At 42.9% G+C, this 138,737-nt stretch overlaps 16 protein-coding genes across 28 annotated transcripts in view; 6 read left to right on the top strand and 10 right to left on the bottom strand.

Moving 5' to 3' along the window:
- The window catches only part of LOC8064459 (endoribonuclease Dicer homolog 4), a 25,401-nt gene extending 20,937 nt beyond the window's left edge, over positions 1–4,464 (top strand). For 4 of the 6 annotated variants that reach the window (XM_021464056.1, XM_021464054.1, XM_021464057.1 and 1 more), the window contains 6 exons: positions 1–156; positions 254–526; positions 1,911–2,240; positions 2,395–2,743; positions 3,679–3,793; positions 4,096–4,424. The exon at positions 1–156 is cut by the window's left edge and continues 303 nt beyond it. In XM_021464056.1, the coding sequence (XP_021319731.1) occupies positions 1–156; positions 254–526; positions 1,911–2,240; positions 2,395–2,743; positions 3,679–3,793; positions 4,096–4,264 (1,392 nt within the window). In that variant the 3' untranslated portion in view covers positions 4,265–4,424. Of the gene's footprint in view, positions 157–253; positions 527–1,910; positions 2,241–2,394; positions 2,744–3,661; positions 3,794–4,095 lie in introns of those variants that run through there. The other 2 variants (XM_002448105.2, XM_021464055.1) reach the window with 2 other exon arrangements.
- LOC8075918 (coiled-coil domain-containing protein 115) lies at positions 12,822–15,633 on the top strand. Its single transcript, XM_002448104.2, has 6 exons — positions 12,822–13,195; positions 13,828–13,960; positions 14,201–14,326; positions 14,404–14,468; positions 14,827–14,914; positions 14,989–15,633. Exons 1-6 carry the CDS (start codon positions 13,004–13,006, stop codon positions 15,060–15,062), a joined length of 678 nt encoding a protein of 225 aa, XP_002448149.1. The 5' UTR covers positions 12,822–13,003; the 3' UTR covers positions 15,063–15,633.
- On the bottom strand, positions 16,131–26,273 carry LOC8075917. 3 transcript variants are annotated; one of them, XM_021462688.1, is made up of 18 exons: positions 25,820–26,271; positions 25,630–25,688; positions 25,427–25,508; positions 25,208–25,275; positions 24,907–24,976; positions 24,280–24,361; positions 22,908–22,972; positions 21,434–22,489; positions 21,289–21,351; positions 21,125–21,171; positions 20,981–21,026; positions 20,827–20,906; positions 20,457–20,573; positions 18,342–18,423; positions 17,201–17,326; positions 16,982–17,062; positions 16,784–16,909; positions 16,131–16,705 (listed from the first exon to the last, which is right to left on the bottom strand). In XM_021462688.1, the coding sequence occupies exons 1-18, from the start codon at positions 26,153–26,155 to the stop codon at positions 16,640–16,642; spliced, it is 2,652 nt and encodes an 883-aa protein (XP_021318363.1). In that variant the 5' UTR covers positions 26,156–26,271; the 3' UTR covers positions 16,131–16,639. The 3 variants fall into 3 exon arrangements, 2 of the variants coding, with proteins under 2 accessions (XP_021318363.1, XP_021318364.1); XM_021462689.1 differs by lacking the exons at positions 16,131–16,705; positions 16,784–16,909; positions 16,982–17,062 and adding an exon at positions 17,418–17,461 and having other exon boundaries at positions 17,202–17,326; positions 25,820–26,273; XR_002454029.1 differs by lacking the exons at positions 16,131–16,705; positions 16,784–16,909; positions 18,342–18,423 and having other exon boundaries at positions 17,040–17,062; positions 25,820–26,273.
- Positions 26,474–31,057, bottom strand: LOC8064458 (receptor-like serine/threonine-protein kinase ALE2). 2 transcript variants are annotated; one of them, XM_002446727.2, is made up of 8 exons: positions 30,755–31,057; positions 29,891–30,022; positions 29,654–29,743; positions 29,181–29,552; positions 28,824–29,072; positions 27,934–28,317; positions 27,566–27,806; positions 26,474–27,394 (listed from the first exon to the last, which is right to left on the bottom strand). In XM_002446727.2, the coding sequence occupies exons 1-8, from the start codon at positions 30,807–30,809 to the stop codon at positions 26,719–26,721; spliced, it is 2,199 nt and encodes a 732-aa protein (XP_002446772.2). In that variant the 5' UTR covers positions 30,810–31,057; the 3' UTR covers positions 26,474–26,718. The 2 variants fall into 2 exon arrangements, with proteins under 2 accessions (XP_002446772.2, XP_021318365.1); XM_021462690.1 differs by having other exon boundaries at positions 29,891–30,019.
- Positions 40,371–44,916, top strand: LOC8064457 (general transcription factor IIH subunit 2). Its single transcript, XM_002448103.2, has 4 exons — positions 40,371–40,812; positions 42,702–43,163; positions 43,247–43,619; positions 44,492–44,916. Exons 1-4 carry the CDS (start codon positions 40,483–40,485, stop codon positions 44,620–44,622), a joined length of 1,296 nt encoding a protein of 431 aa, XP_002448148.1. The 5' UTR covers positions 40,371–40,482; the 3' UTR covers positions 44,623–44,916.
- On the top strand, positions 46,659–52,245 carry LOC8075916. Of its 2 annotated transcripts, none has more exons than XM_021462359.1 (2): positions 46,659–47,205; positions 50,054–52,245. In XM_021462359.1, the coding sequence occupies exons 1-2, from the start codon at positions 46,963–46,965 to the stop codon at positions 51,899–51,901; spliced, it is 2,091 nt and encodes a 696-aa protein (XP_021318034.1). In that variant the 5' UTR covers positions 46,659–46,962; the 3' UTR covers positions 51,902–52,245. The 2 variants fall into 2 exon arrangements, with proteins under 2 accessions (XP_021318034.1, XP_002448147.1); XM_002448102.2 differs by having other exon boundaries at positions 50,051–52,245.
- On the bottom strand, positions 55,366–57,681 carry LOC110436654. Its single transcript, XM_021464092.1, has 3 exons — positions 57,353–57,681; positions 57,137–57,272; positions 55,366–57,049 (listed from the first exon to the last, which is right to left on the bottom strand). The coding sequence occupies exons 1-3, from the start codon at positions 57,367–57,369 to the stop codon at positions 56,279–56,281; spliced, it is 924 nt and encodes a 307-aa protein (XP_021319767.1). The 5' UTR covers positions 57,370–57,681; the 3' UTR covers positions 55,366–56,278.
- LOC8075914 lies at positions 55,366–65,126 on the bottom strand. Its single transcript, XM_002446725.2, has 4 exons — positions 64,604–65,126; positions 60,702–61,238; positions 60,463–60,563; positions 55,366–56,000 (listed from the first exon to the last, which is right to left on the bottom strand). Exons 1-4 carry the CDS (start codon positions 65,124–65,126, stop codon positions 55,932–55,934), a joined length of 1,230 nt encoding a protein of 409 aa, XP_002446770.2. The 3' UTR covers positions 55,366–55,931.
- LOC8075913 (protein GPR107) lies at positions 71,352–74,316 on the bottom strand. 2 transcript variants are annotated; one of them, XM_021464005.1, is made up of 3 exons: positions 73,337–74,315; positions 72,682–73,206; positions 71,352–71,635 (listed from the first exon to the last, which is right to left on the bottom strand). In XM_021464005.1, the coding sequence occupies exons 1-2, from the start codon at positions 74,186–74,188 to the stop codon at positions 72,706–72,708; spliced, it is 1,353 nt and encodes a 450-aa protein (XP_021319680.1). In that variant the 5' UTR covers positions 74,189–74,315; the 3' UTR covers positions 71,352–71,635; positions 72,682–72,705. The 2 variants fall into 2 exon arrangements, with proteins under 2 accessions (XP_021319680.1, XP_002446769.1); XM_002446724.2 differs by lacking the exon at positions 71,352–71,635 and having other exon boundaries at positions 72,514–73,206; positions 73,337–74,316.
- LOC8064456 (glutathione S-transferase T3) lies at positions 88,735–90,798 on the bottom strand. The gene is made up of 3 exons (XM_002446723.2): positions 90,435–90,798; positions 89,526–89,962; positions 88,735–89,449 (listed from the first exon to the last, which is right to left on the bottom strand). The coding sequence occupies exons 1-3, from the start codon at positions 90,796–90,798 to the stop codon at positions 88,856–88,858; spliced, it is 1,395 nt and encodes a 464-aa protein (XP_002446768.2). The 3' UTR covers positions 88,735–88,855.
- On the top strand, positions 91,508–94,096 carry LOC8064455 (transcription repressor MYB6). The gene is made up of 3 exons (XM_021464026.1): positions 91,508–91,859; positions 92,847–92,976; positions 93,123–94,096. Exons 1-3 carry the CDS (start codon positions 91,712–91,714, stop codon positions 93,691–93,693), a joined length of 849 nt encoding a protein of 282 aa, XP_021319701.1. The 5' UTR covers positions 91,508–91,711; the 3' UTR covers positions 93,694–94,096.
- Positions 98,747–105,589, bottom strand: LOC8075910 (glutaredoxin-C6). Of its 3 annotated transcripts, none has more exons than XM_002446722.2 (6): positions 105,293–105,394; positions 103,517–104,357; positions 101,741–103,080; positions 100,595–100,709; positions 100,278–100,506; positions 98,747–99,233 (listed from the first exon to the last, which is right to left on the bottom strand). In XM_002446722.2, exons 3-6 carry the CDS (start codon positions 102,187–102,189, stop codon positions 99,043–99,045), a joined length of 984 nt encoding a protein of 327 aa, XP_002446767.2. In that variant the 5' UTR covers positions 102,190–103,080; positions 103,517–104,357; positions 105,293–105,394; the 3' UTR covers positions 98,747–99,042. The 3 variants fall into 3 exon arrangements, with proteins under 3 accessions (XP_002446767.2, XP_021318947.1, XP_002446766.1); XM_021463272.1 differs by having other exon boundaries at positions 100,389–100,506; XM_002446721.2 differs by lacking the exons at positions 98,747–99,233; positions 100,278–100,506; positions 100,595–100,709 and having other exon boundaries at positions 102,742–103,080; positions 103,517–103,615; positions 104,269–104,357; positions 105,293–105,589.
- LOC8075909 (isocitrate dehydrogenase [NADP]) lies at positions 108,874–115,080 on the bottom strand. The gene is made up of 15 exons (XM_002446720.2): positions 114,680–115,080; positions 114,559–114,602; positions 114,328–114,437; positions 113,550–113,587; positions 113,398–113,475; positions 113,232–113,285; positions 113,052–113,153; positions 112,875–112,960; positions 112,691–112,794; positions 111,549–111,617; positions 111,356–111,471; positions 110,432–110,466; positions 110,058–110,200; positions 109,790–109,912; positions 108,874–109,179 (listed from the first exon to the last, which is right to left on the bottom strand). Exons 1-15 carry the CDS (start codon positions 114,945–114,947, stop codon positions 109,086–109,088), a joined length of 1,464 nt encoding a protein of 487 aa, XP_002446765.1. The 5' UTR covers positions 114,948–115,080; the 3' UTR covers positions 108,874–109,085.
- On the bottom strand, positions 119,130–121,204 carry LOC8064454. The gene is made up of 4 exons (XM_002446719.2): positions 121,032–121,204; positions 119,833–119,894; positions 119,573–119,631; positions 119,130–119,464 (listed from the first exon to the last, which is right to left on the bottom strand). The coding sequence occupies exons 1-4, from the start codon at positions 121,106–121,108 to the stop codon at positions 119,450–119,452; spliced, it is 213 nt and encodes a 70-aa protein (XP_002446764.1). The 5' UTR covers positions 121,109–121,204; the 3' UTR covers positions 119,130–119,449.
- LOC8075908 (protein trichome berefringence-like 7) lies at positions 123,143–126,145 on the top strand. Its single transcript, XM_002448099.2, has 5 exons — positions 123,143–124,761; positions 124,851–125,043; positions 125,132–125,325; positions 125,409–125,567; positions 125,649–126,145. The coding sequence occupies exons 1-5, from the start codon at positions 123,488–123,490 to the stop codon at positions 125,989–125,991; spliced, it is 2,163 nt and encodes a 720-aa protein (XP_002448144.1). The 5' UTR covers positions 123,143–123,487; the 3' UTR covers positions 125,992–126,145.
- On the bottom strand, positions 130,453–137,648 carry LOC8064453. The gene is made up of 9 exons (XM_021462344.1): positions 137,435–137,648; positions 137,258–137,319; positions 136,251–137,108; positions 136,092–136,158; positions 133,738–134,486; positions 133,580–133,652; positions 132,686–133,474; positions 132,382–132,585; positions 130,453–130,840 (listed from the first exon to the last, which is right to left on the bottom strand). Exons 2-8 carry the CDS (start codon positions 137,289–137,291, stop codon positions 132,534–132,536), a joined length of 2,622 nt encoding a protein of 873 aa, XP_021318019.1. The 5' UTR covers positions 137,292–137,319; positions 137,435–137,648; the 3' UTR covers positions 130,453–130,840; positions 132,382–132,533.

Below are 138,737 nucleotides of genomic sequence, written 5' to 3'. Positions count from 1 at the left end.
GTATTAGATGCAAGCTCCACCAATTTGTCTCTCATGAATTACATGAACATTTCTGAGCTTGAAGAATTGATTGGCTACACCTTCAAGCACAAGGGTCTTCTTCTCCAAGCATTTGTACACCCTTCATTCAATAAGCATTCTGGAGGATGCTACCAGGTCCGACCTTCCTTTTTCCCTTTTTATCTAATTGCTAGTGAACTATTCTGATAGTAAAGAACACTCACTTCAGCATATTCTGTACATTTTTAATCAGAGGATGGAGTTTCTTGGAGACGCTGTTTTGGATTATTTGATGGCCTCGTACCTCTACTCAGCTTACCCTGATCTCAAGCCTGGTCAACTAACAGATCTGAAATCATTAGCTTTGAATAATAATTCATTTGCTTATGTGGCCGTTAAGAAATCTATCCATAAATATCTCATAAAGGATTCTAAATCTCTTACGGCAGCGATAAATAAATTTCAGAATTATGTTAATCTTTCCAGTTCAGAGAAAGACTTGTTAGAAGAACCAACTTGTCCAAAGGTATGTGCTTTCCTTGATTCTTTTTACTTGCTGCAAAAACTTCAGTTATCTTTCTATAGAATTTGTGAATCACCTCTTTCTCAGTGTATTTTTCCTACATTTCTTTGCTAACACTTCTTTTATTTTCTTTGAGTTGAAACAAAAAGTCACAATTAGTAATTACTGCTAAAGGAGCTTCTTGAATTTTCTATATTCCCTCTGGTTCTAAATGTAAGTTGTTGAGGACAATGACAGTCTCCAACTATTAGACATATTAGGCAGGTCTATGCGTGATTAGCTATAATTAGCACCTGCTATGTACACTTGATTGTATTCCTTGTATACCCAGCCATATTGGCTATATATATGAAGGTCACCCACCCCCCACCCCCCATATTGGGTGTGAGGTGTGTCTTTACATGGTATCAGCCTATCAGATCCTAGTTTTCTGCACTTCCCTTCCACACGCGGCCTCTTCCTGACCGCGCTGCAGCCACCACGCGCGCGTCTCCCTCGCGCCCGTCCACCCTCACCGGCTGCTCCTCCTCTCCTCTCCAATGGACACATCGGGCTCCCTCACCTCTGCCTCCTCCCCGGCCACCGGTGCCGGCACCCTGCCGGCAACTTCCAGCATGCCCTCCATCGGTGCTGCCCCGTTGGGTGCCATGGCCGCCGGCGCTGCTGCACCAATCGTGGCTCACCACTACGCCACAGTAAATGTCAAGTCCCACATCCCGATTACGTTGGACCTTCACTCCAACTACTCCAAGTGGGCGTTCTTCTTCAAGTCGCTGTGCGGCAAGTTCGGCCTTCGCTCGTACATCGACGGCTCTGCTCCCCCTCGACCTGATGATCCTCAGTGGGATGCCACGGAGTGCTGCGTCCAGGGCTGGATCTCAGGCTCCGTTGATGACTCCGTCCTCGACCTCGCCATGAATGACGCAGATCCAACCGCCCGCGATCTGTGGGTGGCCATTGAGGGGATCTTCCGCGCCAACCGGGCACCAATGACACTTTGACTTCCTATTTTTTTATAAAGTTATAAAAGTATTTTTCATGATGAATCTAGCAGCATCAACCATATATTGCCAACCTATGTAAATATGTTGATGGGTCAAGTCAAAGTTTGACCAGCTAGAATCCTAAAATAGCCCGCATTTGGGACTGAGGGAATACAAGATTAGAGAGTGGAATTTGAGGTATAGCTATTGCAAGATAAACATGTATTTGGAATCCTAGATCATTCAAGTATAGGATTAATTCAAAAACTTCTGTTCAGCCTATGTAATACATTAGGAACTCCTTTTTGAAAATAGATTTTCTGAATGAATCATGTAGTTTATTGGAGACACCTTGGTATTTTGTTTTTAATCAAAGCTTGCATGCTTTTGCTGTAACCATGCAGGTTCTTGGTGATATTGTTGAATCTTGTGTTGGTGCGGTGCTTTTAGATTCCGGCTTCAACCTGAACCATGTTTGGAAGCTAATGCTAATGCTTCTAAAGCCAATATTGAGCTTCTGTGGCATGCACATCGATCCTATGAGAGAACTCAGAGAAATTTGTCAATATAATGGTTTTGAGTTAGGACTTCCCAAACCTACGGAGGACAATGGAGAGTTCCATGTCAAAGTAGAAGTTAACATAGATGGCAAGATGATAAGCTGTACTGCAGCAAACCGGAATTCGAAAGATGCTAGAAAGGTGGCTGCACAAGAAGCACTTTTGAAACTGAAGGTATATTTGTTTTGGCAATATGTTATGAAATGGAAATTGCATGTTTCTCTAGCACCATAGTTTTCATACTCTTGATTTTTTTTATTAATTACTTAGAAGGCATGGCAAAATCATCTTATTTGTGGCAATAATGCAACCTTGCATGTTTACATAGAATAATGGATACAAGCATAAAAGAAAGTCACTGGAGGAAATTTTGCGTGCTACCACGAAAAAAGAATCAGAGCTGATAGGCTATGATGAAGAACCAATCAATGTTGAGGATGACATACAAATGAAGAATCTATTGATAAATGGAGAAATGGAAGGAAACATCTTTTTTCAAAATAAAGAAGTGTCTTTGAACGGGAGGTCTGAAACCTCCATTCAGAGTACAACAGGAGATAACAAGGTTGACAAGAATGATGCTAATAATGGAAGGAACAATAAGTCCAATGTGGTCGTGCAGAATGGTTGTCTACCTAGAGGGGCAACTGATAAAACAAACCAAAGAGAGTATCATGGTATGGTTCTAAACTCCATTTTTTCTCTCTGTAAAATATGCTTGTCATCTAAAGCTTGGAAATGAAGCATGCAAGGTGTCAACTACAGATTCCAACCAGCCAGATGAACATGTGAAGCCCTTAATTACATTTATAAATCTACAGTAGCCGTTGGTAGTGGATCCTTTATTGGTCTTTTTAATATTCTTATGGCATCTAGATGCCTGTGGTGCTTGTCAAACTACGCATAGACCTGTGATACACACTTAGGATAGGAAATATGCTACAAAAAGGTTCTGCATGGAAAAGGGGCAATTGCATACAACCTGGGTGCTTGGCTGATAAGCCATCACTGAAAATACTGTGCGCTGATTGAAAAACACTGCCGAATGGCTGGCAGATTCGCAGATAAGCTCAAATGAACAAGCTCAACACCATAGTGTATACTTAGGCCCTGTTTAGTTCCCCATAGAGTACAAAATGCAAAATGGCAACTACTTTGGAATGATGAAATATAAAATGCCAAAATTTTCAGGGTTATGTTTAGTTTCATCCAAAATGCCAAAGTTTTTAGGGTTAGGTGGGGGTAGTGAAGGCTCTTTGGGTTTTTTTTTGCCCTCTTGAGGCCAAAATCCAAAATGACAACCATTTTGCTAAAAATTTTGGATGGTGCTTAGTTCTATTCAGCAAAATGGTGAGCCAAAACCCAAAATTTTTTGGCTCAAATGAGGAACTAAACAGGCCATATATTGCCTAGAACATAACTAGTATCCATAAAGTGTGCACTTTATTTTAAAAACATTTTTGAATGAAAAGTTACAAAATTTATGACTAAACTATACAATAAAACATGTTTGGCGGTTATGTTTTGCACGTGAAATGTGACCATATTGTGATTTTGATCAATTTTGGAGGTAATATCTTTATAATATTGTTTAGTACTCCTACCTTGACAGGTGACATGGTACGCAAAACAGCAAGGTCATTCCTTTATGAACTATGTGCTGCAAACTATTGGAAACCTCCTGATTTTGAGTTATGCAAAGGTGAAGGACCAAGCCACCTTCGAAAGTAAGCTCATCTACTTACTAAATATCTGAGCGAGAAAACTTATAGACTTGTATCTTTTACAATCAGAATTCTGTCCTTGAAGCTGGAATGATGTTTGTGTTCTAGCTTCAAGGAGTGGTAATTAGCGTTTCAGTTTTGGAACATTGGCTAAAATAACTCTGTTCATGCAGTTTTCTATATTAGCAAAGCTGAAATATATCTATCATTGTACGTTTTGGACTATATTGCTTGGCCAACTATTCTAAGTATGGGAAACAATGTCGGTGTCGAGTGACGTATGATTTATGTCTTTTTACATGCAGGTTCACTTGTAAGGTCCTTATTCAGATCACGGGAACTTCAGCGACCCTTTTGGAGTGCTATAGCGATCCTAAGCTACAAAAGAAAGCAGCGCATGAGCATGCAGCAGAGGGAGCTCTGTGGTATCTTAAGCAACTTGGATACCTACCAAAAGATGATTATCGTGTCTAGCGACATTTTAGGTTTGTGGCCTTCAGTGGGAAGAGTTTTGTTATTGTAAATAGGCCTCAGATGGAAGAGTTTTGTTATTGTAAATAGGCCTCAGATGGAAGAGTTTTTTTATTGTAAACATGCATTTTGTTCAGAGATATATTGACACATACGAAGCTCACATAGGATAAGAAACTAGCAAATACTTCCTCTATCTCAAAGATGTTTGACTTTTTTATCCTTATTTTGACCACTTGTCTTTTTTAAAAAAATTATGTAAACATATAAATTTAAGTCATTTTTGAAGAACTTTTATTAATAAACCAAGCTATGATAAAAGAAATAATATTTTATACAAATTTTTGAATAAGACGAGTCGTTAAACTTGTCAAAAAGGTCAAACCTATATCAGTATATCAGTAGGTTGCGACGGGGAAACACTATAAAGTATTCAGGAAAAACAACGATACGAATTGTACATATCTATTTATGTTTTATCATTTATATGAACTTTAAAGTATAGTGTTTTTTTACGATCGTAAGTTCGTAACATCCATAATATAAGCTAATGTTGGCAATTGTATTGTATGACAATGTCTTATTAAGTTCCCATCAAATTTAAAATATAATCTTGATATATTTTTTTTCTTCCATTACAAAGGACAAATAGGCCTTGTTTAGTTTCGAAAATTTTTTGGTTTGCAAGCTCGCAGGGTATAAAGAAGAAAAAGGTTTGTGCGAAATCACAAGTGATAGGTCAACCATATGTTTGTTTTGACATTTTGTATACATAATAGTAAGTTTGTCATAGGTGAAATTTCATCCTGCATCCACCCCTGACGGAGGTGAAATTTCATATTTCATTTTTGTCCGATTTCCCAATACCTTTTTCTTCTTTATACCCTGCGAGCTTGCAAACTCATGATGGTGTTGCCGTGAACCATTGGTCAGCACGCAGACTGCGAAGGTAAGGATGTTGCCGTTTCACCTAAGTATCGGAGTTTATAATGGTTTTTTAGATGTCAATTTCATTAGGCCTTGTTTGGATGTTGTCGTATTCACTTCAATCCATGTGTGTTGGGATGGAATTTAGTTCAAGTTCCACTCCAATCCACCTCAACACATGTGGATTGATGTGAATCCGACAACATCCAAACAAGGCCTTACAGATGTTCTAATCCGCGATTCCGGGCAGATTTGCTCCAGTCAATGTGGAAAATACAGAATTAGGGTCGTACCTATCTTATATGGATAGAATAATTCACGTTTGTACGTCTAAAGTTCTTCTGCCAAGGGATTAGAAAAACGACACAAGAGGATCCTTTTCTAGATTTGATTCAAGAGGATCATTTTCTAGATTAAATGGCACTAAGGGTTTGTTTCGATATAATGTTATAAACCCTCTTTTTCTAGATTAAATGACACTAAGAGTTTGTTTCGATATAAAGTTATAAACCTATTCCCCACATGCATTGTAGCGGGTTGGGAGGGATCAGGAGGGATTGGGTTTATCCAAATCCCTAATGGTGTCCAAATTTACCATGTTCGGCTAGCTGATTTTTCGGCTGGTGCTAATGCTGCTAATTTTGATTTGTTGTGAGAGAAAAACATTATTTCTGTAGCACCCAGTTTTAAGAACAAAACCAGATACACACCATATGTGAGCCCAGGAAGTCAAACCTCACATACAGCCACAATTAGGGGTAATATCAATAGACAATGCTTAGATATAACGAACTTAGTATAAAAGATATAACCTTAGATAGAAAACAGCGGAAAGACACTCCGTTCTTCAAGCGAAAGCTCCAAATCCACAGGGACAACTGACTGGTTGAGCACAAGCCTAAACTCTTCTCCAAACTTGCAATCTGGTACCCATCCGGGATTTTTATCCAAATAAAATGTAAAGGCAAGCGTAAGTACATCTCGTACTCAGCAAGAATAACATAGGGTTCATGAGGCTCAAAGGCTAGACACTGGTTTAACTGCATGTAGCTTTTAGTTGTCACAATTTTAGCATATGAGTAGCATCAAGTTGTCAAGTCCCATAGTAAACTCATGATCAGGTAAAGTGAATAAAGAATAGCATAAACAACATATTAACAATAACACCATTAATGATTTGCCATTAGTGATCATTTATCTGTATTGGTCCAAGGCCGCTCGTGACCGTGAGCACGGCTGATATATCAGTTTTACACTCTGCAGAGGTTGTACACTTTCACTGTGAGTCATGATTTACCCTTTCGCCTGAGGCCCGTCGACCTCTTAGCCCACTACCAAGGAAGACCGGCAGGGTTCACTATGAAGCCTTTCAAAGGTTCGTCTAACAAGTTAGGGCCGCTTGGTTTCGTTAGTCAGTCCGTGTGACTCACCCGCAGGAATCCACGGTCTGCTATCCCCCATTTGCGCCACAAGGGTAACCACTAACAAGCTAGAAAAGGTCCTCATACTGAGCTAAAGCCAGAGCCATGTAGCCCTCACAGTTGTACTGTATGTCCCGGATGGTCAGATACAGATAAGTCCTTATGGAGAGAAACTAGAGCACCATAAGATAGCCCAATGCTCTAGCCCTCTTTTTCCAACGTTGCTAGAAAGTCATCTTTTAATGTTTATTGCATAGTTCTTTAGTCAAATTACAAGATCATGGTTTAGTGGAGCACTAGCATAAGCTACCCAATGCATAACCATAGGTGACAAGGTATGAGATCAATACTAGGAAATCCTTAGCAAAGAGACACATGCAATATGAATTAAGTGATTAAAGTTATTAGGAAACAAGGATGATCCCATGCTATACTTGCCTTGAAACTCAGATCCTTCTTTTAGTTCCAAATCTTCCACAATCTGCTTCTTGATCACCACGTAAAAGCTCACCGACTAAACTCAGACATCACATCAACATCAATCATCCAGAGGCAAACATACAAAGCAAACAAACCTATAATTAGAACAATACACCAACAGTAGAAAATAAAGATGAAAAGTTTATAAAACAAATCTACATCGCTCTACGATCACACAGACGTAAAGATCACGAAAATCGGAGCTATAACGAAGAAGTTATGATTTTCCTAAGATTTCCTTTAATAAAATAATAGATTAAAACTAAGTTCAGATTTAAAAAGTTGGAGGCATGTATAACAGAGCTACTAATCTATAGATTACGCAAAAATGAATCTAACGAAATTTGAATGGATCAAAACGGAGTTAAAACGAAGAATATATGAATTTTCTAAGATTTTCTTTAGAAAAACAATTAATTAATTTGAGTCACGGAATTAAAAAGTTTCGAACTGAGAAAATAGTGTTACTAACATGTAGATCTTTTGAATACAAAACCAACGCAATTTGAACGAGCCAAAACGGAATTAAGATGAATATTTTATGTGTAAAACAAATCTAGTGGCAAACTTGTAATTTCCTGAAAACGTATTTTGAATAAACCAGCACGGAGTACGTTTTTAAACTGTGAAAACGTATTCTGAATCAGAGCAGACGGGAATACGCTTTCGGAGTTAGGAAGCGTATTCTGGAAATCCGCAAAGGACTGCGGGTTGGAACTTTAAAAAGGACAGGGGCTCTTTAGCAAAGATGTCGGCTGAAGGGGTATGCTTTGATATAGACCGTTGGATCGCACTTGGATGGTTTAGATTAGATCAGGGGAAAGAGAGGGGAGCGGCCGCCGGAGTTGGGAGTGCCCACGGCGGCGCCATGGCCGGACTCGGTCGGGGTTGGCCAAACGGGCGTTCTAGGGCACTAGAGAAACAGCTGATGGCACCGGGACGTAGAGAAGCTCGAGGAGAACTCCCCTAGGGCGAAACCGATGTCGGGGAGAGTCCCGGGCGCACTCGCGACGGGAGAAGGCGGACAGCAAGCTTCTGCACAGGTTCGGCAAGCGTTAGGAAAACACAGAGAGCACGAAATCGTGAAAGAAGAGCTCTGGCGACTTCGCAAAACGGAATCGAGGCTCGGCAAGGGACTCACGGGGGCAGAGGCGCTATGAATCGAGACTTCGCCTTCGGCGGCGATCTCGATCCTATTCGGCGGCGGCAGCAGCTCGGCTAGGCAAGGCTCTGCGCCAGGGTTTGGGGTGGGGGAGTTCGGCGAGGTCCAAGGCGCTATTTAAGGGGGTCATGACTTGCGGGGCAAGCCAACCACGGCGGAACCGCGCGGCCGGATCGATCTCCTGGTGGAGTCCGGTGTGGGCACGAGGTAGGGGAAGGTTCTGACCGGTGGGCCCCACCTGTCGGTGACTCAGGGACGCGGGACCCGCTTGTCGGTGGAAGAAGAGAGGGGGAGGGTTGCTGGGCGCGGGGGGGGGGGGAGAAAGCTGGGCCGCGGCTCCTGCACGCGCTGGGCCGAGGGAAGAGAAGGAGGGGGGAAAGTTCTGGGCCTTTGGGCCGAAAATAGAGAGGGAGTGTTCTCTCTTTTTTTTCTGTTTCCCTTTTCTTTTAAAACAAACCTTTTTCAAACATTTTCAAAACCAAGTTTGAATTTTTTTTAATCTTTAGCCAAAACCACTCATCTCAATAAATCAAATGCAAAGACATGAATGCTCAAACAAGTTGCTAGCTCCTATGGTAAATTTTAATTTAAAGAATAATATTATTTTTCCTATATTTTATGTGCACAAAAATACACAATTAAAACAATTTCTCCTATTTTGGAAAATTGTAAGTTTTAGGGTGTTACAATTTCATGGCTGAAAAGTAGTGCTGATAAGTTCAAACGAACAGATTAAGTGGTTCAAGCGAACAGATCACTAAGTGGGCTGCAGATTTGCTTGATGAGGTCGTTGCTATTTCTTTTTTCCATAGTTTGTTTGTAGCGAGAATAGCTCTCTCGTAGATACAACGTTAATTGGCAATTACCAACTGTTACTATTTTCTTGGATATATGGAGTCCAGGACACCAAGTCCAATTGTTACTGGGACTTTTAACTTCTCACTATCCTTATGGATGGCACCTCTTATTTGCTCGCTTTGCGCGTGCGTCTATAGATTTGCCATGCCAAATAGTAAAGCTTCTACATATCCACTTTTGTGGCACACCACGTGTGCACGCTAGCTCAGCATCGCCCCTAGGAACCTATACAAGAGATACGAAATGGCCAATTTACCCTTGCTCCTTCTCTTCATCCACTCGCTGAGGCGCTCCACACGTCAACTTCTCCTTCAACCTCTAGCTATCACCAAACAACGAGGGAAGGGTGGAGGCTTGTCTCATTCCCATGCTGCTACGTAGCACAGGGGTGGTCAGAGTAGGGAAATCGGAGCTCCGGGCAAAGGTCGACAATGACAACGGTGGCACTTGGTAGACGCTGGAGTAGGAGGCTAACTCAGAATGGGCGAGTTGGATGCGATATGCGTGTAGAAGATCTCAGAGCCGCTTAAATAGGCAGAGGAGGTGGAGAGGATAGGGTCATAGGAGCTGGTAGCTAGAGGAGCTCGATTTGTTGGTGATGGAGCATGGAGGTTGAAGAAGAGGTTGATGTGTGCACGTAGATGAGTGGAGGGAGAGGAGCAGAGGTAAATTGGTCATTTCATATCTCGTATAGAGGTTTGCAGGGCGCTACCGAGCTAGCATGCACATGTGGCATTGCATATCAGTGGAAGTGGTTAATATATAGAAACTTTACTGTTTACTATGATAAATCTATAGGTATATGTGCAAAGCTGACAAATATAGAGTTGCCATCCGTAAATCTGGATAGCCATTTTACATCTAGTGAAGAGTTCGCTAATTAGCATGGAGTGGTCAAGAGGGGTTCTCAATGGTGGTGAGGTCTAGCGGCCCGTCGTACTGTACCTGTCCGAGATCCATAATGGGGCAAGCTGCTCAATGCCTCCGCGGTAGGGACACGAGAACCCATGGTGTGCTGTAGGAGCTATGTGGTGAGAGGGGCCACGACTTGACCACTCCATGCTAATTAGCGAACGTTCACCATATTCAAATCTAATAGACGATCAGACATCCTCCTCCGCAGCTTTCCTTTTTTGGTAAAAAAATAATTTCCGCAACTTTTTTTTTGAAATTTTTCTATTTTTGACAAAAAAAAATCCGCAACTTTTTTTTAAAACTTACAATGTTAATTTTTAATTATAACTTATGAAACAAACTTTAACGTATAACTTATACATATAACTTATACACATGACTTCACCATATATCTTCAATGTGACAAGTTACACACATAGTAACTTACTACATGATGATAGTATACGCAAAACTTTTATGTATAATTTAGATATTCACATAACTTCTTATAAAAAACTAAAAAATATACAAAACTTTTATGCATAACTTGTTTGTATAACTTAGATATATACTTGATGAACGACTTACATATAAAGTTAGAAATATAAGTTATATTTAAAATTTAGATGTACAAATTAATAATATATTAAATTGGTATTAGAAAAGAATTATTCAAAATATATACAAGTGAGGTCTAGTTTTGTTCGCATCTGTCACATAGAACGTATCAGTGCAAACGAAATTAAAGGTGGATATACCATTTGAAAGTTATAGTATTTTTAAATAAATATTTTACTTTTTTTAATTAAAGTTGACGGCAGCTATATAGGGAAACGTGTGAGGGAGTAGACGTTGTTTTACCGCGTGCAGACTTAGCTGAGCAAGTGTAGGAGTGGAGTGGAAATATACAAAAGGAGAAGAACAAAAAAAAAAGCTAGTTGAATCGTTCGCTCGAATAAAAACGAGCGAGGGTCCGTCTAAGGCCTTGTTTAGTTGGCAAAAATTTTGAATTTTAAGTACTGTAGCACTTTTGTTTGTTTGTGGTAATATTATTCAATCATAGACTAATTAGGATAAAAAAAATTATCGCCTGATTTACAGACAAACTGCGTAATTTGTTTTTATTTCGTCTAAATTTAATATTTTATACATATACCGTAAAATTTGATGTGACGAAAAATCTTGAAATTTTTTGGAACTAAACAAGACCTAAATAGAATTGGGCTTATGTCATCAGGTACCACCGAGAGCCATCGGACTGGGCCCGGAGAGACCAGAGCTCGTTGCTGCTGGTGTTCACCTGTGCCCACCGACCACATCTAATCGCGCCGCCGCCTTCGGAGACGACGCACGAGGAAGCACCGTACCACGTCGGCTGTCGCCCGTTTATCGGTCGTGGATGAGGCACAACAGCTTCCCGCGCCGCTGGAGCCCATGCGCATGCGCCGCTGCGAGCCCCACCCGCGCCCGGGTCTTGGACAGACGAGCGGGGGCCAGGCAGGCTGCGCTGATGAGGAGGCGAGTGGGCCGTGCGGCGAGGCGGATAGAAGGCAAGCGAGTCAGGCGGTTGGGAACCAATTATATTTGTCTCCGTTTTTCAATTCTACTGCACGGATGCTTTTGTTTTTTTACTTTGTATTTGTATATTTATTCTAGTTTTGTTTTTTTAATCTGAAGCTTCCCGTTGCTCCGATTCCTCACGAAGGGGTCTCATCAGTGTTAAGTGAAACCTAAAAGACACAAATGCCTTTGGCATAAATGACACAATAATTAGTATGATTTTTTATTTACATATTTATTGTGTATATATTAGACAAATGACAACACACATTTTTTTTATAAAATACCCAAATGCAATATTTTTGCATCACATAATACAAGTTAATAAAGAAAGTTATCCGGATTGCATCTAAGCACAAATCACATCAAGTGATTAGCCTATGTGATTTTGATGGCTAGAGGGGAAGGCGGAGGGGGTTGTTGAATAACTCATTAAGGCCTTGTTTAGTTCCCTGAAAATTTTGCAAAATTTTTCACATTCCCCATCACATCGAATTTTTAGACACATGCATGGAGTATTAAATATAAACGAAAATAAAAACTAATTGCACAGTTTGGTCGGAATTGACGAGACGAATCTTTTGAGCCTAGTTAGTCCATAATTGGATAATATTTGTCAAATACAAACGAAAGTGCTACAGTATCGATTTTCCAAAATTTTTCGGAACTAAACAAGGCCTAAGAATATCTACGAAAGTACTAGAGCAAAGTGGTTAGAATAAAGTATGATTTAAATAGCAATAATTTTACCTAGCTCTAATTCACCTAATATAAATATCATAGGTGTAAGCCTCTTAATGACATTTAGATCATTTTACACAAACGAAAAATAGACCATCATTGCTTTCAGCTCATATTTAGTCAACAAATAAGCTATAATTAGCCTTAAGGGTGTTTAACAGTAGCACATTTATAAATTATAACTATAGCAATTAGTGTTCAATTATAGAATAATTAGACTTAAAAATCGTCTCACAAATTGTTTTCTAACTGTGTTTTTAGTTCGTAAATAGTCTATATTTAATATATATGCATATATCTAAATATTCGATAGGTGTTAAATAAAACACCCTGAACCAAACAGGGCTTTAAGGATATATAAAGTCATTTTACATTCAGGACAGAGAATCTATAGGAAAAAATCAAGATTGCCAAATGCTCAGATTCTTTCAACCGCAGATTCTGACTTATCAGAAAATCTTATTAGATTAAAATTGATTATCGGAGAAGCCTATCCAAATAGGGCCAAAGAAGGAACCTGGACTTGCTTTTGCAGTTTTGCTCGGCAAAGGGAGGCTACTTCAGCGAGACAAGGGTTTCTTCTTCCAGTCCCAAGCGTGCCCGGAGACACCACTCCCTTCCCTTCCACACCACCTGACCAGCAAGGTAGCAACCGTTCTGACACGGCGGGGCGGAGCGGCCGAGCGGGGCAGGATCTAGATGGCGGCGGCGACGGAGGAATTGCAGCTCGTGGGATCCATCCCGGCGCCGGAAGGCGCGGGGGAGGTCGACGGCGCGGTGGCGGAGAAAGGGCGACCGCGAGGCGGCGACGACGACGAGATCCTGCGATTCATGGACTCGGTGGACGGCTACCTCCTCCTCATGGACTCCCTATCCTCCGCTCTTCGTCAGGTATGCGACCTACCAGTGTTGGTATCTATTCCATGCTATGGTCTCTCCATCCATCATTCAGCGGAACACATGCAGTGAAGTAATTTGCACAATGTTACATACCTTTTGAGCAGACCCGTGTTTCTGACCCAGTTCCTGTTGTAACATAACCTGAGTGAGGAGAATGGATTCGGGGTTTGGGACAGATGCACCATCATAAATCTTGTACATGGATCTTGCCCAATCCTTGGGTAGAACATGTCTCTGTCATTGATGTTTTGTTAAGAACTTTATAGCTGCACCTGTGGGAACTCGAGGAGATAGGATTCAGAGTTAGGGAGAGACGCTCTATCAAAGCATTTTGTGAATTTATAGTGTTCTATCCTTCTTTTCCCACAGTTACCTCACACTGTATGCTATGTTGCACTACCCACTGCATTTTCTAGTCTGTACTTAATTGCAGTGCCCTGGAACTAATCTGATCCAGACTCTTGCATAATTTTCAAAAGTCTGTCCCTTCTCTGCTATGTTCAGATTTTAGTGACCATGTGATGCCCCAACATATTGTTGGCTTTTTATTTCTACATTGAGATGCAGTGAAAGTCATATTTTCCTGTTTCCACACTTTATCATACAAGTAAACATGAATACAGGGCTGGCTTGATCTGGCAAGTGCTCGCCATTCTATGGGCCCATCACGTGTTTCGAGTACACTGTTTGATCACAAGGAGCAGTCTGCTGCCACTAAGCTTCAAGTTGTTGATCATGATGGCCTGAAACCATCAGGTAAATTACTTCTCTACTATTTGAGTTAACGGATGCTATCTATCTATCAGCATTGCAGAACTACTTCTAGATTTTAGAAATGCCTTTGTTTTCTCTTGAATCTGGTTCCTCGGTTCAAGGTTTGTTTTATTGAAGCATACTTTTGAGTAAAACTAGAAAGGCAATTCCATACACAAATCACGAGCTATTTGCAGCAATTGTTCAGTTCATAATTATAAATATTATCCGATCATATTTCAGAGCCAAAACCACACTTTGCTCTATCAAAGTGGTCTTTGCAAGAAGAATGTCCCTCCAACTATGATGTCAGTGAAAGAGCTTTTACTGAGCCAAAGATGAGGCATCGAGGATCAGTTACTACCCCAGGTATTAAAATGTGGCCTTTTTTCTACTCCCTGTTAAGTAACAGATGGGCTGATCTGATCTCTTTGCTTGATTTGAAGAAAATGGAAACCATGAAAGTGCAAACACCACAGCATCGTCTACTGGTGCTGATGCTAGCAATCATGTAAGTTTGGTAAAAAGTTTCTTTCTTCAAAGGCATTGGAATGTCAGATAGTGAAATACTGCTTAGAGGTAGCAAAAATATATCACTAGCTATATGCAATGCCAAAAACATAGGTTTTATGTGCTTGAGTTACCAGTGTGGCTGAAATTTGCCCCTTGATATGCTTGATCCAAGATATGCCAATGGTTAACATAAATGCCAATAATATATTGAAGCATACTAAACCAATTTCAGTTAGGCTTCTATCCACAGTTGGGGGTATCAAACAGCTGTATTTTGGTGCAGTGAATATGGAAGCTACTATACTTCTAGGATGTCCAGATTTATTGATTCTCCTTTTGGCCATTTTGCACACTAGGTTCAACGAGCGAGATCAAAAGCATTATCAGTCTTTGGAGGATTGGTGTCTCCGAAACTAAGAACCGCCCAACTTTCATTTGAAACAGGTTTTGATTCTTCATGAAAAAAGTTAATCCAGTTTAAACTACCTTTTATCTAACTGTGCATGTATTTGTTGCAGCACTTGACTTGATTGTGGAGCTAGCAAATTCAAGGTCAAATATGTTAGCTAGTTTCTCCCAGTTAAAAGAGTGAAGCTTGACATTCTGTTTTGAGGTTTTGTACCCTGGGCATCATCTATTCAGCACTCATGGGATCGCAGCAACTGTAAACTAAGTTTTGAGATCCAGTATATTTAAGAACAGCTAAATAGCATATAATGCTTGCTATGCTGATTGCTGATGTGAAGGTGGAGCTCACATACCTGTGAATGCGAGAACACATGCTGGAATCAGTCAGAAATTGCTTGAGGCAACCAGAAATCAACCAACCATCAAAATGATTCCTTTCAACACCCGATGCAAGTCATGTATGGATATGGTTTAGAGTATGCGTTTGGCACCCTGGTGGGCTCTGCTTGTCTATACTGTTGGATTGAATTATTCAGACGGACACTAACGGCGGCAGACATCTGGACACTCCAATAAAAAAAATGAAATCTGTACTTGTATAACTTCTATCAAGCAAAATGACGTGTTTATGTTGCTTTATGCAGTTTGTTCTTCTCCGCTGAACAATTGCCAATTACATGGTACAGTTCCATAATTTTCATTTGCAGAGCACACATAGATTCCATTTGTTGTGCTCAAAGTTGTATCTGCTATAATTTTCATTTGCAGAGCACACATGGACTCCAATAAAGCGAACCGTTTTTTTTCCTTTTCATAACCAGTAGTGGGTAATTTTCTCAACCAAAGGGATCCCAAAATAATCAAAGCAGCGTTTGAAGAGTGCTATCGACAGGGAAGTTCCACAGCAAAATAAGATGCAAGTTCCTCCTCTGAAAACATATTTTCGGAGGTAATTTATAATTCCTCAAAAATAGGTTTGTAATACAGATAGCATGTAGCATAATGGTTAACGAATTTGTATCTACATTGAGGATGCGATCGGACCCAGTTTTAATAGGTTGGCAATTAGCTATATTTGATTTTGTGTATCAGAGAATTTTAACCAAATGGAGTTGAGGGAAAATAAACATTTTTATTTGATTGTAGCTGTTTTGAAAGCAGATTTTAATAGAGTAAGTTGAACTTGGTGTTTGCCATGCTAGGCCTGTTCCAATAGTATAATGGAGTACTATGCTAACACCAAGTTCAAGCCTTTGCATCCTACGGATGAACCAACCTATATTTAACTATCATTAGTCTCATTATATATTTAGGTCTTTGTTTCGTTCTTGATTTCTCTGAATCATGTACCCCAGGTTTCTACTCTGTAAAGATTTATGTTGATGTGCAGGACAGGAGGGAGTGGTGACTGCAGGACGAATCCCAGAAGCCGGTGGCATTGATATGTTTGTTTACAACAGGCCCAACTAAACCACTGCCTTCTGGAATTCTTCCCGTTGATCCTCCCGCTGTAGGCTATAGAAATCTCCAGAATTGCAACTATATAGTAGGCAATAGGGCAATAGTTGATTCTGGCCTCAGCGCACGCACGCGTATAACAGCCGGTTGGCAGACAACAACCAACATAGACAAATACAAACAGCCCTGTTGCTTCGGCCTCCATAATTCCGTATCAGGTATCACTGTGCACGACACTTGGCAGCCCAGGCTGACTGACACCCTTCACAAATAGCTGTGTATCACTGTGCAATTTTACTAGGATCACGCTGTCAATTGGCGGTATTCATCATTGGCACCATCTACCACTTGATACCTTGATTTCACATTCTGCAATATTTAACTGTTATTTAGTTGCTGACCTTGAGGAGCTTGATCTGAGAAAAGTAGAAATAGTTGTGAAGAAACCTCAAGAAGGGTGACATAGTAGAAGTCTTCCATGTGCTGCATAAGAGCCGAACCATCCCTGATTGAGCGGAGTAGATTTATTTCTGTTTGCAGTAGTTTTTCCACAAGTTGCTTCTCGCCTTTCATCTGCAGGAAGTTATAAGTCCAATTAGTTAGAATAACATCCTAGTAAGTAGTAACGAACAGAGGCGTACTCACAAATTCAGTAACAAGAACATCAGGTGTGTACTCCCCAATCACGTCACCTTGGTCTTCATCATCTAGAATGTTGTTATTTACCTGTATCACATACAAATGCAATTTTATGTTTTTTTGGTGACAACTGGGGGGATCTGGTACACTAAAACACGGATACCTAGTTAACAACATTATTAGGGCACATTTTGATCGAGAAATGATTAAAAAAAACTACTTTACCGGTGAATCTTTTGCATCTCCAAATTTAAGATAAACTGGTGCTTCCACATGGCAATAGCCCATAAGACGTGGTACTGTTGGAATGATATCTCGATGGTTGACAATTCTCCAGCTGTCCTTTACTTTCTGGAAAGTCCAAAAAAGATATAAAATTTTTTTTAGTTCATAGATCCTTGCAGTAAAATTACGATAGAAGGTATGGGGGATTACAACTTAACTCAGAATGTTATTATTACACTGGTTCTAATAGATAGGCTTCACCTATGATAAAACCAGCACAAAAAGTTATTCCTGTATGTATGACTACATGTGACTCTTGAATTTGATCTGAGAATTGGCCTTCCGCAAGTTCATCCCAGCTCTCTCTACAATATTCATCTTTTGAATGCATGGTACCAAAAAAACTATTTCATTAATGTATTCCATGGAGAATTGTAACTTGCCTATATCAAGTCACCAAGTAGGGATCTCCTCTCTGATAACTGATAAGATGCTATTTATGTGAGCATGGGTGTACAAATAGCTTAGCTAGGAGCGTAACACCACTATACTACAGAAGAATGACAAAATGTCTGCTATCTGGTTTTTCCAAATGCGAAAGAAAGGTTGGATTATTCCTGCTTCCATTCTTTCCTTTTATTTAATTTTTTTTTATTTGAAAGAAAGTGGCAAGACCGCTGCCTTTAAATTAAGATATGAAAGAGAGTGCATGCAAAATACAAGCCTGAGCCCTGCTATACAAAGGGTTGGCAGCATTTGTATGTCTTTTGAAATAATACTTCTATGCAGCTGCCCAGACACTTATTTGAAATAAAACCTAATAGGTACTAGATATACATATTTCATATGAACCTCCCCACCATTCCTTAGCTAACATATCAAGGACAGAAAGCAGATTGAACAAAAAGATTAAGTAGTTCAATATTCACATTCATTTCCACACTCCAAATTAAAATGATTGATATTTATTAAATGACCCTTCTGCCATGCCAGAAATTATTATGAAGAACATAATTGTTTCATTAGGTACAAAATAACATAATAATTCTCACTTGTAATTTATCAAGTGTGTCATTTCTAAATCAATCCATCCAAGTAGAAAATTAGCGTCTACAGAGTTAGTAAATAGTCTTCAAATTACCGCATTGTATACTTCAGCGAATCTTCTATTTCCCACTCTAGGAGAGCCAAAATTGTACATTGTCACAAATATGACACCATTCCTATAAAAGATGACATGACAAATATGAAAATAAAAAATATAGGAAATCATATACTAACATAGTTGAAAACCATTATAGAAATCGTCAACAGCTGCCAACTGCGGAAGTGTTAAAGATACATAAACTACTGGTGAGCTATTTTGACAGTTCTATAACAGCATAACAGAATGATATACAAATAGGAAGTTCAACACTAAAATCTTCTTTAAAATTTATGAAGTTCCAGTGCACCAGTACTTTTTGTTAGAATTAGCTTGCGCCTTCCCTATTGGGCTGGCTGTTGGCCTCCTCAGGCTCATGTACTCTGCTATATATATGTGTGTATCCCCCTGTAATCATCTCAATTAATCTAATACAGTTGGCCAGTTCGGCCTTTATGGTGTGAGTGTCACCGTGCTGAACGCGCTGGCGAGGGACTGCGGATCCCAGGGGCTCCAAACAGGGGGCTGCTGCATACCGCAGCCTCGCAGGGGCTCTCCAGTACTTGACCTTCACCAGGCCAGACATTGCATATGTCGTCCAACAAATCTGCCTCCACATGCACGATCCTCGAGAAACTCATCTCACTGCTGCCAAAAGGATCCTCCGCTACCTCAAGGGCACCTTGGACTATGGCCTGGTCATTCCGAGGTCATCTCCGTCACAGCTCACTGTCTACACCGACGCTGACTGGGCTGGCTGTCCAGACACCCGCCGTTCTACCTCGGGCTATGCAGTCTTCCTCGGCAGCAGCCTCGTCTCCTGGTCATCCAAGCGGCAGCCCACCGTCTCCCGCTCCAGTGCGGAGGCTGAATATCGTGCAGTTGCAAATGGCGTTGCTGAAGCTACCTGGCTACATCAACTCCTCCAGAAACTTCATCACCCCATGTCATCAGCCTGCCTCGTCTATTGCGACAATGTCAGCGCCGTCTACCTCTCCACCAACCCCGTACAACACCAGCGTACCAAACACGTGGAGATCGATCTCCACTTCGTACGGGAACGCGTTGCCATTGGGGCTGTTTGGGTCCTCCATGTCCCCACCACATCCCAATTTGCTGACGTCTTCACCAAGGGTCTTCCTTCATCCGTCTTCACTGATTTTCGCTCCAGTCTGAACGTCCGGCCAGCTACCGTTCTGACTGCGCGGGGGGGGGGGGGGGGGGGGGGGGGTGTTAGAATTAGCTTGCGCCTTCCCTATTGGGCTGGCTGTTGGCCTCCTCAGGCTCATGTACTCTGCTATATATATGTGTGTATCCCCCTGTAATCATCTCAATTAATCTAATACAGTTGGCCAGTTCGGCCTTCACTTTTATTAGAATAACAGGTATCCTGACAAGTTTTTCTTCATTACTAAGACAAACACTCTGTAGTGCAGGGGCATAGCAGTTAATAAGTTGTCTCTTGTGTTCTTTCCAGGCAGGTTTGGGCGGTCATTTTCCAGAGGCTGGGTCTAATTGCTCGAGCACCTCGACCTTCTGTCTCTCGGTTCTCTAGTTGGTGGTGCAATGTCATGAAGGGCCTACATAAAGATTTGAGAAAAGGACTCAACACGTTGATCATTCTGGTAGCCTGTGAACTTTGATCATTCTGGTAGCCTCTCCCACTTTCAGGCAGTGCTGCACAAAGTAGGAGAGGAGTGTGTTCTTTGGTGCTCTGTCAGAGCCTCGGCTCTCAGCGAACTCCTATCTAGGCTGTTCACCCCAGGCCTTCTGTCTTGAGGAGATGCTTTGGTCGAGGTCGTTTCTTGTTTCAGTCTTGTAATAGATGCTAATGTAATGTAAGGGGTTGTGTTTTGGAGAGGCCTTTTGATCTCTCCTTGTACTATATTTCTTCTTAATGAAATGACATGTAGTTCTCTTGTATTGTTCGAAAAAAAAGAGCAATTAATAAGGAGCCATCCAAGTTAATCTGATCTTGTTTGGGACTTTGGGTTTCCTACGTGTTAAATGTTTGACTTTTACATGTTTCCACAAACTCGGAATCAAATGATGTCATATGGTAACTGAAATGAGAAGATCGCAGATTTAGATCAAGTGAAGGTTCAAACTTACTTGGCCATTTGACTTGATGAGAGTTCAAGAGCAAGAAGGGTTGCTAGTGCTCCACCTAAACTGTGTCCAGTCACATAAACATGCCAACTAGGTATGGTTCCTGCATCTTCTTCATCCCTGCAGTGGAATAATTAGATGCTTTGTGAATAAAGTTTGAGATAGTTACTTGGTGAAGCTATATATACAATAAACACATAAAAATCAAGATTTAAATCCAAATATTGTTCTTTTCAGCAATAGTTTTCTGAGATATATTGTCAAAATTCCATGTGAACAGCAATGACAACATGCTATGGAACATTGAAAGTTTCCTGCTTCATATTGAACTTATTTAGAAAGAAAGTCACCTATTTCACTGCAAAATACTTACAGGAATCCAACGGCATATTTGATGAGTGTCATGATCCTGTTCCTAACAGAGTCATATGCACCTAAGAATCCACTGTGAACCTAAAACATGGTGTGACAACATGTCAGGTAGCAGAATATGAGAACAGACACATAAAAGAGTGTAGACAACTAACTTGAACTTCTTGTTTGAAGTCACCACCCAGCCTCTCAGGGTTTAGTCTGTAATCAGGTTCAAGACATGGTGTGAGAAAGGAACATAAAATAACAAAAAAGAAAATTACGACTACAATAGCTACAATTTCTTTCTTCAATCTTACCCAGCAGGTACAAGCATTAAGTCAGTTCGCAAATCCTTCCACCTTGACTAGGTTGACATGTAGAAACCAATGCAAAGCGAAGTGAATAAGGTTGCATATGTGCCAAATTATAAAGTGAATTTGCCATTAATAATAGAACATAAGATTTTCATGTTAATGCATACTTGTTCAGTTCCTCGAAAGGCAACAACCAACCTTCTTCGAGAAGAATCACGCCATATGGCAACCTACATGTTATTGTTAATATAATCTATCAAAACAAAGGAGACAGGAAACTCATTGATATCGGCATATCGCAACAAAACTCACTTGTGTGTCTGTTGAAACATTGTCAAGAAAACATATTTTTTCAAAGTCCGATTTGATGAAACTGTTACGTCCCAGTGAAGTGGCAAGCATAGCCCATGCCTCCATGGCAGTCTCTGCACTTGCAAACAGGCTCCGCATATCCTCTGCTTTCTGTGCATCAATGGACAGTATGGTAGATGCCACAGTATCATCCTTTTGAACAGAATCTGCAGCAGAAGCACCTTGCTGCTCTCTAATCATATCATCTTTGCCATTTGTTTCAGTTGTCGTTACTGACTGATCATGTGGTGAGAGGTTTTTAGAAAGTATCATCAGAGCTCCGAGTATATTTTCTGTTTGAGATAATACATCCCGAGATACTTTATTTATGTCTGGAAAGGAAGATTGCACCTCCTCTTTGGTTGTCAATGTTCCATTTTCATTCTCAACACCAACTGTGTTTTCAGGAGTTGTTTCACTGCCATCACTTGTTGAAGTATCTGCCATTGCAAGTCCAGATTCTAAATATTCCTGTTCAGCAATTTCACGTGATTTCAGACCAAGTGAACTTAATAGGTCAAATCCGTCCAATTGCTTGACCTCTGGAAGAGAAAACCCAAAGTTCTGTAGTACATTTTGGTTGAGTACATTGTTCAGAGCTCTCCAAAAGTATTCATCCGATTCCTTCATATCGGATGATGCATCTCCTTCACTGTTAACAGTTGCAGCAGGAGATCGAGCTTCACTATGAGAATGAGAATCTGCTGAAATGTCTTCAGAATCAATATTCTGCTGTTGAAGCTCATTTGAATTGGTTGGGCCATCTGAGGATTCTTCATCATTTTTAGAAACCTCAGCTCCACTTTCCAATGATGATGGCTTTGGAAGGTAGGTGTAAGTGAAAGAATTTAGTTGCCCAAATGCAGACTTCACAAACTGACTTGCATTTATACTTTCAGATCCAAGAACCATTCTAAGAGCAGATCCCAGGCTGCTCTTCACAAGAAAGTCAGACACAAAAGGTATTCTCCACCATTGTTTTTCACGCTCGATATCCTCGTAACTCTTGTATTTGACCTGGCATAGTTCACTAATTAGAATGGAACAATTACAAGCCTTGGACATAATGGAACAACTAAAATATCACTATCGGAGAATCATGCAGCTAGAGTATTCATATACCTCTATACTTGTTTGTGCAACGAGAAAAAATGCAGTGCACAGTAAATACAGCCTATGCTTTACCAATGTGGCTTTAATACTAGATATTCTTACATGTGAGTCAAATTACCACTGTACTCATGGCTAGTTAAAAGGCCGCTCTGCTAGTTCATGTCCAAAAGGCTTACTAATATGAAAAATATTCTACTGCTATTGCTTCTATAAGAATCTACAGAAGGATTTTGCTGATTTCACTCACCTGAAAGGCAAGGATCTGTTAGAGGATGCACCTTCGCATTCAATGGTCAGGAAAACAAAATGTTAAGGATCGTACCTCTATCTCAATAGTTCCACCACCACCAAGGCCTTCTAATTCAACAGAAACACCATGATTGTTACCTGCAAACAGCAATGGCGTTATAAGCTTTTGCCAAGAGCAAGATACAAATGCATCCATATTAGATTCGAGGGGAAGATATTGCTTGATTGCTCTGTAATCAACTTTTCACGTGAATATTAAATGAAAAATGAAGCATGACACAAGAAAAAGACCAATGGACATATGTTTTCCAAGAGGGCAGCAAAAGTTTTGCTGCAAGTTTTATTAGGAGAAAAAATAAAAACAATTGCAGGCCCAGTTTTTTTTTAGTGGAAACCAGGCGCAAAACACACACGACTAAGTACAAAACCATTGTACATGCATTTTCAGTTTGGCCAAAAAGCCATAACTGACGCAGATTTACCAGTTTAAATAATAGCCTCAGTTGTTTTTTCATATATATTGATCTTTTCATACAACTATCACTTAGTGATGAACTAATAAAAATGGTTTAGCTTATTACTGGTTGCAGATATCAATAGATAGTATTAGCTGTTAGCGTAATAAATGTGAAGGTTACTTGAAGCAAAACTTGGTAGAGCATCTTCGGATATAATGTTGAGTGGGATGAATAAACTTGGGAGAGCAATTTCAACAGCATAGTGCTTTATATCAGTGAGATTACATGCAGCTTAGAGACATGTGATTATGGAGTTTCAGTGTTTTACAATAAGAAAACAACAGTGGTTGTCTAGTATAAAACAACAAGCCCAATGCAAGTGGTGAGTGTGAGTTGCATCCTTGATATTCTCAAACTGGTGGAATTGGCAAGTTAAATTGGGACTGAATCAAGCTTATCACAGGCCAATAGTTTATTTATTTATTTATTTATTTATTTATTTATTTATTTATTAAAAAAACTCAGATGGTGAGGGAAGACTGTCACATGGTACTGCTCTAAGAAGAAGCTCTATGTTTTTACTAAGAAGAAGTTCTTAGTCAAACTGACCAAGAAAACACCTGAACCACGGCTTCACCGTATAAGGTCGCACCATAACCTGGGCTGACCATAACCTTCTAGGCTGGTGATCACTGCAACTACCCCTTGATAGGATGGAACAAACCAATTATAGAAACTACAGGCCAGTGTCCTACCATTATTTTTTGGGTTGGCAACAAGTTTTTTTTCATTTTTTTTAAACTTCTCAATAAGAATATTACATCCCGTTTCAACATGATTTTGACCATGACTCTGTACAGACCAGCACTGAGAATAAGGAAACCAGCACCCATGACACCGACCAGGAACAGGTTCTGAAAACCTGGTTTTAACAAAAGGAATACCATGAGAGATTATTGTGATTTCTTTATTATTATAGAGAATTACCATCACAAAGTGATTCAAGGTATAATCCAGCATTTCCCATGCGTTTGTGTGGGGTAACAAGATTTGCATCCCAAGCTGCAACCTATTCAGCAACATGGCAGCAGATGCCAAAAGGCACAGAAATCATTCATAGTAGAACCAAGATATAACAAAGTAGATGATTAAAACCAAAATTAAAAGATGCAGACAATCTTATGTTTGATTACTATCACTTACTATTTCTTATCTATTTCAATTATATAAATATAAATATAAATACAAATATAAATAATCTTGACCACATACTCTGCCATCCTGAAAGTTACAGACATGCATTTATGTTTGTTAAAATCATAAATATTGCCGATTCAGTTTAGATTCAGTTTAAGCTTCACTGGAGTTGATCCACCCAACATCTAGAACAATTTTATAACACCTGGAGCGAGTCCAATATCACTACATGCCCTGGGTACTTATAGCATGCAGCAGTTTCTTTGCCAAGACAGAGGAAGATTAATTGGCCTTCCCTTAAACGAAAAAAAGAAAGTGTTTAACAAGACAGACAATGTAGAACAACCAACCAGAACTTTCCTTAAACGAAAAGAAGGGGCTAGAATAGAGGACCATGAAATTATAACTTATTCATACCTGAAGAAGATTTTCTCGAGATTTTTTAATGTTAAATGTGAAATCCTCATTCCATGTTGGATCCTTTGTCCTACAGTGAACAATTAATAAAATCAATGCAAAGGGCCAGAAAAAATTCAAGCTTTTTCAAGAAAATATTTCTAGTTTTCTCAAGAAAATTATCCGCTAGTTGACACAGTATCGCGAATGAAATAAAGCGCTCAGTTTATACTGCATAAATTATTTTAATTCATATAGAAAGGAACTTCTTATTTATAGCAATCCCAGCCCCAGCATACATAAAAAGGAATAAGTAACTCACGCCCATTTAATTTGGCTTTTTGCAGTTTGGCCATTCAGTTGTAGAATTACATAAGGATCACTTGTACCCTGAAACAAAATAATTAGTTAAGGGAATCACTAAAGAGTGGGGAAATAGGACTTCGCTTAATAATTGCAGACGTAAAAACTTTTTACTGGTCAACTAGAGAATGAAGCTCAATACAGATTCAGCAGCATAACCAGTAATGCAGCATCGTACCCATGGATCCATTGCAGGAAGGTTTATGCCTTTCTTCAGCCTGACGACTAGCTGTCCATCGTATACTTCACGAAGAAACACACTGCAATAGTTGTGGCATCGATGCATCATTGACAACATTTACAGTAACGGCTTAGCAATTAGCACCATAGGCACAATAAATGGTCCAAGCTCTCTTAAGGAAGGGTAGGCCTAGGACTTACTCGGACAGGAACACTGTCTGACAGTCAGCCGCATCAGTTTCGCGCCAGCCCACATCTGCCTGTCAAATACGATGACCAATCGTGCCACGTAAGCTAATCCATGGCGGTTGCCTCCACCACCAGCTTGGACTAGTCCAGTTCAAGGAGGATGGGGACGAGTAGGTCGTGACGGGAGGAGCAAGGTGCTCACCGGCGGACTGGTGTAGGCTTCAAACGCGAACCCGGCGAGCACGACGGCGAGGTTGATGTCGAACGGCGGCCGCCGCGGCCCGTCCTCCTCCGCCACCAATCCCTCCCCAGAGCTCTCGGAATCTGGCTGCACGGCTGACGGCTGGCTCCCCTCGCAGCTTATGCGGCACCTTGCCCGCAGCCCCGCCCACCGCCTCCGTCTCCCCCTCCTCGCGGCCCAGCACCGCCACACCACCGCAGCCCTGCAGCCCGGCAGCGAGTGCGCGGGGAGAACCGAGGTCGTTGCGCGCGCCGGCGCGACGCGGCATGCGACTGCGGGAGCACTGGTCGAGGCCATGAGGACTCGGCGATTGCCGTCGACCGTCGTGTTCACTTCGCCGTCGCTTCCGGTCGTGGAAAAGGAAGAAGCCAGTCAGTCTGTTCGAGACTTCGAGTGGTGGGGGGTAGAGAGAAGGCGCGCCACGAGCCCACGAAACATGATTGCGCTAGCCTGCTCGAGGGCTCGGTGTCTGCCTCGGGGGGCCCACTGTGCTGTCAACTGGGCCCAGTTAGCACTGGGCGATCGTGTCATTTCGCTAGTTGTCTGTGCTAATCAGAATGGTAGTGCTCATGGTCACGGCAATTGTCCGTGTTAGTCAGCAGTATAGGATCGCAATTTCTGACAACCTCGATTTTTCGCTCGTCCTATATATGTTAAAAATTCCTGAGAATTTAACATCTCCGGGCCAAAATGCATCGAATACGTCAGATGTCCAGAACGATGTGTTCTTCGCAACAGGCACCACCAAAATCTCGTCAACTGCAGCAGCTATACAATTCTAGACCGAGACAAGAAACGCGAGCCATGCCTGCCGCGGCAATCTGCTGCGGACGGTGGTCGCCGGGCCGCCGGCTAGCCGGCTACATCAAGTAACCTTCGACGCTGCCGTCGTCCGAAGGGCGACCGTGCTCGCTCATGCTCCCCCTCAGCCTGTAGAAGCTGTGCTTCCCTTTGGTGCGCAGCGGGCCCGACCAGTCGTACATCGCCAGGGACTCGATCTTGTCCAGCACCGCGCTCGACGCCGACCGTGGCCTCCGCTCGTCGGCGCCGGCAGGGTCCGAGCCGTAGCCCAGGGGGAGCGCGGGGCCCGGGGTGGCCGGCGGGTCGTCGTCGTTCCACGTGCTCCTGCTGACGTCGTTCCACGGGGACTCCTCCGTCGCGCCGCCCCCGAAGGAGCCGCTGCAGGTCTCGTCGCCGCCCCCGCCGCTGTGGATCAGCTTCAGCGCCTGCACGACCTCGCCCATGAACGGCCGGTGCGACGCCTCGACGTGCACGCACATGGACGCGATGGCTGCCGCCTTGGCCAGCTTCTCGAAGTCGTAACCAGCCGGGAGCGACGGGTCCACCAGCCGCTGCAGTCCTTCCCGGGTGGTGAGGAGCGGGCGCGCCCAGGTGACCAGGTTCTCGGACCCCGGTGGCTGGGTCATGTCCACGGGTTTTCGGCCTGACAGCAGCTCGAGGAGCACCACACCGTAGCTGTAGACGTCGCTCTTGACAAGCAGATGCCCTGTCATCGCATACTCTGGGGCAACGTACCTGCAGAGCATTGGGGAAAATAAATCAAATGATCCATAATATATAGGACTACATTAATTGTTTAAATTGTTCAAACAATCTGTATCATGAGTAATTGCGCTCGCCATCATCAAAAGTGCAGACAAGAAATGTATGATGTCACTTGTTGATTAACACTAGTTGAGGTCTTACCCGAAAGTCCCCATGACCTGAGTAGAAATATGATCCATCCCGTCTGACGCTTCCTTTGCCAGCCCAAAATCAGCAACCTTGGGGGTGAAATCGTTTTCCAATAGAACATTGCTAGCCTTGAAATCCCGGTGAATGACATGAGGGTTGGCGTCCTCATGCAGATAGGCTAGTCCCCTTGCTGCGCCGAGGGCTATTTTCATTCTAGTGTCAAAATCAATCGGGCCATATATTTTATCTGAACCTGAAATATCAAAACAGAAGTGCAGGAATAAGTGATTATTACATGCCTACAAAAAACAGTTATGTTCAAGTTTCTTAAATTGTGTAAGTACTGTTAAGATGCTATGAAAATTAGCGTGCTCAAATACCATGTAGATGAGATTCAACACTTCCGTTTGGAACAAGCTCAAATACCAAGCACCTCGTGCTCCGTTCAATGCATATACCAATCAGCTTGACAAGATTGCGGTGATGTAACCGACTTAGCATCTCAACCTCTGCAATGAACTCGCGATCTCTGTTGTGATGTTTCCTTGTGAGCAATTTGACAGCAACCTCAACACCATCTTCAATTACACCACGATAAACACGTCCATAACCCCCTTCGCCTATTATTTTGCTGAAGCTGAAGTTTTCTGTAGCCTTCTCAAGCTCAGTTATTGTAAATGTCTTTACGGTGGATGGGCAGGTTCCTATTGTTGAAGCAAATGATGCTGCCGAGCTGCTTGTACCAGAGAACGATGACCTCATAGCTGAAACAGAAAAATAAATGCTATTACAAAAATTAAGGGGAGATTATATTCCATTAGGGTGTTTTTATGCTTCTTTATGCATTGTTGTTCATGAATTAAAGCAAGATCATAAGTAGTGCCCTTAGTGTTCAAGTCAGTGCTCTGTGTTTACTGGTCTTTTGATGTGTAAATACTAAATAGTAACAAGATCATTGTATATCACGACATACTTCAATACATGACAAACCAAAGTATTGATAGTGCCTCCATTGGACCAGATAGAGGAACAGAAATGAAGCAACAAGAACCATCAAGGACCAGGGTGAGTTCCTGGAAGCGGAGGCAGGAACACAGGAGTGTGCATCACCTGACTCATATTCTAATTCAGGGTACATGAGTAGAAAGTACCCCTGTCTAACAAGGTCAAGGGATACCATATAATTGCATCTCAATCAATCCAAATGCAAATGACTATAGTGCAATATACCAGAAGTATAGTATAATGTGCCAATTGTCATGAAAATTACCTCCTTTTCTAGTGATGGAAGAACTTGAAATAGGGCCCATAGCATGAGAATGTTTAAGTCCATTGAATCTCCATACGATGCCAATGGCCAAGCACGTCAAAATAAAAACCACAGCTGACAGAGCAATTATGGCAACCATTTTAGAGTTAATCTTGTGATGGCTTCTATTGTGTATATTTGCACCAAAAGGGTCCTCGTTACTGCTTACTGGACCCAAGGATCCAGGAATAGGTACTAAAGAAGGAAGGCCTGCGATATGTGTATGGTTAGATAAAGAAAAGAACAAGGATTAGATAAACAAAACAACAAAAACCACTACAGAAGGCTAGTGAAGTGAATACATCAACATCTATTCACCTGGATAATGAACATATGTAGCAACATAGTCACCAAAAACGGATGAGTTTATTGGAACCTTCTTTTGCAAAAATCTGTTGCTAATCAGTAAGGCTGAAGTCCTATCAAATTTCTGGCCTAATGGCACCAAATCGATGGTTACTGTTGTCTTTTCAGGATCTTGAAGACTACTCCCAGCACCCATTATCCGAACTTGACTCTGTTTCAGGAATGTACCTGCTGCAACCTCAATTTCTAACTCATCGATTCTGGGAAATAATTGATAAGGTGCCACGCCAAGATCAAGCTGAATTTGCATAGGATATACACAACCACAGGGTGAACCAATTGGAGTCGACGTAAGTGGAGCAGAACAAGTTGTTCTGCTGCAATCTGCACAAATTCAGGCATGAAAAGGTCTTATTATTGTTGATTTCTTCGTACTAACAATAAGATTTGTCATTTCTATTGGACAGCTGAGAAAGTAAACAAACCTTGTCTTTCTGGCGAAATCGATGAAGGTGGTGGGGAAGCATGATGCCTTCTTCTGTGATGCCTATGCACTGGGTGAGCAATAATGGGGCCTGAGTATCAAAAGGAACAATTATATCTAAAGTTGGCAGGTACACACTGAAAATATATTTTCGGTCATGGTGAGAAACTGAGAATTATATCTGCTTGGTACACCTATACTATTCATGTGTACAAATCTCAAGGGTTTTTGTGCTTACCTTGAGGTTGGGGAGAAGGGGCCGGGCCAGGGGCTAGGGCAGGAAAGCGATGCTGATGGGTTCTACTCCAGAATCCGAATAAGTATGATGCAAGACTTGTAGTTGTAGAGCTTGATGTTCCGAGTTGCACTGCTTTGGATATTCAAACAAGAAACAATTAACCCAAACAATGCATACAAGCATCACAGCTGCAAAATGAAGAGCGGGCGCTACAATTGACGAAAATGTCTTTAATGCACTGAATGTTGGGTTTCGTTCCCTGCATTTGGAACTGAACAGCCTGTATACAGTCAGGCAACGCAGAGTTTGATGACAATTGACAGCTCTAGCAAGAATTAAAAAGACAGCACAAAATGAGGAGCCCAAAACCCTCACCACGCACTTGAACGAACTGCCAAAGCCTAAACATTTCGAGCTCGATATGAAACAGAAAATGCTACACTCGCATCATAGCTCCTGTCGTATCTACGCACGCTGTTTTAACAACCCAGCAACTCCCTACTCCTACGCACGCGGACAACCATGCCAGGAATCACCACCGGCGGCGCCAAAGCGAAAAAAACCGAAGTGCAGATTTTTCAGAAGGAATTGCAACTTTAACATGCCAAAGCCTGAGGCATGGTTCAGATGCGCTCGGAGGAATCACGAGAGCAACAGCTCCATGGAGGAAAAGGCGAAACCATCTTCTGCCCCACACACGACACGACCAGTGGAACTTGCGACGCACGCCATGCCCGCCGCTCCTCCCCGGCGATCCCACCGCAAGAACGCAATCCGCACCAAAATTCTCCCCGGCATTGCAAGCCGAACCCGAGAAAACGCGAAGCACGGAGAAGGAAACGAGGAAAAATCTCAAGGACGCACCACAGAGCACGAGGAGGAGGAGCAGCAGCAGCGCCGCCGGTCCCCGCGGCGGCATCTCGGGACGTCGCGGCCGCCGGCGTCGCTGGTGGGAGGGCCCGGCTCCACCGCTCAAGGCGCCGCCGCCATGTGGACCCCTGGCGGGGGATCCCAGTCGAGCAAGTCCGCCTCCTTCCTCGCGCTCTGCTTCCGCTGCGCTGCTGCTCTTTCTTTTTTTTCCCTCTCCAGTCTCCAGACTGCAGAGTCCTTTTTGGTTCTTCGCATTGAAGTGAGGCGCTGGTCCCGAAGGAGCATTAATTGGCGGGTGGGAGATACACCGAGACGAACGAGGCGGCCTCTGAAGGTTTTCCTTCAACAAGCGTGTCTTTTTTTTTAATATTTTTGTCTGGGGTGCAGACACCGGCCAGTGGTTTCTTCTATTCTCAAGCTTCCGCCTTCCACGGGGCCTGGTTTACTTCAAAAAATTTCATAAAATAAAAATAGTAGCATTTTGATTTGTATTTAATAAATATTATCTAATAATTAACTAGACTCAAAAATTTATCTCGTAAATTATAAATAAATTGTGTAATTAGTTATTTATTTTATCTATATTTAGTGCTCCATAGATGTGTCGTAAGATTCGATGTGACGAGAGTTGTGAAAAATGTTACAAGGCCCACATATAACTAAAATCTAAAAACTTTTCAAAATTTTCCGTCACATTAAATTTCATGACACATATATAAAACTATAAATATAAATAAAAAATAACTAATTATATAGTTTGTCTCACGAAACTTTTAAGCCTAATACAAAAAATGCGTCTTATGTGAGACCATAATTAGATAATACTTATTAAATATAAACGAAATTGCTATAGTACCCGAAAACTTTTTACTTCCGAAACTAAACAAGGCCTTAATGTATGGAAAAATGCTCCTTATGTGTATGGTCCGATTTTTTTTAACTTACTTGTATGCCCCCAAAATAAAATTATCTTTCTTTTATGGTCTTCCGTCAAGTTTTAGCACTTAACAGTGTTAAGTCAAAGATACAAAGACCATTTTACCCCACTAAAAAGTTACAGAATTTAGTTTCCCTATTTTAGGTTTTGCATAATATTCCAAATCCAAAACAGAGAAACTAAAATTATATCAACTCTAAAATAGATAAACTAAATTCTCTAAAACAAATCAGCAAGGGTAAAATAGTCTTTTTACTCTCGACTTAACATTGTTAGGTGCTAGAACCTGACGAAAGGTCATAGAAGGAAGAGAATTTCGTTTTGGTGTCATACAAGTTCAAAAAAAAAATTGGGCTATACAAGAAATATGTATTTCTTTAGGGCCAAGTAAATGTCTCTTTGGTATACCGTATATGTGCTATTTTTATGTTTTGAAACATTGTTTGTGCTACTTTTGAAATTACTCGTCCCTAGATAGTTGTCATTGTTGGTATATATGTTGTAAGGTTAACTCGATTTTTAGATAAATATTAAAAAATATATTTAATATCTTTCTAATAATACTAATTATGTATCATGTGTGATTTACTAGTACACTCTTAATTAGCAGGGAAATCAAGTTCTTAGGTAATTTTGTTAGGTTTTGAATCCTATTCTCATAAACCATTGTCTTTTTAGTGAAAAAGGTAAAACCCTATCATAAACAGATTACATTCAGTAGAATCCAGCCATACTGGACAACAAATGCCTTCTATATTCCAAGTCTGCCATTTTTTTGGAAACAATATGACATTTCCAAACGTAGTGTTATTTACTATATACCATCTACTTATACAGATATTCTATTTTAGTAGTACTACTACGTTCCAAAAAAAAATGTTATAGGTTTCAACTAAATCAAACTTTTGTAAGTTTAACTAAATTTATGAAAAATAATATCTATAACTATATCTCCAAATAGATTTAGCACAAAAGATATTCATGGTTAATCTAAATAGTTGTTCGATATTACAAATGTCTTAATTTTTTGTGATTTTTAGTTAAATTCAGGGCCTTGTTTAGTTCCAAATTTTTTTGTAAAATATACATTGTAGCACTTTCGTTTGTATTTGACAAATATTGTCCAATCATAAACTAACTAGGCTCAAAAGATTTTTCTTGCAAATTACATTTAAACTGTGCAATTAGTTATTTATTTTATTTATATTTAATGCTCTATGCATGTGCCGTAAGATTTGATATGACGAAAAATCTAAAATATTATGCAATTTTTTTGGAAACTAAACAATGCCCTAGTTGATTTCTTGAAAAGCGGAAATTAGTAGTCTATACTATATAGCTAGCTTAGGTCATGGCGTTGCTTGTGTGGGCCTAGAGCAAACCAACAATTTTCACGGGAGACGAACAATAACTAGGCTAGCGGTGCGGCCCCGTGCGGCCGTGCGGGACTGACCTGGTCTTTCATGCGAGAACCAGCCAACGCGGCGCCAGAGTCTACGACTTGAGAAGAGTGAGCTTAAAGGAAGAGCATAAAGGATTGGGCCCACCTCATCCAGTGCAAGTCCTAAAGAACATAAAGCTCACACAAACTTTTAGTTACACCAAAATGTAAGTGATAAGAGTCCCCGGCGTCGAAAAGAAAGCATAAGATACACGCGTGTTCATGATAGTTGTTTTATTTGTCATATAGAAAGACAACGTAGTAGTAGTATACATTATTACAAAGAGTTTGTGTCTTTGGCTTTGTGATATACTACTTGCACTAAACAAAGAAGATGTTGCTCCCTCTCGTTGGCATATATAGCTGCAGAGAGCCTAATGACCCAACAAGAACACACGGTGGACCAGAGCTATAGTTTTCCAGATGGGCCGCCTGGCACGACACGGCACGGGCATGGCATCGGCACGGCACGCCAAGGCACGGCACTATGCGGCACGGCGGCACGCCGTGCCGTGCCTGTTAGTGCCACCGTGCCTAAGTGGCAGCCCAGGCACCACACTGAGGAGTAGAAATCGTGTCGTGTCGTGCCAGGAGGCACGGTGGCACACCAGTGTCCGTTTCGGCCCAGGCACTAAAACTTTTTTTTATCAGCACAAGTATACAATATTATTACACCAAACATAGCAATTAACATCTTAACAATAGATGGAAAACTGAAAAATACAAATGGCTAGTGTCGGCTCGGTCATCCTCTTCATCTCCAGGGAGGTCGCTCGTCACTGTCACTGGCTCTGGCCATAGCCTCAAACGACCGCCAAAAGCAAAACCAAAAACAACTAGAAGAAGTCAGAGGCCAGAGGTAGAGGAGATCAAAAGAAGAACAAGTCAGGCTCAAAGCTAGGGTTAGGGTTTCTTACCTCGCCGCCGACGGATTAGTAGCAATAGCTCCGAGCAGCAGTGGATCAGCAGATCTGCACAAAATGAAACAAGAATAAGAAAACGCCATGGACAGAGGACGAGAAGAAGAAGAGGTGGGGATCTTATGTGCTTCTTCGGAGCTCTGGCGACTGCGACTACGAGGTCGCTACCGCTGCCTCTACTGGAGTTGCTGTGGGGATGACGGCGAGCCGTCGTCGCCGTCGCCCCTGCCCTTCCCCTTTCGCCATGGCTGATGGACGGAGAGTCGAAGATGGAGAAGCAGAGAGACTCAGAGAGGAGAGACCGAGAGGGCGAGTCACGACAGCCGGGAGCAAATGAGTTAGGGTTCGGATGGGAGAGGGGAGTGAAGCCGGCATCGGCTTATATACACCTCGTCCCCAACTCTGAATCCAACGGCTGAAAATGATCTAGGGTTTGGATCCGACGGCTGCTGGCAAAAGATCGTGCCAGGCACGGGCACGGATGTAGCCGGGCCGTGCTATGCTTGGGCCGTGCTTTCTCGGGCCGTGCCCGTGTCAGCCCATCGGGCTTGGCCCATCTGGAAAACTATAACCAGAGCTGCATGCTTGGAGGTGAGAATCCCCAGTTGATGTACGTACGCGACGACCACCACGCTGTCGTCCGTGCATGCATGTGGTAGATTGCGACAGTAGTATATGCATGCTGGTGGTGGCTAACACATTGATGCATATGGTCTGGTCCAGGGTCCAGAAAGAATTGAAGATCGTATTCGTATATGCCTCTCCGGTCGTCGTGTGGTCGCCGCCGCTCCTGAAATGAATGAAAGAAACCGTAAAAAGAAAAACTCGAACATAATCTATCCTGGTGGGACGTCGTCGATGGCCCGGCCGGTTAGTTAGCTAGCTACCCAATGAAAGTTAACCTTAGAAGTCAGGCTTCCATGCCTGCTGGCTGCTGCTGCTTTCTTTTGCTTGCTTTTTTGGTTCTACACGCCGCCGTTGGTAGAATAAACTAAACGCGAGTGGGGTGGCCGGGGCACGATCGAATGCCGTGCACTGGTGAGTGGTGACTGGTCAGGAGTTACATGATGCTTTGGCTTGCGCTGGTGACAAAACTCGATGGCGCCCTATGGAGGGGAGTCGTCGTCGATCGGGCGGTTGCGACGGGAAAAAGGCTACGCGGTTTGCGCACTAGTGCTCTGCTGTCTGCTCTACCACGTACGCATGCATGTTGCCGATGGGTGCGATCGATCTGAGTTGACGCGTTCACGTGCGATTGTTTAGTCCCGGCCCGTTCGGGACGCAACAGTCCTCGCACCATAGCGTAAATTCCATTGCACTCATCTGTCATCTCACAGGGAGAATCCCCAGTGCACTCCTGGAAAAACGCCTCCAAAGGGCAAAGGCTAACATGATGCGATGAGAGAAACTTGTGAACAAAGACGAACCAACACCTAACTTCTTCATAGTCACGCCCCCCCCCCCCCCCCCCCCCCCTCCCCCAGTCTGCTAGCTTGTTAGGGAGGTCACTCTCTGTTTCTTAGCTCGGGTTTCCTTAAAATTACACGATTGACTGACTGGTCACGGTGGAGATTGTAGGGTGAAAATGATGTTCAAGTAATCCTGGTAGAGATTAATTAATAGGGAGCAGTAGAGTGTGGGTTTTTTAGCTCATTGTGTCATAAATAGAGAAGTTGTTTTTTTTGTTACATTAAACCAAAATTAATTTCTGAATTCTTACTGTTTATTAGTTGAGCACAAGCAATCTCACAGAGAAATTGTTCTAAGAAGCACCGCGCGCCAAATTGCCCCTTAGGATCAGGCGATCAGCCCATTAGAAACCTGAGCTTAACTTTTGTTATACACGTACTGCTCCATGAAAAACTAATACACTCCCAGTCAGTTGATTAGCAGCCACCGGCCGGTTGGGTTCAGTGCATCGGTCTTTTTCGGAAATCATCGCGAAGGTAGATGAAACATGTTGGCATTAATTATACGCAATAACCGACTCCCCAGAGCACTTCAACCGCAACCATGAAGACCTTCACTTTTGATAGCCTGCTTGATTAGGCCGTTGCCGTCGAGATGCATGCATATGATGGTCTTATATAGGCAGCAGCGCAATGTTATATGTGCGAGGCATTTATGCTCCCACCATTGTGCAACTTAGGCCATCCTTAATGAGAGTTTCATGTCACAGTTTCTAACACATCAATATTTTGGAAACAGTGCATAGGAGTTTCATGGGAATAAAACTCTCTCTACTCCCATAAAACTCTTATCATCTCTCTCTTCATTAATATAGCGCCACATCAGCATATTTAATGTGCATGAAACTCTAATGAAACCCCATTGAGACTGGCCTTAGGCCTTATTTAGTTCGTAAAAATTTTTTGTTTTTGGCTACTGTAGCATTTCGTTTTTATTTGACAAACATTGTCGAATCACGGAGTAACTAGGCTCAAAAGATTCATCTCACAAATTACAGGTAAACTGTATAGTTAGTTTTTATTTTCGTCTATATTTAATACTCCATACATGCGACCAAAGATTCAATGTGACGGGGAATCTTGAAAATTTTTGCGAACTAAACAAGGCCTTACCACAACAAATATCAACGTTAAGAAGAGATAACTCTTGTCGGAAGACTAGCTAGAGTGATATGTCTTCTGAGCATTAGGGCACCCGTAACGTGATATCAACTTGGGAGTATATCTATCACTAATATGTCACCGTGCTCTCGCACAGAAGACATAACTCATAAGCATTTCGAGAACAAAGCCATAGCTCGGACGGTAAAGTGCAACAGTGGAGGAGCGGCCAGTCGAGATCACATGAGTTCGAGTTTCGCTATCTCACGTCTCCCACCGAGGTTTTCTGTGGCCATTTATTTTTAGGACGGTGGATACCTCGCACGAATGGACTACAACTCGATGGTAGATATTACAACTTGTATTCAAAGATTGAGTCAATAAAAAAACATAAACATTACCCAAATAGCCAACTATATAGGTCATACCTAAAAATATACTTATTTTAGGATAGTAGCTAGGAGTATAGATAGTAATATTTACCACATATAAGTAATAAAAAGTACTATATTAATTTTGATAAAAAAGTACTATATTAATTTTCACATTTTTATTATTATTAAACACAATTATCGTTGTAGATATTCTAAGTCATTATACAATTATAATAAACTTATTAGTCTACATTTTTCATCTATATCTGTATTTCTCTCCTTTGAAAAGGACTATTGTGTATTTTGAATATACATATTTAGTTGAAATGTAGGTAAACTACAAAGTCCAATTAAATCCAAGATCTAATTATCTATAATAAAGCACCAATAGATAGATAGATAGATAGATAGATAGATAGATAGATAGATAGATAGATAGATAGATAGATAGATAGATAGATAGATAGATAGATAGATAGATAGATATCATTTTTATTAAAAAATAATATTAGTTTCATACTTTCTGGATTAAATTAAATTTGTTATGATTTTTAAGGCTACATCAGATTATTGTTATTGTTATTTTTAGAAAATATATAAAACCAGTTTGGAAACCACTTTGCACCGGTTCATAATATGGTATTTCATCCGGCCGGTTCTGATAATTGCAGCCTTACAAAGGTGTCTAATACCGATTTCATGATTTAGGATTGAAATTGGTCTTTCATTCAAGTAGATGTTGAAAATGGATTTTAACAAATAAACTTAATAATGAGCATTACGGAGCTTATCCTTCCGTTGATTTGGCAAGTCTTTTGACACTTAGGCAAACTTAGAGTCAAGCATTGTGTCACACTACATGTCTACTATGTCCAAGTTTGTCCATATACTGAGGCCTTGTTTAGATTCGAATTTTTTTTGGATTTTGACACTATAACACTTTCGTTTTTATTTGATAAACATTGTCTAATCATGGAGTAACTAGGCTTAAAGATTTGTCTCGCAATTTACAGACAAACTGTATAATTAGTTTTTGTTTTCATCTATATTTAATGCTCCATGCATATGCCGTAAGATTCGATGTGACGGGAAATTTTGATAAGTTTTTGATTTTCGAGGTGAACTAAACAAGGCCTGATATACTCCATCCTCATAGAAAAAGAGGGATGCGTGTCAGTCAAACCAACTCAACTTTGACTAAGTTTATAATGACTAGTATCAACATTTATGTCTCAAAAAATATTACAAAAATATAGTATATAAGTAATATAACTAATCTAATGATATTTATTTTGTATCATAAATGTTAGTATTATTTTATATACGTTTAGCCAAACTTTAAACTGTTTAACTTCTCGAAAAACGCGAATTACATTTTTTTGGATGAAAAGAGTACGAATGTTTTTAGAGATATATGATATACTCCCTCCGTCCCAAAATAAGTATCGTTTTCGCTTCCCGAGAAATAACTTTAATTAAATATATAGTAAAAAATATTAATATTTATAATACATAATTAATATCATTGGAAAGATCTTTAAGTCTAGTTTTTTAACAAATTTATTTAGAGATATAAATATTGCACGTATTTTTTACAAATCGAGTCAAACTTGTGGCACGAAAACCTAAAACGACAGGAGGGAGTATGTATTTAAGCACAGATCGATGAAGCAAAATTAAGCTAGCTAATCCGTCAGAGCATTAATAACAAGGGATTAGCTAGATAGTGTACCCATATACTGACAGTTTACCTTTGTTTAGTGGGATAATTCAATTAATCGAGTAGTAAGATCGAACAAGGGCAACGACAGAGACCGTGTGACGTCTCATGAATTACTATGCATGATCACCCCTTGATTAATCGATTTCTCCTACTAAACAAGCCTTAGGCCTTGTTTAGTTCGTAAAAATTTTCAAGATTATCTATCACATCAAATCTTTGGTCGCATACATGGAGCACTAAATATAGACGAAAATAAAAAACTAATTGCACAATTTTACCTGTAATTTGTGAGATGAATCTTTTGAGCCTAGTTACTCCGTGATTGGACAATGTTTTTCAAATAAAAACGAAAGTGCTACAATAGCCAAAAACCCAAAATTTTGCAAAATAAACAAGACCTTACCAGCATTAGGGCGTCCTCGACGGTGAGGAGAAAATCGCTAGCAGCGTCAAGTGAAAAACAATAAAAAAAAAGATGGCTGACCGAAAAGCTCTGGATGCTGTGAAAGGGAGTGTTTTTGGAACATGTGCGAGACTAGCGAGTGCTATCTCGCTAGCGCGATGCTCCTGATTGCTCACATTCAATAGACTGTCTATTTGACGACCGTTAGAGATGCCTTAAGGGGAGCATGTACGGCACCACAACCGTTGCGTAGGATGACTTAGAGTGCTATCTATTTGGAGAGTGTTTATCAACAGAATGGTTAATGAGACGATAAAGCACGACCACAGTCCACAGCGCAGCGATAACAGTGGCATTGCAAAATTGTACTCCCTTCATATCTAAAAGGCCGGTTTTCACAAAAGTCGACCGTTAGAGATGCCTTAGGGGGAGTAAGGGTACAACACCATAACCGTTGCGTGGGATGACTCAGAGTGCTGCCTACTTGGAGAGTGTTTGTCAACAGGGATGATTAATGAGACGATAAGTAGGATCACAGTCCACAACGCAGTGATAACAGTGACAATGCAAAATTGTACTCCCTCCATATCTAAAAGGCATTTTTTCACAAAGGTTGGCGTTGTACTCCCTCATGGTGTACTTTTGACGTGTTTGCCTCTAGAGGATCGCCCAGACCTCACAACCCAAACCTCACTGCGCTGAGCTAGCCAACTAGTCTTTGGTTGCTTATTGGAAGAAATACACCCGCAACCATATTTATTAGGAGCAGAGATATAAAATTTACCTCTAATTAATCACTTCTTGGTAAGCACAATCATGTCCTAAACGTCAACAAATTCAGGTATGAAGGAAGTACTAAGGAAAAGGCTCTAGCCTTTGCATTCCAGGTGGTATATATAATAATAGTAAATGTTTGCAGGATTATATTTTACAGAGTCTCCGTATTCCGTATAATAATTTATTAACTTAGATGTGTTTTTCTCACTATGACTTAGTGCATCTATCTATCTATCTATCTATCTATCTATCTATCTATCTATCTATCTATCTATCTATCTATCTATCTATCTATCGACTTTGGAAGCTATGGTTTGCTACGAAGCTTTGTCACTGGTGGCAAGTTTGAATTTGAACCTATAAACAGATCCTGGCAGTGGCAGCTGAAAACATAGAAAATTCGAAAGGGCTTAAGGCATAAAGGCTCCTCTAAAGTGTAAATCAAAACAAAAAGCCCAGGAGAGCCCCAAACTGGAAGCACCAAGCACCCGCCTGGCCCATCTCCTGGTCCCCGACCTCGCCTCCAGTTCCACTCTCGCCGCGGCGGCGGCCGCCGCCCCACCCCTACCCCTACACCATGTACGGCGTCGGCGGCGGTGGGGGCGGCTTCAACGCGCCCTCCACCACTGCCGGTCGGCGCCGCAACCCGGGCGACGAGGAGGAGGACGAGGAGGAGGAGGGCGGTGAGGGCCGCGTCCTGGAGGCGTGGGAGCGCGCGTACGCGGACGAACGGTCGTGGGAGTCACTGCAGGAGGATGAGTCGGGCCTCCTCCATCCCATCGACACCAAGGCCCTCGTACACTCGCAGTACCGCCGTCGCCTCCTACTCCGCTCCGCCGCGGCAGCCGCTGCCCGCATCCAAAAGGGGCTCATCCGCTACCTCTACATCGTCATAGACCTCTCCCGGGTTCGTTCCCTTTGCTTCATGTTCTCTGTAGTTCGGCTAGCCACACCATCAAGCACCTGGCGAGCATATTTCTGTTCGAAGTCAGTTTGGTTGTTTTGGACCTACATAGCAATGCCGATCGAGCTAACTTGACGCTGGCTTGTGATTGCGATCCCTTGTTCCGAGAGGTGTGGCAGTGCTTATGGCCTTATGGGCTACACATTTGATTCACTTAAGTGTTGACTTACTTAGGGCATGAATGGAGTGGTGAGTACTGGGACTGTGCCTTTTGCTTGTTTCATGTACCTGTAGGTTCATTTGTAAGCTTGAGAAATGTTGTGGAGATGGTGCCGATCTGTATGAGCAATCCTGGTTTATTTGTTTGTAGAGTGATGTAGGTGTTACAATCTGATTGGCTGCCTGGCTTTAATGCTGTTTGTTTAGCCTCAGGGCCTAGCTGTGATGATTATCTTATTTGGCTTGTACATTCCGAGGGTGATGCTGTAATTGGAAGATGTGAGGCCAATTTTAGAATCTAATGCTGTTTTAGCAACATTAAGTTTGAGAGATCAATCATTTTATGTGGAAACAGTTAATTAGATGGGTAACAACTGAGTATTTTGGAAATTCTAAGATCTACCATGGTTTGTACCCATGGCCATGGGCCATGGCATGTATGGAGAACTCGAGACCTAAGTCTCACTAAATCCATAAACCAATGCTAGCTTAAGGATTTCTGTACTATAGAGTAGTAGACTCATGTACATGAATCATGAAGGGAAACATGGATCTAGATTGTTGCAAATTGCAATTGTTAGTATTGTTGTTGGCAGCATTATGTTGTTTGGAGCTCAAGTCTACCACAGCCAAGATCAATTTATATGTGTGCACACCAATTGGATTGCTGAAACAAAATGTAGACGACACAATACTTCTTTGGATACATTAGTTATATTTGATATATATCGAATAGAGTGAATGTCTTACATCTCCCTTATCAAACGGACTATTTTTGTCAACAGTTTGAAGGTGTTCCTGGGGAGGGTTATTGCTATTGCTGCCTGGATAGTTGTGTCTGAAGATGCCTTTTAATTGTTTCCCCACATCTGAGAAGTTAATTCGCCCTGTCATTCCTTGTGTAGATTTCTGTAGAGAAGCAAATCATGTGGTAGATGCTTTTGCTTTTACCATTGGCAAGGCTTGCTCCAACAAAATCCTGACATCACAAGAAGTGCAGGAACTAGGGTTGCAGGAAAAGAAATTAGGTCTTTAGCAATCGCGACACAATCGATCTATGGAACGCTCCTATATGTAGGCACAAAATATAGACTAGTCATGGAATTCAAAAATAAAAGGATGCTTTCATTTTTTTTTTGTATGTATTGATGCAGACCCTATGGATTGCACAAATGGATGGTTATTCTTGATTGATGGATTAGGTAGACATGAAATTATTTGATACCCTCACTTGAACTTATGGTAACAATATTCTAGGACTTACTGCAAAGAGTCATCTAGATGTGACAATTTGTTTTTTCTGTTAAGAATATGCAAATGTCTATTCAGCTGATGGTACCTTTTTTTATGTCAATTGAGATTTGAGGTTGGAACGAACAAGCACTGCTTTAACTAGCATGGAAGTTTTTATTTCCTGATATGACAAAGTGTGATTTTTGTATTCTTTTAAAACTGTGCATTTCTGGTAAAGAATATTTCTCTAACATCCTTGCCAATTGTTTTTTTTCTTTGGTAATGTTATAACCTTATCTTTGAGCATCCATAATTGTTTCAAGTTTATAAGATTGGCTTGCTCAGTTGTTTTTGTAGTGGTGAAGAATTGTTCTACTGAAAATTATCATTACACTCTCTTTGCACCTTTGCACTCTCAAGATTGTTATTTACTCATGTAGGCGGCTTCAGAGATGGATTATCGTCCTAGTCGAATGGCAGTTGTTGCAAAACATGCTGAGGCTTTCATAAGAGAATTCTTTGACCAGAATCCGTTGAGCCATGTTGGCCTAGTGACAATTAAAGATGGTATTGCCCATCGACTTACAGAAATTGGAGGGAGCCCAGAGTCACAGATTAAGGCTTTGATGGGGAAGCTTGAGTGTTCCGGTGATTCATCCCTGCAGAATGCTCTAGAACTTGTTCATGGTTATTTAGATCAAGTACCATCATATGGTCACAAGGAAGTTCTGATTTTATACTCTGCCCTGAATACATTTGATCCTGGTGATATCATGGAGACAATAACAAAATGTAAGAAGTCAAAAATTAGATGCTCTGTCATTGGTCTTGCTGCAGAGATCTTCATTTGCAAACATCTATGTGAAGAGACTGGTGGATCCTACACAGTTGCGCTGGATGAGGTGCTAAAAAGTTTTTATTTTAATTTTAACTTTGATTATTCAATCTGCATGAAAGATTAACGACATTTTATTTCTTTTTGCAGTCTCATTTCAAAGAGTTGTTACTGGAACATGCTCCCCCACCTCCAGCAATAGCAGAATATGCTGCAGCTAATTTGATTAAGATGGGCTTTCCACAAAGGGGTGCTGAGGATCTTATATCTATTTGCTCTTGTCACAAGAAGATAAAGTCTGGGGCTGAAGGTTACATATGTCCTAGATGCAAAGTTAATGTGTGTGAGCTTCCAACTGAATGTCGAACTTGTGGTCTTACACTAGTTAGTTCTCCACACTTGGCAAGGTCATATCATCATCTCTTCCCTGTAGCACCGTTCGATGAGGTCACCCCTGTTCCAAATAGAATCCAAAGGGGAGGACAGATCTGTTTCAGCTGCCAGCAGAGCCTTTTTAACCCAGGTATGCTTAAGCATGTCAAAGCTCATGTCTGCTACTTCTTTAGACTACAAAATATATCTTTCGCCTAGCCTGCATATGCTTCAATGGTACTCACTCCGTTCCAAATTATAAGTCACTCCAAGAATCTTGGAGAGTCAAAGCATTTTCAAGTTTGACCAAAAATATAGAGAGAAATATAAAGGTTTATGTCATGTACACTATGAAAATATAACTAACAAAGAATCTAATGATACTTGGTTGGTACCAAAAATGTTATTATTTTGCTATATAAATTTGGTCAAACTTGAAAAACTTTGACTCTCTAAGATTCTTGGAATGACTTATAATTTGGGACGGAGGGAGTACAAACCTTATAGTTGGTAGCAAGTATTCCGTAAATTCATGTCTTTTTTCTTTGTTTTTTTTCCCTAGGATTAGTGGTACCTGCCCTCTTTTTCTTTTTTGCTAGGAATAGTGATTCCTGTCCTTATTCTAACTATTCTTTCTTCTTAGTAAAGCATGTCCAACTAAAAACAAGATGGCATGGCAGTATGGGGAGCTTACTAAGCAATAGCCTTAAATTCTTTCTGCAATAAAATGAACAGCTGACATAATATAGTTAGCTTCTGCACTGATCAGGTCAAATAGGAATTGTATGAACATTACAGTTATTTCTTTATTACAGTAGTGGAAATGGGGGTGCCTCCTCGTTTCTATATTTTTTGAAGTTTACAGTTTGCCCTTCCCAATTCTTGTATTTGGATCTTTCAATGTATTCTCAAGTTTCTTTTCCTTCGACTTTCTTGTACCAACTTTTTGGTGTTATGATTCTTACATGAAGTAGCAACAACCAAGGTTCATTAATCATTTGATTTCCTAAAAAATCCTTGCAGATGGCCAATCTAACCTCCATGTTCGCTGCCCAAAATGCAACCAGCACTTCTGCCTTGATTGTGATATTTACATCCACGAGAGCTTGCACAACTGCCCTGGCTGTGAGAGCCAACGCAACATCACTTTATAGAGACATTGTGTGCATTATTCAGGTCATACGTTAAGCTTTCTCCTACACTGTAACCGGCAGCAAAGTTGTTTCATGATCAGACAATGTACAGATAATATAATGCCCGGCATCCTTTTATTGACAGTTCCTGTTAGATTGAGTAGCTAGTTGAGCTATTGATACCTCGTCAGAGGCCAATGAGTCGATAGTTTTAACATTGTGCCGAGAAGAGATGCTGAAAGTGTATAAACATGACAGACTTGATTCTTGCTGTTTTTTTTTCCTGAAGCAAGACGATATTTTTATTCAGTTTCATGACTTCTTTTTTTTTTGGTTTGTGCTAAAACTGAGGTTGTCATAAATTGAGTTGAGGATTGGGGATTTGGGGTTGGTGGTTTCATCAATCGATCTATAGAAGAAAAACGCTCTGGTTTTAATTGTATGTTCTGCGTTAAGTTATTTGGGAATTGAAATGCATGCTGTTGGCTATTTGGCAGCAAAAACACGCCGCGCCGGCTATCTCCTTGGATTGGATTATCTATTGGCTACGGAGTATTTGGTAGCAAAAACTGAGTTGAGGATTGGGGATTTGGGGTGGTTCCATTTGGAGTTGGGGGCGAATGTACTTTCACAGCCGCTATCTCCTGCGGGCCGGCCTGGCCCAACTCGTGACCTAGCCGGCCATGTGGGCCTGCCACAGGACGTATGAACCAGTATCTTGATGATCCGCACAGCTGGCCGGATCAAGCTGAGCTCTTATCTCAGGTGATGCTTGACGGGCGACAAGACATGAGCAAATGATCACCTGAAAGCACAAGCACATCCAGAGCAGCGCCCGCCACCGCCTCGTGCGCCATAATATTTTCCTCGTCGCGTTCAGGATCAGGCGATCAGCTCACCTGATCCGTGCTGGCTGACAGGCTGAGCAAGCCGGAAGAAGACAGTCCAACGGCTCTTGGGTAGGAGAGTATTTTTTTTTGGCGGCGGTTGCACCGATTACCGAAGGATACGCCCCGCTCACCTACACGTACTGATGTACCCGTATAATATCATCGGCGACGAGGCAACTTGCAGGTGCGCAGCGCAGGGCATCCCAACCACCGGTGCGACGACAGACAGGAAACATAAATCTCACTTCGGCGTTCTGCCTGGTTGGCCTGGCCTGGCCTGTTTTCTTCCCATTTTCCTTTCCTGCGTCGGCAGGGTGACCACTGACGACGAGCAAGGGATCGGAGCAGCCAGCCTGTGTCTGTCAGTCTCAAGTCTCAAAACTATTCTTGTCCACTACTCCATCCGAAGAATACAATTATATAGAACCATGCCAGTCAAAATCGCTCAAAGTTTAATCAACTTTACAGTATTAGCACTTATGTCTTAAAATAATTTTATTATAAAATATATTATAACTAATTCAATGGTATTTATTTGGTTACATGAGTGATAGTGTTTTTTATATAATAAGTTTTTTTCAAAGTTTAAACTCTTTGACTCCACGAAATATGATAATTGTATTCTTTTGTGAACGGAGAGAGTACCATAGAGTAATAGTAGTTGAGAAACTGAGGTGAGGAGTATCCGTGTCAGATGACAAGAGATCGCGAGTGCTGACCTGCCGCGCTCATCTATTCGGCGTATTTCATCAGCAACGGGACTAAAGTTTTCGGCATATTTTGACCAGAGAGAGATACACGTACATGTATCCTGCTGTTGCTTCCACGAGTGTACAAATGCACTGGGCCTGCCTACTTTTCTATTTCCTCAGTCGTACGAACGTGACAAGAAAGTCGCCGTTTGGCCATCAGAGCACAAGCTGTTTCACTAACTGTACACTCAAGTCTGAAATTACCAAGGATTTGGATTCTGATTGAAGCGAGTGCTGTTAGTTAGGCCGGAGAGGGGAAATAAAAAAAAAAATTCACCGGCCCAGCCAGGATGGCTAGAAGAGGCCCATGGTTTCCAGCTAGGCGGGCGGGCCCATCACCGCCGCCGGCACCGCCAACCAACCAAACACTTCTTCACGCTAACAACACGTCTCTAACATTCAAACACCCAGCTGGTTCCGTTACTACTTCTTGTACGCTTCCTCCCTCCCTCCCTCCCGCGGCCACCACGAGAGAGACGAGTCAAACCAAACCACGAGGAGCCGCAGCGCAGGTAGCCCATGTCCGCTCTGCTCCCCTCCAAAACCCGCCGCCGCCGCTCCCTCTCTCTCCCTCACTCCCCGCACTCCTATCGGCAGTCATCGTATAACCCGTAGGCGGGGTGGCGGTGTGAGAGCCCCACGGATCGGAGTCTGCGAGCCGGTTGGCTGAGAGCTCGAGTGGGAGGAGGCGCGGGCGGGTTGGTTTGTGCTTTGCAGCGATGGAGAGCGCGTGGAGGAAGGTCAGGAAGGCGCTGGGCCTCCGCCTCGGCGTGCACGCGTCCGCGGCGGGAGGTGGAATAAACGTCAGGCGGGCGCCGTCGGGCGCGGGCGGTTGTCGGCGGGATGCTGCGGTGGCGGTGGCGGCGGCGGCGGCGGCGGGCGAGTCGGGGCCGAGCATGCCGGTGGGTGCGCTCCGGCCGTCCAAGTCCGGGCGCAGGTCATCCTCCTCGCACTCCTCCAAGGTGAGATCGAGATATGAGCAGTTTTTAGGTTTTTTTTCTGAATTGGGGTTGGGGGTTTCAATCGATAAAAGAAAAACGCCCCCGGTTTCAATGCTTGCGGTTTGATCGGGGATCTGGGAGTGGTGATAATTTCTGCCCTGCGTTTTAGTTATTTGGGAATTCATTCAAATGCATGCTATTGGTAGGACTATAACGGTGTTTTTGTTGGCGATCTCCGTGTTGGGTGTTAGCGCGGATAAGTGCGAAAATAGTGTTTCACTAGCTGTTTGTTTCTGCATAGAGACTTGGTGCCCTTCTTCGGCATGAGTAGAATTTACGCTGGCTGGTTGTGTTTATGCATTTCTAATAAGCTCGTTAACCATATACTACATCATTTTGCATTACTGTTTTGCCCCCCATTTTATTCTCTCCCGTCAGGAAGACAATCACTCAATTACTGTCCAAAACGAAGAAAAAATTTTAAATTCCTGTAATTTTCTTAACGTAAGTTCTATGCTAGAGATTCACAGGACCTTGCGTGCCAGCTGTTGTTCGTTCTGTATTCTCTAATGTCTCCGTTAGTCAATGCTTCATCGCTCAATAATGTCATTCATGTCGAGAGATTCATAGGAGATATTGTGCCAGCTGTGGTCTCCTCGCATCCTCTGACGTCACTTTTTTTAGTCAATGGCTTTCCTTAGATAATAACGCAAGCCGCTTCCCTATCCCATCCATCGTATCTGTACTTCACTTTGCTCTCCTTCTTGATAAGGAAAGGAAAAAAGCTTGGTTGTCCCTCATCACCAGCTCGTGGTGGTCACGTGTAGCAAACCCCACTCTTTCCTCCTACCACCAGCTTTTCTTTCTTTTACGGCAGATGCAGGGGCGGAGCCAGGATTTGAACATAGGGGGGCCGTGCAAACCAAAAACAATCATGTGTGTCAAAATATTACATGATAAAGGTGTACATAGCACCAAAATAAACATTTGTGTTGCGATGCAAAAAAAGCAAAAAATCTAAAAAAAAATAAAAGAGAAATTTAACTAGTCTCAGGCCTCTAATCTTCACCCGATCATTCTATTTCTTTGCCTAGGAAAATAATCACAATAAAAACAAGTAGTTAAACGGGGGCAAAATTAATTAGTACTAGATCCTAATATCAAATGATAAACAATCAGTTACATATCGTTTAGTCTTAGACAAAACGATCACTTAAACAGGTAAAATGGTCATTTAAATAGAAGGTTAAACGGAAACACCATACCATTGTTAGTGTTTAAAAGTTGAGTACAACGGGCTAAATGACCGTTTAGAGTTTAGACGAATAATGATAGAAACATAGGAGATCAAAAAGATAATAGGAAGACTAATGCTAAATAATATAGATCTCATTGTTGGAGATCAATTCAGAAGGATTAAATAACGAAAATACTGATTTTCAATTAACTAGCTAATTAGAGTGTGTGGTAGGGGACAAACTGATGTTTGATAAGCAATAATAAAAATAAAAGATATGAAGAAAATATTAGAAAGATCTAGATTCTATTTGTATAAGAAACTATTAGAGATTAATATGAAATAAGAATAAAAATCTTAGTACAGATAATATCATTAACTAGCTAATTAGATAATTAAACATCTAATATATGAGGTGTATTAAGGGAGTTATGGGAAGGTTGGGGGGTGCCAGGCCCCCCTCAGCCCCCCTTCCCTCCGCCACTGGGCAGATGTTCTCCATCTTGACAGCTGCTATCCATTGTAGTGGATGCAAATTGCCCAACTGATTGCTGACTGCTACTTTCTATTTTTATGTGGTCTTTTTTGTCTCAGTGGTACCAATTTGACAAGTAACTTCACATGGATTGCCTCACTACCTTTACATTCATGGGTTCCATGCATGCACCAACTTGGTACAAAAGAGTAAAAACAGTAAAGGGGAAGTATTAGGTATTAAGTTGAATCTTTGAAGGATAAACCTTCTAGTTGACTTTACTTCACAGGCCTAAGTAGCTCTGACCAAATTCAACAAATAAAATCAGGATTTATTGTGTTCAAACTTGCTGTGATGATGACTTGACGAGTACAGTATCCATAAAATGGACGACGAACTAAATCAGTATTACAACACGTGTATGGTTATTTGTGCTCCTTTGCTGGCTTGCTGTTGGTGGCAAGTGTCTAACTACTGGTCAAAGGGTGTGCTTGGTATGGGAATATCAATTTATCTTAATTTAAAGGTTTCTGCGTATAATAACTCATCCTTACTTTTTGTGCTTACAAATAGACAATAACTGATGCATTACCTCAAATCCTCAATTCATTTCGGTGGACACATGCCAAAAGGAAGTGCTAGTTTTAATGTTCAGCTGCTCTGCCATTGCCACATGTTGATGTTGATTGTTTGTTATCTGTTTATCTTGAACGTATAAGATGATATTTGATCGTGATGTTGATTGTTTGTTATCTGCTTATCTTGAACGTATAAAATGATATTTGACTATTAGAGCTGCTATGGTGCTTGGACTAGTGTAATACCAAAGATATTAATAAAAAAATGTATGTATGTATTTGTTATTTAGAAAATAATTTATATTGGGGCAACGGTGCGCATGCTACCTAATCGTGAACTCCAAAAATGACATTTAGGGCCACATAAATGAAGGTTTGAGGTACACGTGTTATTTTGGAGTTGAGGTTGAATAAAATTTTGTTAGAGGCTTATGCAGTGGAGTAAAGATCTGTACTGACCTAGCTCTATGTTGTTCATGTGCACGTGTTAATACATGCTATTCAAAGTACTAGTAGTTCTTTCTGTATAATTCAAAGGAAGTAAGCTTATATTTTTTTCTTTGGTTTGTCCTTCAGCAGGGGAAATGTGCAATATGCTTTGCTAGCATGAGATCTGGCCATGGACAAGCCCTTTTCACTGCAGAGTGTTCCCACATGTTCCATTTTCAGTGTATCTCGTCTAATGTAAAACATGGAAACTATGTCTGCCCAGTTTGTCGAGCGAAATGGAAAGAGATACCCTATCGCTCACTATCTTCTACTAGCCCTCATGGAAGAGTTGGAAGTGAGCATAATCGATCACCGCAACAAGATCCCCATTTGCCTCTTCACCGGCAAGTTTCAAACCGGCGGCGAGAGGTCCGTCGGCTACATACTTCTGAGCCAGCAGACTACAATGATGATGAACCTTTGCAGCACATAGAGGCTTTTGAAAATCTTAATTCTGGATCTAATAAAACTGCTGAGATCAGCTCATACCCAGAATCCCAAGCTGTTTCGCAGTCATCATGTCTAGACGGATTTGATATTCTGATCCATGTGAAGGCCCCCACTTCTAGCTCAAATGACGTCACAGGCAGTTTGGTCAATGAAAGCTCTATGAGGTCGTCAAGACGAGTTCCTATTGATCTTGTTACTGTCCTTGATGTTAGTGGCAGTATGGCGGGCACAAAATTGGCACTTTTGAAGCAAGCAATGGGTTTTGTTATTCAGCACCTTCGGCCATCTGATCGCCTTTCAGTCATTGCCTTCTCATCTACTGCTCGAAGACTGTTCCCCCTCCAACGGATGTCACATCATGGTAGGCAGCAGGCCTTGCAGGCAATCAGCTCACTAGGCGCTGGTGGCGGTACAAACATTGCTGATGCACTAAAGAAAGCTGTGAAGGTGATTGAGGACCGCAACTATAAGAATTCTGTATGCAGTATCATTCTTCTGTCAGATGGTCAAGATACCTTCAACATTTCTTCAAATTTCCAAGGCACATCAGCAGGTCGTAGGTCACTTGTTCCACCTTCTATTCTAAATGAACTCCATATGGTACCCCTGCACACTTTTGGATTTGGAGCAGACCATGATTCAGATACACTGCATTCGATTTCTGAAGCTTCTGGTGGCACCTTTTCTTTTATTGAGGATGAAGGCGTGATGCAAGATGCGTTTGCTCAATGTATTGGTGGGCTTCTTAGCGTTGCTGTTCAGGAGATGCGTCTCAGTATGGAGTGCGTTGATCCTGGTGTTCAACTCTGTTCCATCAAATGTGGCAGCTATCCAAGTAAGGTAGCAAGAGATGGACGAAATGGATCTGTTGATATTGCTCACTTATATGCTGATGAGGAGAAAGACATTTTGCTGTCAGTGACCATTCCAAAATCTTGTGAACAGACTTCACTGTTGAGAGTTGCTTGTGCTTACAAAGATTCTGTGACCAATGAGACGATCAAGATTCAAGGTGACGAGGTAAAGATCAAGAGGCCAACATCTACCGTATCTGTACCAGTTTCTATTGAAGTCGATCGAGAGAGGAACCGTATACGAGCTGCCAATTCTATGGAGTCTGCATGGGCTGCTGCTGAGAGGGGTGCTCTCTCTGAGGCCGTCACTATTCTTGAGGACTGCCGGAGGGCACTATCAGAGTCTGTTGCAAGCCAGAATGGGGACCGTCTATGCATGGCCCTTGACGCAGAGCTAAGAGAGATGCAGGAGAGGATGGCAAACCGCCAGCTTTATGAGGCTTCAGGGAGGGCGTATATGCTGTCTGGATTGAGCTCTCATTCATGGCAGAGAGCAACAGCCCGCGGAGACTCTACAGATAGCACCACTCTTGTTCACTCATATCAAACGCCATCCATGGTTCAGATGCTGGAGCACTCCCAGAATTTCAGCTCTCTGCCTCAGGGCCGAAGGCCACAAGTCCAGGGAAGGTAAATCACCATCATCTCGGCAGTGTCATGTTCGGATGATGGTGAAAGTTTAATCTTAGCTTTCATCAGTCTTAGCATGATTGCTGGTGCTTTAGTAGTGCCTATTTATTCTTTTGCTGATAAGTTTATTTGAGTCGTAGTGAGGTACTGAGGTTATACCGCGGAAATTGAGGTGCGGGATGTACTTCATTGTGATAACTAGAGCTATATATACTCCAATGTGATGATGTGTGGGAAAAAAAGGATGGAAATGTAAATAGTTTGGTTCCCAAAATCTGTTAACAGGCCCATTCCATTTTCTCGAATCATGGAATTAAGTCATGAATAATTTCAATTGATCTTTGGTGATGCATTGGAGCATTGGACTGGCCGGTACGAAGAATGCAAACCCAAATGTGTACTCTTTTTGTCTCCCTGATTCGTGTCAGTGTGCTCTCAATATAATTAACTTCTCGTATGCATGTTGCCTAGCTTAGGGCATGTTTGGATCGCTGACTAAACTTTAGCTAGCTAAATTTAGCTGCTCGGGACCCAAACGGTCATGCTAAAAGACCAACTAAGTTTAGTTATTTCAACCTAGCTAAGGGTATGTTTGGTTGATTTAGAGGTTATTTAACAGTATTTTTTCTCTTACAACAAATAATTTGCGAGACGATACGGCTGCGTGCATGCGTTCGAGATGCAGGCATTGGTAGGCATCGTCGACCGGGTCGCCGATGTGGACGGTGGCATTGACCACATGCACAGCTGCATGCACCGCGGCGAGAAAAGAAGCAGGTTATGCGCCAGACCGCCACGAGAGGAGACAGAGCAAGCAAACACGACGTGCGCTCGCCGGCCGCAGCCTTGCATGCGAAGCTGAGGGAGCGACCGGCGGCGGACTCATCTGCTCCGGTGCTCCACCGCTCTCTGCTCCCATGCCGATCAGTGCTGTGGCTTGGCCGCTTGGGGAGTTGGTTTTGGGAACTATCGAGGTGCCGGCGCGCGGCCATAGTTGTGCAGTGCAGGCATAGCATAACCGGAATATCTGGGCAAACTAGGCAATCTTCTGGGCGGAAATTAACCATATTCTCTTTTTTTTTTAACGATCCCAAAAGAGTTCCTGTCCATATCTTAATGAGCGGGTTCTCAAGAAAAAAAATCACAAATAAGTAGCATTACCGTTTTCACAACAACGCGCCATGAGTAAACATGCGAACCGTATACAAATACCAAATGATACACCCTTTTTTTTCCGAGAAGAAAAAACGGTAGTCAAAGTTGCTATATGTGTGGTGACAACTAAACGGAAACAGATTGAAGTATTTTGGAAACTTTTCGCGTGGGTACAAACTCATACAAAGACCAAAATTAAGAAAATATTTCTTTTCCAACATACAGATTTGGATTGATCATACTTACTCTTGTACGATAATCTGCGTATACCATATAGGAATACTGGAACGTATCTCTAGCTAGTCTGCACGGGACAATTTAAAATTTAGCAAGCCAGATCATTAGAAACCAGAGGGTCCCGTTCCGATCAATAGCTGGCCTCCGACGTGCACGGTGACAGACCGCGTCCTACCCTGACACTGCAAGCAAGCAAATGCGGGCCATCCCCACGCGGCACCTGGATCGCCACACGGGCACGACGGCCTCGCCCTCGTCCCTCTTTTTTTTTTTTTCTTTGACTTGCTTGCCTTTCATTAAGGCCTTGTTCACTTCGCAAAAACTTCTGAAAAACGGTACTGTAGCACTTTCGTTTTTATTTGACAAACATTGTCCAATCATAGAGTAACTAGGCTCAAAAAATTCATCTCGCGGTTTACAGATAAACTGTGCAAATAGTTTTTGTTTTCATGTATATTTAATTCTCTATGCATGTGCCGCAAGATTCGATGTGACGGAGAATCTTGAAAATTTTTGGAAACTAAACAAGGCCTAAATCAACCGGCCGAAGCCTCAGACAGTACCAGGTCGGACACACACTCCGGAGTTACATGCCACATCTCCAATCGGTGTGTGTCCGAAACTTGTTTCGCCAAAATATGCGCTACCTTATTACAAGATCTATTAACGTAACAAAAAGAAAATTCCTGAAAGGCAAGTCTTATAGCATCTATTTGTTTTAGCAGTGGATCGATGATGGAGTGTTGTGTGTCCCTCTTAGACCCAGATTGATAAGCTCTAGGCAATCAGTTTCAAGCATCACCTTTTGCACGCCAACTCTTCTTGCCAAGTTCAGACCATCCCTGCATGCTATGGCTTCCATCGTGCAGGCATCTAGACCCCTGACATACCACTGCGCCTGCGCCGCTTTAAACAGCCCCTGATGGTCTCGGATAATACATGCCGACGCACCACAAGAATCATCCGTAAGAAAAGCAGCGTCAGTGTTGACCTTATGCCATCCTGGAGCTAGATTCCTCCACTTCTGCAGCTCTTGCGTTGGCTCCTTGGACCTCAGCTGATGGGTCAAGTTCCAGGGATCAAAAGCAATATCCTTCACCCATTCTACAGCATGTTGTAAGCTGATTAGATGTTCATCATGGCGCTTTTTATTTCTTCTCATCCACAATGCCCACATACCACACAAAAACACTGCTAGATCCTTTTCTGGGCACACTCCTCGCCCTCGTCCCTCTTGCCGGCGCAGAACATCGGCACGGTGCCCGCGCGCGCCGACGGTGGCACCGCCGTACGACACAGCGGCCGTCGTGCCGCTCGAGACGCAGTACGTGGACAGCCTGCTTGGGTTCTTGATGTGGACGGTGAGGTCGAACAGCGGCGGGACGACGTTCGGCGACGCCTTGCTGCTGCCGGACGCGGCGCGGGCGGCAGTGATGGCTGCCGAGTAATAAGTGGGAGTGTGAGGTCCCGTCTAGTATGCGAAGCAGTGATGGCCGTCGAGTAATAAGTGGGAGTGTGAGGTCTCGTCTAGTACGCAAACCCTTACGACGCCGTCTGGTTCCCCTTGCTAAACTTTCACCACCCCAGACAAGTTTTTTTCCTGACGGCCACGTCCGTCAGGAAAAGTGCCGAAAACTGTCAGGAAATGTCATCCGTGACGGTTACCGTCAGGGATAAGCCGTCAGAGAAAAACGACGGGAAAAGTCATGTTTTCCTGACGGACAACCGTCACGGACTATTTCCTGACGGCTGCTACCATCGGGGAAGGTTAACAGCGTCGGTTCCTAAGCCTCCCGTCAGGGAAGTTTTTCCTGACGGCCGTGACCGTCAGCGAACATTTGAACTTTCACTGTCGGTTACCATACCGTCAGGGATACTTTCAACTTTCCCGTCGGTCACCTAACCGTCAAGGGTTAATAATTTTTCCTGTCGGCTACCCAGCCGTCAGGCCTGAGATAATTCCTGACGGTTCACCTCCGCCACGGAAATTTTTTTTCACTCAATTGGCTGTCCAAATTCATTGATTATTTAGCCATTAGAAGACCATTGTCATCTGATGTAACCATTCATCCACACTGAAGTAATAAATATTACATTTCATAATCTTAGAACATCATTCAAGTTGTTCATGATTACATATATATAATTGGTGCCTCCTAATCAGCCTTCTAGTTAGGTACCTAACAGGGAGCACAAGTTAAAAGTGCTAACTCACAACTAGGTGGTATCTATGCTCCAACACAACTATAGGTAGCTAGCTGCTATCTCATGACAGTACGCAGCCAGTTCTGCACAAGATAGCCAAAAAACGACATTCCTTGACCCAGGAAGTATGCAAGTAGTAGCAAGTTGCTCTTTGATGGCAGTATGCACCCACTTCTGCACAAGCACTCGTGCAGCAAATAGGCAACAAGTAGCTGCTACTCCACAACCAGCATGCATGCCTTGAAGCATGATGGAATCTGCATATGTTGCTTCATAAACTATATATGCAGCGGCTCATGCACAACCAAAATACCTCACTTGCACAAAATACCCAGCATGACACATGCATGGCCTTCAAACTTGCTGGTTGTTGCCATCAGCATAGTAGATAAACAAAAGGCTACGGCTTCACAAAATACTTTCTGCCACCACACAACTCAATGGCCATCACTGTTGTCCCTGTCCATGTTGGCTGAAGCGCGAGATGATCCATCTATAGTATCTCCCTACAACCAAAACAAATAAATAGGATCATTCCAGGAGACACTTTGAATAGGATCACTTTGAATAAATAAAATAGGACAACAACAGCTGGTCTATTTTGCACATAAAACTGAGTCTAGATTATGATGCATAGCAGCACACAAACGATACATAGCATTGAGTCGTGATTAGGATACATAGCAGCAAATAAAAGATACATAGCACTGAGTCCAGATTGGGATAGAACTAAGACTTAATCATTAGTACAATAAATTTTAGAAGAAAAAACAAGAAGCATATTTTAGAAATCCTCGTCCTCATAACAGTCTTCATCATCGAATTCAACATCATCTTCATCGCCTTCTTCATCAATTTCTAATATCTCTTCTTGCTGTGGAGCATCAGTTTGCCTGTCCAGCTCTTCAAATTCTTTTGGATCAGTTATTTCATCTGCTGATGAGGCAACTATTTCAATGTCACCTAGATCGATCACAAATGTGCCCTCCAGCCCATCCTCTTGAAAAAATGAGATGTCATGTGATGGTTCTTCGGTTTCAATGGAATCATTGTTGATGTCAATTGGCGGCAAACGATCCCGTGGTGCTACATGGTATACTACCCACCAATCCCTCAAATTAGGTTTATCACAAGCATATGACAGATAATACACCTGTGTAACTTGACTTGCCAACACAAAAGGTTCAAAGTTTCGAAGCCTTGAGGTATACTTCACTTCCACCAAACCAAGATTTTCAGTTCGCCTAACACCCCTAGAGGTTGGATCAAACCAGCGACAATAAAATAAAACTAGCTCCAGTTGCTCCCTGCCCTCCCAAGAAATCTTAATAATATCCTCAATAACACCAAAGTACTCAAGAACATTGCCATTGCCATCAGTACACGTCACACAAACACCACTATTAGTTGTAGCTAATCTTGTCCTATTATTCTCATACTTCTCCGACCGAAATCTATATCCATTCACATCATAGCAACCATAGGTGGACACTCTTTTGCGAAAACCATATGAAATTTGACGCAACACATTGTGAACACTTGATCTGATTGTGCACTGCAAAGAGTTGCATTACATTTATTAGTGCTTATTATTTAAAACAAAGAAGAAAGAAAACTTGCTCCAATTGAGTTGAGACATTACTATGTTTTTGAACCAATCAAAGAAATTGGGGCCTCTATTGTTGCCATGCGTGCCTTTCCAACCATCTAATCTTAAGTTATTGATTTGTTGGTCAGTTGGCTGTGAGCGACCCTTCCATTGTTCATTGTCAAATTCTCTACAAGGGCATGTTTGACATTGTTATAGAGAAACTACAAATCAGAAAATAACTTTGAACCAGATAAAATGAAGACATACTTGAAGAAATCATCCATCTGTGGGATGTTAGTTAATATGTAGAGGGCTGCTGCCTTGCATTGTTGTGTTGTGAGGTCACGAAAGCCTTGTGAGATGAAGTATCTCCCAGTTTGCTCAAACAATTCAATGCCACAACCTCTAACAGAAGTTGAGCCACCATCATCATATCTATGTGTTTTATTTCGTATAGAATGTACTTTAGATCTAAAATACAGAGAAAGGAAGTTTGTAGCCTCTTCTACAAGGTAAGCCTCAACAATGGATCCCTCAACTCGAGCCTTATTACGGACTTTCTTTTTAATGCCCAGAATATACCTACATGTTAAATTTCATTTAGTAAATCCAGCAAGTACTTACTAAATAGATGAACAATGGAGTTTTGGGTTCACCTCTCAAATGGATACATCCATCGATACTGGACAGGGCCTCCTAGTAATGCCTCATTAGCAAGATGAATTACTAGATGTTGCATTGGATTGAAGAAGCCTGGGGGGAATATCTTTTCTAGTTTGCAGATAAGGACTGCTATGTTCTCTTGCAATGCTAATATAGATTCTCTGCTGATTTGTTTAGCACACAACTGTCTATAAAAATAACTCAACTCAGCCAAACAGGTCCAAATATCATCAGGTAGAAACCCCCCGAAATGCAACAGGAAGTAGGCGCTCAATAAAGATATGAAAGTCATGACTTTTCAAACCAAAAATCTTCTTTTGTAGTAGATTAACCCCACGCCTAATATTAGCTGCATACCCATCTGGAAACTTAAGCTCTTGGAACCAATTTAGAATTTTTGATTTGTCATTCTTATCTATGCAATATGGTGCCTTTGGTTTCTGCCACTTGCCATTCTTCAGGTACAAATGAAAAGAAGGGCGGTTGCAAAGCAGTTCCAGGTCTTGTCTAGCTTTCACATTATCTTTAGTCTTATCTGAAATATCAAAACATGTGTTCCAAATAGCTTCAGCCACATTTTTTTCATTATGCATCACATCTATGTTGTGACGAAGCAGTAATTTAGTGAAGTAAGGAAGCTGCCAAAAGCCACTTATATATGTCCAGTTGTGTTCTTTACCATATTTTTCTTTCTTATCAACTAGTCTGTACAGCTGAAGCCTTAACCTCCTCTCCATTCAATTGCCTAGGGGGGCCTTCTCGCACTACCTTGCCCTTGCGAAAGGCATTTACTTGATTCCGAAAGGGATGATCTATAGGAAGAAACCGCCTATGGCAGTCAAACCAGGTAGCCTTAAGACCTTTACGTAATCGATATGCATTAGAATCACACATGCATTGTGGACATGCAAAAATCCCATGGGTGCTCCATCCAGCAAACATGCCATATGCAGGAAAATCATGTATAGACCATAAGTATGCTGCTCTCATTGTAAATTTTCGCTTCACTGAAGCATCCCATGTCTCTACCCCAGCCCACAACTGTAACAATTCATCTACCAAAGGTTGAAGCAAAATACTTAGGTTTTTTCCGGGGTGTTCTGGTCCAGGTATGACCATAGCAAGGAATATATACTCAGGCTTCATACAAACACCAGGTGGAAGATTATAGGGAACCCAAAATACTGGCCAACAAGAATAAGAGGCTGCATTCAATTTATATGGTGTAAATCCATCAGTTGCCAAACCAAGTCTAACATTCCTAGCATCTTGTTCAAAGTCTGGGTAATCAACATCAAATTGCTTCCATGCCTCTCCATGACATGGATGCAACATTTTACTAGATGTTGCTAGAGGCATTTCTTTGTGTGAACGCATGAGTTTTGCTGTGCCCTCATGTGCATATAATCTTTGTAGCCTATCTGTAATGGGTAGGTAGCGTAACACTTTACGAGGAACCTTATTTGATCCATCCATATAGCGAGAGGTTCCACAAATGTCACACTTATCCTTATCCTTGTTATCTTTGTAGTATAGCATGCAATTTTTATCACAAACATCAATTTTATGGTATGGCATACCAAGGCCCTCTAGCAATTTTTTAGAACGGTAGAAGCCCTTAGGAATCTTAGAACCAGGAGGGAGGAGTTCATGCAAGAGTTCCACATAATCATCATAACATGCCACTGAAAGATTGTACTGTGATTTAATGGCCAATAGACGAGCAACAGCAGAGAGCCTAGAGTGCAAGGTTTGCTCATGTACTTGCTCATCTGCACTAACAACCATTCTATAGAAGGCTTCTGCAAAACCAGTAGGTGTTTCATCAGCTAATGGTGGTTGCTCACCAGCTAAGTCAACTAGCATAGCATCCATCCGATCTGTCTCACCAAATCCCTCACGTTCTACCCCAGAACCAATCTCAAGGTTGTGATTTCCCTGCCTCTCCCCATGTGCCGTCCAAGTTTGGTAATTTTCCTTGAACCCATTGTGGCACAAATGTAGCTCTATCCTAGGCCTTTTATGCCTGAAATAATTCCGGCACATGGAACAAGGGCACCTAATTGTATCAGACTCAACTAATTCAGGGATTGAGAAGGCATGATCCAAAAACTCTTTTGTTTTATCAACCCATTCTTTTGATAGCCTACCACGCTTCCAACCACTATACATCCACTCACGATCTGCCATATCTTATCTGCCAGCTTGTATAAGAAGATGAGAACTAACCAGCGGCTAGCCGAGTCACAGCAGTTGTCCAAGACTTCGAGGTCAGTTCAGAAATCACACAGAGAACCAAGTGAAGCAGCAACAGCCCACTAGAGTGAGAAACTTGTTAGAAATTTAGACATATCACAAATTGCTCCAATCAAACAAAATAAAATTCATATACAACTAATAATATAACATTAAAAGACATAATAACAGATTTCCTATATAGCTAGCAAAATTTGTGCAAACTAGAGCAACAAAATTTATTGACAGGTGACTTAATCTGTATATTTAGAGCAGCAAAAATAGTCAACGGACATCAATCAATAGTACATCTAGATGCAAACTTTGAAAGAACTGGAAGCAAAATCTTCCAGTCAGTACTACAACCAAACTTTGATATTGCAATATTGCTGCAGGGATCACAATAGCTAGCAGATAGCAGTTAATTCACCACAGCTAGTCTAGTGCAAATCAAGATTATATATTCTACAAGTTCTGACCTTGCTGTCCGTCAGTGGGAGCCAAATATTTCCAGACAGATGCCAGAGATTTGGTGGTCCAGGATGCCTCGTCTGGTGCTGCAACAACAAAGAAGCTCCCACTGCATCTCAAATGTCACGGCAGGCAAAATCAGGTCAGATGCGCATCAATTAACAAGGGCAAAAAGAGAACTACAAGATGCAAAATTGATTGGAGATCTAAAGATGGAAAATAAATCAAGAAAAGATGGAGCACGTACGACAGTGGAGGGGGCTGCTGCCCTTCAGGTCGGCGTGCAGCACCACAGGGCGGCGGGTGGGGTTGCTGGTGACTGGGTGCAGGCACTGCAGCCGCCGGCGCTCTGGTGGTTGGCGGAGCCCTGGTGGCCAGCGACGTTGCGGCCGGCGGCGTCGCAACAGGAAGCAGTGGTGGATGGGGAGGGGGCTGTTCGCGGCAAGCAGCAACCGTGGCTGGGGTGGCGCCGCGGTGGGCCGCTGCTGGTGGATGCGCGCCGCCGCTACGCGCTTGAGCGACGACCCGAGCTGGACGCGGGTGGGAGAACGGATAAGGTCGAAAAGATAGGCTCTGAGGCTGTTTTGGAGGAGCGAGAGCGCGGCCAAATAATTTCGCTCGACTCCTTGGCGCGCGTTTGTCACTTTTTGGCGGGCGAGAGCGCGCGCGAGGCTGTTTCTGCGCGCCAAAGGCTCCAAGGAGCGCGCGACATCCTGGGGGAAGGCCCGAAAAACTCTTCGTGACGGTAGGTACCGACGGGAGAGAACTCTCCGGACGGGTTTAGCTGTAACGTGGGGGAAGTTTGTGCGCTACTGACGGAGGACACGCAGCCGGCGGGAGAGCTCTCAGCCGACGGGAGAAAAATGATCTGGGGTGGTGTTTAGCTAGCTATAAAATTATTTTAGCTATGACTAATGGAACTAAACTATTTTAGCTCCTTTTAATCATAGCTACTGAGAGTATCTTGAAGAGTTTTGCATTTGGACTTTGTATTTTTATAATTTGCCAAAAATAAAAAAAAGGTATCCAATAGTTTTGCATTTGGAGATTGTATTTTGGGCAATTTAGCAAATGTGAGAGCACACTTGGCATATATGCTAAGTCGCGAACGGCTTGGCAAAAGGCCGATCGCGCGCGTCTCCCGGTCCCCCGCACGACCCGGACTTTCTTCGCGCCATATATGGTCCATCGATCACGACAACCCCCCCCCCCTCGGCCCTCTACGCGCCGCCGTCCGTAGCCGATCGTAGTCTCCAAGGACTCCATCGCGAGCACTGGCTCTCCACGCGCTGCCGTCCGCTGCCGATCGCGACCGACTCCATATCACGCAAAAACTCCCTCTCCACCTGTCGCCGTCCACTGCCGATCGCGAGCGACTTTACGCGCGCGAAGGAAAGTCGCGCGGAAAGACGATCGCGAGCGTGCACGAAGGAAAAAAATCGCGGCCATGTCCATTTTGGCTAATTGCCAACTTAATTATACAAAACCCTTAAAGATGACCTATTTTTAGACTTTATATTTTGTTTTAAAAATTTACAAACAACAACAAATACCAACTCAATTATGTAAAACTCTTGAAGAACTAAATTATGCAAGAGGAAGACCGAAGACGAGGAATGCGACGACCAGAGCGACCGCAAAGCACATCAGCGCCTTCTCGCACCATCCTAATCCTATGGACGGTTCGTCCGCCGGATCATCCGGTACACCACGCACCGGCGGTTGCTTCCCCTTCGGAGGCAGGCGTGTCGGGGACTTGGATTAGGTGCTCCCGTTGGGTCGCAGACATGGCGGGAGATCGAAGGACGACGACGATGGCACGTCCTGATCCCTGTTTGTTGTGCCGTCTACCGTGGTTCGATTCGTTCGCATATACTTTATGTAGGTGCAGGAACTGCTGCGGTGCTGCTATTTGCTGCCCCTGCCCGGACAGCTTCAGGCAAGAACAAGACTTTCCATGATTAGGTGTTTATTTCTGCTTTTGGCAGAAATCTATCCTGACTTCAAGGTTGTAGAAGAACTGTCCGTTCCTAATCCTTATATATACGTAAACAAAAAATCCTTACATATACAGTTATACTACGTAGTACATGTTCACAAAAAAAGTTATACGGTGTACATATGTGTCCTCGCACAGAGGTGACTATGATACCTGTTGCTTGATGGTTTTTCCTAACAATGACATAACTACACATAAACCAACGCACATCTGCAAATATGCAGTTCGACGGATAGGAATTTATTACCATAATACAGTAGAAAACAAAGTATTCTCAAGGAAATATATATGCTGCTTCAAAAAATAATTTTATTCTATTATTTTTAGTAATTTTATCGAGATGTGTGCTTATAGCCTTATAGGTACAAAATCCATTAGCTCTGTAGTGCCGCGTGTTGTGTAATGCCTCAAGAGTCATTTGGCTCCAAGTTTTTTTTTTGCCATGTTTTCTGGACACATGAGAAAATTACTAGAACATGCTCTAATCATAAGCAAGCTTTTCCCCAAATTTCAAATATCTACTATTCATTACTCTCTTATTACTTTTCAGTTAACCCACTAAACTTTTTCCAATTAACTAAACTGAGTCCTTCCCTCTGACTTCGCACGAATCGGTAGCAGGGGAACGCCGGCTCGGGCTCGCAGGCCAATTCCGATCAGCGATGGCCGATGGGGGCACCAGCGGCAGAGGAAAAGCCCGCTGCCATGACCGCCCTGGCCGAGCAGAGGGCGTAGTTGCGGCACCTGGCGGCGGTGGTCGAGCTGGCATGGCCCCTAGGTGACAACACGACATGTAAACTGCCTCTATTTATCTTCGGCTCATCAGCCAAATCTGTCGGTCATTTAATAATATTTTTATATCGTAATAAATAAGCCAATAGTATTTTCTATCATAACTTATGAGCCAAACGAACAAAGTGTTATTGTGCCATATGAGCATTCATGGTGAGCTGAGCTAGGCCTTGTTTAGTTCGCAAAAAAATTTACAAAATTTTTCAGATTTCCCGTCACATCGAATCTTTAGACGCATGTATGAAGTATTAAATATAGACGAAAATAAAAACTAATTGCATAGTTTGGTCGGAATTGATGAGATGAATCTTTTGAGCCTAGTTAGTTCATGATTGGACAATATTTGTCACAAACAAACGAAAGTGCTACAGTACCTGTTTTGCAAAATTTTTTGGAACTAAACAAGGCCCTAGCCGTCCTCCTAGATTCATGGTGGAGATCATCAATGGCCGAGCAAAGCTCGCCATCCTCGGCCCAGAGGTGATCGTGTCTTGATCAAGAACATGTGGGTAGCTCTGTTACCACTGTAAGGTAGGTCGGGTAGGACTAGGTTACATTAGCACGAGATAAAAACTTCAAACGCGTTCAAGAAAAGGTAGGTGTCGGAGTTTTTTGAAAAAAAAGGTGTCTCATGAGCAGCCTAGCTCAACATCATGCACATCGATGTATAGGAAGTAGACGATCATCTGAATGATCCGATCCTGAGCTCCCAACAGCTGCCTTGTGTCCGCATGCCTTGCCTTAATTAGCTTCCGATCAACACCGCCACCACAACAAGAACATTCCCACGGTAATCCACACGAATTGAACGTAACCTTGAAGAAACCATGCACCTGTGTGTGCTATGACCTCTTCCCAGGGTATTGGTACTAAGTTAGAAGACCTCAACGATATTGGTCGAGAAAAAAAAAACCTGAACCGTAGTTTTGTTAGCGATGAGAACTTCTTTTTTTTTTAACAACATCCAATTCTTGCACATGCGAGGCCAAGCCAAGAGTCGACTTCTGAACCGGTTGCTTAGAAGTTACTGGAACGAAAAGATGTTCTAACCTCCGTGCACACTATAATCTCTGCCCAATACAGTATATCTACGCACAAAGAACTAGTATTTATTTAACCTTTTTGTTTATGTAATTTAATAACACTATTCTATTTTGAATTATAAAGTATTTTAGCTTTATTAGATATACATTATGTCTGTATAAAATCTTAAGACGTATGGAGGGAATACAAGATAAATTAATTATAAAAAAAAGGATACATATAAACGGGCGGCCACGTGAACATAACCGGTGGTAGATACTCCTCCTCCCTCTTGCTCTTGTCGTCGTAGCATGTTTTGATGTAATCCAGCCGACAGGGCGGCGACGGCCCTGCTCCGTCTCCGATCTTGGCCTTGCAGGACAGCACCGCGTCGCCGCACGTCCCCAGCGCAGAGTACCTCGGCATGGTCACCTTGACGTCCACCGCCGCCTCCCCCGCGGCCAGCTCGCCGGCCATCTGTTCCAGCAGGAACCGCGGCACCGCCACGGCGTCGCCCCACGCCCTGGCCGCCACGCGCTCGCTCTCGCGCTTCTCCTTGGCGCAGAAGGCCGGCACGGTGCCGTTGGCCGCCAGGACCGCGTCCCCGTACGACACCGCCGCCGTCGAGAGGTCCGGGACGCACGCGCGGTACCGGGAGTTGCGCGTGTTGTCGATGTGCAGCGTGAGGTTGAACGCCGGGGAGAGCGTGCCGTCGCCCGCCGACGCCGATGAGAGGTCCCGCGGCGGGTCCAGGCCCGCGACGCCCGTGACGGCCACCGAGAACACGGGGTCCCCCGTTGGGAACTCGCGGCTGAGGAAAACAACCAGGAGGACGCAGCCGGTTATCAGTACGGCCATGGCGGCAGAAATCAGACAAACCCGCCTGCATGTTTTGCGGTGGTCGGGGTTCCGGTTCCGATCTCGACGACGCTGGCTGCTGCTGACATGTCTTGAGGGGGGACAAACGACGACTGTGTGCGGCGGCGACGGCGTAGCGGCCATGGTTTCTCGCGTAGTTTTTTCTTCTCCAAATTGATTGATGGTGTCGGGGATTCCATGGCTACTGCTTGCTTGCTGGATATATGAGGGATCTCGTGGCACGTCCTCCTGCTCGTGTGCCCTTCACCGACACGGGCTAGAAATCGATCTGTGCGTGACCGTACAGGATCGCGTACCCCAAATGTACGTGTCCGACGCAGCAACGCTAGCTGCCGCTTGACTGAGATGGGCCGGGTCAGCATACAACCATGATTGCAACTAATACACACGGAAGAGCTATCTGGTAACTAAATTAACGGTCGGTGAAAATATATAGAGGTAATCCAGGTTCTCAAGCCGATGCCCGCCGTCTCAAGCTAGTTCACGATTACAACCAAATCCTAATTTGATTCGTTGCTTCAGATTTAGGCCTGTTCGTTTACAGTTATTTTGGCTAGGAATAAATCCTGATGCTGGTGGTCCATATAAATTAGCATAACGTTCCAGGCCTGGAATATTTCCAGGCCTTCATTCCCCTTCAAACGAACGGCCCCTTAATGAGAAATGACAGTAGGCCGGGGATGTGGAGTTGCCATCGGTGTGTGGATTTTCTATTATTCACTTGTATGCAAATTGAACAGTGTGTTTGTTTGATCTGCGTAGCGTTTGGATCTGCATTGGTTTGTATAGAGTCTGTCTGGATATGTGAATTCAGTTGGATTGATTTGAAGATAAAGGGTTGCTTAGTGTCGCGCCCTCGATGGAAAGTCCGGTCGCATGCATGTGTATATTCGCATCAAAACAATGTATTTTTATTTTTTTTGAAATCCACATCAAAACAATGTAAGATGTTCTTCTAACTACCGGATGAACAACCATCAGTGCCATCAGTTTCCTTTTAATACAACAGCCATCAGTGCCACCCTGAACAATAACATGCAGAAAGAAGGGGGACAGAGGGACTGTGCCTACAGCAACCCCCCCTTGAGTGAGCAAAATACTCTTTGTGATAACATACTGACCAAAACTATAAATGTACCTTACACATGTGCCTCTGCAGAGACTGTGCAAATTGGGGAAACCAGAGGAGCTGCTGACAACAACACCAACCCAAGTGAGGAGGACCATGACACTCCAGCCCCCAAAACAGCTAACTGCTCGATGGTGAGGGCTGAATCCATTGAAATGCCTAACCCAACACCTCTTTCATCTGCAGAGCATGGAGTTGATGGGATTGGAGAGAAGGCACTAACAGAGCTGGGCATGGCGCTGGGGCAACTGCAGTGGTGAGACCTGTGTTCATAGATCATATCAACTCAGCCCTGCATGTTATTGATTATCCCCCACAATCAGAAACCACAAACATAGAACAAGAGAATTCAGTACAGGGTCGTAAGGATCCCTAAACCACTGCTCATCAACAGAAAACACCGATAGAGGATTTCCCTGACTCAATTTCCAGAACACCCCCGCAACCCCTCCCAACTGTGACACCAGGGCAGAACCAAACCAACCAAATCAACAACCAAACCAACCAGATCAGCAACTCTTCTACACAACGGCATAACATCCGGCTAGCACAGAAATCTACTGCCAATGTAGGAAAAACATCCATTGAATTAGCGCAGGAATTGTTAGTTAAGAAACTAGGGGCTTTGGGGAGGCCTGCTCATTCTGATAATCATGTGAACTCACTTCCTGGTAGAATTGATTTATATGCGCAACACTTCTCACGCCCCATGGACAAAACAACGATGGGAGCCATCCAAGACCTCATTGAGCAGGGCGGTATGATCTAGTTGCAGAACAACCAGGAGGAGGCGGTTGCAGCACCAGGGATGGTGGCCTAAGTACCAAGCATCAATAGTCAATTCTAATGTTAGCCCTAAGTGAAGGGAGTGTCGGGGCCTTAAGCCCAAGTTATCTTTTGGTAGTTGATCTAAGAACTAGACTGTGTTTATGTCGTGTGTTTGCCTGCTGGCCATGGAGCCTTCGGCAAAGTTATGCCTGCTGGCATGTGAGCCTTCGGCATTGGTGCGCCTGCTGGCCTGCGAGCCTTCGACGTGAACCTGGTTTGAGAAAGACTTGGCAGATGTTTTGTATTGTTCAAGCTGGATATGGGAACTTCAGCCAACTGGCCGAATTTCACCATGAATATTTAGGGGCACTTTGCAGTTAATGTCGACCCAAAACTATAATCTAATGTGTTGGAATGTGAGGGGGTTGAACAATGGGGTCAAACAGGCTTATGTTCGGAACCATATTATTGCCACAGGCGCCAAAATTGTCTGCTTACAAGAAACTAAAATTTGTATGTGGACACGTAACCTTCCGTAGGTACTTGTGGAGGGATACTAATTGCTGCTTCTGATCGTTTCTTCAAAATAAGTCACCCCCATACAACCACACACACTATTTCGGCAAAAGTCACCATGTTAACAGAAAACAAGGCCTGGACTTTTAACTGGAGTATATGGGCCACAAGGGGATGCGGACAAACTGATGTCCCTCTAGGAGATCACTAATCTACGCCCAATGAGCCTACCAGCATGGCTTCTGTTAGGGGACTTCAACCTAATACTAAATGCACAAGACAAGAACAACACATGCCTCAATTTGACTTTGATTAACATCTTTTGGGCGACAATTGATAATCTAGAACTTGCTAGAATCGAACTAAGGGGGAGGAAGTATACATGGTGCAATGATCAACAATCTCCAACGATGACAAAAATTGATCACCTCTTCGCATCAACGGACTGGCTTGACTTGTTCCCAAGAGCTGATCTGCATGCACTGGCCTCGCTTGGATCAGACCATAGCGCCTTATTTTTGCAAGGTGATACTACCATGGAATTTATCGGGGGCTTTAGGTTTGAGTCACATTGGATTCATAGACCCAGATTTATGAGCACGATTAGTGAAACATGGTCCAAACCAGTTAATACATAGGACGTCATTCTTTGACTACACGTTAAAATGATAAGAATAGCGAAGGCCCTGAAGAATTGGAGGAGGAAATCTCTTGGGGTTGGAGGCTGAGCTGGCCATCCTCACGCTAACTCTGGAAAACTTGGAAAAGGCTCAAGAGGAGAGAACCCTCACATAAGAAGAATTGGAATTCAAAAAATACCTTAAAACAAAGTCCCTTGGAATTGCAGCAATACAGAGATCGCATGCGCGCCAACACTCCAGATTAACATGGATCTAGAAGGGGGATACCAACACATGTTTCTTTCAACTACACGCTAACTTGAGAAAGAAGAAAGCGTTCATTGTGACCCTAAATGGAGACTTAGGACCAACAGTCACGCAAGAAAGTAAACTGACCATGACGCTTAACCATTTCTCTAATTTGTTGGGCTCTCCAAGCATCAGAACTGGCGCGATCAGATGGGAGGAATTGGGCTATGACCATCATGAACTAGATGACCTTGACGAACCCTTTACCACGCAAGAAATAGAAAGAGTCATCAAGGAGATGCCAACCGAGAAGGCAGCCGGTTCCGATGGGTTCATAGGAATTTTCTACAAGAAATGTTGGAATATAATCAAGGAGGACGTGACACAAGTGATTATGAGTTTCTTTGGTAATCTGACGTCCAAACTACATCTGATCAATACAGCACACATAGTGCTACTACCCAAAACCCAAGATGCAGCAACCCTCTCGGACTATGGGCCCATAAGCCTAATTATTGTGAAAATCATTACGAAACTCCTAGCAAATAGATTGACACCACATTTAAATGATATTGTTTCAAATGCACAGAACACATTCATAAAGAAGAGGTGCATCCATGATAATTTTATCTATGTACAACGAGTGATACAACTACTACATAAGAAAAGACAGTTAGCTCTCTTCATTAAGCTGGACATCTCCAAACCATTTGACTCAATTGGATGGAGCTACTTACTTGAGGTACTTGAGGTCCTAGAAAACCTAGGTTTCAGCTTAAAATGGAGGGATTGGATAGCGGCACTACTTGGCTCAGCCACCTCCAAAATACTGATAAACGGTCAGCCAACAAAAGGGATCAGACGTGAAAGGGGGCTCAGACAAGGAGACCCCCTCTCACCGATGTTGTTCAGTTTAGCCATTGACCCCCTACAAACGTATCATCGAAACCGTTGTGAGCAGGGGAATTTTGAACCCCGTCTTACCTAGGGTGGCAAGCCTCAAATGCTCCCTATACGCCGATGACGTGGCAATCTTTGCCTCCCCCAACAGCCTGAAAATTGACCATCTGCATAGAATTCTGCATTTTTTGGAGATTGCTCATGTCTCAAAATTAACATATCCAAAACAGAGATATACCCGATCAGGATGGATAACAATACAGTCATGCAACTCCTCAAGAATTTCTCGTGAAAAATCTGTAGTTTCCATGGGTGATACCTCGGGCTCCCTCTTCATACCAGAAAACTCAGGAAGATTAGATGTTCAACCTCTCTTAGATAGGATCAGAGCACGATTGCTAGGATGGAAGGGGAAGTTGTTATCATCAGCCGGTAGGGAGACACTGGTGAAAACGGTGCTATCCTCTCAGCCAATATACCACATGACAGTGTTTCCTGAACTCAAATGGCTCATAAAAAAGATCAATCGGATGAGAAGAAGTTTTCTTTGGAGAGGGGAGACACCGAACAAGGTGTATGGCGGACATTCACTTGTTAACTGGCCCACGTCTTGTAGACCCAAAATCAAAGGAGGGTCGGGGATCTTAGACTTAGAACGCTTCGCATGTGCACGCGATTACGATGGCTTTGGTTCCAATGGAGGAAAAAAGCAAGAGCTTGGAACAAACTTGAAATCCCATGCGATGACCGAGATAGGGACCTTTTCGTGGCCTCAACGGTGGTGTCAATAGGATATGGCAAAACAGCTAAGTTCTGGAGCTCCTCATGGCTGCAAGGTATGACGGCCAAGAATGTAGCACCGACTCTATTCAAGAAAGCCAAACGGAAGCAGATCACGGTACAGAAAGCCTTACAAAACAATAAATGGATAGCACACATCACTCCAGTATCATCACTGTTGGGTACCATAAAAAGGGATACCCAAATCAGGGAAGTAAAAATCGCAAAAAAGGGGATAAGGCAGATCACCCGAGATCACCAGGGCTCGGGCGCGGGTTCCGTCTCGCCGGAACCCTTGGCCTCAGGCGCAAGCTCCGGCTCGCCCGACCCCTTGGCATCGGGCGCAAGTTCCGCCTCGCCCGACCCCTCTTGGGCCTGGGCGCAAACACCGCCTTGCCCAAGCCCCCATCTCGGAGCTAGGTTTTCAACGCACAGTGGCCGTACCGTCGACATGACATACGCTGTGATCCCCATACCGCGGCAGGGCATGGCAGCAACTGTTCCAACTACTCCAGCTACTGTTTAGCATTACCTCTTTCACTGTGAAGTACCGCCTCACAGTAAAGGAGGTATGGAAGAGATTAACCTGTACCACTGTTGCCTGTCTTCTCCTACTGTTACAGGACATGCAGCAGTATCATCACCGATCCGACCCCCACGATCTCAACAGGGTTCGGCAACCCTCCACAGGAGCAACCATGCTGTCAGTCATGCCCCAAGGACGGGATGGGCAAGCTTCTACAGGGTCGGGACTGTGGCTTTACCATTCACCAGAAGGAGATCACCGGTCAACACATGTAAAAACCATGTGTCCCCTTATGACTATAAAAGGGGAGCCAGGGCACACATCCAAGATCACGCTCACAACACAAGAACTCAAAGCAAGCTCACGCACAAACCAGAGTAGCAAATAACACCCTGTCCACCAAGTCGAGACCTGGGACTTAGCCCTCTCTCGCAACCTGCTTGTATCCCCCTACTACGAGCACTTTCGGGTGCAAGGCAATACAAATCCCCAATCATACACTGGACGTAGGGCACCCTTGGCCTGAACCAGTATAAATTCTCTGTGTTCCACTTGCATCACCATCCGGGTTTAGGAAGACACGCAGACTTATACCCGTTAGTGTCTAGACGACGAGTCTAGACGCCGACAATCGCCGACCGAAGTCAATGAATACATCCGGCTTTGGGAGATGGTGCAACACACTCAGCTGGATAATAGTAGGGAAGACAACATAATTTGGCGATGGACGAAAGATGGGGAATATACATCAAAGAGTGCTTACCACATTCAATTTGAAGGAACATACAGTAAGTTACGTATCACGCCAATATGGAGAGCCAAAGCGGAACCCAAATGTCGTTTTTTCGCGTGGACCTTGCTACATAAGAAGATCCTCACAACAAACAATTTGATCAAGAGGAATTGGCCGAATGATCCCACCTGCAAATTATGTGGTGTCGAGTCGGAAACACCGACACACTTGTGCAAGGACTGTATCTTCTCCAAGCAGGTTTGGGCCCTAGTGAAGATATGGTTTGGACTGTCAGGGGTTGACGTGGTAGGGGAAAATGGATCGCTACATAGCTATTGGAGAAGGTGCAAAATAAAAATTGATAAACCACACAAGAGAATGTTTGACGACATCATAATAATTTATTTTTGGTGGAATTTTGGAAAGAGGAATAGAAGAACCTTCTAAAATAAAAGTTTACAACCAAGCGCGGTGGCATTGCTATGCAAAGAAGAGATAGATCAGTTCAGTCTAACTACAAGAGTAGAAACAACAGATCACTAGTAGAGTAGAGCTGTAGCATAGTACAGAGAATTGTTTTTGCTTGTTTGTGTTGTATTTCTTTTTGTTTTTCACCGTCTAATAAAAATCTGGCAAAATCCTTTTGCCGCATTTCAAAAAAAATATTTACATCATATACAGACACTCACAACTCGTGTACACTCACATCCTATACGAACATACGCATCTAAACTTTACCTCTACGAGCACCTACGAAAGACTATATGTTGGTAGATCTTAGGATTAACAAAGTCACTGCATATGTCTAGTTGACGAAAACATTGTTTATTATTAAAGCACAACACCGCTAAAATTTTAGAATAAGTCAATAAAAATGCGATCACCCGTAGCAAGTCTTCCACTACAAGAAACCTAACTAATTGACCTCACATTTACAGGTGATAGTGTAGATTGAATCTGCTCGACCCTTTTGTTTTAAGGCGGTTTGTTGTGCAGATGTGTTGGAGGTAGAATTGGCTCTGGCTATATATGTTTATGCGGCACCGAAATTAGGGGTGAAAGTAGTATATATCAAGCTTGGATCATTTCTAATAAGAAAGAACTCCAAAGACACATGCATAAACAGACCAGGCACCAGAACTTACTGATTCCTAATTAATTAATCTTATATATTATGTCTGGAAAGATTAGGACATTTTAGGCGACCGGGAAAAATATCAAAACCGTATCAGCGTACTTGTATATGTTAACTATACAAAACTTGGAGAGAGAGAGAGAGAGAGAGAGAGAGTAATAAGACATTGATCACGTACATGATGCATGCATATGTCTCATCATCAGATCTCAAAGGTGCTCTCCATCTCAAGCTGCCCACCCGCGGCTTCCTCTTCATCGTCACCGACGTATAGATATGGATTCTTCTCCACGGGCTGGAAGTTGTAGAACACGAACACATAGAAGGCAAGGCTGGCCGTCTCGATGGAGACGTTGACGGCCCACTGGTACTCGTAGCTGAGCACGGCGGCGACGGCGGACGCGGCGATCCGCGTGAAGTAGAGGTAGCACACCACCACCAGGTAGAACTGCTTGAAGAGCGTGAGCTTCTGGAGGTTCCGCGCCGCCTTGCCGTCGGTCTTGGACGCCTCCCGCAGGTTGCGGATGGACCAGATGATGGGGAAGAAGACCGCGCAGCAGCAGATGACGTCCACCAGGAGGAAGATCTGGTTCCACGCCAGCCAGTCCCTCCCCGCCGGCCCCGTCTCCCCGATCACCGCCGACGCGATGTTCTCGATCACTTGCAGGGGTATGATGATCATCAGCACGTTCTTCTCGCGCTCCTGCACGGGTGCACGCACGCACGTATGAATGTATGATCGATCTATCGTTGGTGATCGTTGCAAATGCAGATACAGCACGTATCATCGGACGACGACGGCCGCATCGCAATCGCATGCACATGCACCTCACCTGGAGGTAAGGTTTCAAGAAGGACCAGCCGGTGCCGATGAGCACGATGACGGTGAAGAGCAGGATGCCCTTGAAGAAGCCGAAGACGTAGAAGGCGACGTCCCACCCGTGCGGCGTGCCGGTGCGCTCCACGTACCACTGGTCCTCGGCGGCGCACGCGAGCTTGAGCGCCTTGAACAGCAGCAGCGCGCCCATCACGGCGTGGATGCGCTCCGCGGTCCGGCGGTGCTTGACGCAGATGAGCACCCACGTGCCCAGGAACGCGAAGTGCACCGCGGCGGCGGCCGCGAAGATCCACGGCAGCGGCAGCAGGCCGACGGGGAGGTACTCCCGGGCGCCGGAGCGCCGCAGGTTGTACATCTCCGTCTTCACCTCCATGGTGACCTCCACGCCCTCCTGGCAGCTGCTGAACAGCACCGTGTACTGGTCGTCGGAGTCGATGGTCAGGGAGCCCCGCCCCGTGCCGTCGGGCGCCACCTCCTTGAACAGGAAGAGCCGCTGCACGTACTTGCTCGTCAGCGGGCAGAAGGCGCCGCCGGTGGCCTCGGCGTAGTCGGACTCGTTGTTGATCTTGTAGAAGAGGGAGTTGGAGATGAGGAAGAAGCCCATGAGCGTCGTGTCCACGGCATGCAGCTGGGACCCCTCGGGGACCCTCCATGAGATGCCGGTGGCCGAGACAGTGGCGTGCCCGCCGCGCCGGAAGCCGAACTCCTCGAACAGGATGACGGAGCGCGAGTCGGAGACAATGGGCGTCGTCTTGATCTCAGCGCGAGCAATAGGGAGGACGGCGGCGAGGGAAACAACGACGACGGCGAGGACCACGGAGGCGGCCATGAATCTATCGAGCTGCATTGTTGGTCGTCACGTACGTAATAGTAGTTGGGTTCGCGCGCGTCACGCCATTCAATTCGCCCGCGGCCGTGGGTGAGGAATGCCCTTAGTTGCCTGCTCCTGGCATAGATAGAATTGTGGCATGCATATGAGCTGTGCACGAAGCCACACGAACGGAGAGAGGGAGGGGCCTGTCGACGAGCATGGCGTGTTTTAGGGATGGCCATGGGAGCCTGGAGAAGATCGCATGCATAAGTGTCAAAAAAGCACCGAGAACTCTAGTAGTACCGATCGACCTCCACTTGTAGTACTTCTCATTTTCAGTGCTCCGACTATAGCCCAACTATATTGAAATCAACAAATTTGGGCCTGTTGGATCTTCTGGAAAAAATAAGAGCAAGAAGAAAAATGAGAATAATATTCAAACACTCGGTTTGGTTCATCTTTTATGAGTCTCGCTTATAATTTGAGTAGGCTTTATCTGATAGGTCGCGATCTGGAGAATCTGTTGTCCCGATAAGCTAGGCGTTTTGTGTCCTGGATGTAAAATGACCTATGTACCCTGAGGCCTGATGATACCTCTTTTGGTTTGTTACAATGATCTAAAGGCAATGGTGGCAATATTTGTAAAGTTTGAGATAGAAATATGGTTCCATACAGATCCATTGTACAACAATAGTCTAAATAATGCCCATTTGATTAATGTAATTGCTACAAAATACTCAAGTTCCAAACACTAACCGACTCATCCTGATTTTCATCACTGGAGGCAACACATAAACTAAGTACACATAATGAAGAATGAGCAAAGAAACAAAGGCAACATATGCACTAAACAATTATTCGCACAAGCAAAGTCATAACATAAAACATCAAATAATGTGTCCATTACATCAGCATTAAATATTAATGTCTAGTAGTCAACAATTTATTTGACTACATAACAACACTAATTGTTCTGATCCTCCCATGCCCTCCTTAGCCAATTAAGCCTCCCATTAGGTGTCTTCAAGGTAATGAACACATCACGGTTTTCCTTTTTTGTTAAGTTGGATGTGGCATAGTAGTATTCGTCACTCCCTTCTTCAGCTCCATCGTTAATGATTTGCTCCAACATAGCCGCAATCTCATCTCTAACATGATCAGCCACATGAGAAGTTGCTGAATTTTTACTGCTTTCGGCCTTCTTCTCATATGCGTCAACCAACCTCTTCATAAGTTGATCTCTATATGTCTTATTTTTCTTTCCAGAGGCGAAGCCTTGTGCTGACCTCTTATTAGCATTTGGTGTGACCTATCATGAACCACTCCCTTCAACTCTCTCACTATCATCATTACCATGACCGGCCTCATGCTCCTCACTCTCTCTATCATCATGACCACTTCTAGGAACATATGAGATGTCATTAGTCACACTAATAGCATCAAACATTATCCGCATCATGTCCTCCTGCTCAAGAACTGCACTTTTGAAAGTAATACAGCCCGGCAAAACTTAAAACATTAAATAAGAATAATTAGAGGATGTCATCTCAAGTACTGAAATACAAAATGATGATTACTCACCGTATTTTGCTCCACCCACCATGCATGACTGACAGAAATACATCCGGTCATAGGATCCCTTTCCAAACTAGTGGCTCTCATGTTCAAGGTCTTCCATTTTGTACATTTCTTCTTCTTCTTCTCCAATGCATCCCATCTGTTCTTCGTTTGCTCTTTGTCATAGTTTGCTCAAAGAACTTCTTCACCAAATTAGCATAACCACACTATTCAAGCAATTGTGTGGCCTTTATGGGCAAGCACTTCTTCTATGCATATTTGATTGAAAACTTTGGCGACAAAAGAATCCCATTTCTCTTTAGCTTTCCTGTTTTTTCCATCTATAAAGTGCAACAAATCTGAATTTGTACCAAAACTACTGCCTACTTGCGCTATGAGGTATAAAAAAGGCATCAAATGGACATGCAGGTGCTCTACATCTAACAAAAGAACTTGTGTGCTTACCTTGCTGGAGGGCAGCCGGCGGTAGGGACAGGAGTGTAGCTGGCGGTGGCTAGCTTGGTGGAGGCCGTCGAGGACATCAAGGTCAGAGATCCGGAAACTTTGCTAGAGATCTGGTGGAGGGGAGGGGGGAACCAGCGCCTTGCTTGAGCTCGCTCCGGCAGAGGGGAGAGGTGGGGAACTGGCACCCTTGCTGGAGATCTAATGAAGGTAAGGGGAGGGCCACCGGTGTCCTTCGTTGAGATTCGGTGGAGGGGTGGTGAGCTGCTAGAAGGGAGGGAGGGTTGTCAGTGCCCTTCCTTGAGATCCGACGAAGAAGAGGGGAGGATAGGCGATTCATCGACAGATTTGGCCAAAGGAGGTGACGGCTAGGCTAGACAGAAAGATGGGAGACAATGATGGAGAGGTAGGCGCTGGCGAGGAGGGGATTCGGCATCGGGGATGGGAGCGCATGGGAGGGAATCCAATCGCTGGGTCGAGATTTAGGAGCAGGGAGAGGAAATGTATCTGCATTTTCCAAATCGTGAAGCCGGGATTGTGGTTCGAGCAAGGTTGTGGGTGATCGGGAGTCGTGGACTCCCACTCGCGACTACGCCCTATCGCTGGGCATTTGGCCAGGATTATTTGCTTATCTTGCTCAGGAGTTGAGCAAACGCTCCTGGGCTTAGATTTTGGAATCCAATGTACCATAAACCTACTATTTGGAGTTTTTCGTTATGCAAAGTCAATAATTACTATAAGAATGAGATCCAATACCCCTCATTCCTTATCTAGGATCCAAAATGAGATGCAAACACGGCCAAGACCTACCTTGCATTGGGCTATACATTGGAGTGTACTTAGTAGACTTAATTAATTGGCAGCCCGTGTTGCCGTTTGAGCACATCTCTCCTTCCGTAGTATGTCGGACTACAGTGAAGCTGGGAGATGGTACAAGGCTCGGCCAGGTAACAGACTAGCAACCGGCCTTGAGAAGTCGAACCTGGTGTGGTATATATCTCGCTTTCGCGTCAATGCATCCTTGTTATGTAGTTAATTAAATCTACGCAGAAAAGTCATAACAAAATAAGAAAAAATAATATAGCAATTTTTATAGCTGGTGCAAACATTTATTATATATGAATTCTACACAGAAAAGTTAGAATAAAATATTTAATATTAATTATTATGAGTTATAATTTTGAGGTCCTTAAAAATTTGAGGTCATGTACCGTCCCACGGCCTGCACACCTCTGTGCACGGCCCTGAAGTCTTGAGAAAAAGCAGCTATCTTTTTTTTTCTCAAATACGCAAAAGATTTGCGTATCATTGCATTTAAGAAGGAAAACTATTTGTCATACAAATGACGCGCATCTAGACCAGACAGTAAGATCTGATGATAAAAAACGAAATGTGGGCTAGGCGTAGCTTTCCTAGGTACCAAGCACGTCTTCTTTCGCATCCTACGGGTCATTCTTAAGATTGTTTTCTCAAATATCTCATGCACGGCGTCCTATATATTTTGTTTTGCTTTTATGCATGTGAGATAATATAATTGAAAGAAGCAATTTTTTTGAATCCATTTAAAATTTGGGGTGACATGCTGGCTATCCTATATGTTATTTGGGATGGGGAAACTGCTGCAGAGAGAAGGGGTGGATTTTTTTTGTTAAGATGACATTATATGAGAATATATATGGGAATTATAGATTTAAAACATTGTTTTAAATAGCGCGCTATTTTCGCGCTATAGCGCCGCTATAGCGGCCAGAATAAGTCGACGCGAAGCTATACCTCATTTTTACGCTATCGGCGCTATTGGCGCTATAGCACGCTATAACGCCGGTAAACTGAAATAGCGTCATAGCGCTGCTATTTGCGCGCTATTGCTGTTTATCTGCTGACAAGAAAAAAAAAAGGCGGTTATGCACTTATTTGTTGTGTTGTGCTTATACATTTGTGGTTATGCACTATGCAATCATGCATTATGCTTATGAGTTATGTATTAAACTATGAAACACCTGTGATTTATGATTTGTGATTGTGAAATATGATGGTTGTTTGAACTTGTTGTTGTCTATTATATATTTTGCCTGTTTCCAAATAAATAGCGCGCTATAGCGCCGCTATAGCGTGGATAGCTACAGCACGCTGCTATGTACAGCAGTCGCTATAGCAGGGCTATAGCGCCGCTATAGCGGGGCTATAGCGCCGCTATAGCGTTCGCTATAGCGCAAATAGCGTCTAGAACAGACAGACGCTATTTTCTATAGCCCGCTATTTAAAACATTGATTTAAAGTGATTCTTGAGATGCTCTATAACTTACGATGCATTAAGAATTTCGGTGATGGTTTACTTTAGTGGGCTTGTTTTGGAGGCCGGTCTACATTTTAGGGTTTTTTTTTTGAGAATTGACTATCCCTTTGAGATTTTTTTTAGGGAATTGAGGCCTTGTTTAGTTTCAAGATAAATTTTTTTTGGGTGTCACATCAAATATGTTGACATATATTTGAAGTACTAAACATAGACTAATAAAAAAACAAATTACATAGCTCACCTGGAAACTATGAGACAAATTTATTAAGCCTAATTAATCCGTCATTAGCTGTAGCAGTTATGGCTAATCATGGGCTAATTAGACTTAAAAGATTCGTCTCGTGATTTACAACCACAATTTGTTTTTGTTTTTGTCTACATTTAGGGGCTGTTTGATTGCTAGCCACACTTTGCCACACTTTACCTTAGGCAAGTTTGACCAAGTTGGCAAGTGTTTGGTTGACAACAAAACTTAGGCATGATTCTTTTGGGCTCCACATGTCATAGAGTTAAAAAGTGTGGCAAGATTCCTTTAGGCATGGCAAAGTGTGGCAACCAATTTGCTAGCCACACTTTTTGTGGCTTGCCACACTTACCTAAAATTAGTTGTGGTAGATTGTGGCTGCCAACCAAACATCCCCTTTAGTGCTTCGTGCATGTGTCTAAAGATTTGATGTGATGGATGAAAAGTTTTTAGGTGGAAGCTAAACAAGGCCTTACTACTACCCTTTTAGATGAGGCGGCCGACAACTTTTTTTTGTGGGCCTGCATTTGGTGTGGTGTGGATCAATTGTTATTCTCCTTTTGGGCCTTCAGGTACATATTCTCTTGTGGACGTGTGCTTAGTATGGTTGGTACGTACAAGTACAGCATTTCCTCGCTAAAAGGCAATTGACGCTTGGGGCAACTTGTTGTTTGTGCTTGTGCATGAACTGTTAGGTTCGTGCAACCAAGCATGTTTCACTGTTTAGACATCTCGCGACAGGCGACACCATGATTCTTGCTTCACTTTACGCTTAATAAGGTTCTGAAGGATGCCTGTACTCATGGAGGGATCAGGCTGCTGCGTACAAGATGGAACAGATACCACTAGCTAGTTTGTTTTTTATTTTCACTCCGCCTAGCTAGCAGGAATTGCCTCCAAGGACTTGGGGTGCCTTCACGGCGAATGTCAACCATTTGAGTGTTTCTTTAGCTCCCTTTTGCAAGGCTTAGATTCCTATCGATCGAAGACGTATTTTCGTACCGCTTTGATACTGCGGGAACATTGATAAATGTTAAGCTTGAGACCGGGCAGCAAATGTTGTTACTGTAGTATCCCGTCCGATCGAGTTGATTAATGACTGGTTCGATCGTTGGCATGTCTTGGACGAGATCGAGCATACCAATCACATACCTGCTCAATAACACGATCAAACCAGGAAACCGATGTTCCTTGATCCTTCCGCGGCCCGCGCGCTGATCTGCGGGCTAGCTAGTACTAGCTAGCGGGAGCTCGAGTTGTAGAGAATGACAGATATAATGTTGAGTAATGCTAAATGATACTTTGAGTGTTCCTCTTCCTTTCATTCTTCTTCATCTCCTGCCTATCTGTCCTCTTTTTCTTCAACTCTGACGGGCTTAGAAGGAGCGGTGGAGGCACTAGTTCAATGAAGCTCTATACAAGCGGTTTCAACTCTATTTCTAAATACGTTTCTCAGACCCGCCAGTGCTAAATGTCAGTGGAATGAAACTTTCCACTAGCGGTTAACTGAGAATCGCCTATGAAAAATGATTTCCACAGGCGGTTCAGTTAAGACAACCGTCTATAGAAATACTTGTCCACAAAATATAAATTGGGTTTTAAAAATAGGAAAAAAAAATCTTAATTGTAGGAAAGTCGTAAGTCAAACATTTTTTCACGTGGAATCACGTGCTATGCACGGCCGGTGGGATTCGAACCTACGACATCTTCCTCGCGCGTAACCTCCTCATCCAGCCATCACTCAATTGTGTCTATATTAGAGTTTGGTTTCCTACATATTATTCTAAACTGAGCAAACATTGATTGTTTGAGGCCCTTTACTGATTCAAATGAAAAAGTTATCAACTACAAAGTTACATAACATTTTAGGATCTACAACTTTTATATTGGTAGTTTCTCCATCCGAGGTAATTTATAAAATTTGAATTTCAAATTTGATAAATTTGAACGTAGTTTTCGATGACAAGATGATTTTAAATGAAAAATTATCAACTACAAAGTTTTATAACTTTTCGAGATCTACAATTTTTATTTTGACAGTTTTTTCATACGAGGTCATTTGAAGAACTCAAAACAAATTAACTTTAAATTATTTCTACAGGCGATTTTTTTAAGAAACCGCCACTAAAAATCTGATTTTTAGTGGTGGGTTTTTAAAAAACCATCTATGAAAATCTATTTTCACTGGAGAGAAAACCGTCAGTTAAAATGTATTTCCACTAGCGGTTTTTGATTCGGGCCGGCCGATTTCTTTTCACATGCATTTTCTAATTGAAACTGCCCGTAAAAATTATGCTTCACCACCAGCGTAGAGCTTTTCTGTACTAGTGAGACCAAGTCACGACGGAGGCAGCCATAGCCATGACGGTGGCGGGAAGACCCTACCATGTCATGACCAGGGCGGCGTGGGCGGTGGAGTGTGACGATGCGTCGGGCTTGAGAAAAAAGAAACCGTGAAGAAAAAATCTAGTGTTTTCGGCCTCCAAAACACTTGGTTAATTTGTCTGAATTTGCTAATAACTTAATTCACAAGCAAAGAAAGGAAGTTTGTTCAAAGATAGTAACTGAGCGTAAACTAAAATTAAGCCACCGAGATGGTGGAGAGACGAGGAAACGTGTATGTATGCAATCTCGAGAGAAAGAACGTGCAAGCAACCAAAGTTAATTACTCATGCTGCCTGCTGCCTGGGCGCTGGTGCAAAATTTACCTTTGCCCTTGAGGTGTAAAGCATCAGGTCACGGTCGAGAGAGATCTTTTAGTGCCTCACTTTACCATTATCTCAAACTCTCACACACCAATTGGCGGACGTGACTGTTGCATTGCTAGCTAGCGCAACTAATAACTAGCGAGCGAGCTTTGTGTCGGGACCGTATCTTGCTTTCTACTTTTAGCTCCCAAATTCTGTGATATGACCGAGAGATGATGAGCTTGCTTGGAGTATAAACATACCAGTCCAATCCAAATAAATGTATATGCGTAGCTACGCCCAGCTTTTGGGGTTTAGTTTAACATATGAACGACAGGCTTTTCGGGAGCCTTCTGGATCTCAAAGTAGAAGTGAGGAAAGCGAGACTTGTGCATTGTAGCCCCAATATATGCCTCGTCACACCATCACATAGATATAGTAGTGCTAGTATACAAATGGAGGATGCTTCATTTCACCGCACAAAGCATTAACATAACCCTTTGCCTGAGCCACATCACGCAATGGAAACCACTAATCAAAACCCAAGCTCGAATGCGATGCGGCCTACGTGCAATGGCCGAGAGCAAACGACATGGACGCAACCAGACAGCGAAAGCTAGAGCGAATAATAATGAAGACCGCCCGGCCGTAACATGTACTGCAAGGCTAGCTAACCTAGCTAGATAATTTTATATATACTACAAGTACGTGGTGATATATATGGGATGGTGATGATTATATATATGCCGGGGGCCGATCGATCTGGCCTTGTCTCTTTGGTCCGATCGAGAGGCCGTGCTTTATGCTCGCCGGAGTAGTTGGCGACGGGATTAAACAAGGCGGTGGTCCTGCCGGAGCAAGGCGACACCTGTCGCCGGCGTGAGGCGCCAAAGTCACACCGCACCCACGCGCGGAGACGGCGATGCGCGCATAAAATAACCCACTCCGCGCCCCCGTCCCCCTGCCCGCGCCGTACGTGCTCTCGCTTGCCCGAAATAGCAGCCACGTTATTTTACGGGCGACGTCGCTGTGCTGTGCTAGCTAGCGCTGCCGGACCCTGCATGCCCCACGGCCGCGCGCGCCCGCGGCGAGCGGTCCGGCGCGGGCGGGTGGCGCGGCGCGGTTGGCCGGGTGGTCACCCTCACCCATCGGCGCAACAGCGCAGCGCACCATGGATGATGCTAGCCCTGCTGTGGCACGCGCGGGCACCGGGCAGCAACAAGGACACGTCTACGACTTGTTTAACCGGGTATAGACGATGGAGCTTTAATTAGCTAGAGCTAGCGCGCGCCATGTCGTGCTGATGCGCGCGGTGATGCATTTGGTCTCTGTTATTACCACCGTCGGAATTTTTAATTTATAAAAGTAATATTAGTAATAAGCTTAAAAAGATGGCTACTGTATGCACATGTTATAAAGTTAAGAAAGGTAGAGTGCAAACCGCACGTCCACGCTTGTCTCACGTCTCATCAGGCACAGGCGGTCTCAGGCCATAAATTGTGCGGCATCAGGTTTTGCAGCTCCAGAGACCGTTCACTTGTCTCTCAAAAATCATAGTTCAAAAAACTATTCATTAATTTATTTTAAGAGAAAAAACATTGTTGAATGACTAGAAGATTCGATAGATAAGCTCAAACAAACAGAGCTCGACATAGTGTTAGGCCTTGTTTAGTTCCCAAAAAATTTTGCAAAATTTTTTAGATTTCCCGTCACATCGAATCTTTAGAGGTATGCATGAAGTATTAAATATAGACAAAAATAAAAACTAATTACACAGTTTGGTCGGAATTGAAGAAATGAATCTTTTGAGCCTAGTTAGTCCATGATTGGACAATATTTGTCAAATACAAACGAAATTTGTACTATTCACATTTTGCCAAAAATTTTGGAACTAAACAAGGCCTTAGAGGTTTGCTACTAGGCCTTGAACTCCTGTCCTAGGTCTACACATTTAATTTGCCATAGACTCCTGACATGGATCTATGTTTGCCACTCGTTAAAAGCGAAAAGAGTACCTTCAAGAATGGTGGATCGAGGAACAAAATAAGAGTTATGGAAGAGGGACGGATGGACAGGGGATCTAGTGACAGACTAAGGCTTTGTTTAGTTCATCCAAAAACCAAAATCTTTTCAAGATTTTTCGTTACATCAAATCTTGTGGCACATGCATAGAGCATTAAATATAGATGAAAATAAAAACTAATTACACAGTTTGCCTATAAATCGCAAGACGAATCTTTTAAGCCTAGTTACTCTATGAGTGGACAATGTTTGTCAAATAAAGATGAAAATGTTACCGTGTCAAAATCCAAAAACTTTTTGGATCTAAACAAGGTCTAAGATAAACATGAGAGTAAGTGATTGACAAAAAAAAGTTACTACTTAATATAACATTAGCAAACATATTTATATTACAACGGGCATACAATTTATTTGCGCAGTGCTTGTGTCAATGATAATGAGGTAGCTATTTTGTTGAATTTAATTAGGCTTGGCCCAGCCTTTAATAAATATTTTAAAACCTACAATAAATGCTAGTGAAATAAAAGATTAATCTTATATGAGAAATTGATCAACTTAGATAAGACGCTATTGCTTGTGAGCACCTCTTAAGTAAAAAAAGACAAAACCACAAATCTAAACGTGCGGCACGACGCAGGCTCAGACATCTAACCATAACATGAATAATGTTTTTGTAGCACCAAACTCTAAGCAAAAAGAATGAGAGTGAGGAGCGTTATATATAGACCGAGAGATGGAAGTGAGGGACACACGGATAGAGAGAGACTGAGATGAGGAAGAAAGAAATTTACCACTATTAATATTAGGTTTACATGGTCTATATACACATATATCATTATACAAAATATGTAACTCTGAAATTATATTCAACGATAAATTTAATGTCACTTATTCAATATTACAATTTTAATATTTTTAATACAAATTTAGTTAAATTTAAGATGATTTAACCTGATACTCTCTCCATCCTAAATTATAAGTCATTTCAAGAATTTTGGAGAGTCAAAGTATTTCAAGTTTGACCAAATTTATATGATAAAATAATAACTATTATGATACCAACTAACTATCATTAGATTCTTCTTAATTATATTTTCATAGTATACTCACTTCATGTTACAAATCTTATTATTTCTCTCTATAATTTTGGTCAAACTTAAAAATACTTTGACTCTCCAAGATTTTTAGAATGACTTGTAATTTGAAATGGAGGAAGTACTATATATGCTTATATTTTTTTTTACGGGCAGAGTATTTGTTGGTGTTGGGACTTAAGGTATCCGCAAACTTGCAAATAGATTTAGTTTAATTTTAACTTAATAGAATGTTCTAATGATTTGTAAAAATTAAAAATTATTTATCGGTTCGTAGGCAAGCGCCGCAAGCCATCTGTATCCCCAGTTGGTGGCTTCGAAAGAGGTGATTAGGTGACGAGGCGAGATGGTGAGGGGACCAGAGCAGAGAGCGCGCCAAGGAGGCAGGGGGAGCCCTACGGCTCAACGCAATGGGAGGGGTACGTGGAGGGGCGACCATCAGGGTACCGTACCAAATGCCAATACTTAACCCCCCGGAGATCTAGTGACGATCTACTTAATTAGCATATATAAGCGCATCATTCGTTCTTTGTTGGATGTCACGACGAGGAGGTCTCTCGAAGGGGTAATGGGTCCAAAAGGACTTTGTTTACATGATTCCTCTTGTTAGGTGCGGTCTTCCGAACTTGCCCTTGGGTAATAATCCAAGTATCGTACAATCGTCACATCTTGTGTTATCTATACTTATCTATAAAGAGCCAAAATTTTAGTCTACTCAATATTTTCTTTTGTCCGCTTCTGTCCGCGTTCAGTTTGCCCAATCGGTCGCCTCCTCCCTCCGTCCAACGTTTATAGAAGAGCAAAAAGAAAATAAAAAACTTTCTAGAGTTCCCAATGCAAAATCTCCTATTACTTTTTTGCCGCTCCCGTCGTCGGTCAGCCCAATCAGCCCATCCAGAATCGTTACGATGGAAGAGAAAAAAGAATAAAAATTTTTTTAGGGTTCCCAATGTAAATCTCCAATTTCCTTTTCTTTTATTCTTTAAATCGGCTGAAAATTGATAAATACGTAGTAATTCATAGAAAAATCTAAAAATTATAAAACAAATTTTGTTTAGTTCCACATATGTAGATCCATGCAGTAAACAAAAAATACCATAAATTTTAGTACACTTTTTTTTGTTGGAAATGCTTGCCTATGCTTTTTAGTGTAGAATTAAAATTGTAGTTATCTTGCTCCAATTATTATAAAAATTTTATGGTAGCCTATTTAATGTGATGCTTGATTCATATTTCATAGCAATCCTAATCTAAATAAAAAAAATAATGCTAGCATCAAACTTCTCATGTTTTATTAAAAGGTAATATTAGAGTGAGATAAGGTTTAACTAATTTCTATTTTTATTATTAAATAAATATGTCTTCAAGCTACATATCTAATACCATATATGTTATGGTTATCAATAAAATAAATTATGGACTTTAAATTTTATAAAAAGGATAAATATAAATAGATATATAACATCATGTCATCACTTTCTAGGGTTATTTGATGTTTTTCTTCCGTTGCAACGCACGGGCATATTTGCTAGTTATTACTTATAAATGATATAATTGCACATTACAACGGAAGAAAAGAGCTGTCAATCAACATGGAAAATAAGAAAACACAATGCTATTGTTTCTGAATTTTGTCAAACATAAAAATTTATCAGTTGATTTCACAACCATTTTAACTATTTTTTATATTCTTTAATTGCTAAAATGTAGAAATATTCTGAACCAACCGTAATATATTTAGAGAAGTCAAAATATCTTATAATTTATAAAGGGAGTAAATATCTATTTATGTTTCTAGTTCTATCGAAATTTAAGACCTATAATTTATTTTAAGATGAATTTAGTATCAATAATCTAAGCCAATATTGATATATAATAGTATAAGAATGTTCATGTGCATTATTTTTAAAACATGACATTGAATAGAACTAGAATTGATTTTTTTTTACGGAATTTAACTAGCTATTATTTGCTAGTGAATCTAAACAAAGCCTAACAAACTGAATGAGTTTAGGCATGTTTGGTATGGCTCCAGGAGTGGTTGTATCTAGTAGCTTCCACATGAGCTATATCAAACAATAGTGTAGAAAACAGCTTCAACGACGAAGTTTTATATTAGCCAAAGCCATTTTATGCTAGGAGAGGAGTTTGTGTCTTCTTAGGAGCCAGAGTTAGAGTTGTTTCTGAGAAATCTGAGCCCGCGCGCTTTATTACACGTCAAGTTGTGCTATATGTATATCAACAACTCTCGGATTAGATCACTTCCAAGAGTTTGGAAGAGTTAGTAGAGAGGCACGTGGAGCCGCACCAAATGCTCTCACATGGATCTGAGGAGTGCGAAACATGCATGGAGTTGTGTTCGCGGCGGACATAAAACCCTAAAAATTATAGCTCCATGCAAAAGGGCTCCGATTCAGTCGTGGAGCACATATGGAGGACCGCTGTAGTGGCAGTGGTGGTTTGACTTCACAGCTAACATTTCATACTCCCTCCTTTTAAACATAAGTGCATTTCTAAGATGTGGAGAAGAAGATCAATGCTAGTATCAAATTACATATATACTCCTATCAAAAGTATATCAACATATGTAATCATTAAATGTGCCAAATTCGATGTGATGAAACAAAAAGAAAAATTTTAAGAACTAAACAGGGCCTAAGTATACGGAGGACAAACAGAAGGTACAGTACTATTATATATGCGCGCGCACATCTGGACAAAAGCTACTCTAGGCTCGTGTGTACTGTCCTTTATTACCTGATGGTGACAGAGATCGATCAGGTGATCTGATCAGAGTAACATATTTCCTTTAATTTTCTTTGTTCCAAAGTAAGGGGGCATGATCACTACATACATGCATCTAGCTATATAAGCTTTACTTTGTTACCGCGTGCCAGCTCACAACATGCTGATGCTGATGAACCGGCCGAGAGATCAGCAGCAGCAGCAGCTAGGTACGGGGCATGCGTGATGTCGTGTTCATCGCTTAGGCAGGGGCCGGATTAGTTTAGTTCGTTTGTGCGTCGGAAAGTGATGGCGATCGCGATCGCGATCGCTACCAGGCAAGTACAATTGCCATCGATCTTTAAGCGTTGTTACGCCACCAGGTGAGCTAGCGACCACCTGTTGCAAATGTGTGTATCCACGCGTCGGCTTTCTAGAATCCGATCGATCCACAAAAAGTATGCCCTTCCATGCAATGTATGTATTGGTGACGCCTGCAAGGATTAATAAACCAAAAATATCCCCTCATTATACAGAATAAATATTATTGCTCGTTCGCTTGCTGGCCGGGGTAGTTTATAAAGCAATGCAAGGGCAAGGTGATATATATATATGATAACAATCCTTACGGCACACTAATGTTTTGTTCTGTTTCAGATCTGCAGCACTGCCTGCAAGCTCAAAATGTTAACTAAGGAGCTAGATTGTAATTGATATGCAGGAGTAGCAAAGTTAGATTTTTTTTTACTCCATGTCTAAGAGCAACTCCAATAGTTTGGCAAAAATAACTTGGCAAATCTAAACATTTGGCAAGTGACTAAAACATATACCAAGTCCAAAAATTTAGTATCTCCAATAGTTTGGCATTTAGGCTTGGCAAAATTAGACCCACTCCAACTGTCCAACTAATTTTTGCGTGGAGCGTCCTTCTTGGCCCCTGCGTACGCACGGGACCTCTGGCCGCCGCCGTCGGATGTCGTACGAGTTACTCCACCGCTCTGCATTGTCGCTGGTGCCCTGCCATCTCCTTCGACGAGCAGTACTGGTCCACCAAGGTAGGCACCGATCTCCTCCAAGACATGATCGTGGAAGATGAAGGATTTGTGGTCGACCCTAATGAGCGCTTTGATTATGATGGTGAAAATGTCGAACCAGAACATGGCCAGCCTACTCGTACTCTTGAAGAGTTTATTGATGCGCACAGAAGGATTAGAAACAAAGAAACACATGATCGGTTGAAACAAGATCTTATCGAGCACCTCTGAAACAATCATCCAGATTTATATTAGCTTATGATTAGATGAATTTTTATTGTTGTTAAACATTATTATGTTGACACTTCATTGAGCACTAGGATTTAAATATGCACTTGCTGGGAGATTTGGTGGTCATAGTTGGGACTGGACCTGACGACGACGTACACAATTTTTGCCAATCATATCCTGACCTGATCGGTGTACATTTTGAACTGAAATAAAAACATTTTTAACTGAAGCTTTGTCCTGATCGATTCATAGATTCACGGGTCCAATATCTCACATAACTGAAGGTTTGACAAGATACAAGTACTAAAATAAAATTAACTTGAACTAAAGCTTCGACAAGGTAGAACTAGATTTAATTTTCACGCTGCCTCTCTACAATTTTCTTCTGCATCTTCTCAAGCCATTCACGTTGCATCAGATTGAGGGAGGACATGTCTGCTAACATGATTTCTTTTTCCTCTTTGAGTAGCTTCGCTTCTGCTTTTTTTTCTTCAGTTGCCAGCCGCTTCTTTTCAAGCTCTAGTGAAGCCTTATCTACCTCTAGTGAAGCCATGAATCTCTCCTCTCTGGCCTTCTCCTTTTCCTTGTCCAAGACCTCCTTCTTTGCCATCAACTTGTCCAAAGCTTCCATGCAAGCCTCGCCACCTCGACGCCTCAAATTTTCTTTTGCCTTCTTTACTCCGTCTGGCCTTTTCCTTGGGACGGTTTCTTCATGATCAAGTTCCACAACTTGATCATTACTAGTAACTTCATCTCTCGGCCTGGACACCTTGCTGGTACTCTTCTGTTTTTTGTTGCTTGTTTGTTTGTCTTTCTCTATCTCGGCAAGCTCTATCATCTTTGCTTTCCACTTGTCTTCCTCCTTCAATATGGTATAACAATGCAATAGACCAAATGTTTTGTTGTCCTTGTCCCATTCCACGTACAACTTTTTTGCTTTGTTAATCTGTAAAGGAATATTGTCAGTGTACATATGAATTACAAATAATCAAAGTTCAAGTAAAACAACACATCTTACATACCTTGTCTTCGATAGTTAAACCACTTTCATTCCTACGAAGAATGGTCTCATAGCATGAACAAAACTTGTTCACTTGGTACTGAATTGTCAGCCACCTATGCAAAATCGAACTCTCTGTCTTCACAGCTGTAGTTTTCTTGTGCTCCTCAAAAAAATTAAAAACTCTTCCCCAAAAAGATGAACGAGATTGATTGGCACTGATGATAGGATCCTTGCTTACATTTAACCATGCTGAGCATATAACTTCATCTTCCTTCCAATGAAAATTCTTAGTTCTCTTTGATCCCTTTGTACTTCGGCTAGCTTGCACTTCCTCCTGAGGTATAGTGTCTTGAGTGAATCCAAAGGTCACGTCATCCAAACCAGCAACAGTACCTTCTTCTCCATTGAAAAGAATGTCTGACAGGAAATTTTCATCCTCTCCTTGCAACTCCATTTCTGTACAAAAGATATTACAAAAAAAAGCATTTGTCAACAACTAAAAAGAACTACCAGGTTCCTGCAATAAACAAATAAAATAGTAGGCATGCACGTCAACAACACAGGACACTACAATAATGCCAAATCGAGAACCCTCCATGAATCAAATCGAGAACCCTCATGATTCACAACACAGAACAGAAATCAACAGAGGGCACTACACAGTGCCATGCACGTCAACTACAGTGCCATGCACGTCAACAACACAGGATGCTTTTTTAAAGAATAAAGGCAACACATATGAACCCTGCACGAATCAAATTGAGACATATGAACTGTGATTGAATCAAACACTACCACATATGAACCCTACCACGCACCACCTATGAACCCTATCTGCATCGAATCAAGGCAACTAAACCAAAGCTGAATCAATTCGCATGGAAATCAACAGGAAACTGCTCAAAGAACAACCAACCTCAGAACCTACTAGCGCCTGCAGCCGTCGCGATGTGGATGGAGGCCGGCGTGACTTCTCTGCTCACCACGACAGAGGCCGGCGCAATGGCGTGGATGGAGGACGGCACGATGGCGTGGATGGAGGACGGCGTGGTGATCTGGATGGAGTCCGTCGCGATCTCTGTGGATGGACGCCGCCGATTCAGGAAGTTGTACGGGTTCTCACGTGAGTCCTGGCGGCGCGCGTGAAGTTTCCTGGACCACGCGCGAGAGGACGCGCCCGCGGCAGAATCGCCGATGCCAAGTTGAAGGGAGCGCGCAAATATGCGCCACTTCACCAGGGATTTGCCAAGTGCGCAAATTATGCCAAGTGAATTGCCAAACTGTTGGATCATGGTTTTTCAAGTTTTGCCAAAAATCTAAGGATAGCAAGTGCTTTTGCCAAACTATTGGAGTTGCTCTAAGGCTTTGTTTGGATGTACATAGTCGGCGCACCAATTCATAAGTGTTGGTTTGGATTAAAGTAGCCACACACATGTAGCTAGATTAAAGTGCTAAACGAGGTCTAAATGAAATTGACACTTATTTATTTATTTATTTGTATCATGCTTGGTTCGCATGATGATATATATGGAGCATCCGAGGCACTTGATCCAAAATTCTTTGCTGCTTAATTATACAAAACTCAGCGCGTTGTTCTTAGAAATAAACCTGCTACTTATCCTATATTATTGCAGCATATGCATGTATGGGAGATTTATGGGCAAAATTGAAGCTCCGTGCTACGCTGTTGCACCAGCGGGCATGCCCGCATTTCGGCGTCTCTGCCTCCATATGCATGGCGCTTTCGCCGCGACAAAACACGCGGTAACTTGGCGCACCACGGCCGTGCCCGTGCGTGTGGGGGGGCATTTCGGGAAATCCAAGTCGACAGTAGAGGTTAGCTAGTGGAGTATGGAATTCCACCGACAGCGACGCGCGGCCTTTGGCGATGGCCGATGGCGAGCGACACAGTACAACGATCGAATAGAGCCCCCGCCGGTGCCCGGTGCCGATATATACGCGGCAGCGGCTCACTCGCTCCTCCATGCCCGGCCTCACGCACATCACTCACTGCGGGACAGCCAGCATCTATCACGGCAAAGAAAGGCTAGCTAGCTGCTTGCTCCGATCCTGTGCTGTGCTCCCTCGCGCCGGCCGGCTGGATCTAGTGTAGATACGAGCTAGCTGCCAAAGGCAGCACAAAAATCTCCAGGAAAAACCAGCAGCTATAGCGGCCGGCCGTCGGAGCTCGGAGGCAAGGCAATTATGGAGGGGCCGCTCGGCTGCTGGGGACGGCAGGAGGAGGTGGACGGGTGGAGGAAGGGCCCCTGGACCAGCCAGGAGGACAAGCTCCTCGTCGACCATGTCAGGCAGCACGGCGAAGGGAGGTGGAACTCCGTCTCCAAGATTGCAGGTACTATACATGTGTGTATGATGTGTCGATCTGGAAATAAAGACTGCCTGATCTTTTTTGTTTTCCTTTTGCGTCGCCAAGTACGATCGAACTCTTTTCACCAAACTGGTAGATAGCTGCGCAACTTGCAAATTATTATTGAGTCTGCAAGTTGCACGGCCGTCAAAATTAAACCTGACGGCGTTGTACGGCGTGTGGACGTACTTTATTAGGCGTGTGATTATATTTGCCATCAGGATATCTTCAGGTGGAGCAATTTGCAGAGGATATATCTTCATGTGTCCAAGGATTCTACCATGCACGACGACTCCGATCCCTTCCCTTTTCTTGCCAACTTGCTGCTGCTACCGTTTGCCGCGAGTGCCATGCATATATATAGACAAGATTGTATATGCAGTGTGAGTGTGTGACACTGCACACTGGTGGATACAGAGAGTAAACAGGATATCCATCTCGATTAGCTACTAGTATCGTCTCATGGGTGTACTAGATCCCTTTCGTTCCTCAAATTCTAATGCAAGCATGCAACCAGAGGCAGATAAACAAGCCTAACTTTTGATGATATAAGCCTGTTTCAAAAGCCATCACTTTTACAAATCACAAGCAGACGGCTTTTGAAATGAACTTCTCAAAAGCAATGAGTGTGGTTAGCAGACCAAGCTCCGAGTTATTATTATAGTACATATCGTTGGGTGCCCATATATATATCTCCATGCTGATGAGTACAGGTGTACCTATCAGTCAATTTCCAAGAAAAAATAGAGCTAGAGTTGCCAATCTTTTTTATCAAAAGTTTTTTTTTTGTTATATATCCTTTTAGTTAGTTGGTTAGATCATGACAGCCATCGCTTGCTTACCACTTAAAGTTAGTGATTTACCATCACTTGTTCGCGGTTTGGGCACATGCATGGTTAATATATAGATTGAGCTTATATAATAAGAGATCCTCCCATTCTCATTTTGGTCTTTTGTGCCTGATTAATTCAGGGCTCAAGAGGAGTGGCAAGAGCTGCAGGCTGCGGTGGGTCAACTACCTGAGACCAGATCTGAAACGGGGTAAGATCACACCCCAAGAGGAGAGCATTATAGTCCAGCTCCATGCTTTGTGGGGAAACAGGTACAGTAGATTAATTAGCGCACCCATCATGCGAGCTTTTATTGTGTTTTTCTATACGGAACTGGACATGAAACAAATAAACAAAAGTTCTACTGTCGATGATGCACTAATATTATTCTATGGCATCTGGTATAATGTATAAGCAGATGGTCGACGATCGCTCGCAGCCTCCCTGGCAGGACGGACAACGAGATCAAGAACTACTGGAGGACGCACTTCAAGAAGGGCAAGCCGTCCAAGAACATCGAGCGCGCCAGAGCGCGGTTCCTCAAGCAGCGGCAGGAAATGATGCAACAGCAGCAGCAGCAGTCTCTTATTGTTGGGCAGCAGCTTAACGAGGACGGGGACCAGCGACGCGGCACGTGCTGCACCGGCACCGGCGCCACGGCCGACGACGACGACCGTGGCAGCGCAACCGGCGGCGATGCGTGCGCGGCGCCGACGACGACGACGGTAGCCACCGAAGCGGCCGGGGACCTGACGACGATCATGCATGACGACGACGCCATGGACTGCTTCATCATGTGCCCCATGTCCTGCGACGACCTCGGCCTCGTCCTCCACGGCGCCGCCGCCGGCGGGCAGCGCGGCGGCACCGGCAGCTGCTGCGGCTCCACGGCCAGCGACGAGTACCGGTCCAGCGAGGAGGACGGCGGCGCCACGTGGGGCAGCCTGTGGAACCTCGACGGCGCCGGGGAGGTGTGCACGCTGTGGTAGAGAGAGATCGATTCGCTAACCTGCAGACGTACAGCTGATCGTCGTCGTGTTACTGGTGTAGCCGTGGTGTGGTGCCGCTAGCTGGTGGATAAGGACGGAACGGAACAACTACGACCGTACGTCCACTTTGCAGCCGCATCACTGCATCAGCAGCTAGCTATACCGCCGCCTCAGCAGATGACACGTTAAAGCTCCGGTCCGGCCGGGGAACTTTCTTAGCTTTATATATGCTGATATGCATGGAAAAGAAGCAAGTTTTTTTTTCCGGTAGCGAGGAGGGTGTGAATTACCCAAATCGATATATTTTGATTGTTTGTTTGCAACCAGGCATCATATATTCATATATGCATGCATGCACGCACCGAGTGTAAAGTGTAAATTTACGTGTATGAACAACCTTCATCCATCGCGAATCAATCTGTACATCTGCGTTCTGTTTTAGCAGGTCGCTTGGCATGCATGTGATGTGATGGTCTTTTCAGCATGTGTTTGTGTTCAACTGCCACGCGTCCGAATCCACTTTCCGCGACGTCGTTGTTCAGAAGAGATGGCAGCGAAGCGCGCTAAGACACCAACCAGGCTCCGTTGTTCTGCTCAAGCCCACAGGCCTCATTTCCTGCTTGAGAGAGAGGAAACGAACCCGTATGTGCTGCTGAAGCCCACGGGCCAGCACTTTTCCACCTTTATTAAGGCCCACTACTATAATATGGCCCAATTGAAAGTGACCAGCATGATAATAATTTCAACAGTTGAACCCCGTTCCATAGTCCGAATCATGGCTCCACCTCGGAAACCAGCCTCGCGCGCTCGATAAAACCGCATGCCACACTCCCGTTCGCGAGACGATCGATGAATCGATCACATCGCTTTGGACCGTTGGAGAGCGTACAAGGATACCACCGTTAAGCCCCCCACAATGCCACCGAAGAAACCGGCGCCGGGAGCCACTGATCCGGCTCCGGTCACGTCCTTCAGCCTCCGCGAGGAGGAGACCGACGACGGCTGGGTCCTTCTCGGCGGCGGCGGCGGCGGGGGCAGGCCGCCGAGGCCACCGCCGCGGCGCGGCACCAGTAGGCCTTCGGCGGGCGGTGAGCGTCCGCCATTGGACCCGACCCCGGACGACCTCGTCGGGCGGTACCTGCGCGCGCGCCGCGCCCTGCGGTGCGGCGAGCTGCCGCCGCAGATCCACGACGCCGACGTCTACGGCGCGCACCCGGCGTTCCTCGCCAATGTCCACCCGCCCGCCAACGGCGGTGGCGACCGGCTCGAGTGGTTCTTCTTCGTCTGCCGCGGGCGGGGCCTCGGCGGCAAGCGGAAGGCTGGGCGCGGCGCGTACCGCCTCGTCGGCGAGACCAACGACTCCCGCGGCGGCGGCGCCTGGTACTGCCACTCCTTCCGCTACCACGAGGACGCGGCGGAGGCCAGCGCGTCCAAGGAGACCGAGTGGCGCATGGACGAGTACGGCGACCGCGACGACGACGACGACTCCTCCGGCGCCGGGGCCGGGGCAGCGTTCGACATGGTCGTGTGCAAGGTGTACCCGGCTCGCGGCGGGGCGCTCCACGAGAGACTGGTCCAGCAGCACAGCACGAGCACGAGCACAACGCCCGCGGCGGGCGTGAAAAAGCCGCAGGTGCTCGTGCAGCTGTACCTCGCCAGCCGCAGCGTCGGGGACCCGCTGCGGTGCCGCATGCACCACGCCACCGACGTCTGCGCGGCGCACCCCGCGGTGCTCACGGGCGTGCTCCCGGCGGCGAACGACAGGTTCGAGTGGTTCTTCGCCGCGCGGCGCCCGCGAACGACGGAGCACGGCGGCGGCGACGATGGCATTATTGCTGCGCGCCCGCGAAGAGCAGGGCCGGGGCAGTACGTGCCGGCGGCGCGCCACTACTGGGGCGTCAGGGACGGAGAAGGCCGGGACGTGGGGTACCGGCGCGTGTTCCTGTACCGGGAGGACGACGAGGCGGCGCGGAGATTGTCGAGGACGGAGTGGTGGATGGAGGAATACGGCTTCGGGCCGGACTTCCCGTTTGACGACGAGAACGGCAACGACGAGGAGCTGGTCGTGTGCAAGGTGTACCTCAGAATGGCCCGGCGGTAGGACACACTCCATTCGCGCTGGCGCACACCAGCGTGCGTTGCGTATCATCTGGGTGCTACGAGCCTACCACCCAGGGGATTTCTGTGTACATACAGTTTCGCGCCGGAAAACTGTTCTGCAGGTTCCGACTGGCTTATAGCATACTCATCTTCGTTGGATTTCCGAAGGACTGAAATGCAGTGCAGGCTCAAAATCGAATATAAGGACCCACTGACAGAGTGACAGATATGCAGGTATTTCTAGAAGAAAGACGAACAGAGCAATGACAGTAGAGTTCACAACAAGCACCGTAATACGACTCGACTGATGATGTCTAGGCAGTTTGTACACAGGGATTCACCATCCCAGGATAGCATCTGACAACTGCAAGTTCAGCACTTGCAAAGCATCTTTATTTTAAGCACAGGAACGGTAACACAAATGTCAAGCAGTGAATTTTTATGAGCACAACACGAGTTAGGTTAGTTTGAGTTGAATTTGAGATTTGGCACGAACGATAAAGATGGCTCCTGATGTTTATATATGATATATGATGTCAAACATATGCTTAAGATGTATATCTGAAGTCCTGACATGCTCTAAGTATCATATAAACATCTAGCAAATACAGATCCAGTATACAGTAAAATAGATGCTAAGTCCAACTCAAAAATACAATTGTTTCAAAATACAAAATGCGACACAAATAACTAAGGCATCACATTGTCTTGGTCCACCAACCAAACGTGGTCTTGTTGAGCTTCTTCGTAGGTGGATAATCAATATCAGCATCAGCATCATTATCCTGCCCACCGTAACTGCCTGAAATTCCCTGCTCACGGTTTGATTAGGGAGCTTCATCTGAGTTTCATTCACATTAAATAGGTTGTCACATAGGCATTTTGAATGATATGGCCGCGTATTTAAGAAGAGAGAAAAGAAATAAGTTTCATCTAGATGAAACTCTCTTAGCACGATTACCAACTCTTTATTAGTCATGAAATTAAATGTCTATGAAACCATAAAATGAAACTCTCCATTAAGAATGAGTGTTTCATCCAAGTTTTATTTCATTTCACATATAACATGATAACATTAGAAACAACGCTGTGAAACCTGGTCTTAGCGCCACCAATCACGCCCCGCGATTTGAGCCATGTCACAAACCGTTCAAAATTTGCATATATAAATAACCCCAAACGGCGGCGCTGTGCCCCAACATTCTCGTAGTCAACGGTGCCCACACCCACCTGGATGGCTGGATATGACCACGGCGGCCCCGATCCTCCTGGCTGCGACGGTGGTGGCGCGGCCATTGTTACAGTGACGACGGCGGAGCTTCCCCGTGTCCCGAAAGCGGCCGTGGCCGCCCTTCCCCCCTCCTGGCGGCAGCGCCCTCTCCTTCCCACCCAGCGGTGGCGCCCTCTCAGGCTCTCCCTCCCACCGACCAGTTGTGCTCCCTCCCCTCCACCACGGCGGTCGATGGAGGGACGTAGGGGATGGTGGCGCATCGTGGCTTCCCCATCCTCCTTCCAATGACATCGTCGTCCTTCCCTCTGGCGTCATGGATCCATCGGGGAGGCATCGGATGGTGCCACGGATATTGAACGGCCCTTCCTTCGTAGGGATGGTCAGGGGCGGAGCCAGGATTTGAACATAGGGGGGCCGTACAAACCAAAAACAATCATGTGTGTCAAAATATTACATGACAAAGGTGTACATAGCACCAAAATAAATATTTGTGTTGCGATGCAAAAAAGCAAAAAATCTAAAAAAAAATAAAAGAGAAATTTAACTAGTCTCAGGCCTCTAATCTTCACCCGATCATTCTATTTCTTTGCCTAGGAAAATAATCACAATAAAAACAAGTAGTTAAACGGGAGCAAAATTAATTAGTACTAGATCCTAATATCAAATGATAAACAATCAGTTACATATCGTTTAGTCTTAGACAAAACGATCACTTAAACAGGTAAAATGGTCATTTAAATAGAAGGTTAAACGGAAACACCATACCATTGTTAGTGTTTAAAAGTTGAGTACAACGGGCTAAATGACCGTTTAGAGTTTAGACGAATAATGATAGAAACATAGGAGATCAAAAAGATAATAGGAAGACTAATGCTAAATAATATAGATCTCATTATTGGAGATCAATTCAGAAGGATTAAATAACGAAAACACTGATTTTCAATTAACTAGCTAATTAGAGTGTGTGGTAGGGGACAAACTGATGTTTGATAAGCAATAATAAAATAAAAGATATGAAGAAAATATTAGAAAGATCTAGATTCTATTTGTATAAGAAACTATTAGAGATTAATATGAAATAAGAATAAAAATCTTAGTACAGATAATATCATTAACTAGCTAATTAGATAATTAAACATCTAATATATGAGGTGTATTAAGAGAGTTATGGGAAGGTTTGGGGGTGCCAGGCCCCCCTCAGGCCCCCTTCCCTCCGCCACTGGGGATGGTGGCGCGGTATCACCGATGGCATCCATTCTGACCTCCCCTGTGCATCCGGTGCTTCTAGGTTCTCCTCTCGTAATGGATTCGATGCTTGCAGTTGCAGATTGAGGTCGAGGTTGATTGTTTGGGAGGAAACAAATCCATGTCCGTGTCATCAATTCTCCTGGCGGCACCTAAAACACGGCTTAGGTTCACATGCTCTTAAGAGAAACTAGCATAGATTGATGGATGATTTTTTTTGTGTGTTTGTCTAAAGAAGATGCTGCCGTTGTGCTAAGATGCCGAGATCGATCTGCACCTGTAGCGGCTAATTTTGTATAATTTGTTTTTTATCTCCGTTATGTTTATATAATTTTATATTATATAACTGCCAAGTCAAGGTCAGAGTTGTTTCCAGACAAACTATCTGAGTTCCTTAAGTGTGTTCCCTACTACAATAATTGACAAGGGAATATGTGGACAGACAGCCAATCCAACTTCCTTAAAGTGTCAAGTTCCTTAAAGTTTGTTAAAGGAAGAATACCGCATTTTCAATTTGACTTTTGTCAGTACAGACAAGGAAATTGTACAAGTGTATGTAGTACATGAGAAATGAAATAAACATCCACCTTGTTTACATAATCTACTTCCCTCCAAAATGAACTCAATTATATGAAAAACAACCTATTACATTCCATCACATAGAGTAATAAATTTGGGGATCCACGGAAACGCACTGTAGTATGACATCCTAGTGGACTTATGACCAACAATGAACTGATCGACCAACAATGAACTGATCACCTTTTTGGTGTTTAATTCGGTGGCTGCATGCAGGACACCGCTGGAAACGCGCTGTAGTATGGCATCCTGGTGGAGTTATGACCGGCAATGAACTGATCACCTTTTGGGTGTTTAATTCGATGGCTACACGCATGACACCGCTCATAATCCATTTTGTTTCTTAGCGTGTTCTTGATATCCCTCCTTATCAAGTGACACCCACCTACAAAAAGCAGCACAATTTCCAAATATTAATCAAAATAACCAACTGTATGAAACTTTCCACTTCTCTATTCAATATACATGATATTTAGTACTGAAAGAAAACTTAAATCCATGACAAAGTAAACATTTAAAGAAAAAGAGTATATTGAGCTTTGTTTCTTTACTCATTGTACGATATTTCTTAGATTGACACTAGAGAACATGACATCAATGTGAAGATTGCAATTGATTAAAGAGATGACCACAGACCAAGCTTTTCAGCAACTACTTAAAACGTTTTGAATTTCTAGATATCCAGGCTTTCAAAAAAGTAAATATATTAGAGATGCCATTTACACATCAAAGAATATGTTATCTCATTAAATAGCAGAACGTATCAAGTTATAAACCACCTGGGCCTATATGTAGAGAAGTATAGGAATCACACCACACACCCAATGTGGGGGCTGCTGGACATATAGCCACAATCACAATACAATACAAGGCAACTAGGCTATGGTTAATCACCATCCTAAAATACATGATCCTGATGGATCCTTTCCTAATACAAGCATTCCTAATGAGTCATTTCCTAATACTATAGGTTAATAAAAATAGTTTAGCTACTGCATATATAGTAGATCAAATAAGCTTGAATCGGACAACCTCTACTGAAACGCCTCTAGCAGAGGCACACAGATAAAATATCCCAACAGTACTACTATTCAAGATATATAGACACCATAACAAATTTATAGTTGCATGATTAAATTATATAGATTAGATTATGTTTATCCATCAAAGAAAAATTGTAAAAATATTTAAGATACGGAGAAATGATTAAAAATATAAGAATGCATGATCAAATTATATAGATGATGCATATTCATTTAAGATACTTGTCCAAGCAGCAATTTCACATTAAATAGTGGCATTTCTTAAGGAATTTCCTTGCGTAATTCAATCTGGCCTCAGCTCTAAGCCAGAAAATAGATATGTCCTAGCAAGATTGACAATTTAGGTTAACAATAAAGGTATGAAGCAAAGAGTTGTACCAACATACCATAACATGAATCATCAATGGTGCACACATTGAGGACACGCATAGGCTCAGCAGTTTCATCTACCTGAAGCTCTGGAATAAGCATGAGTTCGGCAAAGAACAGCCTCTTGCCTGTAATGGAGTTGCTTTGACCCTCAGGGGCTGCAGTAAAGTTGACATGGGCAAATGTCTGTCCATCTACCTCAGCGAAGCACTTAGATAGAAGCACAGTTGCCATCTCAAATTTATGCTGCATTATTTTTAGAATAACTGATGAGTGGAACATGACACCGAAGAGATTAAAAGTGGCAACAATGCAAAGCTTTACAAAAATGCACCGTTCTCTTGGAGTTGTAGTGTTTAAGAGCAAGAGTAGCAAAGTTTCGTGCTTGAGGGCAAATCTCACGCCCAGCAAGAAGTTCTTCCATGTACTCAGCGCTCAATTGCTCCTCTCTGCACATGAAGGGGTATGATCAGTTAGCTAATTTGACCGGTAATAGAGTGTTAGCCCAAACTGGGAAACATGGTAGCATGGAAAATGATCAATCTAAAATGCAAAAGGTCCACAATAGTATGAATTAAAGTACAAATTATAGATCTGGAGAATATATGTAAAATACCATTGCAATGGCAATAGAGTTGGGAAGTACCAATATACAATTGCAAAAAAAAAAATGAGTTGGAGGATACCATTGTGAAGCAATTTAAGCTGGAGGATACCATTGCGTCAGTTTGAGTGAAATGCTAACAGGAAACAAACAAAAGACCTAAATGCCCTTGAGTAAGGCTAGTTACACTAGTTGTGATGCATTACAAGTTTCAGCATAAGTTAGACAGTTATATGAATTTGTGATGTGGATCACGAACAAAATAGATTTTATTCACTTCTCAATGTCACATAAATATATGATATTTTACAAATTTAAGTCATTGAACCAATAAAATAACATACTTTTTATATGAATTCATATAACTCATGAGAAAGTAACATAGTCACATACACATACAAGTTCCATAATGAGGAGTGGTGGCTATATAACATCATATTTGTGGTTTTCTTTGTTTAAACAAGCACAATTTAAAGCTTATATTAGCAAGATTTTGTAACTACCCTTAAAGAAGCACGAAAAATCTTGCTAATATAAGCTTTCAATTGTGCTTGCTTAAACAAAGAAAACCACAAATATGATGTTCTGTACAAGCTTCTGAAATTGGTTGTAATTCTTCTAGTAGCAACAACTGGTGTTGAGAGATTAATTTCTGCAATGAGTCATGTGAAAAATAAGTTGAGAATTAGTATTTGGGGTCAATATATTTGGAATCATTGTTTACATTTCTTAAGCACGACTAAGGTGACGTCATCAAATGCTTCAAGGAACACAAGAGTAAGACACAAACTCAGAAACCTCTTTTTTCTTTGTTGGGTATTGATAAAAAAGCAGTCAACACATGGCAAGAGGAAGAAAAGGCATCATAGTTCTTACTGCGTATCACTGGGTGGCGGCGTGGGGCGGATGGTGACCTCGTCGGTGGCCATCCAGCGCATATACCCAGAGAACTTGGCCTTGTAGGCGCGCCAGGCGGCTAGGTCTTCCTCCGATAAGCCGGGAACATCGTCCGCCATATTCTCCAGCTCCTCCGCCTGCTTCAGCATCTGCTGTTTCCCCCTCTCCCTCGCCTCCAACCACTCTTTCGACCCCACCGTCGCCACTATCAATCTCGGATGCGGTTGCGACGGCGGCCGAGTGGCAGCCCCGGGGCGTGCGATCCTCCTCCATCGGCCGGGCGTCCTCCGCCTCGCAGTCGCCGTAGCGGACGTGGCGTCATGGGAGGACCCAATCCCCGAGGATTCGCCCATCCCTGGGGCCGCCAAGCCCGCCACCAAGCCATCGGAGCGTACCGGAGCAACGTCGGCCTGATCAGGAGAAGACATCGTCAATCGAAGGACACGTGGCACGGAGCGGAGGGTAAGGCCTAGGGCGGCGGCGGCGAGGCGCCTTCACTTTTTCTCTGCGTCTGTTCCTTTTCTTTCCGTCTCGATCGATCGCTTCCGTGGTTCGGTTCGGCCCCGTAGTCCATGTCCATCTAGTTATTACCTCCGTCCACAAATAAATGCACATTTTACTTCTTAAAGAGTCAAATTTTTTTAAATTTGACTAAAAATATATCAACTAATATCAATATTTATATCTACAAATAAGTATATTTAATATTCAATCTAATAATATATATTACATATGATAAATATTAGTATATTTTTATATATTTATTTAGTCAAATTTAAAAATGTTTAACTCCTGATGTGTACTACTGTTAGCTAATTTAGATTAGGCTCTCCCATTCGGACTGGCGCCTAAGGCGTGCTTTGCGTATCATCTGGGTGCTACGAGCCTACAAGTATTTATGTGTTAGTGGTTCTCATAATCCTTAATCCATTGCAGTTTCACGCCGGAAACTGTTTTCAGGTTCCAGTTGGACTACAGCATTTACTCATTTTCATTGGATGAAATGCAGTCCAGGCTCAGATATGCACGGACGGAGTATTTCTAGAAGAAAGACAAACAGAGCAACGGCAGTAGAGTGCACAACAAGCACTGGGATACGACTCGACTGATGTCTAGGCAGTTTGTACACAGGGATCCAACATCCCAGATAGCATCTGACAGCTGCAAGTTCAGCACTTGCAAAGCATCTTTATTTTAAGCACAGGAACGGTAACACAAATGTCAAGCAGTGACGGTTGTCTTTGAGGTAGAACCGGCGATGGCTCCAGCCTCAGTCAGCAGAGGCACCAGCTTCCCATCATTGTTCAGTGCCATAGTATCTGCCACAGAACAGATTAACATGTCAGGTAACTTCAGAGAGAAGATGACCTAGCAGGTGTACATGTTGCGAAGTCTTGCTCTTGTACATATCAATATATGCATTGTCAGTAACTTGGTAGTGGTAGACAGGGATTCACAAAGTCGTAGATTATATGCTTTGGGCCTTGTTTAGTTCCGGAGAGCGAAAAGTTTTCGGTACTGTAGCACTTTCGTTTGTTTGTGACAAATATTATCCAATCATAAACTAACTAGGATCAAAAGATTCGTCTCGTGATTTACAGCTAAACTGTGTAATTAGTTTTTGTTTTTATCTATATTTAATGTTTCATGCATGTGCCACAAGATTCGATGTGACGGAGAATCTTGAAAACTTTTTGGTTTTCAGGGTGAACTAAACAAGACCTTGGTGTGCAATTGTATAAAGAAGAGGCTCACCATCACAGCCGCCAATATGCTTCCCATTGATGAAGACATTTGGGACAGTCCTCTGTCCAGTCCACTCCTTGAGGGCATTCTGGAGCTCAGGCCCATCACCTAAATAGAACAGGTTAGTGCAGTAAGAGTTATGAAGCACAGAGAGACCCACTAAATGTTTGCCATGAGTGGTAAACTCAGCAGCAATAGTAATTTGTGCTTGGGATTGGAATCCAAATATTTCAGCTTAAAAGAATGTGATATGGTCCAGTAAGTGAAACAATACGACACATAAGACACTGCAGGTTAGCAACATGCAGCTTAGCATTTGGCACTATATTTATCAGGTGATTTGTTCTTAGTTTTTTTTTCTGATGACAAAACAGGAGGGAAAATTTATTTATATAGAGAGCAAAGCTGTACAAATATTTGCAAAGGACTGTACAAAGAAGCAGCAAAAAAGAAACCAATGATTTGTTCTTGTTATGGCCATAACCAGTGTTTCTCCAGCACCTAACCAAGTGGAGATCATTTAAGCTCATGCCATAAGGACCAACCAAATCACCAACTTGCATAGAAATTCAATTGTGCCACAATCCATTATGGTACTTGTGTACTAAATATCTCATGTATAAGCTCTTATAAACATTTTATAATTCAGCAAAACAACACCAAAAACATCCCAAGTTTTCAGCTAGCGGTAATACCTAAGTACAATCAAACTATGAATTGCATAAGTCACTGAAAGCACGAACAAATTTAAGTGCACTCACTTTCCACATCCAACTCAATGGCCTTGTAGCTTGCTCCCAGCTTCTCAAACAACTGCTTCACACGGACGCAGAAAGGGCAGGAAGTCTTGCTGCAGGTAACCCAAAATGCAAATCAGCCACAGAGGTGAAAATGGATCGAAACAAAAAAGGCACAGAGCACATGAATATGGATCAAAACAAAAACAAAAAAAAAGGTAGAATACAGTGATAGATCTGCCTCAGATTTATCATTGATGAGGAGTGACAAGGTAACCATGCTAGCAATACATCCAGCAAGTGTTCCAACAGAGAGCTATTCTCGCTACAAACAAAACTATAAAAATAAACAGCAAGGACTTCATCAAGCAAATCTGCAGCCCACTTAGATTTGTTAGGGCTTTGGATAAACCCATTCCCTCCCAATACATGTGGACTGAAGAGGGAATGAACTAATTTCCCTCCCAATCCCTCGTAACACACTACAATCCACGTCGGTAATGGGTTTATATCAAAACAGACCCTTAGTGCCTTTTAATCTAGAAAAGGATCCTCCTGCATCATTTTTGTAATCCATTAGCAGAAGAATTTCAGACATATACTCATTGATTGATTGGAGTACAAACGTGAATGATTCCTTCGTGTAACACATAAGATAGGTACGACCCTAATTCTGCATTTTCCACATTGATTGGAGCAAATCTGCGAGGAATCGAGGGTTAGAACATCTGTAATGAAATTGACCTCTACAATAATTATAAATTCCTTCGTGTAACTTCCTCGCATCACTTTAAGTCTCTAAGACTCGAATCAATCTAAGAGATGAACAAAGAATATTCTCGCGGAAGGGGAACAGAAGAAGAATGCGCTTTACAACTCATACGGAGGGGAAAGGACGACTGAAAAAAATTCCCCCAGCTTCACCTCTCCCCCTTTTTATTTGTTTAGGATTATTATATTCTCGAAGCCTAGCCTACCTTGTCTAGTAGCACTGGTTCATGGTGCGCGTGAGAGGGAGAGGTAGGAAGGAAGTAAGGGAGAGAGAGACCTGAAGACGACGAGGGGAGCGGAGGCGACGATCTCCTTGGCCTTGGCGAGCGCCATAGCTCTCGATTCCGGGTTGGATGATGAGGAGGAGGCGATTCCCATCTCTGCCGCTACCCGTCCTCCTGTCGTATTTATAAGGGGGCGCGAAGAAGGGCTGCGGCGGTGCGGTGATGGCGTGGTGGGGTGGTTGTAGGGAGTAGGTCCTCGTGAGTCAACTACGCGGGCGAGGGCGACCGGCGAGGGCGAGGGCGAGGGCGAGTCCGCATCCGATGACCGCCTTGGCACGCATCCCACGGTGCCCACGAGTAAAGATGCTCCACCACCCAACCAACCTACGAATGCATACGATCCCAAATTAGAAGACATTTAATTTTGAATAAAGTCCATCACCATATTGCTTATCTTATAAGCCGTATTTTTTCGTTCAGTGTTTTTCTCTCATAATAAATTAGTCAACAGTATTTTTAGCAATAACTTTTTAGACCAGCGAACAGGCTCACATATGTCATTCTGATCCCTAAACTCGCAAATTGATTCTCAAACTTGTTCGTCTGCGTTCATCTCGGTCTCTAAACTTGTTCAATTATATCATCTTAATCCCTAAACTTAAAAATCATCTGTATAGGTCCTCAAATTTATTGAGTTGTGTCATTCCGGTCCATAAACTTGGTTTTGAGTTTTATCAAGGTCAAGACAAAGTGATCTAAAAACTCTATATAAAAAATGATTCATAACTTTTTCATATAAAATTGAATGAAGACAAACTTTATATCAAAGTTGTAGTCCTCAACACAATCTACAACTTTTCATGTGCTAATTAGGTTATTAGTTGTGCTAACTATCACATTTATTTTAAATTAGTGATTTTCATTGTAAAATTAGCATTAGTTCATTTTTATTAGTGTATAATTAGTAGTTATTATTTTTACATAATAGATATAATTAGACAACTATTCAAATCTCATCCACTTCCATCCATCCAACCAAATTAAAAAAAGGCTTGTCCTATCCATCTAACCAAAATATCCTTATCCCAATATTCATAGATCGTCATATCCCATCTAACTTCATCTTTGAACCAAACACACTAAATATTAACTATATATATAACTATTCCCTCTTTACAATATGGCCTCTTTATATTAATTAGATAGGTCATCCAAATAGGCCATGCAGTAGAGAGGGAGCAGTTATTATAACTAATATAGGTAGTCTAATAGGAACTCTTTATATTAAATTAAAGCTAATACAATACTATATTAACTATACTAGCTATAACTAGCTGATCTACTCAAATAAAATCACTTTATATATTTCCATGCTCAGACAACTTTGGCTAAAACATCTTCAACAACTTTTTCTTAGATTCACCCTCTGAATCATCATTTAGAGAGATATTCTTTCTAATAAAAATCACTCTTCATGTCTCTTTGCTCTCCAACAACCTATATCTTGGTCAGTACTCCGAAGAGTCAACTTTGCTTTCTATCTTCGAAGAGAATAAATCATAAATAAATGATGAAAATATTTAGCGGGGCTCTGGTTTTGACTTGTCACAGCCTTACAAGGAGCCTTATCAAATTACCATCTAAAAAATGTTCTCTTACAAGGCCCCAAAGAGCCAGAGCCGAAAAATATAACTTCTCCCGACTTCTCTTCATAAATTGTGTACAAATTATTACAAAACTACCACAGAACTCATTTTTACCAAATGTTTTCAAAATAGGTTCAGCTTAATTAGAGAAGTTGCTCTATTAAGAGGATCCAGAGTACTTTTAGGAGCCAAAACCATACCAAACTAGCCCTAAATGAGTTTTTGGGGAGATTTTTTTCATCAGAATCTCTATTCCCAGAGATATGTACAGTCTGGGAGTCGCTCTAATAATTACCCAATCATGGTGCAGTCATCTGCCGTAATACACATCGCAGGTACCATATCGTATTATCGGAATATTATATGCAGAAAGAAGTATTAAATTGGGCCTAAATTACATACTGTTCAGAATTAACAAGTACTCCCAACTGTAAAATATTTTGATTTTCCTAGACATACTATATATAAATCTAAATGCACAGTACAAGTCATGTATCTAGAAAAACTAAAACATCTCACAATTTAGAGTAGACTCAGTGGCGGAGCTCGGTCGAAAATTTAGGTGGGGCACATTAGGACCATAATTTTTTGAATGACAACGTAATATACAGTATATAGGTGGCAAACTTATATTAATTTAAGATGATAGTATCTCTCATTAGAAGATAGCGATGCATATAAACTCAATATAATAGTCTCTTAATTCGACAAACGCCAAATAAACTAGGGACCAGTGCTAGGACCTCTCCCATGGCCACAGCTAGCTCCAGCGGCAGTCACCTATTTTCTACCATTTGTCCATCTCCCACCGCATCCTCTATAGTCCATATCCTTGATGGTTGTTGACCTGCTGGACTGTGCCTTGCATAGTACTGAGCCGCTGACGTAGATAGGCACCGTATCGGCAGCCTCCAGCCCGGCAGTCTGGTGCAACAAGGGGCACCAGCAGTCTGGTGCAACAAGGGGCACCGCGGCAGCCACAGCAAGGGCAGCCCTGATGGCTAATGCGCGGCCGGTGACAAACTGATGCGGTCAGGGATTGGGGGATCGAGAGCTAGGCAATGACCGGTGATTCTTCGATGTTGGGTTGATAGGCTCTCTTCTCCCATTGGACCTTTGGTCTTCGCTGATGTGTTCCTAGGCCTCTCCAGATCATTTTTATTTCAGTCTAGCCAGGAACCTAGACGTGCCGCCGAAGGCTGAATGATGTCGCTCGACTGTCGAGCTTGACGAAAAAGACAGTGGTATAGGAGGCTCCCGTCGGCACAGTAGGTGGGGCAGCTGCCCCACCCTGCCGTATGGGGAGCTCCGCCTCTGAGTAGACTGATTAGGCAAGCAGAAAATTCCCAAAGAGAACACGGACTCACCATACTTCAGGTATGAAGTGTGCATCAATATGGGCTTATTTTAGAGGTGTTTGGGACTTCTCCATAAACTTCACCACGGAGCAGCTCCAAAAAAATAGAGTTTATAGAGCACCTCTTTAGGTGCTCTCGTAACTCAACTCTTTAAAAAAAACTAGAGTTTGTGGAGCACCTCTTTAGGTGCTCTCACAACTCAACTTTTTTTTCTGGAACAGAATGCGTGAAGCTAAAAACCCTTTGGCTAAAAAACGTAGAGTAAAGCTAGTCCTAAACACTGACGTTGCCTCTCAAGCAGCTCTGGAAAAAAAGAAGGCCAAAGCAGCTCTGCACCTTATTGGTTGGTTGGTAGACCAGGCAACGATCCTGGCGAGGTCCTGGGCTCCTGGCCAGCATCCGACCAAAATCAATGACCTCAAAACGTTGCATAGGCAGCCATCTAACCGCAGGCAGACCAAATTTGGTTGGTTGGTAGGCCAGGCAACGATCCTGCCCACCATCCGTCCAAAATCAATGGCCTGAAAACGTTACCTGACAGGAGTAGGCAGCCATTTAGACTGCATGCTTGTGCCTGGCAGATTTTCAGGGTGCTAAGCAAACATGTATATCAGTCTCCAGATAAAGTTATGGAAAATGAAAAATAACACGAGTCAGTCTGAACTAGTAATGTATTAAACTCAATATCGCCCTGAATTCGTTGATCAACAGGCCATTATATACCCAACTTTAGTTGAAACAAAAAAAAAATTGAAATCTGATCCATCTCGCCATCTCTATCAAAATGTGCGCTGAATGCACAATGAATCTAGTTCATTCAGTTTCAGGCTTCAGGTTCAAGATTACACCATAGTTGGTAATTGAATCTTTCCTCGCAGCTGCTGTGCGACTGCATCGATGAACTCTTCGGTGCTCAGGTAGAACTCCCTTGTTACCCTAGCAACAGCAAAACTTTCAGGTTTATGTAATCAACTCGTGATGTAAAATAGCACAGCAGAGGCAACAAGTCACGCTCTAAACAAATAAAATTTCTGTGTCTAGAGCCAGGGAAAATAGCACGATAGATCCAGTGACACCACATGGTTAGCTATTGGCTATTGATATATAGCTTAAAATTCATTACACTTGTGTCCATTGCTTACAAATTCAGAAAGAGGCATCTGTAAGCATGAGAATTACCATGTTAAGAAAGTAAAAAAAATGCAATTATGCAGAAGATTTTGGTCTATAATCATGCTGAGGAACAAGTAAAAGATATGGATCCTTTATAATATAACTGTTTGGTCCTTAATGCAATTCCAGTAACACGATCTTGATGCTTGCCTTATGTTAAGGCTAATATAATTACAACCCATGCAAAGCTATATTCTAACTGTCTTGGTTTTCACTTTTCAGCATCAAAGGTGATGTATATTCCTTAATGTGACATTATCATTTTGCTGTCCTATCAATAAGCTTCCACTCAAAATGGTATCAGCAATTTGAACATTAAGTTTATGAAGACGAAAAATACTGAAGAGGTATATATACATATAAATCAGCTTACTTGGGGCCATGGATAAGAAGTGCAAGGTCCTTAGTCATTTTCCCAGATTCCACCGTTTCCACACATGCAGATTCAAGTTTGTGTGTGAAATCCAACAGACTATCATTTTTATCCAGCTTTGCCCTAAACAGACAAAGATAGCATTGTTGAATTAGCAGGAACACAAGTTGACCAGCAAACACAAATATAACATGATTCAGTTTGTTCATGTCCATGGTTCCACAGGTCATGTGGAAAATTCACCGTTTACTCCAACAAGAGTAATCACCTGTGTTCTAGTCCACGGGTCCAAGCGAATATAGAGGCAATACTGTTGGTACTTGTCTCCTGTCCTTTCTGATGTAGCCTGAAATGTCTAGTGACAGTCCCATGAGCAGCCTCAGCCTCTAATGTTTTCCCATCAGAAGACAACTATAGAAAGAAATTATCAGTGAACAATCCAATATAATAAAAGAAGATTAGGGACATATATGCAGCCTAGTGGTCTGGATAACAGGGATGTGCCATTTGAGGCCATGGGTTTGAGTCCAAATTCCTGTTACTTAAATAAAAAATGCACAGCTCATCCTAGTTTCTGCTATTGTTTTTTTTTTAATTTTATGCAATGGGTTCTGCATCGGTGTAAAAGATAACACAACGTACCAGCACAGACGTCATCAAACCCAGAGAACCAAAACCTGAAACAAGCATTCATTATAAAAAAAAGCATTATCAGAAAAAGGATACATGGAAAATAACCATATTGTAACCAAGGATGCTACCTATTATCACCATGCAGTTTCATGAAAGGTATAATCGTGTTATCTCAATTAAGGCAGTATATTCAAATAAAAAAATCGTATGGCGACTCCTTATCCAGGCCATTGCCTGCAGTTGCTATGATTTGTATTAACGGAAGTTGTCTTCACGTCAGTACGGTCAAAATTTTTCTACCACGCAGAGTGCTGGTGGAACAGTGCCCAGAGGGGAAAGCAAAAGTTGAAGGGAATCACCGGCCCGTCAATTCTCTCTCCTCACTTCTTCCACACCACACCACACTGTAAAGTCTCTCTAGTCTCTACTTCTTTTAGACAGAGTGCTGCCCCCTTGCACATAGCAGGACCACCGCTACAGCTCGTATGCCCTGTTGGCACCCGCAAAAGCAGCAGCCAGTGCGTTCCCCCCACGCCTGCAGGAGGACTTGCAGCAGCGGAGGTCTATCAGCATGGCGGCGCCGGAACCCGAGTGGCCCCCACTAGCACTGGTGGGGGACAGCCGGGAGAAGAGCAAGCAGATGACAGAGGTGGACTTGTGGCCATGCATTGGGCTCAAGCTTTAGTGACGCGCTCTGGAGGGCCAGAGGCAGGCGGCACAGAAGCCTGTCAAGGTCTCCCCTAGGTGGAACTTTTTACTGAACCATTGGAAAGTCAGTTGCCATTTGTCTCCGTCTGACGTTGATCTGACCGACAGAAATTGATGGTCTAGAAAGGGGTGGGGGGGCGGGGGTGGGTGGAGGGGCAACCCCCCTAGGCACAAAAACTGTTTTGTATTCGAATTTGCAATGACTGGAAAGGAACTTGAGCAAACCTTGGGCAAGAAAATCGCTCTGTACGTCTCCGTCATAGTTTTTGCATGCCCAAACATACCCACCATCACTTTTCACAGCATAGGCCACCATGTCATCAATCAACCTGTGCTCATACCTGCATGTGACATGTAAAGATTGTTTGACCTTTGAGAAAAGCTATCATAATCAAAATCTGGATAAATTAGCACAAACCATATTGAGTTTGCTTCAAACTTCTCCTTCCATTGTTCTTCATATACCTCCTGGAAGATGTCTTTGAACCTATATAATTCATTTCAAATTTGCAAATGTCAAGATTGGTCGACTGGCTGGTCTAGTATAACATGATTAGCTCGCTGCAGTGGAGTAGTTTCATTGAATAGGTCATAAGGCAACCAAGAAAAAATGAGAGCAGTCAAACGCAGATCATCGAAAGACATTTTGCTTCCCATCTGAACCCTAATGCCCCCCAAACTAGTCTGTAGGTTGCAAAAAGGCAGGGGAAAAGCAACTGCAATGATACAAATGTAATGTTAAATATTCAGTAGTAACTTCTTTTTAGACGATATTCAGTAGTAACTTGACACTGAGGGAAATATCATGTCGATAACTCATTTGCCTACATACAATGCTTCTAAGTAGCACAACTGTGAAGGCATATGCTTGCTGGTCAGCTATGTCAGACCAAATGTTTGCTCATTCACAGTCCAGACTTCAGAGAATAAGATCAAACTGTGTATACATTCCTAGAAGCAATAGAGGGAAGGGTCCTTGGTAGTCCTTGAGGCTGTAACAAAGTATGATATAACACTATAACAACAATATGAGGGGAAAAACATACTACAAGAAGAGAAGGGTGCAATCAAAACCTTGCATTTCAGTATATTTGTACTGAGATTAACAAAGGATTGAAGGGGAATTATTTGGAAAGTGTCATTGCCATTAAAGTTCAGTAGCAACATGTGCACATCACCATTTTTGGAAAGTGCCATCAAATGGAGGTCATGGAAAGACACTCTAGCCCCCATCTGAACCCTCCACACAGAGACTTGGTAGTATTTTATATTGTAATAAAGAGTCTAGTTAAAGAAAAATTTAAAGGGGAGATCATAGTGATAAAAAATGCAATAATAACTGTAAACTGAAGAAAATTCACAAAGGTAATAAGATTTCCTACAAATAGTGTTTTCTGATATCATAACAGTGAATCCACACATTTACTTGTCAGACAAAATGCTTCAGATTTCAGAGAGAAAGATGAAACTATGTATCACAGAACCATCATAAAGAAGGGTCCTTGAAAGTCCTTGAGGCGACAAAAGAATGTTTAAAGATCAAAGGATGGTGGTTCCTACCTGCCGTCATACTTCTTCAGGATTGTATTTTTGGTGCTGAGATAGAGAGGCCACTTTTTCGAAAGTGCCATAGCCATAGACGACTCAGCAAAAGCCCTAATAGACTAAAAAGAAATAGGAAGTTAGGATACCAGTCAAGGGAAGATAGCAATTAGCAACAAGTCCTATCGATGTTCTACCATACCTCATCCACATTGTACATTGATAATGCCACACCAGGTCCTTTAAAATCATAAACGTCCAGCTCCATCGGGTCAGCTCCATCAGGCACTGATTTTTCAGTAGCAACAAAGAACATATTAGGAAATTACCATTAGCAGACCTTTAACAGAACAAAAAAAAGTTGTCAACTGGAGCTCACCAAATACCATCTTTAGCTTTCCTGGACCATTAATAATCATATCAGTAGCTCGATACTGGTCACCAAAAGCATGCCTTCCTATGCAAATAGGTTTCTTCCAACCTAAAGAATGAAATGTCACTAATTTGGCAACTTTATTATCTGTTGCATTGAACACACCATACTGTACTAATCACTTACCAGAAAGAATTCTTGGGATGTTTTTACACAAGATAGGCTCACGAAAAACAGTCCCTGCCAAGGGATGGATGCTAAAATTTAGCTATCAAAGATCTAGGACATTTCATATAATTTCCAGTATGTTAAACCTTATATTTCTATAAATAAGAAAGAGCAGAGAGTAAACCATTTAGAATATTCCTTATTGTGCCGTTTGGACTCCGCCACATAGACTTGAGTTTAAACTCTTTTACTCTAGTCTCATCTGCATATAAATAAATGCACCTTAATGCCCCAATATATAATTGAATATGGGAAACCAAAGTTGAAGGGACTTACCAGGCGTAATTGTTGCACACTTAACAGCAACATTATACCTGTTGAGGCACAAAACAGGATGTTATCAATGTGAAAAGAATGTACAAAATGATTTTATATGTAAAATTGTGTCGTGGTACTTGAAAGCAAATGAAGTTCACAGAAGATGCAGCATGATTCTGAGACGAACTATAATTAATAATTAGCTCCAGGACACTAAGATTGTAAATCATGATCACCAGAACAATAGTAGAAGAGTTGACAGTTTAATATTTAGATAGCCAACCAAAATTTAGTGATTGGGTGCTGGGTAACACCACTACACAAGAATGTATTACCAGAAATGAGTACAGCATCCCTATGTTACAGAACAAATTACAAACTACAAACATTGAAGACTCTTTAGTATTTCCAAAAGGCAAGGACTTATCCTGCCATTGAGAAAATGCACACCACTGTAGATATTTGATAGACTCTTCATGGAAAGCTATCAGAGAAAAGCAAGCCAGGAACTTTAAACTCAACACGTTAATGTTGATGCTTAACCTTCTAATAGGTGCAGGACTGCAGGTAATTGTCATGCATGCACGATATTCACATACTCTGAACAATTATTCACGATTAAGCAATATGAATGAAGAAATAACGATTGTTGAGTCAGTTAGATGATTATGCCCCATGAAAAGCTCTCAAACCTTGTTCCTAGATGCTCTGGCGACAAAGTTACCGACAAGAACAATAATTGGGTTAACATCAGCCTAATCCGGACCCCGAGGGGATAAACAGAATCAACACTTACTTCAATGTAGCCTCGGCACTCTCGACCGTGACCTCATCATTGGTGGCATCGCGATTGAGAATTCCAAGATCATAGTACTTCACATCCAGCTCCAGGTACGGGAAGATGAGCTACACACAGTTCGATCCCATACCACCTCACGCACATCAGCGAGCCATCAAGTGATCAAATTATAGGTTACTATCGATCTCGATCGAGAACAGCAGAAAACAGTATAGGAATTCCACGTACCTTATCCTTAATCAATTTCCAGATGACCCGCGTCATCTCATCCCCTGAAAACAAAACAATCCATAAGCTTATCCACACGCCTACGCAAACGAAAGGGTAGAGGGGCGGGAGGCCCACGTACCGTCCATCTCGACGATGGGGTTCTGCACCTTGATGCGGCTCTGCTCAGCCACCGCGGCGGCGGCGGCGTAGCAGCGGAGCGAGGCGCCGCGGAGCACGCGGGCGCTCCCGGGCACAGGGAGGCGCGCGGGAAGCAGGGAAGGGAGGCGGCCGCCGCGGACGGGGTTTAAGGGGAGCAGTGCTTTGGCCGCGGCGGCGGAGCCGGAGACGGAGGCACGAGCCATGGTGGGAGCGGAGAGGAGGCGGCGGGGCAGCAGCAGATTGCGCATCCCACGGGCGGAGCGCGTGAAGGAGCACGCGGCGCGTATGAGGCGCGCCGGTGAGGGGGAGGGGCGGAGGAGGCCAGGCGGGGCCGGCGCGGGCGAGAGGAGCGTGGCGTGGCGAGTGGCAGCGCTGGTTGAGCCGGAAGGGAGAAAACGTGCCCGAGTCTACAGTTCAGGCAGGCCGCAGGCGTCCAGACTCGAGTGTGTCCTTTTTTTTTTTTTTTTGGGTGCGTCACCGTTGTCTGCTACCTGGTGCTGGTGCCACGAGCAGTTGTTTTGGATTTTTTTTTTAACCCTTGTTTTGGATTTTCTTTAGCCGAATTTTGGAGGATCCTAGTCCTATTGAAAAGTTTCCTATAATATATTCCTCTATCAATTTTAGAATATAAAGGATTAATTAAAACCTATAAATTTTCTTGGACTTTGATGTAAAACACGAAATCATATGAAATTTAAAGGGAAAAAACGAACATGGTCCTTATGAAAACTTTCTTTTGTTTCTACATTTTCTTTAGATTCCTGTATCATATGAATTTACTTTTTGTAATTTACTCACTCCATCCAATAATATTTGCACATCTATCATTCAGAAAAAATCCCATAATATTTGGCTATTTACATACATTGGTATTAGAGGCACGCACTCCTACGCACAAAGAGGATGGAAAGACAGCTAAGGCCTTGTTTAGTTCCGAAAAGTGAAAAGTTTTCGGTACTTAGCACTTTCGTTTATTTGTGATAAATATTATCCAATCATGGACTAACTAGGATCAAAAGATTGGTCTTGTGATTTACAGCTAAACTGTGTAATTAGTTTTTGTTTTCGTATATTTAATGTTTTCATGCATGTGCCACAAGATTCGATGTGACGGGGAATCTTGAAAACTTTTTGGTTTTCAGGGTGAACTAAACAAGGCCTAAAGCAAAAGAAAAAGTCATATCCGGCCATATGCTTGTTATTTGAACACTGTGTGTCTGCTTATAAAGTTTAACTGAGAATATCCACAGCTTATATGGACACAAGCATTATTTTACACTTGTCTTGGTTTCCATGCCTAAACCTAGGAATGCAAATATTTTGGGTTTTTTAGTTATTTGCCACCACATGCCATCTTTATGGATGGGTTCTTGCAGATTTGTCATTCCTGGCCTACTGTCAGTGATTCATATGGTGCCACATGTTAGATGTCACATCCCATGACACCTCCATGCATGGAGCATGACATAGTGTGACTTCTAACCAAGCAGTTGTTGAAATGTCTAAACTCATTATGTCTGTGTGGTGTAATACTTTAAACTACATTGTTTTTATAGTTTGCGTTGGGCTATTGGCCCCGATGTGTGTCTCGTTTCCCATGCGAACACGTTTTCACTTGCTAGCTTGGAAGAGCCAATTAGGCTCACCTAAGCTGGCAAGGGTAGCTTTGCTAAGCAAAGCGAGTCAAGGAAATCAAGCTAGCAAACTAAATAACCCGTCGTTGCACGTTTGAGGATAGCCGTCATGCCGACACCAGATCAGGACAACACGATCATCGAAGACGACATGGTTGGCGCCGGATCTGGCCATCATTTGTGCCAACGCATGGAACGTGTGCAGACAGAGGTGAAGTGTAGCAAACTAACGATGCATGGAACATGTGTAGACAGAGGTGAAGCGGAGCATACTAATTTGTAAGAAGAATGGGTGGAGACGAAGGTTAAGCTCCCCGTACAGGTCGTAAAGAACCGCACACGGCCTGAGAGAGAATAAACTAAGCTCTAAACACGTACGTTCCTTATATTTTTTTTCAAATTGATTTTTAGAGAAGGTTATTTTCATTATATCCACAGGTCATACTATTGTTCTCCAAGTTCACTTCGAGGCTTTCTGATATGTTGCCTTCTCAATGGATGACTATTGGATCATTGGATGCATCCTTTCACTCGTATTAATACTAAAGAGACAGTTCAGCCCGTTCTTATTCATACATTTCACACTTTCGAAAAATAATCAACATAGTTACAGATTATCAAGAATTACATAGTAGTTAATGAAAAAAAGGACAGGAGATCAAAAGCTCTGCGCCTACTAATCAGGTGCAGAGAAACTTAAGGCCTTGTTTAGTTCCCAAAAAAATTTACAAAATTTTTTAGATTCCCCATCACATCGAATTTTTAGACACATGCATAGAGTATTAAATATAGACAAAAATAAAAACTAATTGCACAGTTTGGTCGGAATTGACGAGACGAATCTTTTGATGCTAGTTAGTCTATAATTAGACAATATTTGTCAAATACAAACGAAAGTGCTACAGTGTCAATTTCCCAAAAAAAATTAGAACTAAACAAGGCCTAAGACTATACAACAGTTCCATCAATTGAATGACTTCCAGAAATCCTTCCAAATGTCATTCATAAATCGGACCCAGACAAGAACCTGAAAACGACCTCACTAAATTACGGACGTTCACCCATATCAAATCAAACGATCAATTTCAGACATACCTTATTTTGAAAAAAAAATCTCACTCCTTTCTCTTTTTGGCAACTACCCGCACATGCGCAGTCCGCACTTCTACATTCATGCGCGCTTTCTACATTCATGCGCGCTTTTTAAGGATGTCGGTAGAAAAAGAGAAATATTTATTTCAAAATACTATAACTTCTGAACGGCGTATCTTTTTTTTAATTTCGTCTGCACTGATGTGTTCTACACGACAAAACGAACAAAACTAGACCCCACTTGCACATGTTTCAAAGATTTATTCTGCTACTAATTTATGTATATTAAGTTACATCATATAACTTATGCCATGAAAGTTATAAAATATAACTTATGCGAAAAACTTAAAATCTTAAGAGTTATAGAACACCTTTTATGTATAAAAAGTCATTAAACACAAAGGAACGAATTAACTAACTTGTGCCAAAACTGCAAACACAAAAGTAATTAATAGACACATAAATAAACCAAATTCTAGAAACACAAAAATTATGAACACAACTTATATAAAGTTAGATATATAAGTTATATTTAAAACTTATAAGTTATATAACTTGATGAATGACTTAGATGTAAAGTTAGGTGTATAAGTTATATTCAAAACTTAAATGTACAAATTAGTATCACAACATATTAGTAGAAATATGCAAAGTTATATGTTATATGTTATTTTTATAAGTTATAGCCTATAAATTATATGTTATTCTATAATATACATAAATTACTAATAAAATAAAATTCTTCGAAACATATGTAAGTGGGGTCTAGTTTTGTTCGTCTCGTCGCATAGAACACAGTGATGCAAATGCAAATAAAAATAGATACACTATTTAGAAGTTATAACATTTTGAAATAAATGTTTTGCTTTTTTCAATATGACAACAGCGATGACGTCAACGCAGGGGAGGGAGTTAAGCTGTATCGTTTGTTATTGGTTCGCTGGGAAAAGAAAAGGAAGCGAGAACAGAAAAGGAAAGGAAAAGACACGATCGGATCGTTCGCTGGGAAATAAAACTCTAAACGACCGGGAAAGTGGAATTGGGACCTGAAAAACTCAATGTGGGAACCAGCTTCACTGCTTGAAGTGCTGCAAACAGATATCTCTGATCAGGTATAATGAGACAATTATATATGCCATATATCATTTCCTCCTAATTTTCACATTAGGGTTTAGACGAGTTTTCTATTAAATTATTTTGAATTTTCCTCATCAGGTTTGCTCATATGAATTTATAATGAGGCAATTAGATGTCATATCATTTTTCCCTAATTTTCACATTAGGCTTTAGACAAGTTTAGGATCGGCTTAGAACTGCCCTGCACCATGCTTTTCAGCTTTACTTCACATTTTTTTGACAAACAGGTGCAGACCATCACAGTTCTTTAAAATTATGTTTTTTTTCTTTTTCCAAAAGTGCACCGTATGAGTTCAAATTTAAACTAACTTGTTTACAAATCATAGTTTTAGAACTTGTTTATAGTTTTCCGTTTTTTAAAAAGGTGCCCATACGAGTTTAAATTTAGCAATACACACCGTACCACCACTTCAAAAACATCACCTGTGATCTCGTCTAGCAACTGTAGTACATTCAAATTACTCATCAGTGCCACAGGTAACTACTTCAGTTACAGTTATTACGAACATTTTTAGGCAGTTACCTACTACCTATGGCACCTTGGATGGGCCACTTCACTTGCATATATACTCAAGGTTACCGCACGCATTAAGATAGTTCTACAAGATGTTGTTCAATTCTACATTTCACACTTTTAACTAAATTAACTAAAAAATAAACACAGGTACATCTTATTAAAATGCATTATACATGGGACATGAGATAGTGTTCCGCGTCTACTAATCAAGTGCAGAGAAACTGAAGACTATACAACGGTTCCACAATTGAATGACATCCAAAAATTCCTTCAGATGTCATATTCATAAATAGGGACCCAGACGAGGACTAGAAAAACTCAGTAGCAAGATTGTCAGCATCATCTTGTTGAATCGATGTGTGAACCAGCTTCAATGCTTGAAGTGCTGCAAACAGATCTCTGATCAGATATATTATATATATAGCACAGAGAACTACCACAACCAAATAGTAACGGAAGTATGCTACAAAAGATAAGTTATATTTTAACTTACATCTTTCTCGCCACGAGCTTCCTTCAATTGCTCGGATAATTCCTCCCTCACTTCCTTAGCTGAAAATGAAAGTCGATCATCATTAGATTTGATGAATATTACACAATTGACACAAGCAGCGAAAACTAGCAATCTGATGTTCAGCCAAAACTAGCATAGTAATAAAATAGGTACGCAAATACTCTATTGATGTTCAGCAGTACTTATGTCTGAGTAAAACACAAAAGGTAGAATTTGCGGCAATCTGATCAGAATCCTACCTTTAGACGATAGGTTCTCAAGAGTCCTGTTGGTCTTCACAGCAAACCTCTGGAATGCACGGCTGCAAAATATCATACGACAATCAGTAATCACTTCGCCCAAGCAAGCTCCAACCCAAAAACTTGACTGACTAGCACAGCAAGTACATTTATTAGGATATATAAGCTAGTAGAATGTAGTTCCTCGACGTCCAGCAGCATCAAACAGAAATCTGCCCTGGATAGCGAGAGGAACCACTGAGACTTTTGCTTCACCTTTCCAAAGCTCATGAACCAAAAACAGCTCATGGGCATGAACCAAGAGAAGCGGAACAAACTAAAACCATACTATGGAGAGTGAACCAAAAATAGTACCAGCTAATAAACCTATCATACAAAAATTTAGAGCATAAGATTCATGACAATTGACAACTCAGTCCCTTAGATGTTCTTTGAATCATGCGATCATCTCCGCAAGAATCATCACAGGTCTGTAACTGTGCAAGGACTCATCACTGTTACCAAATACACATCACTTCAAATGTAAGTATTAGAAAAAGTCACCAACCAGTAAACCTATCAGAAAAAAATATTTGGAATGATGAAATCATGACAACTCAGCCCCTTAGATGTTCTTTGAATGATGCGATCATTACCGCAACAATCATCACAGGTCTGTAACTGTGCAAGGACTCATCACTGTTATCACAAACATCATTTTTCAAATCTAAAGAACTCTCTGAACAGACAGAAGCAGTCCCCAAGTTCTAACATGTGAAAAGTTAAGCTGACCATGATGGTGACTGCAAGGAATCATTGCAGATGCGTTAGGGTTCATCACCGTGGTGGACAGAACTCGAAACTCGAAAGCAATCCATACAAGACAAGAATAATCAATAGCACAAAACAACTTTCTAACAAAGCCATGTATGTAAGAGCCATGCGGTGCCCTGTTCATGCGGAAGATCCGAAGGCACACGATAGAGCCGGCCCAAGATACAACGGGATTCTGTAGCTTCAAGGGAACGAGTCCATTGGGAACCGATCGGAAAAACCAATCCTCCCAACGACCAGATGACGAAGCGGCAACGAATCGCATCAAATCCAATCAAACCAACACCAACATCGATCGTAATTAACCGCGCGAGGCAGCGAGGCGCGGGTAAACGGATCTAGGGTTAGGGTAGCAAAAGGGGAGGGCTGAGAGGAGGTGTGCTTACTTGTTGGCGAGGCCCTCGACGAGGAACTCGTTGACAACGTAGCTCAGCGCCCGCCCGAACAGGTTGCCGCCGGCCATGACGGAGGTCGGAGGCGAGAAGGAAGAAGCTTCCGGAGACGGGAAAGGGCGTATCGTAGAGGGCTAGAGGCGGCGGGTCAATGGAAAGGCTTTAGCTGGGCCAAGACTTATATAGAAGAATGGTCGGAACCCTAGAAATAGTTTTTTTTTTTTAGGAGAACCCTATCCCGAACTGGATTTGGGCTTCTGGTGAGGAGACGCGGCAGCTTGATGCGCGATTGGGCTTGAAGGGCCGAAAATTTACGCCGGGCCGAGATCGCGTATGGCTTTCCGAATAGTTCTTTCACTGAAAATAATTTTTAAACATTTAAGCTTAAAAAACAAACATTTTAAAGCTAGGAGTTTTTTCAGCCTATATTTAAATAGTCTGAATCAGGTTTCAGGTTACCCTCTATATATTCTTAAGTTCGAAGTGCCGAGATAAGTTGGACATGCTCTTTTTATCGGTTCAAAAAAATGTTGGTGTGGAATTCTAGATCATCAAATTCACTCGTGAAGTTTTGTTCGAGTAATCGTCAAAATTCCGAACTGTTTTATTCGAGTTGAAAATATCAAATTCACGTGGGGAGCAACACTTGTTTTTGGCGCGCCCAGCATAACTCTGCTCTCTCTGAACTTGAAACATGCTCTCTCGCAAACAACAACAAAAAAAAACAAATTCTATCTGTAGCTACTCTCAATCTCTCGTAAAACCTTTAATCTCCTCTGATATTCCACGTCAGCGAGAGCCCCATAGAAGAATGGAAATCTCTCGAGATGAAAAACACAGTGGTGTGACATGACTTAGAGGTGGGATTTGGAGAAAAAAAAGAAGAGGAATTGTTTTCTCTATTCTTGGCAAAGAACGTGAAAAGAGGGAAAGGGGACATAGCAGAGTGAGACAAGGACTAGAGGAGCCCAGGAGGGTGCACTGGCGTGGTGTTTAGGGAGAGTGGCGGCCCACTTGCCAGTGATTGGAGCAGGTCTGTTAGATTTGCAGGTGCGGGTAGGTTATTTCTTTACCCGTTATCAAATATTCATCAATTGATAGTTGTGCCCATACCCGTGCCCGTGGGCACAGCTTGGTGCCCGTATCAAAACATTACATTCTCTCACTATCCTAAGAGCAGCTCCAGTGTGCATTGAAACCGAACCATGGGGAGAGAGAAGAAGGAGTATGGTTCGCTTTCACCACTGCAAGTATCGAACCAAGCAAAGCGATTCTTAGAAGCGGCTCATACTTTCGGTTCGAACCAAGCCAATAAAAAATTCAGTGAATCGAGTTACTGTCGTCCTTTGGGCACTATTGATGGACAGGAAACAACATGGATGCTACATTTTTTACTCTTTTCTATTCTGCTGTGGCCCCCCACCAACACTGCAGCACTCGAACCATACGTACCATCCGAATGTTAGAATCCATGTCAGCACATAAATCGAACCATACACTGGAGCTGCCCTAACCATATGGATAGTTTGGAAGCAACACAATTAGAGATTTTTTCCAGAAACAAGAGAAGGCAACAGGATACATCTTCTCTCAAATACATGATGAAGCCCTCTCTGTTGTTGAAGTCTAGCTCTCATTGCTATTGAATTGTAGGGGCATCTCTAGTGGACGACGCTATCACATGACCCGTCGCACGTTTGGAGTTTGCGTTCTCGAGTGGTCTATTAGAATTGGGTTGTAGGCGTATCTCGCATAAAACTCATCTTCTTGTTAATATACTCCTTCTCTGTACCCATAAAGAAAGTCATTTAGGACAATAACACGATCTCCAAATCCTAAGTTTAACTCCTTGTTTCTATAAAAGTATTTATCAAAAAGTGGTGTGTGTATATATATACTTTTATAAAAGTATTTTTCAACACAAATCTATTTATATAGTTTTCATATTTCTAAATTTAACAACTCGAAAGATATACATGATTTATATTCTCAATGTTTGACCTAAACTTTTTCAAAACAATTTTCTTTATGGGTATGAAGGGAGTATGCCGGTAATCAATTGGGAGCTTTGTTTTTTTTTAAAAAAATAATAACACTTGTTTTTGGCACACATGACACATGCTAGTATTTTGCAAGGCATTTCGTACTTGCGAACCGCACTCTGCATGCGCCGAACAGGCCTGGATCCGGGGATCCGGATCCGCTCGTCCTTGACCGCAACTGCACCTCGCATGTCCCTTCAAGCTCCCGCCGGCGCCCTATTCCTACTCGACAGTCGACACCTGGACTCAACGCCGCCATGCTCGAGTGGACACCCGATCCATTCGGGCTCAGATCAGTTGATCGCTTCCTCTCAAGTGGTTTGCTTGGACTGACAGACTGCTCGTTTCATTCGTTGCGCGGCTGCGACTGTGAGCGGCTGTGACTGTGAGCGGCTGCGCACGTAGCAAATGGCCGGGTGGAGAAAGGCGTGGCTGTCGGTGCTGGACCGGGCCGCCGCCGCCGGCGGCGGTGGCAGCACCGGCTCCCTGCAGGCGCACCTGCAGGGCCTCCTCCACTTCCCGTCCTTCCTCGTCCTCGCCAGTTACAAGCGGGGCGGTACGTACGGGAGCGGCCACGTGAGCGGCAAGGCGGTGGCGGCCTGCTTCTCCGTCGCGCTCGCGCTCGCCTTCTTCTACGCCTCGGTCACCGGCTCCTTACCTTCCCCAGCCGCCGCTTCCTCCTCCTCCGCGCTTCTCTTGCCGTGGCTGTCGTCGAACTCGTACTCGTCGTCGCCGACGTCACCGAAGAAATCGCTTCCTACTACCGTCACTGCGGGCGGCGCTGCCGATCACCGGACCGACGCGCGCAACGCCACCGTGGTGTCGCGTCGCGTGCAGACCGGCGCGGTGGGGGACTCGTCGGGTTCGGAGGTCGGATTGGGGCAAGAGACGTCAGCGCCCCGGCACACGGGCGGCGGCAGCGCGCAGGGTCTCCCCGTGCCGGACGCCGGAAACGCCACCGTGGGTTCCGACGCGGAACCCACCAGTAACAGTAACCGCACCAGAGAAGACGAACTGCAAGTGGAAACCGCGATGCCGATGCTGCAGTGGCAAAGGACAGACGGAGCCAATCGTCCTTTCCACGACACCGTCGTCGTCGGTGCTGCCGCCGGTCAGCAAGCGGCGACGAACACTGACGACGTCGCCACCGGCAACTCCAGATACACAGGGACATCAGAAGAAACAACCAAGAGCGCCGCCGCTGGCTACGTCCAGAGCCTGGCACGGCGAGCGGCTCTGCCATCACGGTCGGAGCGGAAGGCGGAAAGGCGCAGGCGCAGGAGAGCCGTGAGGCACAGGCACCCGAGGCGACGGAAGGAGATCATGCTCTCGGCGCAGGATCTCGCTGTCGCTGCCGAGCGGAGCCACGAGGAGATGGCTGGCGTCAAAACCAGCTTCGCCGTCGGGCCAGGCAATGACGTGGTTGGCGTGAACGCCAGCACGGGCGGCGTGGTCGGGGCCGGCAACAACCGTGTCGTGTGGACGTCCGGCGTGCAAGACCTGGTTTCCTTCGCCAAGTGCGACGTGTTCAGCGGAAGGTGGGTGAGGGACGAGAGCTACGGGTTCTACCCGCCCAAATCGTGCGCACTCATCGACGACGACTTCAACTGCCACAAGAACGGCCGGCCGGACAGTGACTTCCTCAGGTGGCGGTGGCAGCCGCACGGCTGTGACATTCCCAGGTACTCTCCTGTGACATTTCTGAAACTGAACCTCATGTCATGTCATGCGATATCCTCACAATCTCACGACGAGACTCACCTCGCTCCAGGCTGAACGCGGCTGAGTTCCTGGAGAGGCTGAGAGGGCAGAGGATCATATTCGTCGGCGACTCGCTGAACCGGAACATGTGGGAGTCGCTGGTCTGCATCCTTCGCCATGGCGTCAGGGACAAGAGGAACGTGTATGAGGCATCGGGGAAGAACCAGTTCAAGACCCGAGGATACTACTCCTTCAAATTCAGGGTACAGACGTTTGCCCACTACATGACATGAGATGAGGACTCTTGAATTCATCAGTTTTGTTGTTCTGAGTGTTGTTACTTCATTGCAGGAGTACAATTGCTCGGTTGATTTCATAAGATCAATATTCCTCGTCAGGCAGATGATCCGCGAGGGGAGAAACGGTACTGAAGATGCAAAGCTGAAACTGGATGAGCTAGACGCGACGACTCCAGCATACCGGACTGCAGACATCATCGTCTTCAACACCGGTCACTGGTGGACTCACTACAAAACATCAAGAGGGTACATTGTACTTTCTAGACTGATGAGTATCATCAATCGGACTTCACAATTCAAACATTGCTGAAGTACTTATTTGTCCACAGGCTGAACTATTACCAAGAGGGCAACCATGTGTATCCCAGCCTTGACGTTTTGGATGCATACAAGAGAGCTCTAGTCACCTGGGCTAGATGGGTGGACAAGAACATCGATCCAAGAAGGACTCAGGTTGTATTCAGAGGATATTCCCTCTCACATTTCAGGTAAGACATCGCCACTATGCTGGGTGATTATTGGCACCATATTTTCTTCACCTAACAATGATAGATTAATTTTTGCAACAGAGGAGGGCAGTGGAATTCAGGAGGGAGATGCCACACGGAGACTGAGCCAATATTGAATCAGACATATCTTACTGAGTACCCTGAGAAGATGGTAATCCTGGAGCAGGTCTTGAGGCAGATGAAAACTCCCGTCATATACCTCAACATCAGCGCACTCACCGATTACCGAAAAGATGGCCATCCGTCAGTCTACCGGGTACGTTATGATACAGAGGAGGAACGGATGGCAATGGTGAAAAGGCAGGACTGTAGCCACTGGTGCTTGCCTGGCGTGCCAGATACGTGGAATCAACTGCTGTATGCTTCGCTGCTTCAAGCAGGCAAAGGCTCCTGGAAATTATGAGAGGATGGTTACAAAAAAAAACATTACACATCATCAGACATCTATTGCAGATGATTCATGAAGCTCTGATCTGTAATTATTTGCAAATCCAGCATTTTCTGTAGACCCATTCCTAGCGCAAAACATTTAGCACAAGGATAACCTTTTAGATTTCGTTCCCCTCTAGTTCATGTACTGATGTACATATGAGACATCTTTTTTTCGAAAGATCCGTTACCGGCTTTTATTGAACTAGAAAAGAGCAAGTTACAGCATGAGTTAGCGGCACAAGGCGCGCCGCTATCACATATTGCCCAGGACCCAGAAGCCTGGTCCCAAGCCATCCCTGAACTGATAACAGATTTTTTTTGAGGGCATACAAGCTCATGTAGAATATAATCTGTAGACTGTCTGCGAGGGCAAAGACAAGCAAATGATATAACAAGCAACAATTCATTTATAGTAGAATGTTTCTGGAGTACACATGAGACAAACATTGTCATCAATGTATACACAGATCATCACACATGAATACTTAGGTTATTTGTCTTCCACCTGAGTAACCTGACACAGCTAGGAGGTAAAAAAAAAAAGGGAGGACGCCTAATGGAATCCGCCATTGCCGTATTGTGACTTGCCGGTTTGTGTGTACCTCAGCTGACCACTAGGGAGGTCAGAAAAGGCACCATGAAACTGAATGCTTCTTGAGGAGCTCAGTTTCCACTAACCATCCTCATGCAGCTTTAACTCTCAAGAACCATGTAGATGCTCAAGCCATGCATCTTCCATGGTCTATGGGAGTTGTGAACAAGGGGAGGGGAGAGGGGCTAGTTTGTACCCAGGTGAGGATGATGAAGTCTGCTGGTGATACTTGTCCAGATATATATTGCAAGAACTGGGAATCCCCATGGTGGCATTTTATATTGGCCAGCGCACAATGTTTTAGTGGAGAAAGGACAATAAAAGTTGGACCAAAGTTTAACGTTTTAAGTGCTCATTTGCTGGAACTCACACCAGTGCTGTTATTACCTCATCAGATGTCAATTCGAACTATATTCCTTCTCCATACAAATTGCAAGTCCACTTCCCGACCTAATGTTATCCGAAAGTATATTTTACTCAAGAGAACATTGCCTAACCTAATGTACGATCCGCTGGACGCCTGCAAGCACTACAAACTATTGACTACCTCTTTTACAGCATAGAAAATGTACCTTGTTATCTCCGCCATTTGATTTTTATTCATTGGTTTTTGTGCTTTCAGTTTGTCCAATAGCCGATATATAAAGCTAAACACCACTAGATGAATTCTCTCTTCATGCAAGGTGTCCATATCATTTCCCACTAAGTGACCCACTAAATATTCTATCTCTTCATGCAAGGTGTCCACATCATTCTCCACTAAGTCCATATCATCACATATTAATTACAAAAAAAATAACCATGTCATCTATGTAATGTGAAATACTTTAAATCTTTAATCTATTAACATACAAGTCATGTACATATACCATTTGTTTCATCACCAATTAATTCCTCTATAATGTAACTAAATATTTGTTTTTATTCTATTAGCTTAGCAGTTTTTTACTAGATCTAATAAAATAAAATACATGCAAGTCAAATTCATATGTATACGTACAAATAGACTAAATACCATATAGTAATACTATGTATATAATGATTTATTTTTAAGAAAATCCCGCAGCAACGCGCGGGGAATTTACCTAGTTATGTAGATATACAAGTCCCTTATCAACCTGGTGCTTAAGCCTCATCATTAAGTATTATTTATCAATAAATGATATTCAATAAGTGATATGGAACTAAATCAATTGACAAACAATAGGGGAAAGAAGTTGCCTTTACATAAAGCAAAATGAACACTTTCCACCTTTAGAGCTACTCCTTTTAACAATGTGGAACTAGAGCAATGTGGCCTTCCTGTTCAGCCACTAGCTCATTCTTATCCAAAGCATTGCACTTCCTAATTTTGAAGTGTAATAAAGCAGGATGGCCCTCCATCTACTTAAATCAGCTCCTGATACAATGCTATTAAAGTTGACAAGATCTCAGTTTCATGTAAGATAACACTATCGAGTCTCTCAACTAAACTATCCTTAAGTATTCAGAGATAAATTCAAAAGATCACCTGCATGTAGTTAGTGGATGACTGTTTCCACTAGGACAGGGAGGAAATCACTACCACCTATTGTGGAGCGCCACCATAGTGGAATTTAGTTGCTGGACACAAGTGGACCACCAACGATTTCTGAACTAAGGGCACTCACAATGCAAGACTCTATCACAGAGTCCAAGACAATTAATTATATATTATTTATTGTATTTTGATGATGTGGCAGCATATTTATTGAAAAAAAAGGGTAGAAACATAAGATTCTAAGTCAACATTATTCGAGGTAATAATAACTTTAAACTCTATGATAAAGTCTGCATTGTGAGTGTCCTAACCACCAACAAGATTTCTGACTATGACTCCTTTTAATACATGGCAGAGATGTGAAGATAGTGAGTAACCCTCTCAGAGATGCACTCAGTGAATGATAAGAACCAATGTTCCAGGTCCCTGCCAGTGTCAACTGGTTACCACTAGTAACTTGTTTTTGGCGAGGAGGTTACCACTAGTAACTGAGTATGGAACATTATTGATCTTATCAAAACCATCCAATTTAGTAATTTACAATTTTATGGAGGACACTCTATTATCAATTGGCCAACCACCTGCCTTCCCAAAATAAAAGGGGCATCACGGATCTTAAACCTTGAACGTTTTGCGCGTGCATTGAGACTATGTTGGTTATGGCTTCAATGGCGATAGAAAGAAAGAACTTGGAACAAACTGGAATTGCCTTGTGATAGCCGAGATCAAGAACTTTTTTTGGCATCCACAACAGTAATGATCGGAGATGAAAAAATCCGCCAAGTTTTGGGCTTCTTCTTTAGGCACAAGGGCAAACACTAAAAAATTTAGCACCGACGCTCTTCAGAAAAGCTAAAATGAAAAATATTACGGTGCAAAGGCTCTGCAGAATAATAAGTGGATTGAGCATATCAACCCAATGTTATCGGTGGCCGAACATTAGGAGTTTGTATTGTTTGGAATTATGTTCAACAGATACAACTAGATGAGAGCAGAGAAGATAGTATAGTTTGACGATGGACAGTGGATGGGGTATATACTAAAAAAGCGCCTACCAAGTTCAATTCCAAGGGACCTTAAGCAAGTTGAAAATCACACCCATTTGGAGACAGTGGCTTGGTTTGTCGGTCATCGGTAACATCGGGATCAACGGATCGCTACACAACTATTGGCGTAATGTCGGGTCAGGATTGACAAAAGCCAAGGAATAGGCGAACTTTTCAAAGCAAGAGTCTACAGCCGAAGAAAGTAGCTTTCTTATGCAAGGAAGATGTGGAACAATACCGAAAGTAGCAGATAGTTTTTCTTCTCCCAAATGTTCGTTTTCCTGTTTTTTTACGAGACCTAGGTACATACGCATACACTTATATACATAAGTGCACACTCACTCCTAAGAACGCACGCACACACATCCTACCCTTATAAGCACCTCCGAAGAACCGAGTTGGACCGGCAAATCTTGAGCTTGATGAAGTCACCATAAGCGTCTCGCTGTCGATGAGGCACGTCGTCTACTACCCAAAACATAGCATCATTAAATCCTGAAATAAATTCAAAAAAAATGCGAGCATCCATGTTAAATAAGAGACTTGAACGTACATGGATAGGTTCCATCACAAGAAACTCAACCAGGTAATCTATGATTCTTAAGTGTACAGGATAGAGTAGCAGACCATTGGTTAAGGTAGCGCTCGAGCTGTTTTCTTTAACAATTTTTTTTTCTGTTTTCGATCTAATAAAAATCTGGCAAAACTTTTGCCACCTTTCAAAAAAAAGTAATTTATTAATGGATATCCAATATTTCGCAAATGGGCACCTAATCTGCATCGAGGATATAAAATAGTGATCCAATATTAAGGCCCTATTTTGGATCGCCACAAAAGCGGAGCAACTCGAGGAACTCTGCTGGGCACGTCTTCGTGGTGAGCCGCGCCTGCACAGATGATCCAGCCATCTAACCTGAAGGATCGACGGCATTTCACATGTCAGTCTCAATGCATCTTTCATAAGAGTGTCATGCACATTAAATAGAGTGCCACATAAGCAAATTTGCTGACTTAGTAGGGTCATTAAATGAAGGAGTTTTATCAGATGAGAGAAGAGTTTCATCCCCATGAAACTCATGTGGCTCGGTTACCTAGTTTATAGTTTTGATAACTGTGTCATGAAACTATGCATTGAGACTGGTCTTACACACTCTTTGGCCTCCATGAATGCCAGAAAAATCATCAGCAAAATCGCTCATGTAAACACATGGCACACCCATAACTGAAAGGGTGGAACCTGTTCAGAGCCAGCAGACGAATAGTTTAGCTCAGAAGTTAACGCTACAAAGCATGTTCATGTTGGTGGTCATAAATCGAAATGCGCCCGAAGCGCCTTTCATACTCCTGAAGTAGGAGAACGACCGTGTATTAAAGCAAAATACTGAACTACATATCAAACGAACAACCTAAACATTCTCAGGGAGCATTCACAGGTTTTGGTTTTTCTACAGCAGGAAATCGAACACGTTGCAGCCTTGCAGGCTTATTACACACATAAGGATTTCACCGGAACAGACAGACCCGACTTGTTCAGAACAGGAACAACCATTAGCAATAGGCAGCAGTCAGCAATAGGCTCCTCATGAACAGGTTCCAGAATCCTGCGGCTCAAACTTTCAGTCGTTTCATAAGGTCATCATCCATATAAAAGCCATGAAGGAACCTGCAATAAATGCCGGTCGTTAGCATCCCCAGAAGAACAAACACTTCTAGCTCAGATTTCAGAAATAAGGCCCTGTTTAGGCCTTGTTTAGTTTGCAAAAATTTTCAAGATTCTCAGTCACGTCAAATCTTTAGTCGCATGCATGAAGCGTTAAATATAGACGAAAATAAAAACTAATTACACAGTTTACCTGTAATTTGTGAGATGAATCTTTTGAGTCTAGTTACTCCATGATTGGACAATGTTTGTCAAATGAAAACAAAAGTGCTACAGTAACCAAAACCCAAAAATTTTGCAAACTAAACAAGGCCTTAGTTCTCCACCTAAAAAATTTTCATCCATCCCATCGAATCTTTGGACACATGCATGGAACATTAAATGTAGATAAAAAAATAAACTAATTACACAGTTTGGTTAAAAATCACGAGACGAATCTTTTAAACCTAATTAGTCCATGATTAGCCTTAAGTGCTACAGTAACCCACATGTGCTAATGACAGATTAATTATGCTTAATAGATTTGTCTTGCAGTTTCCTGACGAGCTATGTAATTTGTTTTTTTATTAGTTTCTAAAAACTCATCTCAACATCCTTCCGACATATCCGATGTGATACCTAAATTTTTTTTTATCTTCCATCTAAACAGGCCCTAAGGTACTTGGACTGCAGACTGCAGCAATATCATTATTGGGGAAGCGAATCTCACTCAAAGTTCAATGATAGTAGTAAAAGAGACCCAAAATTCCATATCCAAATCTAGAGAAACCACGAAAGTGAACCAGGAGCTCATCATTTAACACATACAGAGCACTTTCATTCCAGAAAACTAAAATGTAACAGATTATTGAACGTAGTATATTTTCTAAATTAGTTAATGGATTTCAGTGATCAAACAGCAGTCTATTAGCAATGAATAACTGACAATTTGATTTATGTAGCATTTGATTTCAGTGAACAAACATTGATGAGCAGGGGAATGAAATTGTTCCAAAGATATTTCAGCAGCTATATGCAAATCATAATGGAAAAAAAATGAGTAGCCTGTAGACTATTAGCACTGCAGGTTAACTTCATCAGTAAAGAAAATAAGAACTTGCACAGCAGCAATATCATGATTGGTGGAGCAAATCTCACTCAGAGTTCAATAATAAGAGGAAACCAGAAGAAGTCAATAACCAAATCTAGAGAAGTCACATCTAATGAAACAAACAGATGGCCAAAAGTTGGTTAGCAATTAGTACACAGATCATTTTTTTTTCTCTTGATCGGACCAAGAGGCACGTTTCTCATCAAGAGGAAGGAGGAACAAACAACATTTACAAACGCAAACAGCCTAGGTGGCGAGGGGCCAACCGAAGCAGCTTGCAAGGAAGCCTAGCTACTGGGTTTCAGTCTAGAGTACACAGATCATTTGATACCAGAAACCTAATATCTACCAGTTTCTTGTACTTATGAGGCAACATTTTTTTGGGGTTCTGAACTACAGAATACAAGTCAAACGAACAACCAAAGGACACATTATATTCTCAGGGGTCACTCACAGGTTTTCAGTTAACAGCAGGAAATCGAAGACCCCGAAGGCTCATCATGCAGATCAAAACAGGCAGATCCCACTTGTTCAGAACAGGGACAACCATTAGCAACAGGAAACAGCAGTCAGTAGCAGGCTCCTCATGAACAGGTTAAAGAATCCTCAGGTCAGTCGTGTGATAATGTCATCACCCATATCAAAGCCACAGAGGAACCTGCGATAAATGCAGTCGTTAGCATCGCCACAAGAACAAACACTTCTACTAGCTCAGATTTCAGAATAGCCGACAACTTCAATAGGTTCTTAGTTCTTACCATGTATCGTCTGGCTCGTCATTCTTCATGTCCATTCCATTTCCACAGTCACACATGGTTGATTGGTGTATCAAGATCCCAGGTAGAGAAGCTCCAACATGTGCTGGGCGAATCGTGACCTGATTAGCCCCCTCTTCGACCTGCCAAGCTATGTACTCTCTACGAGTCCATCCAGGAGGGATGACAGACTCTGAAGATGCACCGCCACCCTCCTGGTCATCATCCTTCTGGCCATTATCGTAGTCCGCATCCTTTGAGCCATCACCCTTGTTGCACTCTGTAGGTAGCTCGTCAGGAGCAGGTGCCTCGGATGGCCTCAAATTCATGCACCAAGAGATACGTGAAAATAAGTCACATTCTCTTTCAGGTGGGCACGAGATTACGTTGCACCAGCGTATCACCGTAAGATTATCCCCCTCGACGATCAGCTTGAATACTGGTTCATGGAGATCAATCATATTTTGTAGACCCATATCAAGTGCCCTGGCACTGGCCACAATCTCATCCACATCTCCTACTGGACCAGCATAGTAGGACAGAACCTCGCCTTTGTCATTGTGCAGTATGCCACCAATGCAGGCCGGGGTGCCTTGGGAACAGCCAATTCCATGGAAGTTGAGCTTAACCCAACCCTTAGGTGGCGGGGACCATGTCGTCCGTTTCATCACTGGCAGACGATGACGAAAAACATGGCCCCAGAATGGAGTTACATCATCCTTGAAAGCACACTGATCTCTGAATGGGCGTGAGATTCGCTCTTCCAATTGCATACGAAGGGAAGCCACATGACTGAACAAACGACAAAATAAATAATGATGTTTCCACTAAAAACAATCGGCTGTTCAATCTCATTATTTAACTCAGATGCAGTAACACAAAGAAAAAAATTCTTACTCAAAGGAAAGGAATGAATTATGTTCCAGTTCTAATTTGAAGTCAAGGTGAATTTTTTCCTGGAGTGTCAGCCCTGTAAAGTCAGATTCACCAATTTTAAACAAATACACCAAAAAGAAACCAAAGTATAAGCAGATATCTAGAAGCAGAACACATACTTGGCAGTTTTGAGTATATGTCTGTGTCATCATCTACTTCAAGAAATTCCAGCTTCAGTCCAGAAACACCAACTAATCCCCTGTCAGAGTTTTCCAGAGAAATGACTTCATGAATGCAATCCTTAGTTGCCAACAGGAACCTGTCTCTCTCCAAAGAAAGAGAACCCACGATTCTGGTACATCCACAGTTCCAGTTTTCAAATTCACCAGAAATACTTTCCCCGCCATCCTTAAACCCATAGGAAACCAAAACCATCTTATTCAAGTACTCAGGAGAGAGGTTTGCCTCGATTAGGTTACCCACAAACTTCAGTCCTGGAACATAGAAAATTGTTGGCTTCTCAACTCTTCTGTGGCGCTGCTCGTTAACAAGTAGAACTCTTATTCCCAAGTCAAAGCAAGATTTGACATCAGCTGGAGAGAGTGCTGGGTCATATAATTCAATGTCACCAACCGGAAATATCTTATCTTCCTTTAGAAGAAGAGCGAAAGCTAGCTGATACTGAGACTTCACATCAAATTCAAAGCTCCCAAGGCCATAAATTACCAGCGTCATGTATTCATGACTTCCCAACATTCTTGATATGCAATCTCCAATGCTCGGATTATCCTTAAGCTGATCAATAAACTTTGTATAAACTGAACTCCTCTTAATATCCAGCATAGTTTCATGTACTTCTTTAATTATGCTCACTGCTTCCATGAGGTCCTTGTCCTCAATGTATGCATCACTAGGATTCAAATGACATCTAGTTTAATGGAAAAAAACATAATAGGAAACAATCAATTAGGTTTTTAACGATAATAACAAATGTAAACTTGTAATGACAGATAGGACACATTTAATTTACAGTAGTGTTCTATGCTCTCCCTATAACAGTATTTTATATGGCTCATATCCTCATGTTTTACATATAAAATCATAATAGAGAAATCAAACATCTCATAGACGTATACAGTTATTTCTGTTTTATTTTTTTATTTTCAGATCATTACCTTAAGTAAAAAACTTGCACTGCAGTAATAATATCATGATAGGTGAAACAAATCTCAATCAAAGTTCAGCAATCAGAAAGAGCCAAAAAAAAACATCCATAACGAAATCTAGTGAGAGCCACAAATGAACAAGGACAAGTGATCATATGCTTAACGTCTAGCATACAAAGATCCACTCCAGAAACCTAAAATGTACAAAATTCTTGCACATATTGTGGATTTCAGTGATCAAGCATTAGGGAGGAAAAACTAATTCACAAAACATTTCAACAGGTACATGGTCTTAGGCCAATCTCAATGCATGTTTCATGAAAGTGTCATGCACATTAAATAAGGTGCCACATAAGCAAAATTGCTGACTTGGCAGAGTTATTAAATGAAGGAGTTTCATTAGATGAGAGAGGAGTTTCATCCCCATAAAACTCATGTGGCTCGGTTACCTAGTTTATAGTCTTGGTAACTATGCCATGAAACTATGCATTGAGACTGGCCTTACTGACGTCTTTATTAGGAGATATATGGATATTTTAACGGACGGTTGTACTTCCCAAGATGGCAGGGGGGGTTGAATTGCCCTATTAGAAAATTCCTACAAGATCACAACACTAGAGCAACTTGTCAAATTCTGAAACCCCTAAATTGATTCTATTCCTAACTGGGTTTGCAAGCCTTGACAAGTCCTATATTTCTAGAAAAGTAAAAACAACAAGACAGCCTGCCATGGCACCCCCATGGCTACGAGCTGGCACAAGACAGCCTGTCACGGCACCGCCATGGGCTCCGGGCTGGCATCCCTACCTCCAATCGGCCCAATCACCATAGCTCACTTCTTGGTGAGCATCAAGTATGATTTGATGTCCCCGATCTTCTTCACGACACGATGGTGACCAAATTGTTGTGGTGTGCACATGCTGAGATGCGCGGTGACAACGTGGAGCTAAAGGGCAGCATGGAGGCATATTTGATGGCATGGTTTTACAACCAGCTGCAGTAACTGGCTCTGTGACACATCTTCACCACCTTCGTCGAAGATGATAAAGATACCTGCTCGCGCGCACACAAACACACTGAACACGGTGTAATTTGCTGACAGAACACAACTTTTCTGAATCTATCTTGCAAATACATACGACTGACACAACTGAACCAAATTGTTTCAAAAAATGGCGGCGATATGTGCACCACAGCCTCCATGAGATATGCCATCATCCAGCGGCTCAATCGTGACGCACGTGACTCAGACGCACAAGGATGTTGTTGATCAAACACCAGAACCGAGCAAAAGCTACGAACGAAATGACACAAGCAAAAACAAAATTCTAGGAGCTGTGAATGTGCTTGGATTGTATAACACTTACCCTGTTAATTGTGCATCGTAGTTCATCTCGATGTTCACTGTGCTCCAAACCCTCGTAGTATGATTATCTGCAACAAAGAAACACATAACATCAGACCCCAACTCCATAAAGCCATGCACAGACATATATGTTATATGAATAATTATGTGGAAGAACAACCTGGTACAAGATGGTCCATGCCAATTTCAGGATCAAAGTGAAACAGATGAACTGAAAAGGAGCTGGGAAGAGCACTAATCATGGCATATCTCTCTACATTAGCAACGCAGTGCATGCATCCACACTGCTCCTGTGAATCGTCAGACTCATTTGCTAGTTCATCATAAGGACAATCATCTCCCCAGAAGCCATCAAGCTCCGAGCACAGCTCAAACTCATTCACATACTCCTTAATTGCCAGGAGCTTCCTCACCTTCTCCCTCTGCTCTGTGACACCAAACTTCTCCTGCTTGGATATGCTGAGCTCAAGCATCTTAACCATGGTGCCAAAGCTGTGCCCAAGCAAGACGATCTTGCCGAGCTGATCCGCGCTCCAGTTCAAGGTGAGCAGATTTTTGAAGAAGACGTGGTCCGCGTACGGCATGAAGATGAGCGTCGGCCCACAAACTTGCCGGCACTGCTGGATCGACGCGGTAACCACACAGCCCAACTCCTCCATGGCCCAGCGCGCCACGGGAGCAATGGTCGGGCACACCAACTCCACGTCGCCGATCGCGTCCGGGAACGCGACGCGAAGGAGGAGCAGAAGAGCAAGGCGGATCCGCGGCGCCCAGCTGTACTGCACGCCGCCGAGCCCGTAGGCCACGACGCGGAGCCGCTTGGCGTCGGAGCCGCCTCGGACGCTCGCCAGTGCGTCGCGGAACGTGGCGTCGGAGTCAAAGAGGCTGTAGAGCTTGGCGAAGAGCCTGGACGACACAGCTAGCTCCAAGGCGTGCCGCATGGAGGCCACGAGCCGCGCGTGATCGCCCATCACGAACTCCTCCATGGCCAGGCCGGACAACGAAGAACCCACGCCACCTGCGCGCTCCCATAGCAAAACGAGGATCACGGCATGGAAAAAGGGCGGATATTCGAGCAAGGAAACGAAACCCCATGATCGACACGGAATGGAAGACGAAAATAAAAAAAAACCTTTTTCTTTATCGGGGTGGAAGTTTGATGCTTACCGCGTGCGAATCTTGCTTCCTGGTCAGGCACCATTGTCTTTTCTCCGCCACAGCGCCAGGATCTGGAGCAAAGAGAGAGAAAAGGGAATCAGCTTCAGTGATGCCGAGGCACGATGGATTGATGTGTGCAACAAACACGCTCTTAGGATGGGGGAGAGAAGTTCATGAATCGATTACCAGGAACAGAAACAGGGGGTGGTGACTGGTGAAGCTGAATCCTTTGCCATGGAGTTGCCTATCGACCACCGCGGTGGGGATGTGTGGGGGGATTCCCCGCACAGACGCACAGGGCCTTAGGTAGGGTTTTGTGCGGGGTGGGAGGAGGAGGATGAGAAGAGCAGCGCGGAGGTGATGCAGAGACCAGAGAGGATTCGATGCAGCACGGCTTGGATGTCGTCCACACCGTGGATCATGTGGCCTGTGGGCTGTGGCTGCTTGATGGAGACGCGATCGAGATGGGCCGTGAGCGAGACTGAGATGGCCGGAAGGATGGGCCGTGAGCGAGATCGTTCGTTATTGCTCACTAGATACGAAATTTTGTAGAGAGGTTAAATCTTTGTAGCATCAGTCATTTTCTTTCTCCAAACACTCTTTTCTAAAACTCCGAAACACTCTTTTCTAAAACTCCAAAACAGTTTCATGGTAAAGCTAGTTTTTTCTTCTCTCACAAAGATATAAATTAGAATGAGGTTAAAAAAGTAGCTTATTCTAATTCTCTCCTCATTTCTTTCTTTCATCCATACATGAAGCTGTTGGTGAAGCTGTTTTGCCAAACAACTTTTTCAAAACAAGTTAGTTTTATGTGAAAAGTTGTTCATGAAGATCTTTTCTAAAAAAACAACTTCACCAGTGAAGCTGAGCTGTGTCAAACATGGCCTTAATGTTTGACATCTAGAAAACAAATTGTGGACGGTAATATCTCTTGTGAGTAAATTTTGATAACAACATTCATGGCTAAATTACCAAGCCCAGTGGTTGTTCACTATGAAGGCTTAAATGTGGCTCTGGGTAAAGTAGGAAAACACATGTAAAAGTGCACGCGTTTTAGAGAATTACAGATGCAAACTAGTTCTCCTCATAAATAATCTATAACAGTAAAAACCTAATACAAATTTTTTTATGGAATTGTAATTTGATAAAAAAATCAATCTGTAAATAAAAAAAATACAAAGCTTAATAGAAAATCGTGATGAATAAACTAACGTGGGTTTTAGTTCTTCAAGCATATGACCATTGTGCACTGAAAATCAAACCATGAACACATGAAGTTGGAGTACTTCACGCGTAACTAGATGAACAAATATTGGTTTAGGTAGTTCACAGTAAAAACCTGATACAAATTTTGTATGAAACACATATTAGGTAGTTCACTATATTTTGCGTACCAAAATCAAGCTCTAACAGAAGACGCAAATGAAGCGCTCATTTTGCGTACAAGACGAGCCGAAATGTAAATAAGCATCATCTCTCCCTCACAACG

Source organism: Sorghum bicolor, chromosome 6 (assembly GCF_000003195.3).
Source record: "Sorghum bicolor cultivar BTx623 chromosome 6, Sorghum_bicolor_NCBIv3, whole genome shotgun sequence".
Lineage (NCBI taxonomy): Eukaryota > Viridiplantae > Streptophyta > Magnoliopsida > Poales > Poaceae > Sorghum > Sorghum bicolor.
The sequence above is the reverse complement of the archived record's forward strand: the minus strand, read 5'-3'. Positions and strand labels throughout refer to the sequence as shown.

Excerpts from the sequence above, each read along its gene's own strand:
- LOC8075918 (XM_002448104.2), top strand. The coding sequence starts at position 13,004 with ATGGCGGCGGCGACGGAGGAATTGCAGCTCGTGGGATCCATCCCGGCG. Across the intron at positions 13,196-13,827 it reads TATCCTCCGCTCTTCGTCAG|GGCTGGCTTGATCTGGCAAG; the intron begins GTATGCGACCTA and ends ACATGAATACAG. Across the intron at positions 13,961-14,200 it reads TGATGGCCTGAAACCATCAG|AGCCAAAACCACACTTTGCT; the intron begins GTAAATTACTTC and ends ATCATATTTCAG.
- LOC8075917 (XM_021462688.1), bottom strand. The coding sequence starts at position 26,155 with ATGGCCTCGACCAGTGCTCCCGCAGTCGCATGCCGCGTCGCGCCGGCG. Across the intron at positions 21,172-21,288 it reads CCTTTCGAGGAACTGAACAA|TCAAGGTGGAAGGATTTGCG; the intron begins GTATGCATTAAC and ends ATGTCAACCTAG. Across the intron at positions 17,327-18,341 it reads TCGCTGAAGTATACAATGCG|AAAGTAAAGGACAGCTGGAG; the intron begins GTAATTTGAAGA and ends TGGACTTTCCAG.
- LOC8064458 (XM_002446727.2), bottom strand. The coding sequence starts at position 30,809 with ATGCCGCCGCGGGGACCGGCGGCGCTGCTGCTGCTCCTCCTCCTCGTG. Across the intron at positions 29,744-29,890 it reads CCCTTCTCCCCAACCTCAAG|GCCCCATTATTGCTCACCCA; the intron begins GTAAGCACAAAA and ends TTTGATACTCAG. Across the intron at positions 27,807-27,933 it reads TGTTGAATCTCATCTACATG|GTTCAGATAAAATATATGGC; the intron begins GTATTTGAGCAC and ends TTGATATTTCAG.
- LOC8064457 (XM_002448103.2), top strand. The coding sequence starts at position 40,483 with ATGTACGGCGTCGGCGGCGGTGGGGGCGGCTTCAACGCGCCCTCCACC. Across the intron at positions 40,813-42,701 it reads TCGTCATAGACCTCTCCCGG|GCGGCTTCAGAGATGGATTA; the intron begins GTTCGTTCCCTT and ends TTACTCATGTAG. Across the intron at positions 43,164-43,246 it reads ACACAGTTGCGCTGGATGAG|TCTCATTTCAAAGAGTTGTT; the intron begins GTGCTAAAAAGT and ends TTCTTTTTGCAG.
- LOC8075916 (XM_002448102.2), top strand. The coding sequence starts at position 46,963 with ATGGAGAGCGCGTGGAGGAAGGTCAGGAAGGCGCTGGGCCTCCGCCTC. Across the intron at positions 47,206-50,050 it reads CCTCCTCGCACTCCTCCAAG|CAGGGGAAATGTGCAATATG; the intron begins GTGAGATCGAGA and ends TTTGTCCTTCAG.
- LOC110436654 (XM_021464092.1), bottom strand. Across the intron at positions 57,050-57,136 it reads TTGATTGGTTCAAAAACATA|TGCACAATCAGATCAAGTGT; the intron begins GTAATGTCTCAA and ends AACTCTTTGCAG.
- LOC8075914 (XM_002446725.2), bottom strand. The coding sequence starts at position 65,126 with ATGGCCGTACTGATAACCGGCTGCGTCCTCCTGGTTGTTTTCCTCAGC. Across the intron at positions 60,564-60,701 it reads CAGCAGCCCCCTCCACTGTC|TGGGAGCTTCTTTGTTGTTG; the intron begins GTACGTGCTCCA and ends TTTGAGATGCAG. Across the intron at positions 56,001-60,462 it reads TCCCACTGACGGACAGCAAG|GGAGATACTATAGATGGATC; the intron begins GTCAGAACTTGT and ends TTTTGGTTGTAG.
- LOC8075913 (XM_002446724.2), bottom strand. The coding sequence starts at position 74,188 with ATGCAGCTCGATAGATTCATGGCCGCCTCCGTGGTCCTCGCCGTCGTC. Across the intron at positions 73,207-73,336 it reads TCTTGAAACCTTACCTCCAG|GAGCGCGAGAAGAACGTGCT; the intron begins GTGAGGTGCATG and ends GCACCCGTGCAG.
- LOC8064456 (XM_002446723.2), bottom strand. The coding sequence starts at position 90,798 with ATGATCCAACAGTTTGGCAATTCACTTGGCATAATTTGCGCACTTGGC. Across the intron at positions 89,963-90,434 it reads CGCGACGGCTGCAGGCGCTA|AAATGGAGTTGCAAGGAGAG; the intron begins GTAGGTTCTGAG and ends TCTTTTGTACAG. Across the intron at positions 89,450-89,525 it reads GTTTAACTATCGAAGACAAG|ATTAACAAAGCAAAAAAGTT; the intron begins GTATGTAAGATG and ends ATTCCTTTACAG.
- LOC8064455 (XM_021464026.1), top strand. The coding sequence starts at position 91,712 with ATGGAGGGGCCGCTCGGCTGCTGGGGACGGCAGGAGGAGGTGGACGGG. Across the intron at positions 91,860-92,846 it reads CTCCGTCTCCAAGATTGCAG|GGCTCAAGAGGAGTGGCAAG; the intron begins GTACTATACATG and ends TGATTAATTCAG. Across the intron at positions 92,977-93,122 it reads CATGCTTTGTGGGGAAACAG|ATGGTCGACGATCGCTCGCA; the intron begins GTACAGTAGATT and ends ATGTATAAGCAG.
- LOC8075910 (XM_002446722.2), bottom strand. The coding sequence starts at position 102,189 with ATGTCTTCTCCTGATCAGGCCGACGTTGCTCCGGTACGCTCCGATGGC. Across the intron at positions 100,507-100,594 it reads ACTACAACTCCAAGAGAACG|CATAAATTTGAGATGGCAAC; the intron begins GTGCATTTTTGT and ends AAAATAATGCAG. Across the intron at positions 99,234-100,277 it reads CATTGATGATTCATGTTATG|GTGGGTGTCACTTGATAAGG; the intron begins GTATGTTGGTAC and ends TGCTTTTTGTAG.
- LOC8075909 (XM_002446720.2), bottom strand. The coding sequence starts at position 114,947 with ATGCGCAATCTGCTGCTGCCCCGCCGCCTCCTCTCCGCTCCCACCATG. Across the intron at positions 113,286-113,397 it reads AATAAGGAATATTCTAAATG|GGACTGTTTTTCGTGAGCCT; the intron begins GTTTACTCTCTG and ends ATCCCTTGGCAG. Across the intron at positions 109,180-109,789 it reads CTTCTTATCCATGGCCCCAA|GGTAACAAGGGAGTTCTACC; the intron begins GTAAGCTGATTT and ends TGCTGTTGCTAG.
- LOC8064454 (XM_002446719.2), bottom strand. The coding sequence starts at position 121,108 with ATGGCCGGCGGCAACCTGTTCGGGCGGGCGCTGAGCTACGTTGTCAAC. Across the intron at positions 119,895-121,031 it reads GTCGAGGGCCTCGCCAACAA|CCGTGCATTCCAGAGGTTTG; the intron begins GTAAGCACACCT and ends GATATTTTGCAG. Across the intron at positions 119,632-119,832 it reads TGAGAACCTATCGTCTAAAG|CTAAGGAAGTGAGGGAGGAA; the intron begins GTAGGATTCTGA and ends TTTCATTTTCAG.
- LOC8075908 (XM_002448099.2), top strand. The coding sequence starts at position 123,488 with ATGGCCGGGTGGAGAAAGGCGTGGCTGTCGGTGCTGGACCGGGCCGCC. Across the intron at positions 125,044-125,131 it reads ACTACTCCTTCAAATTCAGG|GAGTACAATTGCTCGGTTGA; the intron begins GTACAGACGTTT and ends ACTTCATTGCAG. Across the intron at positions 125,568-125,648 it reads TATTCCCTCTCACATTTCAG|AGGAGGGCAGTGGAATTCAG; the intron begins GTAAGACATCGC and ends TTTTTGCAACAG.
- LOC8064453 (XM_021462344.1), bottom strand. The coding sequence starts at position 137,291 with ATGGTGCCTGACCAGGAAGCAAGATTCGCACGCG. Across the intron at positions 136,159-136,250 it reads CATGGACCATCTTGTACCAG|ATAATCATACTACGAGGGTT; the intron begins GTTGTTCTTCCA and ends TCTTTGTTGCAG. Across the intron at positions 134,487-136,091 it reads TACGATGCACAATTAACAGG|ATGTCATTTGAATCCTAGTG; the intron begins GTAAGTGTTATA and ends CCATTAAACTAG.